Source organism: Hemibagrus wyckioides, linkage group LG02 (genome assembly GCF_019097595.1).
Source record: "Hemibagrus wyckioides isolate EC202008001 linkage group LG02, SWU_Hwy_1.0, whole genome shotgun sequence".
Taxonomy (NCBI): domain Eukaryota; kingdom Metazoa; phylum Chordata; class Actinopteri; order Siluriformes; family Bagridae; genus Hemibagrus; species Hemibagrus wyckioides.
In genome coordinates this window covers 17,576,988-17,721,166 of record NC_080711.1, presented here as the reverse complement: position 1 = coordinate 17,721,166, position 144,179 = coordinate 17,576,988, and the positions used below count along the sequence as shown (strand labels likewise).

At 39.6% G+C, this 144,179-nt stretch overlaps 3 protein-coding genes across 8 annotated transcripts; 2 read left to right on the top strand and 1 right to left on the bottom strand.

Annotated features, from left to right (window-relative positions):
* Positions 1 to 32,886: 32,886 nt before the first annotated feature.
* On the top strand, positions 32,887 to 53,410 carry slc25a23b (solute carrier family 25 member 23b). The gene is made up of 10 exons (XM_058406375.1): positions 32,887 to 33,747; positions 40,978 to 41,101; positions 41,429 to 41,516; positions 41,660 to 41,771; positions 41,855 to 42,013; positions 42,400 to 42,546; positions 46,536 to 46,649; positions 49,439 to 49,606; positions 49,769 to 49,919; positions 49,998 to 53,410. Exons 1-10 carry the CDS (start codon positions 33,547 to 33,549, stop codon positions 50,177 to 50,179), a joined length of 1,446 nt encoding a protein of 481 aa, XP_058262358.1. The 5' UTR covers positions 32,887 to 33,546; the 3' UTR covers positions 50,180 to 53,410.
* A 1,544-nt stretch (positions 53,411 to 54,954) lies between these two features.
* znf207a (zinc finger protein 207, a) lies at positions 54,955 to 67,533 on the top strand. 4 transcript variants are annotated; one of them, XR_009206353.1, is made up of 13 exons: positions 54,955 to 55,102; positions 56,581 to 56,707; positions 56,792 to 56,930; positions 57,032 to 57,205; positions 58,105 to 58,180; positions 58,928 to 58,998; positions 59,339 to 59,499; positions 59,839 to 59,919; positions 60,407 to 60,607; positions 60,823 to 60,973; positions 61,097 to 61,281; positions 61,488 to 61,574; positions 62,272 to 67,533. XR_009206353.1 is itself a non-coding variant. In XM_058406393.1 (12 exons), exons 1-11 carry the CDS (start codon positions 55,062 to 55,064, stop codon positions 61,255 to 61,257), a joined length of 1,383 nt encoding a protein of 460 aa, XP_058262376.1. In that variant the 5' UTR covers positions 54,955 to 55,061; the 3' UTR covers positions 61,258 to 61,281; positions 61,488 to 61,805. The 4 variants fall into 4 exon arrangements, 3 of the variants coding, with proteins under 3 accessions (XP_058262376.1, XP_058262370.1, XP_058262384.1); XM_058406393.1 differs by lacking the exon at positions 62,272 to 67,533 and having other exon boundaries at positions 61,488 to 61,805; XM_058406387.1 differs by lacking the exon at positions 62,272 to 67,533 and having other exon boundaries at positions 61,097 to 61,805.
* Positions 67,534 to 73,083: 5,550 nt separating this feature from the next.
* tnrc6c1 (trinucleotide repeat containing adaptor 6C1) lies at positions 73,084 to 133,281 on the bottom strand. 3 transcript variants are annotated; one of them, XM_058406281.1, is made up of 22 exons: positions 132,693 to 133,281; positions 118,351 to 118,453; positions 115,884 to 115,905; positions 101,004 to 101,309; positions 88,800 to 91,163; positions 86,385 to 86,570; positions 85,510 to 85,673; positions 85,289 to 85,366; positions 85,105 to 85,162; positions 84,876 to 85,024; positions 84,663 to 84,791; positions 84,421 to 84,561; positions 83,571 to 83,690; positions 83,322 to 83,405; positions 82,758 to 83,007; positions 82,464 to 82,628; positions 82,172 to 82,360; positions 81,892 to 82,041; positions 80,389 to 80,604; positions 79,572 to 79,642; positions 79,342 to 79,481; positions 73,084 to 79,043 (listed from the first exon to the last, which is right to left on the bottom strand). In XM_058406281.1, the coding sequence occupies exons 2-22, from the start codon at positions 118,411 to 118,413 to the stop codon at positions 78,674 to 78,676; spliced, it is 5,415 nt and encodes a 1,804-aa protein (XP_058262264.1). In that variant the 5' UTR covers positions 118,414 to 118,453; positions 132,693 to 133,281; the 3' UTR covers positions 73,084 to 78,673. The 3 variants fall into 3 exon arrangements, with proteins under 3 accessions (XP_058262264.1, XP_058262280.1, XP_058262271.1); XM_058406297.1 differs by lacking the exons at positions 115,884 to 115,905; positions 132,693 to 133,281 and having other exon boundaries at positions 118,351 to 118,428; XM_058406288.1 differs by lacking the exons at positions 101,004 to 101,309; positions 115,884 to 115,905; positions 118,351 to 118,453; positions 132,693 to 133,281 and adding an exon at positions 93,382 to 93,664.
* Between the last annotated feature and the right edge of the window lie 10,898 nt (positions 133,282 to 144,179).

Sequence of the window (144,179 nt, the reverse complement as noted above, 5' to 3'; positions counted from 1 at the left end):
AGGGGTGTGTGTGTCTGTAGGTTAGGGGTATGTGTGTTTGTAGGTAGGTGTGTGTAGGTCTGTAGGTTAAGGTTATGTGTGTGTGTGTGTGTAGGTACATGTACACACATACACAGCAGCGTTGATGTAATTTAACGCAAACTGAGATTGAGGAAAGGGTGTGATATGCACTATTTTATCAGGAAGCATAAGTATAAATAGGGCTTCACAAATCAGCTGAGGCAAATAAACATTAAGAGCCTTTACTTTTAATAGAGGCATAGATTATGTCTCTGTTCGTAACTAACCAGAATATTTCTTAGGCTTGCTGGAACATCCATATTACAGACAAACAGAGCAGGGTTGCTGTAATTTTTTATAGAGCTAATGAAGACCTCGATAACGATGAACACAAATAGTGAACAGAAAGTTATAATCGCCAACTAAATGTGTCTAGTAAAATGACCAGTAAGGCCCCCCTCTCTCCCCCTCTCCCTCCCTCTCTCTCTCCCTCCTTCCACGTCATTTCCTTTAACTTCACTGGACACTTCCATGTCAATAGTTATACAGATGAGGCCTTTTCATACAACCAGGATAACAATATTTGGTCTCGTTTTTTACAATCTCCTTATTTCATGTGATTATTACCTTTCTATTTGCCGGTCAGATATTTGCACAGTTTACATCAGAGATCATTTTAAAACAGTTGATTATAGACAGCTTTATTTAAGCTTTAATTCACTGTATAGTCTTAAACAGTCTTGAAGATCCCAGAAATGTATCTAATGAATTTAAAAGATCCTGATTTGGCATTTTGTAATAGGTAGCAGTTGATTGAGAGTATCCCAGTGGCTGACGGTGTCTTCTTGCCCTTGACATCATGAGAAAGTTTAAGCAACTCAGCCACAGAACCACAGATAACATCATGGACCTCTATAAGTCTGGTTCCTCCTTAGGAGCCAGCAGTTTTCAGGCACCATGAGCAAACAATTGTATGCAAAGATATAAATTCTTGGGACCACACTGACATCACATCATTCAGGAAATAAGCACAATGAACTTAAACTGTTAAACTGAATCCCAAGACAACGACAAAAGAAGCTGGTGATGTTGCAGGAATCAGGTACCTGATTATGTACATACATGATGAGTAAAAGAGTATTACATTACCATGGTCTGAAAGGAAGACCTGTCTATCTGCTCAGATGAAACACAAACTGTTTCAGTTGTCAGTGGAAAACGAGTGAGACATTTAATCTGCAAAATACCATCTGTGAATCCTGGGGGTGGCAGCATCACTGACTTTAAGCACAGCTGTAGCAAAACAACTTTAAGACAACAAAATGCAACTATTGCTGTGGCCTTCACAAAACCCTGACCTGAATCCTATAGAGAAAAAGCAGTATTGAACAAAGAGGCTCTGCTGTGACCGAGTGACACCAATGATCAAAAACTCCAGCACACTGATTCAAGTTCAAGCAATCAAGGTAATGCTACTAAATACTAACAAAGCATATGTTCTTTTCTGGCACACGAAGAACCTGAGAAATGGTCGTAATGTTTGTTCTCTACAGCAGTTCTGCGGTGAAGCAGACATTTTTCTTATCCTTAAAAAGAAAAAGCTATTTCCTTTGCATTAAAGCAGGTACTCCTTTTGTTGTTTGCTCCTTTCACTAAAAAGTCACAAGTTTATTATGCTTTAGATCCGATACCTCTTGATCGGAATTCCAGGAGAAATCCACTGGCTGTAATTTAGTCTTTGTGCAGCTTCCATCATTTATGCTCACACACAGCGTTTTCAAATGGTGGGTATTGATCCTGTGGCCCCTCATGCTGCGTTGGCTCTTATTTCTGATCACTATCCGATCTCCCGGAATGGATTGTATATCCTGTGATCCTGCGGTGAACAACGCAAACTGAGATTTAGGAAAGGGTGTGATGCACGCTATTTTATCAGGAAGCATGAATATAAATAGACCTTCACATCTCAGCTGAGGCAAATAAACATTAGAGGCATAGATTATTTCTCTGTTCATGACTAACCAGAATATTTGTGAGGCTTGCTGGAACATCCATATTGCCTTGTGCGTTTTTTTTTCCTCCCAGTGGAATACACGTTGTCTGGCTATAGCTTTCCCTAACTCCTTGTAACCTTATCCCACTTAGGCATGGCAAGAAACCCGCTATAATGTGTCCAGTGATGTCATTAATGCACTTTTACAAAGTGTCTTTGCTCATGAGCTGAAATCCGTTCCTTCAATAATCATAACACCCTTCCTAGTTAGTCCTGTTTTTAGTTAAATTAAAGCTTTCTACTGTTTTTGCTAATGATAAAGCTATGATCCAATAATGAAACATTTTACGTAGCTGGTCAAAGGAAACTGCAGACCTCTGGTGCTTGTATCCGTCTCATCTCATAATTTGGAAATGGACAATAGACAAAACCTTTCTAAGGCAGCAATCACTCTGTAAAACACACAGCTCAATCATAGCCCTTTTAAATGCTGTCTCTAACCTGCTTCATTTCCTTCAGCCAGACTGATCTGAGATAACGCTGCAGCAAAGAGCACTGGGAAACAGAAACAAGGGGTGTGTTGATAAACTCTCTAGGTATAATGCACAAGTATTTTTGCAAAAATTTATCAGTAATCATTCAATTGACTGCAATAATAATTTGCACTGAGCTTCTCTCCCCCACCTCATGCTGCCTTTGCCCTATTGACTATTGACCACCACTCTGTCAAATATGTCTCAGTAGCCAACGCTTAGATGGATGTGGATGTGGCTGCGACTGCAGCAGAGGTGGAGGCTAATGAGTGGTCAGTATGGCCCAGACACTGCAGGAGAAGGTGGGTCAGAGGTCACTGGGGATAATATTGGGATTAGGGAAAAGGTTAGGGGGGGTGGGGGGTGGCATTGGTCTGCCCATGGGTTTGACCTCATTCATTCTCTACCTTCTACCACAGCATACATATGGAAAAAATGCGATGGAAAGGAAATACTGTTTATTAAAATGTGTGAAAAAGCAGTGTAGGTCCAGCATTGTTACTGTGAAGATGACTGAAATGCTTTATTTAACTTCAGTTAAAAAAAAAAAAGATTTGTAAATTTTTTTATTTATTTTTTTACAAGAGAAGCAAACCAGTGTGCATTCTTTTATTTTGGCTAGGAGGTGTTACACTAGACAGTTTAAAATAGTTAAGGTTTTGGCTCAGAACTGAAAGGGTTAAATGTCTGCTGCACAGTGGGAGGAAAGTGTGTGTGTGTGTGAGATTGAGAGCACAGAGGATAGTTAGTGAGAAACAGGGAGGTATAAATATAAATGTCTGTGTGGTGTGTGAAAAATTTTGACGATGGGAGAGAAGGCAGACTGAGCATGCATACAGACAGAGAATGAGAGAGAGAGAGAGAGAGAGAGAGAAGGGTGGGGAAGAGGGTGTCAGAGAAGGGGGAGGGAAGGAACGAGAGAGAGAGAGAGAGAGAGAGAGAGAGGAGGGAGAAGCGAGAAGCAGAGCTTTCACAATTTTCATTCAAACTGACACAGCCTGCGTGTCCTGGTTTGCACTTCCCTCCCTCCCCCTTCTTTCTCTGCCTTTCCCTCTCTCTCTCTCTCTCTCTCTCTCTCTGTCTCTCTCGCTCTCTCTCTTTCTTTCATATACACACACACGCATGGAATCACCAGACAGTCGTACAGTTAAGTTTGCTATGAGGAGGAAGGACGAGACCACATAGGTCAAAAGCCTCGCTTGGAGCGGAAAGAAGAGTAAGAAACGTGGGATCAGAAAAATATGGTGATATTTTAAAAGTGGGAAGGGAAGCAAAGAGGGGGCAGAGTTTTAAAATAGTAGAAAGAGGGACCCAGCGAGAGAGCGGGGGGGAGAAAGGGAGGGATATGCTGAGATGGAGGAATGCAGGGTTGGAACGACAGAACTCGACGTACAGAGAGAGAGAGAACAAGAGAGCAGGAGTCAGACTGGGTGTATACATCTGAGCTCTCTCACAGGGGCTAGAAGAGGGTAAGTACATTTTACCTCATACATTTCTTCTTGTGCTTTTTTTTTTTGTTCCTTGCTCCTTGTATAGGATTGAAACTCTTGTCATTTATTAAGAATAGAAAACCAGTGTTGGGAGCTCCAGCAGATTTTACATCAGGATGCATTGTCATGCCTGGAGGCGGCTTTTTCCGAAACCGGACACAAATTTGATGTGACGTTGATGACAAGTGTTGCTTATGTGTTCAGACAATACTGCGAACAGAGGCTAATTTGATGTTATCCGCAAAGGCATGCATGAGCCTTGTATCTGCATGTGTTTCTATGCTACTTAGCAGCTTGTGGACATATCTGGGACTCATCTGTTCTTTATAACATTCTCCATGACTTGCAGTGATCAGTGCACTTTTCACATTTTTCAGTGAATTATAAAGACTTACTCTTTATAGCTTAGGCACTATTGTGTGTGTGTGTGCGTGTGTGTGCGTGCATGTACACATGCCAGGCCGAGGAGGTGGTATCAGTCCCTGTGTAAGTGAACAGCAATTTGATTAAAGTATTGATCTTGTCTGGGGCAGGTAGACGTAACCCAGACGATGAGGGTGGGTGGGTCGGGAGGGAAGGTTTCTTGGGGGAAGGGGGCATCACCGGTCACTGATCACATAAGGACAGACATGTTTGTCAATAACTGTCGTTCATCCAGAGTCAAACTACTCTCCAAGGTCTGGTCTGACATTTCAACTACACAGAACTTTTTCTTTGCTATCCAGATTAGGACTAGCCAGTTCATTCAAATTATGTGAATTTATCTAGTGCGTGTACAATTCTGGGAAACTCTCTGAGTGTGGCCATTCTGAAAAATGCCTGTTCCTCCCTTGAACTTATTCACCACAGGGTCATGAGTTCAAGTCCCAGGTGGAGGGGGGCGGTTTGGTCTGTCTCGGTAGGCTTATTCTTCCTCTGTGACCCTTCCCCCATGTATTTCTGCACCTTGTATGCTCAGCAACGGCTGAACAAATACCATCGTGTAGCTGCTCACGCTACTTAATTCACTAGCTAGTAAGTGAGCCGCCTTTCTTTAACGTGCAGAAAATATATTACACATGATTTTACAAATGTGATTTCTTTTAATCCTTCTGTATGCACGTGTGTGTGTATGTGTGTGTGTATTTTGACCATGCTGAACCTGCAGAAAGAAAAACGGATGGTCACTACCAGACAGACCCTCTTTCATAGGAAATGAGACCCTTTGACCTTTGCCAATCATTGTGTCTGGAAATGCAAAGCCTGGAATCGATCAATGCCCCCCCTTCCTCGCCCAGACAGACATGCACTCTCCACCTCTGCTCCTTCAGCTCCCCAGTCCTTCCCTCCACCCCCTTTCCATTTTTGTCCTCTCTAGCTAACAGAGTGCCCCCTTCCCGTTTTCCCGCTCAACCCCTGGCCCCTGCGTTGCTCCCTTCCCCCATAATCAGATAATAGATGCCAGAGTGCTTATGTTCAGTTTCTTGCTGCACTTGGTCACTCTACATATGACCATGCCTCAGAAGATAGCGTTCTCAATGTTTAGAATCATGCTCTGAACCCTGCTGGCGGGCCAGACATTTTTGTGAAGAATAGCTGCACCCTGGTAACATGCTTTAAATATCAGTAAGACTGTTGCATGTGTAAATTTTGCATCATCATAATTTCTTTGGCGAAAGTGAAAGTTAGGAGAGTTGCGGTGAACATTCAACGCTGTCGGTGAGTTTTCAAATGAGAGAAACCATCGAGTGTTGAGTGTACCCTGCTTCTCGAGCTCACACCTACCACGCAGGCCTTATGTGCATCACACGTTATATGTGCAGGAGGCTCTTTGCTGCCTACCCGGCCAAGAAAACTGCCCTGTGAAAGCATCTCTGACAGTATCCTAGATGAAGTGAATGACGCTATCCTTGCTCTCGGTTTATGGTCCCGATTCACATTCATTGCTGTCGGTGGGTTTTTTTTCCAGGATGACTCGCCGGACAATGAATGAGAACTGTGGACTTTTGTTCCAGCTCATCACGCTATCTCACAATTTTTTTTTAAACGCTTATGAACTGATCTGTTCATATTGTGTTTCACTGTATATGGGTGAAAAAAGTAGGACAACAATAAATAATAAATTCAAGAGGAAAACTAAACTAGATGTTTGAATTGTCTTTTTTGTTGTTGAGTTGGGAAAAATGTACAAATAAGTACAAACAGTGTGTCCATAATGCAGTGCTTTGGTGCAGTATTTTTCTGCTTGATCCAACAGTTCTACAAGACTTTGGAGGTAACAACATATAACAGTCAATCACACTGATCTGCCAGAAGCATGAAGCCCAAACAAAGTGTCAACATCACTGACACGCCATTGAGGACAGTGGAGAACCAGAAAGGTGCTATATTTTTTTCTTCACAAATGCTGAATAAAAGGAACTGCAAGCCTCCTCTACTGTCGCTAACATCGTGTGCCAATGATGCGACCACTCCACAACCTCTGAACAGCTCCTACACACAGGATTAGCATCAGGACACGCATACTCAGCTCTACACTCTCACAAGAAAAGGACCCACGCTACAGCTTTTCTTTATTGCTGTAGTGATGAACCATTACTTTAACATGTGAATGAATAATGATTTAAGGACCACTCTAATAAGCTACTTCATTGTACACCTCATGCACACAGGCAACCCCACCGCAGTGTTCAAGAAAAGGGCAATTTGTTACCTTTAGTTCTGGGACTGTAGGTTCAGTGCTACATGATAAACAAAGTAATACAAGTGTTAAAAATAAAAAATGTGATGTATTTAGTATCATCGTCACTGAAGACAGGACATTCTGAGTAAGAACAGCAGTGATGAATGCAACTAATTAAAAAAAAATGCTCAAGAAACCCTCAGAGCGGAGAGGGTGAGCTGCAAGCGGGCCTACAGACACGGAGGACACGAAGTGCAGGTGTTTGACAAATGAAGCTTTAAAACTCACTGTGTTCGAGTGTGAGAATAGAAGTGAGCTAAAACAATAATCACATCCACATTGTGCACGTGAAGGTCTTGCGAGACAAACGTACTGTCTGTCCAGTTCTGAATGATGCAAGATGTTCCAGTATTTGACACACTCAATTATACTCCACTGGGCATGGCAGTATGTGCATGGCTTATTACACAATTACAGGGAGATTTCAGGGACTGATCTGACTCGAGCTAAGCCAGGGGGTATTCCTATTTTGGGGAGGATATCATCTCCTGTAATTATTAGGGAGAAAGAGAGAGAGGCAGAGCTTATTCCTTACTACAACCTGACAGTAGAATTTGCTGTACTGACTTGACAGACTCTATATATCTGTTATAGCTGAAGGTACAGCCTTAATTATACATCTGGCCACCCAAAAATACAGTATATTAGCATTCCCGCCTTGTACCCTGTGTTCCCTGGGACAGACACTACAACCCTGACCAAGCAGTTAGTCAAGATAAATGAATGAATAATCCACTGAATTTTAATTGCATTAAATTCACCTCACATCAGTTTTTTTTAATCTCTCCTTTTCACACTGCTTTTCTATTCACAGCAAGTCAACGAATTTCTTCTATTTTTCTTGACCTTATCAGAGCCTCAATCCTAAGAGCCTCTTTAGACACATCATTATATGCATCTATAATAAAGGTTAAAAACTCAAGACCCCATCTCTGTCTTTAAAGAATTAATGAAAGATCTGCTGTCTCTTTTTCTGTCTTTCTTAATTTTTTTTCTCTCTCTTTGCTCCAAACCCATATCTAGCCTATAGCTTAAAGATTAGAGTGTAATAATCTTTACAAAACACACATATCATCATTTCTAAGAAGAGCTTTCACAAAAAAAGTACATGCCTGGTTTGGTGAACCGCCATCCAAAGTAAGCAGCAAGACCGCACCCTTGGAATCACCTTCTGCAAATTCTAACCACTAATCATCTCTGCCACCCCATATGGTTACATATGTCAGTGACTAACCAAAATTAGAACCATTCGTAAAGATCCACCAACAGCACAAAATAAACAAAAGATGAAATCGTTTCAGAGTGACTGATCTGCGCTTGAGCTGGAAGACTTGTGAAGAGAAATCACAGGTGAAGATTTGCTCTTTTGAATTAATAAAATAGAAATTTTTTATTTGTTTTGGAGATTTTTTTAAAAGCTCTTTGCTCTGTTTTTAAAAGTAGGGGTTTAATACAATAAACTATTTTTACAATACACAATATGAATCATGAAATACATGTAGGTTCAGTAACATGCTTATATTTAAGGAAAACACTTGAAATGGAGAAAAAAATACATTTGAACTATTTAACAACTCATTTCATTAAATATCACATTATAAAGAAGACATCCAATGCAATCAACATCCAAAAAAAAAACAATTCAAATGCTATAAAAATATCTAAAAAATATTTTGATGTTAAATAATTAGTTTGTCCAGCCCTAATCCCAAGGTCTATTTCTATAAAGTGAATTGGATAGCAGTGTTATAGTGTAGTGAATTGATTGGCAGTTTGTTATGCCAATGAGATGGTTGTGGGAAGAGGGAGTTGCAGAAACACACACACACACATACACTACACTAGTGTAGCTTTAGCCTGCCCGCAACAGTCTGCTATGGGTCAACTGAACATAAAACAATGCTGACTGATAGCACTCAATGTAAAAAAAACCACATAGTGGCTGGAAAACACACATCAGCAACATCAATCTGCATTTCTTTGTCACAAATCTGATGAATATTTCATTATATACAAACAAATTATATGATCACCTACCAAATAAGGACCTCAGTTAACATTTATAAAATAATATATATAATGTAACGTTAATGGTGTAAAAAAAAAAAATGAGCCTGGTGTTTTCTTTTATACATGCCAGTAAGATAAGTAGTTCTTCAATCAGACATGCAATATTTCATTGACATACCTGCCCATATCCAGCAAGACATAATCTATACAATGTAATTGTAAAATCAGTGCCATATTGTGAGTGGAACATCAACAAGATTCAAGAAAAACATGATTTAATTGTAGTAGGAAGAACAGGAGAAACCCTTCCTCAAACAACATATAATAACTTGCCAAGGAATGTTCCAAGCAGTACTAAACCAGGTTCAGGACAATAAACACTAACACAACAAAAATGACTAAAACAGGAAAGCTCTACACTGAACTTTTATTAAGACAGAGTATTCCGATAGGGTTGTGTTTGAATATAAACACCTATATTTATTTATCTGTTTACTTAAATAATGCAAGTAAATGAATACCATAATTTACTGCAAATTCAACATCATTATTATACTTCATGTTCATATCTAACTGCAAACCAAATGGAAATCCAGAAATACAAACAAACTATTTTTTAATGGTAAATTATTTGTATAATTTCTAGATTTTGTGCTATTTTATATTTTGATGTATAGGTTTTCTCCAATGTGAGGATGGCCCCACGTGGACTACCTGGAGATATATGGTACTGCTGTCACTTGGAGACTATGGTGGTGGCTTTGGACTGCTGTTGAGGTGGTTGGTTTTGTGCTCAGGTCTCCATCATTAAAAATTTGATGACTTCAGTAAGAAGAATTTTATGTTAATTCTGTAATGAATTCAGAATTGAATGTTCATACATACAAGCTGCTCGAAAGATTCCACTTGACTATATACAGTTGTAGAAAGAAAATGATTTAATCACACTATCCCGTGTCACCCAGATGAGGATGGGACCCCTTTCAAATCATTTCCTCTCAAGGTTCCTTTCTCATATAGTCTCAGAGAGTTTTTTCTTGCTGAGGTTGCCTTGCTCATTAGGGATAAATATAAAATAAATATATAATAATAAAATATAATATAAAAAAACTTTGTCGTTTTTATTCTGAATTTTTTATATTTCTGTAAATCTGCTTTGAGACAATGTCCATTGTTAAAAGTGCTACACAAATAATATAATTAAAATGATGTTACTCCTCTTATTGGTACTGCTGTGTCAACTTGAATTACCTTTATGGAATCTTAATAAAGGTTAATAAAGGTTTTAATAAAGGTTTGTCTCGTCTCGTCTCATCTCATAACCAACTAACTATGCATAGATTTATATAATTTTATTATGTTTGATCATCTCCATCTACATTTCAGTGCTAATTCTAGTCATTAACTACCTATTCAGGTTTGTGACAAATCGCTGCCCTCAAAGCTTTACCTTGGATGGGACACCAGACCATCACAGGGCACTATGTACACACACACACACACACACACACACATTTATACCTATGTTCAATTTAGTGTAATCATTCTAACATCTGGCATGTGTTTCAGACAGTGAAAGAAAACTGGTGGAAATCCATGGAAACACAAGCATAACATGCAAAACTCCACACAGAGAGTAAATCGAGCTCAGGATCGGACTCAGGATCCTGGAACTGCAAAAGCTGCAAAAACAGCCATTGTGCTGCTGCTAATGATTTTCAGTCAGTCTTACATTATAAAGAAACATGTTATTAGACTACTTTTTAGAATGAACAAACAGCTAAACTCAATATAAGTTCTTGCTCATTAGTAACCATCACTGGAAGAATTTAAAACAGATTGTCATCTAGTCATTATTTTACTATCTAAATAACACTCAACTTTACGGTCAGGTGTAACAAACGTGACTTTTTCTGAAAACACAACATATAAGCTAGTCACTGATCAGTTACAGGTTGAAAAGGTACTGCTAAAAGATAAACTACAAGAGACTTCATGCCATAGGAATTATAATACTTGCAAATATTCATTAAGCGCCTTGCATAATGAGAAAGGAGTCTTGCCTAGGTCTAATTACGCCCTGGTGCAGCATTGCCAGGTCTGTTGTTTTGGGGCTACTTTGTCTGACAGCTGAATTTTTTTATTTTTTTCATGAGTGAATAAATCTATGCAGCTGGATAGTTTATGTACAACATAATAATTATATCAGTTGTAAAAAAATAAACTGGAGTTTTGTGTATTACAAAATGTCTTACATATGATTTATGGTCTGAGTTTATGATGTTCTTAAAATTCAGTTCATATCCATTTTACTTTACGTGTATCACTTTTAACAATGGATATTTTCTCAAAACAGCTTAACAGAAGTATAAAAAATCAGAATAAAAGTTAGAAAGTTTAAAATTAAATTTATATTTATCGCTAGGAGAAGCCTGAGGCAATGGTGGCAAGGAAAAAAAAAACTCTCTGAGATGATACGAGGAAGAAACCCTGAGAGGAACCAGACTCAAAAGGAAACTTATCCTCATCTGGGGGACACTGGAGAATGTGATTATAAATAATGTCCTTTTTAGAACTGTATATAGTCAAAAGGGATTGTGTAACTATGAGCTTTTGATAAATCAGCATAATTTCTGAATTCATTAGAGATTTAACATTAATTCCTTCCTGCCATCAAATGTTTAATGATAGAGACCCGAGTGCAAAACCGACCACCGCAGCAGCAGATACCATAGTCTCCAAGTGGTTCTATCCACAGCAGTGGCCTATATCTCCAGGTAGTCCACATGGGGCCATACTCAGCAGCAGTGAGCACAACAAAGTGATGAGACTCCAACCAGAAGTAGGACATCATGATGGATCAGGTAGGTTCGGTCTATCAGTTAAAAAAGTTTCATACAGTAAGTGCATTTGTATTAAAAATATTAGACTGCTTTTACTCTATGTTCTATTGACAATTTAGAAGCTCAAAACTTTAAAGCATGACATCTTAAAACGATAGAATTACAGTTCCAATAATCCAACAGTGTATGCGTTATAGGAAAATAACCCACACTGTGGTGGTGTGAGACTTTGTCATAACAGAAGTGGTGTGATACTTTCCTATGACAGCACATACTAAAGTGTTTTATTCCTTTTTTTTTTACCATATCTATTTGCCAACAATCACAATGTTAATGTGTAGCAGATATAAATAGTTGTTCTCTCACCAGCCTCTGTTTTCTTTTTCTTTTTTTGCAAACTTGAAGTTAATAAGCAAAACCTCCTCTGTCCTGAAGACTCACTGGTATTAGAGACTCCTTCTGTAAATGCTCATGTTTTATTCTTTGTTAAATAACAGTGCAATTTGATTAATTATTTGATTATTATGTAGAGAATCTGCCATACAAATCTGTGTGAAAAACTATGTTATCATAGAACCAATAATGTTTTTTTTAAAAAAAATGTAAAGCAAAATTGCTTGTGGTTTGTAAACTCCTCCCCCTTTGCATGTGATTGGTCCAAAGATCAAATGCTTGCTTGCATCAGCACTATTTTTGATGTCATAACATCATCTTAGCTCCTTTTGACTATATTATGACTGCATGTTTCCTGATGGCTCCTTTTCATTTAGTCCTTTCATCTTTTCAAGTATACTTCTTTTATGGTCTCCATGCTGGCAGTATGATGTTTATCTAGATAAAGCCTACCTCTAGTTACTTGGTTTTTCTATGCATAAATATCTTCTTGTTATAATCTTCCCCTTCCTTCTTTGAAGTTTCGTAGTCTCTGGCAAGATTAAATGCTGTCGTAAACAGTGCAGGTGTTTACCTGCGGCAATCTCGTACAGATCTCATACAGTTGCCATAAAGTCTCTCAGTGCCATAAATCCTACAGTCTGTGTCACCTTCCCCTATCATTATCATGAAAATTACACTTTCTATGTCTTTCATAGAAGGAAAGTGAGACCTAACATATAGGAAGAAATACATTTAAAGTGGATGTACAACGTCTTGTACACCCCTGTTAAAATTAAAGGTTTGTGTGATGTAAAAAAAAAAATCATGTAAATCATGTCAGATCTCTTCATCATCACCTTTATTGTGATACAGCGCTCAATACATTTCAAGAGGAGAAGGAATAAAAAAAACCAAAAAACCCTTACAATAACCTGTTTGCATACGTATGTACACCCTTATATAATCTGGCTCAGAATTAATGAATCACATTCAAACTGTTGATCATACATCTGTCATCAATAACGTGGGTCTGACTAACCCCAAATAAAGATCAGCTGTTTCTGTTGGATTTTACTGACATCTTCTTGGTTTCATTTGACTGCTGAAGCCATGGTCTGCATGGAGCTTATAAAATATGTCCAGGATCTTATTGTTGAAAAAGAAGTATTTCTTGGGATCAATGAAGACATTAACTAAGAACAGGAAAAACTGAGGAAAATGGATCAGGGAGGCTGCCAGTATACCAATGGCAACATGACATTTCTGCTGGCAAAAATACATCACTCCCTGCACCTGAGAAAAAAACAAAACAAAAACATATATCTGGGCTATGGAGTAGGTGTTCATGGTGCAAGCCCTTACCCATGGTGAAGCATAGTGGTGGTGGCAGCATCATACCACCAGACTGCTTCTCTTGAGCTGGGACTTGGGCTGTAGGCAAAATAGAGGGAATCACGAATAGCTCCAAATACTAATCTGTTTTGCCACAAAATCTGTTAGACAGCTAAAGATGAAGAACCTTTTCCCTTTCAAGCAGCGTAATGATTCAAAGCACAAATCAAAGTCAAGAAAGGAATGGCTTCAGAAGAAGATAAAAAATTCGGAATGGCCCAGTCACAGCCGAAAACCCATGGAATGATTCGAGACGGCTGTGCACAGGAGAACCTCTCACAATTTGACAGATCTGAAGCATTATTTCAAGAATAAGAGTGGCATACGTTTACTGAATAAAGATGTGCCGAATCTTCTTGTCAATCAAAAAGTTGGCAAATGCTTAGCCGAATTTTTTGTTTGTTCGTTTTTCTTTTGGTTGCAATAAAGCTGGATAAACATCCGTCATGATTTATCTTGGCTGCATCATAAAAACCTGTAATTTTAACAGCAGTGTGTAGACTTTTTATATCCACTGTAGTTCTCAAGAGAAAATTACATGGTGTGTAGTTCTCCTGCTGATTATAAAAAACATGCATCCTGGATGTAAGTGTTAAGTGTGTAAGTTTTGAATGTTTACACACTGCATGCTACAGGAATGTTTTACACACTAGAAGTGTAAGACTCCCAGTGTCTATTTTAGTTTTGATTTAGTTGGATATTGGTATTGCAAAGCATTGGTTTATTCTGATTAGTTGTGCCTCAGTCAGGGATAATTGAAAATAGTGCAGAAAGACTGCCAGGGTGCTGTATATTGATATTTTGTGATGCAGTAATAAAAATTGGTGTGACAGATCCTGAAGGGCTCCATGGTGATGCAGTGGGCAGCATTGCCATCTCACAGCTCCCTGGTTTGATCCTGAACTTTGGTTTCTGGTGTTTATGTGCATGTTCTTTCCATGTCTGTGTAGTACTTCTTCCAGCTTTTCTGGTTTCCTCCTCACAAAAACATGCCAGTAGGTGTAATGGCTTCCCCTAGGCGTTAATGTGTGTGTGCATGGTGCTCTGTGATGGACTGGCCTGTCATTAAGGGTGTATTGCTGCCTCGTGCCCAGTGTTCCTGTGATCACTCGGGTCCATCACAACCCTGACAAGGATAAAAACAGTTTCCTAAGAGAGTGAGTAAGATATGCTGGAATTCCAACATCATAAACACATTTTAGGATTTTAATTAAATTAATTAAATTGAATTAATTAATCAATTGTGTTTAACACAATTGTGAAACACACCGGTCACATAAGCTGGGATGATCTATCTGTTTTCATTAACTTGTTTATCATTTCATTCATCCATCTTCAATAACTACATTATAGACTTTGTCCTGGTCAGGGCTGCATGTATCCAGTACTGTGATAAGGCAAAAATACACCCTGAAATGGATGCCAGTCCATCGGTACTCTCCATGTATACAGACATTCGTACACTAATTCACACATTAGGGCTATTTAGAGTAGCCAGTCAACTTCCTGGCAAGGTTGGAAACCCAGAAGAAGACCCTATGGCCATAGGGAGAAAATTCTTATCTCTGTACAGTGACTGTCCAAAGATCAACTGCAGGCTTGTTTATACTATAGATGTATTTTCAGTTATGAATGGAGATTCACACCAAATAGGATCAGAAAACTTGAAACTCCACGCTGTATATTATTTGGTATCAGTCTGCTTTAACAGTTGTCAGTCACAATAAAATTTACAAAATTTTACAAAACAGCTTCTAGTTCTCAAAGCAAACACAACTGTTCTAAAAAAAAGTATTAACACATTTTATTTTAAACACAAATAAGCTCTAAATAAGTTAACAAGGAGTAACGTTGTAATGAGCAGTGCTGCCAGATGTTGTATTTTGATTTGGTCACTTTTAGTGATTTCAAAAAAGAGCTTAACAAATTTTTGAGCATACATTAGCAATAGGTGAAAGAGAGCTTTGCTTGACTTATGTGTAAAGCCAGTGTTAAACTTGTGAACAAGTCATTGATCCCAATGACCAATCACTGATCATCATTGTCCCACCCTCACACTTCTTTGTTCTTTGCTTTAAACTCTTTTGTTGGCAATATTTAAGTACTAATAGAGTTATTTCATCTGCTCATCTGAGTAATTTCCTTCATGACTACCTCACCTTTCATGATTACTCACTATTTGTGTCCTTGATAGAAGTTATAGTATCGATATTAATATGGATAAAATTAGCTTGTGGTGCAATGGCCAATGCTTCTTTCCACAAGAAAAAAAAATTATTACTGTATTGATTGGTAATGAGCATATCTAATCCTGGAAATATCCGTGAACGGCTACCAAAATGTATTCATTTGATAATGTAAGAACAATACAACAGAAATAGAAACTGTAGAGCTTTCAGGAAGTCCATTTGGAAATGAATTTAGGAATAAGACTGCTTTAATCTGTGCATTGAAGGCCATCATCAACATCAACATCAAGAAACGCTTAACAGCCCATTTTGTTTGGCCTCTGAAGATAATTTGTGTGAGGAAAATTCTAGTCAAAAATCCTAAGATAATGGAAAGCTGTCAGTGGCAATTCTGTGATTGGTAATTTGGCAATGACGATTCACATCAATAATGAATATAATGATTTATATTATATAAATATGCAAACATTAGGGTTGCTAGTCAATTTTGATTAATAGCTAACTATGGATTATACATTTCTAAGGACTAGAAGTGAATTAGCTATTGATCTTGAGACTGGTGTCTACACAGTGTACATAGATACAGCTACACAGACACATAGACTAGAGAGGAAATGGAAAGCTTGCTCTCATCACAGGAAACATAGATCGAGCCAAATATAAGAAACATTTTGGGGAGAACCTGTTCCAGTAAACCAGACATCTGCATTTAGTGTGAAGATATGTGTTCCAAGATGACAAGCGCAGGGCAAAACTACGAAAAGAAGACTTTTTGAATGACTGAGTCAAAACCCATACATAAATCCAACTGAAAATCTGTAGCATGACCTGAAAATTATTGTCCACCATCATTCTCCAACTAATTTGACTGAGATTTGCATTGAAGAATGGAAGAAAATATTAAAAATTTGTTAAAATAAAAAGAGAAATAATCACTGGGGTGTAAATTGTATCTTGAGGCACTGTATACTTTTCAGACCACAATACTGTTCAGTGGCAGTTCTGATTAGTCAGAAGATATGGATTAATACTGTGTAACAGCACAGTTCTGTCTACAGAATGTTTATATGAATGTTTTTATTCAATACATTATCATTTCTACAGTAACTTACACAAGGACTTGTATAGCAAACAATCCACATAGACAGATTTTGAAAAACCTGTGTAACTGTTGATATGGTGAAGCTTTCTGTGAGAAACTGTGTATGTAGCATTTTTGGAAGGAGTCTCCAGTGTCAGCACTTTGTAACAGAGTTAAACCTTAAAGGTTTTTTGCCATGGGAAAGTTTTTCAGCGTGGAGGCTTTTGTGGTTTTTCTGTAACATGACAATCTGCATTTTTTTTGCCTTATTAACATCAAGAAAGAGGTTGCTGAGGGAAGGACTGTTATTGTTATTATAGCATGAGTAACAGGAAGTAACTCATGTTACAAATGTTCCACAACATTAAACATTAAACAGTTGAACACAAAGTCCTAATGGAGCTAGAGCAGTTTGTTGCCAGGCTACGGCAAGAGCAGGCGGAATGGGTCTAGTGACCAATTTCACATGATGGAGGTGGGGGGCGATGAACTGGGTCCCTGACATGCCACAAGCCTCCCCCAATCAATCTGGGATTGAGCGATGAGTATTCTAGTGTATACATTCTAATCATTAGAGGATTCAGTCTGTACCCAAAACTTCAGTACACAAATGACTGGTTTGAGGTGTGGCACAGGGTACAGCAAAATGGGTGAAGATTTCATGTATGCAAGGGGATGTCCATAAATATCCAATAGTGGCCATCAATATTAAATTTCGAGGACAAAACCATAAAGTAGAGGCGGTTATTCCTCGCTTTACCCACCCACTAATTTTGGCGATGTCTTGGCCTGTATTTTAGACATTGTTGAGTGGAATGACTGTGGAATCACCCTGCAACAGTGTATGAATTGTCATTAAGAGATGGAGAGTGAAGAGAGGGTGAAGAAGGTAGTAGGGGCACTGCTCCTTAGCCTTTTGGGGGAACTTCCCTCACGGATTTCCCCTTGTAGCAGACATGAGACAAAACCCTCAGGCACGCCCTCAACCAAGTGAAAGTATTTGATGGTCAGTGGGTTCAGCATAATGGTGTGCTCTTCTTCCCATATTTCACCATTATTAAAGATAAAAGCAGGACACTCAAAGAAAACAATAAACGACCCAGTTATTGGTCCCAAAGAGCCCTGGAGAAATGGTCCGGGCACTCATCATAATCCTATGGCGGACCATTTAGGCCAGGACAAACTGTGTAAAGGCCTGTTTCTATTGGCCGGGCATTTGTGGCAATGTTCCCCAGTGGTGTGAGGCATGTTGTCATGTCATGTTGGAACAAACTGCACAAAGGCACTGCTTTGTGTTAGTTCTTTCTTTATCTCAGCACAGTGTTGCAGAAACATGCTGTAACACATCAACCTTTCTTTTGGGTTTTGCCTAGTGTTAAATCTGTAAAAGGACCCCCATTCCTTCCGTTTCTGTAGTATCATTACACATGCTTTAACATTATTTTTATTGGTTTGGGACCCTGAAAGAGATCCAGAATGAGCAGGGCATCATGTTTGTCATGCATTCTTTGCGAGCTATGTGAACTCTTAAGAATTTTATTGATTTGTACCAGGGTTTACCATTTTTAGATCAATGGCAATGGTCAAGCAATTTAATCAGACCCTTTAAAATATGATTTGGACGTTCCTGCACAAGGACGCTTGGGGTTAGGATTCGAATATTTTTGTGACCTAAGAGCAAAACTTTGGGCAATTAACATTTGCTACAGGTGCAAGAACATCAATCCTGACTGTATAATAGGGGCTGAGTTTTTACATAATATATATCTTTATATATATTACCCACATCAATCAGGCACATCAATTATGAGGTAAAGCAAATGGAGAAGTGGGGCATGATAGATATACCACCCTATAATCTCCATAAATCATGGAGAGAGGTGGACACTGTGGCTTTGGTGGTAGGTGTTCCAAAGAGGGAGGAGCTTGGACCAGTGGTGAATCTAAAATGTGAAGTCCATTCCACCCTGCTCCTTTTTGGAGACTACTTCACACTGTCCAAGTTTACAGAGGATGCCCAGTTGGAAAGGGAATTTTCTGTTTTTACTTCTACTAGCACTCATCTCATAGATCACACTGAAACGCCCACAAGGGTGGTTATATGTAGCCACCCCATCGTTTGCACAAACAAGTGTTGTGAGAAAGCGTTCAGTGCCATGCTTTACATGGGGGTAATCAAGGAGTCCCACAGTGACTAGTCCACTTCAGCAGTCATGGTTCCCAAGGCAGATTATGATCATCAGAGTAATTTCTGAATTCATTGTAGTTTTTATTTGAAGTCTATTTTGTTGAAGCCATCAGATGATGGAGATCTGAGGCTCAAAACTGATTGTAGCAATTGCAGTCCTAAGGCTATGCAATGGAGAACATTCAGACCCATCTTTATGGTTTCTATAAGGTACCCTCTAGAGTAATCTCACTGATCTTTAGGCTGTCCATATGGGCGAGAGATAGAGAGAAACATAGATTATTAAGCATACTTGTAGCGACATGTTCAGCATTTGAGGGCTGTCCTGAAATCCTTGTGATGAATGGGTGGAACTTCAGTACCCAAGGTTCCACTTGGGCCAAAAGCAGGTAAATTTCCAAATTCATAAGACAGCAATGATTGCAGCTTGCCTGAGACCCAAGACCAAAAAGGAAGAAAGACAGTTTCTGGAGCTGGCTGTCCAGTATAGTAGGTTTGTGCCTATTTATTCGGATTTCACAAGCTCAATGACTGATCTCACTAAAAAGGGAGTGCCAGATCCAGTCCAGAGGATTCAAGATTCAAGATTCAAGAAGCTTTTATTGTCATTTCAACCACATACAGCTGGCGCAGTACATAGTGAAATGAAACAACGTTTCTCCAGGACCTGGTGCTACATAAACATACAACAACAAGTTCAATACAAAACAACAAACAACACCACAGAGCTAGGACAGAAGTTTGTCTTAGCCACGTAAAGTGTGCAGCTAGGTGCAAACAGAGCATAGACAAGACAGTGCAAAAAAGACAATAAATACAATAAAGACAACACAAAAGAACACAGGACACTTAGCGCTGAAAAGAAATAAAAGAACGTGTACTGGAATGTAAGTGAAATAAAATAGATAAAGTGAAATGATGTAAAAAAAAAAAAAAAAAAAAGTATTGTGCAAAAATATTGTGCAAAAATACACAGCAGCGGTTGAGGTACTGCAAATAGAATAAACATAAATATAACTATAGCAGCGGATGACAGGTAGAGGTAGTGCAGTAAGTAATGAACAGTATAAATTATGTGTGTGTGTGTGTGTGTCCACACAGTCAAGAGAGAGTGTGTGTATCTGTGTGTGAGAGAGACAGAGAGTTAGTATACAGTTCAGTCCTGAGTGAGAGTGTGTGTGTGTGTGAGAGAGTGTAGAACAGTTCAGTCCTGAGTGAGAGTGTGTGTGAGAGTGTAGAACAGTTCAGTCCCGGGTGTTGAGGAGCCTAATGGCTTGAGGAAAGAAACTGTTACACAGTCTGGTTGTGAGGGCCCGAATGCTCCGGTACCTCTTTCCAGATGGCAGGAGGGTGAAGAGTGTGTGTGAGGGGTGTGTGGGGTCAGCCACAATGCTGTTGGCTTTGCGGATGCAGCGTGTGGTGTAAATGTCTGTGATAGAGGGGAGAGAGACTCCGATGATCTTCTCAGCTGTCCTCACTATCCGCTGAAGGGTCTTGCGATCTGAGACGGTGCAGTTCCCAAACCAGGCAGTGATGCAGCTGCTCAGGACGCTCTCGATGGTCCCTCTGTAGAACACAGTCAGGATGGGGGAAGGGAGATGGGCTTTACTCAGCCTCCTCAGGAAGTAGAGGAGCTGCTGGGCTTTCTTGGTGATGGAGCTGGTGTTGAGTGACCAGGTGAAGTTCTCCGCCAGATGGACACCAAGGAATTTGATGCTCTTGACGATCTCCACAGAGGAGCCATCGATGGACAGCGGAGAATGGTCACACTGTGCTCTCCTGAAGTCAACAACCATCTCTTTGGTCTTGTCGACGTTCAGGGAGAGGTTGTTGGCTCTGCACCAGGCTGTTAGATGTTGCACCTCCTCTCTGTATGCTGACTCGTCGTTCTTGCTGATGAGACCCACCACGGTCGTGTCATCAGCGAACTTGACGATGTGGTTGGAGCTGTGCATTGCTGCACAGTCGTGAGTCAGCAGAGTGAACCGCAATGGACTGAGCACACAGCCCTGAGGTGCTCCAGTGCTCAGTGTGGTGGTGCTGGAGATGCTGCTCCCGATCCGGACTGACTGAGGTCTCCCAGTCAGGAAATCCAGGATCCAGTTGCAGAGAGAGGTGTTCAGGCCCAGGAGACTCAGCTTCTTAATCAGCTGCTGAGGGATGATTGTGTTGAATGCTGAACTGAAATCTATGAACAGCATTCGAACGTAGGAGTCTTTGCAGTCCAGGTGTGTGAGGGCCAGATGCAGGGTTGTGGTGATGGCGTCTTCCGTGGAACGGTTAGGACGATACGCAAACTGCAAGGGGTCCAGCAAGGGTGGTAGCTGTGACTTGATGTGCCTCATGACGAGCCTCTCGAAGCATTTCATCACGATTGGTGTGAGTGCAACGGGACGGTAGTCATTGAGGCAGGAAACCGTGGACTTCTTTGGCACAGGGATGATGGTCGTTGTCTTGAGGCACGTAGGGATGATGGAGCTGCTCAGCGAGATGTTGAAGATGTCAGTGAAGACATGGATGGAGCCATGCCAACAGACATCTATTCCTGTAAAACCTGCACTCTTTGGCAGACCACTTTTACATTTTCCTAACTTCTCTCCTATTTACTGGTGTCATTGGACAGGGTGATGGGGGCCATGTTGTCCCAGATGGTGTATGGGGAGAAACACCCATGCTGTACATCAGTCACAAACTCTCTGTGCAAGAGAGTACATCAAGAAATCAATTGGTTGAGAGTGTCTGGCCATTAAGTTGGCAGTTCTCACCAATGCAATCTGTCAGGACAGACCTTCACTCTCTGTTTGGACCACACCACACTGCAGTGGCTGCACCACATGAAAAATGCCAGTGTACAGACCTATTGGTATCTGGAAATTAAGCCATTTAAGTATGGCTAGACACATCCGTGGCCTGAGTCAAGGGTATGTGATGGTAGGGGTTTGGTCTAGCACTAGTTTGTGAATAGAGTATGAAGCTGCTAAATGAGTATGAAGGAAAATAAAAAGGAAAAATTAAGAGTCCCTTTATGAGTTGTCTCAAGCTGGCCTCCTATCTAATTTCTGGTCAAACCTAAAAGATTGTTTCAGTGTTTTACATACAAGCCAATTACACCTGTAAAACTGTCACTGGTTGGATGCTTTTTTTCTTTTTCTCACCATTCTGTGTAAACTCTACAAGCAATTGTGTTACAAGTGGTGGTGATCGTCAGTTTCTGAAATACTCAAAGCATACAATATAACTGATCACTGACATCACATTTAACCCCTATTCTGATGTTTAATTTCAATTTAACTGAAACGCTTGACTTATTAATACTTATCTGTTCTGCTGCCACATGACTGGCTGACTGGATAATTGTAGTGTATTTTATAAAATACTGTACATACACTATATAAAAAACATATACACAACAGCTCCTTTTGTTTGTGTGTAATATGCATGTTTGTGTGTGTGGGTGGGTACACTGCCTTATCGAGAAACCACAATGCTGCTGAGCTGATAGGAGGAACGTAAATTGGCTGATGTTCAAGGCAAACAGTCTGAAGACACAAAGCAGGTCAACCATTACTACATGACAAGCAAAGAACCACCTGTATGTCACTGTCATCACATCTTATTCTAGCTCTCTCTCTCTCTCTCTCTCACACACACACACACACACACACACTTTATCTTTCCCCCATTCTCTTTCCCACATGTACACACACAAACACATCCAAACTCCCAACCCCTTAGCGTGAGAACAGGATGGGCATCTTGGTGCATTTGTGCTTGCCTAAGGCAGTGGGACAGAGATCTGGGTCAGAGCTCTAAATCCTGTGTGGTCTATAAGGCCAAGCAATGATTGTAATTTTGTCAGTCAAGGCAAAGCCAGATATGTCCGGTTTGATTGAATACTAAAGCAGCATGCAAACTATTAACATTAATAATGGTCATAAGTCAAGTTAATGGTTTGTCTGGTCTTGAGCTCTTTCCCTGAGAATGCCTGGCTGTCAGTTCATTTCTGCCACCTCCTGGAAAGACTTAGTAATTACTTGTAGAAAGACATTTGAAGAAATGAGTCTCTGTGGTGCGGTTAGAAGAGCATTGAGGTGCTGACAAAGGCAATAAAGAGAGTGATTAAATGACGAAAAAGGCTGGCAATCAACACCCCATAATTTCCTCCCAGATGCTTCTGAATAGTCCTGTCTGTCTATCTCCTTTAGGCTTTTTAAAACCTTTTCCCTTCAGGAAGCATGCTGATTGAAAAGCATAATAGGCTTTTTTTTAAAGGATAAGAATATTTCTCTAAGATGTTTAATTATTGACTAAATTTAATTCATTTATTCTTTTACAGTAAATGCTTTATCTTTTCCAGGTTTGTGGTGAATCTGGGAACAAAATGGATGTGAGGCAGGAGAACAACCCGGATGGAATGTCAGTCCATTGCAGTGCCCTTGCATGCACATTCACACCCCTCATTACCAACAACAGGCAATTTCTAAATCATTTGTATCCATATTAAGAGTAGGATATCATAAATGTGTAGGGAATATATTACACATGCAGTAAAATGTCTTCATCTCTCTATGGCCCTGTCTTATTCTCAGAGGTATATTGATTTGGATGCAGATGACGTATTTTCATCCCTCCCCCTACAAAGCTCTTCTTTTTTCTCTGACATACCCCATACCTCAGTACACCCAGCTGACCCAGCTTCTTCACCAATAACAAGAGGTCCTCTCTTCTGCACACCAAAATGCATCAGGCCCAATTCACACTGCATGACCTTCATTCATTTCATTACAAAACCTTAAAAAGTTGCCAAAGTATGCCATAATGACATAAATATTAAATATAAAGCATATCTATGGTAATTGTGGTGATTAGACACAATGTGGAGCACTGCAGGATTAGGTAGGCCCTTGACAATTTGTGTAGATTGTATATGAGTTGGAAAACCAGAAAGTGATTTAAAGTTGATACCCTCTAGTGGCCATATCAGTAAATACAGCATCAGCAAAATATAAATGTATATAGTATATACGGTATTATTGTATTGTTATTTTACTGATAAGTATAAATTTATCATGGGGTTGATGAGGTGACAGGTAAGTGAAGTTTATCATGCATTGTGCACCTTTAGGCTTTTCCAGCAAATCACATAGAACAAACAAACAAACAAACATGGTAATGTCGTTTACTCTACTTGTTCTGGTCTAATTTTAGTTTTGGTCAATTTTCATCCAGTTATTCCTCTCCCCTCTCATACAACAGCAACCAATGGTGAAGGCTATCATTGGCTTCCTTTGAGATGTGAGATGTGAAGCCAGCCATATTCATCTTTTTGAACTGCTTCTAATGCTGAAACACCAACATAGGAAACTAGTATCCACCCCCTACTGCATGCGTGAGCTCACAGACACCCATAATTGCCTACTGTTGCTGTGATTGATATTGTAGAGAGAACATCCCTCCCACCCATCCCAAAATGGTGGAAGTGATAGCTCAGCGGTTAAGATGTCAGAGCTCTAATCGAAAGGTTTGTAAGCTCAAATCCTACCACTGCCAAGCTGTTGCTGTTGAGCAAAGCCCTAAACCCTCAGTTGCTCAGTTATATAAATGAGCTAAATGTAAGTTGCTCAATATGGGTATCTGCCAAATGCTGTATATGAAAGCACAGCCAATAGGAAAAATGTTTTTCTGTTGCTCCACTTGCAATGTGCCATTAATTTAGCTTATTTATTCATGGTTTAATCAGCAATCCATGTTGGAAGCTAAGTTAGTGCTTAGCTTTGCTGACACTACTGGGAAAGATGTTTTTCTCCCTCTGTATGAAAAATATGCTAAGTGGTTTTATGGACACAAGCATGTCCTTTAAAAGATATGTGGACATCAGGAAGCACATACTGCCCCCATTTTGTCTCTACTCAACAGAATCTAGATCCAACTTTTATCAACTACACTGCAAATGAATGAATACAGAGAGTGTTGACATATAAACACTGTAGGGTGGTTTGCTTGCTACCAGAGGAAAGTGAGAAATGGGGACTTCTGGGCCCTTCGACCTTCAGTTGTATAAATGAGATATGTGTAAGTTACTCTCCATAAGAGCATCTGCCAAATGCTGTGAATAGAAATGGATGAAGTTTGTTTTTGCTGTGTACACTATTGTGAACGTGATGGTTCTCAACTATTTTTAGCATAAAAACATGCAATGGGAAATAGTTGTGCCATTTATGTCCATTTTATCTACAGGTTATGGAATTTTTTTCTACATAGAGGGTGTGTCTGAAAATATCTGCGTCTTAGGCCAATACATTGGGGACTTGTAGGATTATCCTTGGCTTGTTATTTAAAAAATATTTTGAGACCACAACTGAGGACCAAAGATAAACTCAGATCAAGTCTTCTTATCAGATTGTATTAAGAAACAACATGTGCAACTGAGGTATAACATACCAGTGTATTATCTTGGTAAACCTCTTGATCTGGGTAAAATCATGGATAAAACAAAACAACGAGTAGGCTTATCCTTTCTGCCAAGTTTGTTACCTATATAAAAGCGGGGTATATTTTAAAACCACATTTGAAATCACTGGTAAATCTGATTTAAAGTGGTATAAATAGTTATTTTTAAAATAATTTACTTCTTTTATAGAAGGTCAGAAGACCTGTAACACAGCTTCTGTGTTGAATGTTACAAACAGGATTTCAAGCACCCTCATCCACCTGGCACTGAGGTGGGTAAAAGCTTACAGGGCATCCTCTGAGACACATGAAGCCAGACAAACACATATTTTCATACTGCTGCTCATGCTGTATCACATGGCAGCTTAACACTGAAAAAAACACTATCTTCCCTCTTCAGCATAGCAAACAAGAAATGCCAAGAGCTCCTGCAGGCACAGACTGTAAAATGCCACCGTTGTGAGTGAATGAACACGAAATGCAGGAGGAATATTAAGAAGCATGTGGAAGTGTCCCTTGACCATGAATAGATATGTTTTTTTGGGGGGATTTGTGATCTTCCATGTGACCCGGAAAAGCGGAAACAAGTTTTCTGCTGCTCTACATAGAAGCCCTAAACTAACCCGCATTTCTCTGCAACATTTTTAGAACAAACGGACTGCAAATCAGCAAATCACTCCCCTGTAGGATAAGATGTGTAGAGAATGTATGGTTGTATAAGTGATAATTTAAGTGCTAAGTGGGACGGTAGAACTAGTTTTTTTTTCACAGCCAGGAAGGTAGCTGTTTTGATAGCCAAGGGAAGGTTAATTCCACCCCCTAGGTACCACTACAGAGAGGAGTCTTGATGAATGCCTTCCTTGTATATTGAAAGTTGATGGGTGAAGTCAAGCTGTGCTAAAGGCTTGAAGGGACTGTGGTGCAGAGCATGGTGTGATAATGATGGTAGGTGCTGGTCTGTTTTTGGCTTTGTAGGTGAACATCAGTGTTTTATATGTGATGTGGGCTGCTACAGGAAGGAACAGTGATGGGAACACAATAATGGGATGATATAGAAGAAGCTTTAGAGAAACAGGTATTTTCAAGCAGATTGAAAGCAGGCACATTCTGGATCAGATTAAAATGACGGATGGCACACAGTGGCAGTTCTGTCTGCAGTGAGTTGCAATAGTCTGGTCTTGAGATGACACCAGACTGAACAAACGCCTGAGTGGCTTCTGTGGATAAAAATGATTCAATCCTCCCGATGTTGTAAAGGAGAAAACTACATGATATGACTAATCCTGGTCTAAGCCATACACAAAAACAACAAAGGCTATCTTTAAAGTTCAGTTCAAGCAATATATTGAAATGTGCTTTATGTCTCTGCAATCAAAATCTTTACAGAGTAACCTTAATGTGCAGAAAGCTTTCTTTTTTTACTTATTCATTTTTCTCCTACTTTTCATGATGGGTGGTCTCAGAGTACCTTATTCCTGGCTACAGATTCCAGCTCCTTCTGGGAGATCCCCAGAGGTTCTCGAGCTTACTGTGAGATATAATTTCTTCATTACATCCAAGATCTTGGGGGTCACCAAATAGTGGGACTTTTCATCCTAGCCACATACCACTCATCAAGGGTGTATCAAGAACAAGAGAACAATATTTGCAAATATCCAGGATGTTACCTCTAGCTCCCTCTTCAATCTAAGTAATTCAAGCAAGTTAAAATCCATGAAAACCACAAAGAGGAGTGGAGACAAAATACAACACTGATAGTCCAGCACCCACATTAAAAAATTTCAGTCCAACATAAAAAATGTGGATACAGCTCTCGCTGTGCTCATACAGAGACTAGATTGCAATTAGAAACCCTGATAAGCCCTCCTGCACACCTTCCCTAACAAATGTTGGTGCACACACTTTTACGGGGCAGTGGTACCTTAAGGCTCTCTGTTGCTGATTAGAAGGTTAGGGTTCAAGCCCCTGCACCTCTGAGCTGCCACTGTTGGTGCAAGGTCCTTAATTCTCTGTGCTTCAGGGGTACACTTGTGTTCTAAACAACTAGTTCTAATCTACTCTAACCAAGTAGTTTTAATGTACAGTGGAGATCAAAATTAGAGAACAACCAAGAATTTCCGAAATTTCAAGGTCACTGGTTAGTCTTATTTAAAATGATTTAAACAGGAGTAAAAAACACTGCTGTGTTGCAGTTCAACACTGCAGCTGGGATTGCTCTCCAGTTCAGTACTGATCTCTCTCGTCATACAGTGTCTCAACGTTTAGGAGAATTTGGCCTGAAAGCCCATTCTGCAGTGACCAAACCTCTCATTAGCAGAAAGAATCAAAAGGCTAGACTAACCTTTGCTGAGGAGCATGTTGTGTGGGCAGAGGAGAACGGGTCCAATGTTCAATGTACTGGTGCAAGTCATTGCTGTTCTCTAATTATGATCATTTTGTTTTCTATAATATAAGGTTTTTTTTTGTTGAAGTGCCTTGGTTAATTTGTTAAACACTGTTCTATTAGCATGGTATAGCCATAACAAAAATTCCTTCAAATGTTGAGCAATAAAGATTACATTATTTTTGAAAAAATCAAGTGTTCATAAAATGTTCGCTAATTTTGATCTCCACTGTATGTGACAAAAATAAAGGCCTCTTTTTCTCCATAGTTCTGCCCCTTTCTTTTACCAAGTATCCAAAACAAATGCTTTCATGTCTGACTAGTGCTCTTCAGTTAAACGCAAACAATTTCCACTGCTCAGTTTTACATCTGAAAGGCTGTTCTTTCCAGACATGCCCATTCATGTATCTCAATCATTACCATGATTAATGAATTTCCAAAGCAGCTTTATGAAATCAGTCGGAGGTAACCCCTCAAACACCTGCTCTTTTTTTTCCCAAGAAGTCTGACTACTCAAAAGACTGTGAAATTGGCTCTGTGCACCAGGGCTGCTCTTTGGGCCTGTCATCAGATCAGTGTGTCCTGCTGACAGTGGCACAGGGTTAGAAGCATTAGTTCCACCATAGGCCCTTATCTTTAGGGTTCAGGGTTTCTTTAACAAATTTAAATAAATTTGCCTTCCCTTCCACCTAAAAAGCACAGCCAAATATGTTCTCCAATTCTATTATGTAGATGGATGTGGCATCATCAGTATTTAAAATTTTGAGCCCCTGACCATTTGGAAGCCACTTTAATTTGTGGAGAAGTATTAAAAAAGTATTCTTCTAAAAAAATTTTCTGTATACTTAATTTTGAAAATGCATCAAAGACTGAATCCGGATACTTCATTTTTCTATTCTGAATACATAACACCATACATTACTTGCATTCCATTAACGCTCAACCCTAGATTTGAGCTTAGAGCTTGATCCTAAATGCCACAGAGATGTGTCCTTGTCTCAGCAACAGGGGTGCAGATTCTAAATTCCTGAAGGCATAATGTTTGTAGATTATACTTAATTTGTAGATTATGCTTTTTCCTACTATAGACATGCACACTACAAAGACAGTTGCAGATACCAATTAACAATTAGCCTCGTTCCTTCACTGTACCACTTTCCTCCTCTACCACTAGTATTAACAGAAGCTAGTTTTAACAGAGTTCAGCAACTAGACAAATGAATCCTCCCTGTGTGCTCTATGTTTCATTGCTAAGCCTATTATATTCATACAAAAAGCCACCAAACTTTGATTTAATGGGGAAATCATATACTGATACTGAATTCTTTTTTTTCTTCTTCTAGGGATAAGGTCAGCAGAAAGAGAGGGTGAGCTTCATGTTCTGGTATTAAACTCACCTTGCCAGATAACTCTGGGTGGACATTTTTTTATAGGTTATATCATTTATTTTTGTAACTGAATTGATTGACCTTGCAGTTTCCTGTGAGAACGAACCTGCAGAACATTCCCAGCTTTAACTAGCTGTGTTTTTCTTTCTGCTTTTCCTAGAGACTGGCCGACTGGGTTGTAGATGTCTTCAACAATATACGCTACAGAAACATGCCACTCTTCATGAGCATTACTCATAGCCATTGCAGGAAATGTAAATTGCTGCTACCTAGGAGTCACAAGGTTAAATCTCCCCCCTATATATTGCATCATATGCGCTTTTTAGGCATTAGTATGTATTCACAAGTGCACAAGAAGGTGCCATGGTCATTCTCAGTGACCATAGCAGTTAAATTTACATACATAACTAGATTTCTCTGCTTACAGGTAGTTGCCAGTAAATGCCAGCAAAGTCACAGACAAGACCTGTCTGCCAATTGGCCACCTCTGTAAAGCACAAAGGGATGTCTTTGTGACTTGTGTATCTTAGCATATTAATGCTGACTGTGGACTGCCTCAGGAATCTTCCAACATGCTCTGGTGGTGTAACCATGACAACACAAATGGTTGAGAAATGAAGATAACATCTGAAATACTACTGGTAAATACTTGATGTTTCTTTATAAATTTATAATGCAAACAAATTCATCTTTATTACAGAAAGTAATTTATCTAGGCATATCTATATGACTCAAAATTACATGTGTTTCACTTTACATTGTTTTTTAAGGCTTTTTCTAAATTCTAGGTATGTTAAAGCAAAAAAAGTACCTCAAAAAACTATAGAAAATTCCAAAGGATTATATCATTATTGTGATGTTTTCTAACCCCAGATAAAATCCACCACAAAACCACAATAGTTCTTGAAGGGCTCATTACATTTTGCTTTTCTTTTGTTGTCAACTTCAGGTGGTTCAATCAATCATACAACAATGGATATAACACTAACATAATCTGCACAGTCTTCTGTACCATGCCAAATACTCAGTACAATTGTCTGACCATACTTGGCACCCTCTTGATGCCTATTCGTTTGGGCTTTTATCAGACCTTTGAGTGATTGAAAGTACACTTAGAAACCTAGCCAAGACCCTAGAGTAAAATTCTATGACCATTGGATATTGGAATGGAGTGGCTATATTTTAGAGTGGTGTATTGCTGTGCGTTGCCTGAGTAATAAATTAACAGAGCTGCAGTAGCAGCAGTGCTATTGATGCACTGCCGTTCACATTGTTTTGTCACCCTTTTAGACACAACATCAGCTTTTAAACATGCTGTTTTAAGATTCTTTGTATATCCAAAACATCCAAAGGTTTCTACTAGGTAGCCTAATGAAATCGTATTCATAAAATTGCTTATATAAGGTTTAGACATAAGTGAGGATACAGGATAACAGAATATCCAAAATACCAAAATCCAGGAGATGAATCAGATATCTAGATATAAATAAATGTTTTCATTTTGCCTCCAAAATTTGTTATTTTGAATATCTAGGAGTCAAGGGCAAAATCATGGGGTCACAAGTACATCTGGATCAAATGTCCTTATCAACATCAGATCTAAACTTTAACCTGCAAGCCTGCAAACCTGCAAACATGTAGCTTAAATACAGAAGAGAGGAAATAATTATCTGAAACAGCTAACTAAATAAATGTATAGTATAAATAAAACCTAGATGCCACAGAGATGAGGATAGATCCCCTTTGGAGATTGCCTACTAAACGTTTGAGCTTAATATTGTATCAAGGAGTTTTCCATTGCCATCTTTGGCATCATCTCTAACCCTGGCTTGCTCATTAAGGAAACATATACATTTAAAATTTTATAATTTATGTTCTTAATTTTAATATTCCTGTAAAGCTCCTGCAAGAATGTCCATTGTTAAAAGCTGTATAAAGTTAAATTGAAATACATATATGATATTTGAAATAATTATCAGAGGATGCCCCCATATGGACAGCCTTAAGAGATACATGAGATTGCTGTGAATAGTGCAAGTTAGAAATCATGAAGATGGCATAGGTCTACAATTACCATGAACAGTTTTGCATTCAAGTTCTAAATCAGTAAACAGTTAACAAACAGACTTCATGTTAAAACTAGAATGAATTTCCTGTTTACACAAATACACTTTTTGACCATGTAGTACATAGATACAGAAGAGATTTATTTATAAATGCACTATCCAGTGTCACCCAGATGAGGATGGGTTCCCTTTTGGGTCAGCTTCCTCTCAAGGTTTCTTCCTCATATTGTCTCAAGTAGTTTCTCTTTGCTGTCCTGAATTTATATATTGCTGTAAAGCTGCGACAAGGAGTGTGTTATGTCAGGGCTATGGAGTTCAGACTAGTGGTATATTGACTGCATTCATTGCTACAGTCTTTGAATTAACAGGTATTACTTTTTGAATAATAAGAGAGGAAGATATTATTTGCTGTTAATCCAAACGCTGTTGTGTGGATAATACAGTTAGGTACATGCTCAAAAGGAAATATGCCATGCCCTGTATCTATTTGCCATGCCCTGTATCTACCTGCAGTGCCCTGTGCCTATAACATACTGTAACATACTAGTTACTAGTTGAGTGGAGTGTCATATACTCCTTCTAATCACCGCCTCCTCTTCTAATCTTGTCCAGTGCCACAAGTGCTGATTCATTTGTTTCCAGTCAGCTGTACTTCATCACTACACAGTAGATCTTCGTCACATCTACTAATCTATGTGTAGTCTAATAATAACAACTAGTGCACTGGACTATTCTACTATTTTGTTTATTTATAAACCCTAAACAGCCTTTATGCTTAGTTGACACTCTCTGAAAAAAGAGTACCATGAAATGAAATGAAATGAAGGTATAAATGTACCTTTCCATGTGACTGATATGATACCCTCAAGTGTATCTTTTGCATGGGTACAGCTTTACTCTTTAATGTAACTATTTTACCTTTTTATAGATACACACAATCCAGTTTAACATATTCAATTCACTTATATTTGTATAGTTCTCTTAACAATAGACATTGTCACAAAGTAGCTTTACAGAAATGTTTCACTAATGACCAAGCTAGAGTTGACAATATGAGGAAGAAACCCTGAGAGGAACCAAACATAAAAGGGAACCCATCCACTTCTGGGAGAGTAATGGTTAAAGATTCTGAATCATTACTCTTTCACAACTGTATAGGGGAGTAACACTTTGTGTTACATTATTCAAAGATGATTACAAATTCCAGACTTTGTACTTCCCACTCAATGTTATGCATTTGTTGCTTCTTTTATCATGTACCAGTTTACTGACACCATCAGTGAGTACTGCACAGTTTCAGTGAAAACAAAATGTTCCATTTGTGCTGGCTGTCCCCTACTATTATGTCTAATCCATGTTCTTGGAGAAAACTAAATATTAAAAAAGACAGAGAATGGTACAGTCGTATTATTTTTTTCTGTGAGTGTAGGAGTCTGGATAAAGGGCCAAATAGTTACTTTTTGGTATTTGCAATCATAATGGTACTCAGTCATCATTAGTTAAAACAATTTAACCACAAATATAAAGTAGGAGACACAACTACAAATAAACGTTCATATATTTACCCTAAAATTCACAGGGTGCTTCATATTAGGATTAAAGGATAAGAACATATCCTTTATGGTCTTAGACATACTGTGACCAAAAAATTTTTGGCCTACGTTTGTCTCTAGGTTTTTAGCCAGGCTCGTGATTAAAGTAATAAAATCTCATTGTGCCTTCAGAAATAAGGAAATCTCATTTGAAAATAATTTTCTCCCGACTCTCATTCACGATTGCTCCGAGCTAGTGTAAAATTCACTGCGCGAGACAGAGAATGCAGATGCGAGGGAGATGAGACATAACGAGATTAAACAGATACAACAACTTCGATTTCGCTTAATGCTCTCAGCTGCATAATCAAAAGGAAAACAGTTGAACAGTCACCGATGGCTGAATAATCCGCTCTACAGACTCGTGTAAAAAATGATGCAGCATTCAGACACGGTTGTTATATAGGCTATGCGGTGAACTGCGCGTGGTTCTCACGATGCACTGCAACTCACGAGCTGCGTCGGCAGGAGAATATCCTTGGACAAATCATGGATTTACGCATCGCTGCAAAGAATCAGTGCAATTGATAAGGGGATTAATATTACAGAGAGACATGAAGTGTACACTGTAGTGACCACAGGATTAAAGGGCTTGTAATCGGAGCAGAGTTAAGGGAGCTGTGCTGCGGATTTGCTCAGTCGCTTTCTCTTGGACCCTGGAGTTATCGCACTTCCAAGGAATACAGGTGCATCAGGCGATTGTTGGTGAATTCATTTGGTCATCTGTGAGTAGGGGTGGGACAACGGCGACCCTGGCAGTTAAATAAACTGCGCCAGTAGGGATTAGTGCAATCAAAATTTCCTTGGTTCGTAATAAAAACCTATCACTTGGGGAAAACTCTCTGTTTCACATGGGAGAAGCGAGGGTTCGGCTGCCTTTAGGTTGGACCCGGGCTCTCTGTCAAGATGACAACGCTTCAGAAGCTGAGCGAAAGAAACGATGGGCTGAACTGTTCGACCAGCTCGATGTGAATAAAGACGGCAGGATAGATATTAACGAACTTCGGAACGGTCTCGCGGCTTGGGGGGTCATCCGCAGTGACGTGGACGAGGTGAGCCATGCCTAGACTTTAACGCAGGACGAAAGAACAAGGCAGGATTAAAGGCAGCAGTTAACCTGTTAGTTTCACATTTACTAGTGGTTTTTGACAGAATTGAGCTACATCACTAACTCGATTGGCTCGATGGTGGTGGTTGTGTGTATATGTGTGTATATGTGTGTCGGGTGGGGGGGGTGTTAATGCAGTGACGTCTAGTTCTGTTTATATGAATTAATTAATCCACTAAAATAGTTGCCTTCGTGATTTAAAAACTGGGTCGAGGGGTGGTCCAGCAGATGATTAAGGATGTGTAAGTGTACTCTAGACCTGAGACTGAAGCTATTTTGGACAGAAGGGTGAGAGGACATGTAACTTCTAAAGTTGCAACCCAAACACCCGGCTAGATTTCTGAATAATTCAGAGATCTGCTGTCTAATGTTTTAGTGATGTGAATCTGTTCAGGTTTCAGGTTATATCCTTTGCAGTTTCACCTATTTCTAAAACGACCACGGTGCCAACTTTTCTTGAAGATTTTCTCCAACTTCTCAAGATTTTGTCTGTTCATTTTCACATACCAGCCTCACACACATCATTAGGGGAGAACAGGGATGATTGTAAAAGTTTTGTGTTTAGTTTCTCACCAAACACGGGCCAACCACAAAATTATATAACCTCTTCCTGTAAACTGATGAAGTTTATCTTATTTTACAATTAGCCAGTTAGGTGTGTAAATAATCATGAAACACAAGAAGAGCATTGAAAGATAACATGGAAAATATGCAGTTTAGACATGCATACAGCTGGTGAATTCAAACTAGGTTACATTTCTCCAGACAAAAACATTGATGTTTTGTAATACTATTTCAAGCAGCACTGCTCGAGTTTTTGCACACACTTGCAATTCAGCTTTTCTGATAAGCTTTAAATAAGGAGAGCCTTAATGTGGATTTCACATGCTGTTCTTCCAAATGCGAGGCCCATTTTTAATTTTAAAGAGTGTGTGATTGGTTTGTCTCTTAGAATCACAGTTATGACATATGTCCTTGATAATGTCCAAATATTACAAATAACAAAGTTGTCACTTCATGACCATGACCCCATGTGAATAGCCTATAAAAAAGGTCTCCTCTACGTCATGCTCGTCTGCTTTCCCATGCTCGTTTTTGTTGATGAGGTGAGGAAGTGGATTTAATGATGCTGAGTATAGCGCTTTAATCCTGTTTCTTGCTAATAAGTCTAATCCTTTTATTGTTAAATCTGCACCATCAGCTGAGGGTGTGCTGATGTACCCTAGGTAATGATCTAGACAGACAATTGACTGTATAATTATTGTTTGATTTGGTTTGTAGAAGTGTGGGCTCTATAACTCTAAGTTAAGTCATAACTTATCATGGATTGTTAAGCTTCCCCAATTTCCCAAACTTCTCCAACTTTCCTGTCTTTTAGGTCAGGATGGCGAACTGTTTATTCTACCTAACCAAAATGGAACTGAATTATGGACATGATTAATAGTCAATTTGTTTGGGATCAGATCATCCTTGACAAGCACTTACAGGAGCATAACTACAGCACAATGCCTATAACAGTATGCAAAGTGCACTTAATACTGCTGGCTATTCATTACATTCCTCTGATGCTGCAGAGTGAAGTGAGCCACTGGTATGACTGCAGATCCCACTAAGCAGAAAAAGCTCCTTCACAATACTACTGTTGCAGGAGCAATGCTATTATGTGCAGAGCTAAGGGGAGCTTGGTAAACCTGCTTTGTGTACACTTATGTATGTTTAAGAGTCCATTTAAGCTGTGATCTGATAAAACAACATGCAGAAGCCCTAGTCTTAGGACCTGGGTCAGTGTAATGAAAGCTAGCTGCCTCATTAGTGATGACTGTTGAAGCCTTCATGCTATGTGCACAGTTTGAATGTAAGCAAATGTAAGCATGTTGACTAGCAAAGGTTAATGTTTGTTACACTATCTTAGGAACATCACAATTACAAAATACACAGTTGAATTTATATAATATAATTTCCATAAGTATCTGAGATATACAGTATGTAGATACTTTCTCCTTTTAAATAAGCATTAATACAACAGTGTGCTTTTCTGGGATGATTTTTGTCAATAATAATTGCTATATTAACTTTTAAGAGCACAATAGAGCTGTGACCTGATAAAAAGAACATGGATACTGGCTGCAATCGCAGATGCAGAAGCACCTGGCTTGAGATTAATGCCTTGTTTAGAAAGACTAGTTTAATACAGTGGTACAGTTGTTGCAAGCACATAAAGACATAAAGCTAACCTGAGCAGATGCAATGGGCACAATAATCAAAGAAACAGCACTTCAGGCTATGTGAGTCATAGAAACAGGGTGCTGCAAATCATTGGGGTTGATAAACACAGATGAGAAGACATGTTTGAGTGGTTCAAATGGCACTGGTGAAAACACTCTGCACCATCTGCTGTTGGTATCTGGAGAGGCCACTCTTGCTCGATGATTCTCTCCTTCTGTGTGAGACACAAGCTAAATACGTGAAGCGACAGATTGCATTTGAACATCCTTTTTCACCTTCAGATTTTCCCCAGTATCAGGGCCTGGAGTCATTCTTATTCTCGATGGTGAACTACATCTGAAATTTGAAGCAATATTTATGCGAACTATGTCAGAACTGTGAGTGATACTCATCTCCAGTAAGGACCAGCTTGAACACTTTGAGTGATTTTCATATTCAATAAATGTATGTGTATAAATGTATAAATGTACTACACAGCTCAAAGACACAGTGGGCTCAAACTAAATTTCAACATTCTGGAAGCTTTTAGCAGCTCAATTCAGTCAAGCTCGGTTTAGTTCTGCTCTCACACAGAGAAAATCAGAGGCATTCTCAAACACACAAGCAGGTTCAACTACGGCTGTTAACATTACAAATAATAATAATAATAACAATAACAATAATAATAACAGTGCAGATGTTCTCTATTTCTGCTTCTGTCTTGATAGTGGGAGGTCGGTACTGTTGTGACTGACAGAACAGTAACTCATTATACAATATAATTGCTGTATGGAAGAATTATCTGGCATGATGCTCCTTAGTACAGTGCAGGTTTATTTAGTGTGGCTTATAAGGGATGTGTGTTGCTGTCCATGACAGCTAGCAATTTTCTGAGGCAAAAACTGCCTCCAGCTAGGCGCCAATATCAAAGCTGGCCCTCCAATTCAGTTTGTTGTGTTTCTTTGCAGCCAATATCATTTCCCCAGCACATAACAGCATAGAAAAGTGCAATGGACAGATAGAACACCCACAGTTTTGCACACATCGAAGGGCCACAAGCTCCTCAGAAAGTAGAGATGATCTTTGTCCTTCTTGTACACAGCATCTATAATTTTTGTCCAATCCAGTCTGTCATCCAAATGCACACCCAGGTACTTATAAGTGCTTCCAACCTCCATATCTTGTCTGTCAATGGTGACAGCTGATAGGTGGGACCTGGACCTCTTGAAGACCATCACAATCTCTTTTGACTTACTGATGTTCAGTTGCAGTTAGTTTCTACATTTACACCAAGCAAAGTCTACACCAAGCCCCTGTACTCATTCTCCTGCCCAGCTCTGATACACCTACTATAGCCCTGTCAGCAGAGAGCTTCTGAACACACAAGTTGTACAGATTGAACAGGAAGGGAGCCAATACAATCCCTTTAGGAGCCCCAGTGCTGCACATAGCTATACCTGACACACACAACCATGGAATCTTACAAACTGTGGTCTGCCATTTATGTAGTCCATTATCCATGAGAGGATGGTTTGATCCACTGTTGAAAGCACTGGAGAAATTGAAGTCAATACACCACACAGTGTTGGATGATGTGTCCAGTTAGGTGTATACCTTGTTCAGCAGATATATAAATTTATCATCCAAACCAATGCCATCCTAGTAGGGAAACTGTAGTTGGTCTCACCAGTGGTAGAAACTGAACTAATATCAGTCTTTTCAGGGTCTTTATTGTGTGTGAAGTTAAAGCCGTAGGTTAAGTAATTTAAGGCCTTTTGTTTGCCCCTTTTTGGCCACCTGGATCTCACATGTTTTTTTATTGGACAGCAACCCTTTCCAGACTGCAGCTCAGATTTAAAATGCTCTGTAGAATTTCAGTCAGTTGCTCAGCATTGTTTCAATGCTATTAGGTTCTGCATCTTTGCTCAGTTTGAATTTTCCCAGCTCCTTCATGGTATTAAATGCTGTGTAGTGGGTAGGGGGGAGGTGTGTGTAGGTCTTTGTCCAAGGTGTGTGAAGTAATGGGTCCTAGGTGATTGGAGAGTGGAGGTCTGGATTGTAGGAGTAGGGGGAAGAGAACTGATTGAATGAGCTGCTGTTATCCAGAGATGAGAGACACTAAAGGCAAGGCAGATGTAGAGTTTTCTGTTATCTTCTGACCCATGGTTTATTATTGTGGAAGCAGTATACAGTTTTACAGGGCATGACAGTGTCTACACAGAAGTTCATATAGTCTGTCACTAGTCCTCACCATTTGGAAATAGAGCATATCCCAGTTTGACAACCTCAAAGCATGCCTCAGGAGACCACTTTTTCCACTGTCCTGTTTCCACTAGTTGCTGATGTTCCATGGGGTTATACAGGGGTATAACATGAGCCAGTTTATGATGCCTTTACATTTACCTTTATGGCATTTGGCAGACACTGTTATCCAGATCGAAGTGCTTTGAAGTCTCCACCAATGAATACATCAATATTGGTTTGCTAGGACACAGACTAAGCAAACCATCAGTCTAAAAATTGTTGGGAGGAAATATAGCATTTCTTATAACAAACAAAAAGAAAAAAAATAAGTAAGCACTAGTTTACGTAATTCAGGAAAAGGTAAGTCTTCAGCCGTCGCTTGAAGACAGTCAGAACCGAGAAGAATCAGAGAAGACTCTCGATAAATATCTACCTTGTACTCTGAGTAATGGAGTAACAGATCTGAGGAAAATTTGATGTAAGAGGGTGCTGGTCCATTTTTAAGTTTTTAGGCAAGCATCAGTGTTTTGAATCTGATGCATGCAGCTACTGGAAGGCAGTGGAGGGAGAGCAGCAGTGGGGTTGTGTAGATCATTTGCAGAGGTCAAATTGCATTCAAAGTTAGACATGCCAGCAGAGAGTTGCGGTAGTCCAGTCTCAAAATAACAAGAGGCTTAACAAGCACCTGAGCAGCCTGTTTGGATCAAAAAGTCCAAATCCATCTGATGTTGTAAAGAAAACAACATGAGCGTGTCAACTTAGCAACATGCAAGGAAAAGGACAGTTGATTGTCTATGGTTACCCCATGATTGCAAGCAGTGACCGTAGGGAATATCAGAGAGTTGTTGGGAAGGTAACACCTTGGATGACCAGCAGTTTGGTTTTGCTGGGATTGTGTTTCAGCTGATGAGCCATCATCCTTAATGATATGCCCACCAGACATGCTGAGATCTAAAGAGAAGCCATGGTATCTGAGGAAGGGAAGGAGAAGATAAGTTGAGTGTCATCAGCATAGCAGTGGTAAGCAAACCCATATGAGGATATAACTTCGCCAAGAGAGTGTGTATAGAGGGAGAAAACAAGAGGACCAAGTACTGAACCTTGTGGTACACCAGTGGAGAGTCTGCAAGGAGTAAATTTTGATCTCCTCCATGTTACCTGATATAATTTTAGAAAGAAAAGAGAGAAGTGATACTGGTCTGTAGTTGGAGTCTGTAGTACAATGGATGTGTGGTTAAAGTTTTGTTTGTGGTAGGTAGAACATAAACAATTTACACAATGGCGTTGAAGAACTCCCTCTACAAATAATATAGATGCATTACCACAATTAACAGTTCATATCCAGCTAACAGATGACTTTTTTGTTTATTTTATTGCAATAAGTCAGAGTGTGAAGAATACCTATTTGATGGCTAAGCACTTTTTCTGTACAATGCTGCACTTTGGCTTCTCCACTGAAAGGTTCTAGCAAATGTACAGCAGATTGGGATGGCCACCAGATTCACTAGATGACATCTGCAACAAGATGTTTTCTCTAATCCCAAGGTACCCTGCTTTCCTAGTGGCATTTCATGGATTCTCATAGTTGTGTGTCATACCTGGAAGTGATGTCTAAAGATGGGGAATGACCGCCACCATGGTTTTTGAAAGTTTTAATAAAGTATGAAAGGTACCATAGGATAAATGTGTACAGCCCTGTGAATACACCTGATTTTCATCCCCCTGCATCTTTTCAAAGCATCAGGCTTTGGTGGATAAAAGTCTGAACACTGCATGAATCCACTAAGGCCTGAGTACTCCCCCTGAGTACTATCTTGCACTCTGTATGTTGATTCCAGACTCTAGCTCTCACAGACCCACACATTGGCCCTGCTCAATGAAAGCATTCACAAACAAATTTTAAAAAGGATTTACAAGAGCTTCCACCAGAGCTTCTGCAAAACCACAACTCAGCTTGCCACAGTATGTTATCAGTATGGTGTACATCCATCAGGACACGTTGCAAACCCTTGAAACAACTTGAGTAAATGGCCTTCACTAGTTCCAAAGAAAATCACTAGGATGAGGTAGGATGGCAGTTCATTGCATGGCATCATTTGGAGACAATTTGTCTCTGATAGAAATGGTGGTGCCAGAATTGTGGCCATGCTCTTAGGTTGTGACTGTGTTAATCTTGTGCTGTAATGCAAGAGGAGGGATTAACATGAGTCCACAATGTGCTTGGGTTACTGCTGCCAGGCCTCAGTACATAGCTGCTTATCATGTTGTCTATAGTGTGCCACTTTTACAAACATTTCTTCTTTTATACATACAATTATGAAACAATCTTATATTAAATGTTACGACAGCTGTTGAAATGAAATGAATTTTGGATTTGATTCACATTCAACAGTTTGTTTCTTGAAATAAAGGATAAATTATAAATTATGGCATCAAATTAAATACATATTTTAATTAGGATACATATTAAATTGTACAAATTAATGGAGCTTGTAAACCAAAATAAATTAAATATGTAATATAAATATGCTGATATTTTCAAACAACTGATTTCACTGATTAACTATTCTACTATGAGCTCACCCTATACCTGTCCTTTACAAAACACCATTCCTGTATCACTTATGCATTTTAATCCAGCTTCTTCCTCCTTCACCCCAGCTTCTTTCTCCTTCCTCACCCTAACATTTCACCTTTCTTTGACCGATGTCTCTCATTCTTGCAGATAGTCCGTGTCAGTGATACCAATCATGATGGACAGCTAGACTTTGAGGAATTCACCCAGTATTTGTGCATGCATGAGAAAGAGCTCAGACTCATGTTCCACAGTTTGGACAACAACAATGATGGTTTGTATCCAAAAGAAAACCAACAATAAAAAAACACACTAGCCACTAATTACATTTACTTTAGGTGTCAGTAATCAAAGCTATTTTATACAGTATACTGATAATGATACTTTATCTGACCCTTTTGATATTAGAGTTAGAAGAGACTAATTTTCAAAAGCAGACTCAATGCTCCTGGAGGAAAAGTACTATATGATCAACAAATGACTGAATCTTGTATATTTTTGTTAATTTGCATTCACTAGAAGTTTATTCATTAATATGTTGTGCTATTCTTTATATATTATTTGATGTGTTACAACATTGATGTGCTTTACTGTTATTAAGGTCATATAGATGTAGGGGAAATCCAGCAGTCTTTGCAAAGTCTGGGTGTTAAAGTGTCGATTGAGCAGGCCTCCAGGATACTGCAAAGGTTTGTGATTGGGGAAAGGCCCACAAATCCTGTCTTTTTGGTAATTAATAATCTCTAAACCTGGATCTAAATCTTAGTGATTCATTTTTCATTATCACTGTCAAGTCGGATTTCTATCTTTATTTTGTTTGCTTGATTTTCAGCATGGACAGAGATGGTACAATGACCATCAACTGGAATGAATGGCGAGATCATTTCCTGTTTAATCCATTTCACAACATGGAGGAAATTGCCCATTTTTGGAAGCACTCTTTGGTTAGTTTTTTTCAGAAGTGCAAGCTCTTTTGTTGTTTTAAACCTTTTGGCAAAGAAAGATACTTTGATATATGTTGCTGTAGATGCTTGATATAGGAGAACACCTGACAGTGCCGGATGAATTTTCTGAACACGAGCGGAGGGCAGGGTTGGTCTGGAGGCAGCTTGTTGCAGGCGCGATTGCAGGAGCTGTATCCAGAACTGGAACTGCTCCACTAGACAGACTAAAAGTTTTTTTACAGGTAAAGGCAGGAAATTTGGTCACAGCTTATTTCTTTGTTGTTTGCTATTTGGTTGGTTGGTTATTTCTTCCTATTGATTTGCCAAGTTTACCAATAGTAAAATGTGTTGAACATGTTGAAATGTATTGCCCCATTATACTGACTCTAATCTTTGAAGTGATTATGTTCATACGAATAATGTTCATTGGATATTTTGCCAATAATAATAATAATTTATCAGACGATGAACAAGAACTATTCTATTATACAGACACAATGTTTTTGTAAAGTAAATATTATTTTGTTTAAATCCTTTCTCCTTTCCCCTAAACACTTTCTCCTTCTGTTTTGTGAAAGATTTTTGTTAATCATATTAACAATTTGTTGCTGTTTGTTTGTTGCTGCAGGTTCATGGGTCAGCAGGTGTCAGTTTGTGGTGTGGACTACAGCGAATGGTACAGGAGGGGGGTGTCATGTCCTTATGGAGGGGAAATGCCATAAATGTTGTCAAAATTGCTCCTGAGTCTGCAATCAAGTTTATGGCATATGAACAAGTAGGACACTTCACAGTTAATATGTTTTTTTTTTTAATTTTGTGTGTGCATATACAACTTTGCCTATTTTTCTTTTGCAAGCTTCCCTGGTTAGCTACACTATATTGCCAAAAGTATTCGCTCACCTGCCTTGACTCACATATGAACTTAAGTGACATCCCATTCCTAATCCATAGGGTTCAATAGGACGTCGGTCCACCCTTTGCAGCTATAACAGCTTCAACTCTTCTGGGAAGGCTGTCCACAAGGTTTAGGAGTGTGTTTATGGGAATTTTTGACCATTCTTCCAGAAGCGCATTTGTGAGGTCACACACGGATGTTGGACGAGAAGGCCTGGCTCTCAGTCTCCGCTCTAATTCATCCCAAAGGTGTTCTATCGGGTTGAGGTCAGGACTCTGTGCAGGCCAGTCAAGTTCATCCACACCAGACTCTGTCCTCCATGTCTTTATGGACCTTGCTTTGTGCACTGGTGCACAGTCATGTTGGAAGAGGAAGGGGCCAGCTCCAAACTGTTCCCACAAAGTTGGGAGCATGGAATTGTCCAAAATGTCTTGGTATGCTGAAGCATTCAGAGTTCCTTTCACTGGAACTAAGGGGCCAAGCCCAGCTCCTGAAAAACAACCCCACACCATAATCCCCCCTCCACCAAACTTTACACTTGGCACAATGCAGTCAGACAAGTACCGTTCTCCTGGCAACCGCCAAGCCCAGACTCGTCCATCAGATTGCCAGATGGAGAAGCGCGATTCGTCACTCCAGAGAACGCGTCTCCACTGCTCTAGAGTCCAGTGGCGGCGTGCTTTACACCACTGCATGCGACGCTTTGCATTGCACTTGGTGATGTATGGCTTGGATGCAGCTGCTCGGCCATGGAAACCCATTCCATGAAGCTCTCTGCACACTGTTCTTGAGCTAATCTGAAGGCCACATGAAGTTTGGAGGTCTGTAGCGATTGACTCTGCAGAAAGTTGGCGACCTCTTCGCACTATGCGCCTCAGCATCCGCTGACCCCGCTCCGTCAGTTTACGTGGCCTACCACTTCGTGGCTGAGTTGCTGTCGTTCCCAAACACTTCCACGTTCTTATAATACAGCTGACAGTTGACTGTGGAATATTTAGGAGCGAGGAAATTTCATGACTGGATTTGTTGCACAGGTGGCATCCTATCACAGTTCCACGCTGGAATTCACTGAGCTCCTGAGAGCGACCCATTCTTTCACAAATGTTTGTAAAAACAGTCTGCATGCCTAGGTGCTTGATTTTATACACCTGTGGCCATGGAAGTGATTGGAACACCTGATTCTGATTATTTGGATGGGTGAGCGAATACTTTTGGCAATATAGTGTATGTTACATTTTCCTCTGCAACTCCGAAAATGCCAAACAGAGTTGCCCAAGCAAACTAAAGCTAAAAATCACAACTAAAGTTTAGTTGAGTGATCAAGTTCTGGAAATGGGCAGATGCTCCTGCATCAGAGAGCTGCATATCTACCAGGCTGACAATCAAAGTCCAGATGTGCTATCTTGCTTCAATCCTATACCCTGTATATACCCTATATCCACAAACTTATATGCAGATGAACAAGAGGCATACTATCCCAGATAAGCAGCTCTTTGTGGTGTGTGTGTTCTGTATGCCAGTTATGTTAGCAGCAGTCTCATATCATACAATGTTTTAGAGCTGACAAAAGTTAAATGTGCATGTGGCAGAATTGGGAGTGCATAAAGTAGTCCAATCTGTTCTAAGATGCTTCTGAATATGCAGATTGTCTCCATTCCACATGTGAAACAGTTATCTCAAAGTAAGATCCTGAATTGGTAATGAGAAGTTTATGCCTTATTAACAAGTGGAAGATGAAACTGGCTGTCACTTCAGGCAGCAGTAGGCGAATTGCTTGGGTTACTGGTTATCATACAGTATCAGTGTTCGATACCAAACTTTAAAAATGTCACACTGTGGCCAAGCTCAGCATTCATACAATGTTGATGCTGCAGTATATTGAAAAATATATATATAAACCTGCCTGGGATTCTTGAAAAAAATGTGCCCAGACCAGCCCTGGGCAGGTCATTGACCATTGCCTGTTTGTACAGGCATACTTGTAGGCAAATCAAGAAGTGCCTTCTTTCTTTAAATACCATTTGACAAGCACCAAGTCCACTAAGAGAAGTGTCTTTTGTAAACATTTGTAAAGTGACAACATGGAGCTCATCATCTACAGAATGCTGAGTGATTCTTATGCTCAGTGAAGAACAGGATCAGCACATTCTCAATGCCTAAAGAACAGTATCAAGTGATCAATTGTCCTCACTAAAAAGTGGTATTAAAAATTTCTCAGCATGGTATTTATACCCTCATGATCACTTTGATACATAGGTTTTACTCATCCTGAAGGAAACTACCCAGGTGGTCTAAAATGTAAGGAAGCAAAATGAAAGGTTACCTATAGTGAGTTCACAAAGTACAGAAAATAAATTTAATCTATTTTAATTCAATTTATAATACAATAAATTGAGCAAAAAGTGAAAAAGTCAGCATACTTATGTATGTATGTTCTACAAATAAATGGACACCACCAGGGTGGACAAGAGGACAAACAAGAAATAGCAGACAGTTTTTATAGGCATCGAATGTGAGGTGTTATTAGCACTCAGCAGGGAAATGAGCAAACAGGCAAACAACCCAACTATTAAAGGAAACTGCCCTGGCAGATTCCACTCAATCACAGAATGACTGTTACATGTAACCTTAATTTAGTAATATGTTTCCCTTTCAGATGATAATTAATGATACAAGAACCCAACAAGCAAAATAATTGTCTATCAAACAGCTGCAAAAGAAGCTTTCTCTCAACTCTCTCCAGGGCTGAAAAACACACTAATGTGTTGCCATCCATCTTGCCTGGCCTCAATTTATATCTGACAAATCAAATGAAACCCCATTGTTGTTTGTTGTAAGCAACCAATTAATTGCTAAATGTGGTGTGTCTTTTTTGTTATAGGTGTCCTTAGCATCTAACTAGCTTCCTTAACATCTAACCACAACCTGCCTCTATTTTCCTATGCTCACACTCTGTGGAGTGTTTTTATTTTTTTTAATATAAATTTAAATGTAAAAAGGATTTGTTTCACTTTAGGAGCAGGGGTAAATGTATAGGGGGAGGCATGATATGGAAAAACATCTTATAAGTAATTTCCTCTGTCAAGAATCTTTTTCAAGCATGTACAGTATGTTTAGGTTCAGAAATGTAATTAATGTAACCTATGTAAAAACATTCATTTCATTTCATTTCATTTCATTTCATTGTCTGTACCGCTTATCCGATCTATCCTCGAGTCACGGGGAGCCTGTGCCTATCTCAGGTGTCCTCGGGCATCAAGGCAGGATACACCCTGGATGGAGTGACAACCCAGGGCACACACACACACTCATTCACTCAGGCAATCACACACTACGGGCAATTTAGAGACTCCAATCAGCCTAGAATCATGTCTTTGGACTGTGGGAGGAAACCGGAACACCCGGAGGAAACCCACCAAGCACAGGGAGAACATGCAAACTCCACACACACAGTGAGCGGGAGCAAGAGCGAGACTCGAACCCAGGACACTGGAGGCGAACGTGCTGACCACTACGCCACTGTGCTGTCTTATGTAAAAACATCATGTATAGTATTTGAGCCTTTGTTGGTAATTCTGGTACCAGGTAACTGATCTTATATTTGGTTTTACATCACATGACTGAAGCAGGTCAATATATAACCGCAATTGTGGCAAATGGTCAGTGGTATTATAGGTATTAGTTACCCTTTACTGTCACTCCTGTACAGTGATCCTCTTCAACATTTTTTTGGCTTCTTCTTTGTGTCATTACTTACAAGACCTGCTTTGCAAAAATAGTATACATTGATGTCTTGCAGTCTTATGAATTTACACATTGACAAAATTATAAATTTGTAAACAATTTGTGAACTCCTGTTATATCTTTAGATAAAGTGGCTGATTCGAGGTTCCAAGGAAGGGGGTACACTGAGGGTTCAGGAGAGGTTTGTTGCTGGCTCATTGGCTGGAGCCACTGCTCAAACTATCATCTACCCAATGGAGGTAAGCATGAGCATAGTTTTGGGGGTATGAAGTATGAATGGGCATTCTTCCCTGAAAAAAACCCCAGCTTTTTTATATCTGCAGTAACATCAGATAATTTCCCTCTGCTTGTCTTTCTGTTTACCCATTTGTCCGTCTGCCCTCCGTCCATATGTCTAACTGTCTAATCGGTCTAGATGTCAAAAGACTATGCATTAAAAATGTACACTTATGACATTAGTGGAAAAAAGGTGGCACTAAGTGAAAAGAATGGAAGCCTAGGGGGTGAGTCAACTAGCATTCAGGATGTTCACATTGGTTGTGTCGATTCTGTCAAAGCTTTACCTCATGTCAGAATGTTCAGACACCCGACAACAGAGCACTCTAAAACACTTTATGACCGTAAACTCATGATCCCTCCGGATCTGCTCCTCACAATTTACAAAAGGCTTGACTGAACAGATGTGTTTTCAGCCAAGATTTATACAATGAGACTTCACTCAAGACCATTCAGTGTTTTCTAGACCACTCATTATCATTTTTATTTTATTTTATTTTATTTTATTTTATTTTATTTTATTTTATTTTATTTTATTTTATTTTATTTTATTTTATTTTATGTTTTTGTTATCTTTAATTATGGTAGAGAGAGAAACACTGATCTAGCAGCAATAAGATATTTTCTGTCTCTCAGGAGGCTCTCCTTCCAACGCTACTGGACATACTACCGATAAAGTTGGACTCCACTGATGTTCTAATTTTCTAGTGTCTGTTGTAAGGTGCACATGTAATCATTCTAGCAGGTTGCTAGTTTTTTCTCTCTAAGTATTTTTATTTTAAATATAGCTACATTGTCTGTAGTGTAGTGAAACACTGACTCTAAGTAATCAGTTGCCTGATCATGTTCTGTGGAGTCTAATGGTGATCCAGTTCTGCTTGATACCCTGGAGACTAGTGATAAACCTCTCTGCAGTAACAGACATGAATGTATGTTTGACATGGTAACATGATAATGTACATATATTTTGTCTAAGACACATTTTAAATGTAACTGATCATGGTTGGACTGTATAAATGTAAATATATTTTGTAAACTGAATCCGATTGCTAGTATAAGGCAAAGTTCTCAGAGGGTCTTCTGGATAATCAAAATGAATTTTTTGATTGCTTAGTTTAAAGAAGCGACAAGGTTTAATATGAAATTTGTAATTTCACTGAGGAATTCAAAATGTGAGTGTCTATAAATAATAATTATCGTAATTGACTAAGTAGACTTTTTTTGTGGCTGCCTATGTTATTTTAGTATAAAGAACTTTACACCCATTGAATTTATGTCTAGGCTTTTGCATTACACCTACATTATCATCATAATGAACTGTGACAGGGAGGCTGATGTATATATGATGTGTCCAGGCAGACTAACTTGGTTTAATCTACGATTCTGATAAACAGACCATTCAATTAATTTTTTTCAATTTCATTAACAATAAGTGCTTTGGATGTGAGAGATCTAATGATTAACAGCTTAACTATCTTTAGATTGGTGGTGCTTGCAGTGCATTCACTATGATCTAATTTTATGCTAATCAGATTACTAAAACAACCTTTCTGGGTGTTTATACATATTTGTTTAGCTCAGGGAACAGATTCAGACTCAGTATTGTGGAACTTGGGTGATGACCTGCTTGTCTGCTCCCTGGGCCTAGGTCTGTTCTGAGACTATGTGCTATGCTGCAAGAAATGAGAGCAGCACCTTTACTGAGAGGGCAGAGCATCAACTTAGGGGCAGACACTCTCCCATCGTAACAGTCCAGCCTTGTCCTCAAAAATGCTCCAATAACATATAAAGCACAGACTTTTTTTAGAGCACCACCTGGACATCCAGCAGTTGGTAGTCCAGTTTATAGTCATAAATTGGACTATATTTTTAAGATATTTTTATACTTCTACATATGTTTAAGTTGATCATGGAAAAATACTGGATGGGCTGTGGATGTTATCCACAGCGCTCTTAAATAAGTGGATGTTATTTTCTTCATCATCACAATCTTTAATTTATATTGCAATTTTTGAGCTTTACACCTGAACAATTAGAATGGATGTACAGCCTAATGAGACAACAGTGGGTATAAGGTGGAAGAATTCACCATTATTACCTGGGTGGGATGGCAGTCCATCACATGGCACCATTCACACACATTATTACAAATCACGTTAAGTATATTTAACAGCATAAACAGGCAAAGAAAATTGAAACAGAATGCTATTAATCTGGATTTTTAAATCCATCATATATAGAGGTTTCATTCATTTTTCCTCTGGCGCACTTGAGTCAATATCTTCCAAAAACATCTTCCACTAACTGAGCTGTGAGTGATTTTTGCAATCAACATTAGGCCTTCTCAGCTGAGCAAAGTGCATCGGATAGGCTAAATGTCTTTAGGAGATTAGACCATTTAGAGATTTAAACCTCATAAGCAGGGCTTGTGACATATATTGTATCTGTGGACACCTCTTGGAAGCATCTGTATGGCAGCTTTGTAATCGAATTAGACATGGAAGTGGATACCAATATCATAAAATGTGGTATTTGTGACTTTAAATTAAGCAAATTGGACTAATTAAAAAAAAAAAAAAGAATTTTCTTTTGCTGCTTCCTTTGTCTGTAATCAAAACATGTCGCAGTAGTCGATTAATTTGCTGGATAATTTTCATCCAGTCTTCTCTTATTTACTCAGCATCAGTGTTAATACACATCCTCTACTTTCTATCTTTTTCATATACACACTGTTTGTACAATCCTCCCCTAGGTGTTGAAGACGCGTCTTACTCTACGGAAGACAGGGCAATACTCTGGGATGGTAGACTGCGCCAAGCAGATTCTGCATAAGGAAGGGGTGCGAGCCTTCTACAGGGGCTATGTACCAAACACAATTGGCATCATTCCTTATGCTGGCATTGATCTGGCTGTCTATGAGGTATGTTCATGTAAGTGCATATGCATGTAATTGATACATTCCATGAAAACCCTAGCTCATTATGTCATTTGTATTCAAGTCCCTGACTTTCCTCAATATTTCATGTTCTGCTTCAATTATTTCTGTTTCTCTCACTCTCACTCTCTTCCCCTTTCTCCACAGACTTTGAAAAATGCCTGGCTGCAGAGGTACTGTATGGGTTCAGCTGATCCTGGTGTTTTGGTTTTGCTTGGCTGTGGCACCGTGTCAAGCACCTGTGGCCAGCTAGCCAGTTACCCATTAGCCCTTATTCGTACTCGCATGCAGGCACAGGGTAGGTGAAGTCCTCAACCATTGAGTTTGTGGTTTCTTTACATTTCTCTAATGGTATCCTGTGCTTTTGTCTCTGCAGCTTCCACAGAGGGTGCTCCAAAACTATCCATGGTGGGCCAATTCAAACACATAGTGACCCAAGAGGGTGTCCCAGGTCTGTACCGTGGCATTGCCCCCAACTTCCTGAAAGTCATTCCTGCAGTTAGTATTTCTTATGTGGTCTATGAGCACATGAAGAAAGTCCTGGGAGTGAATTCATAGAAACTCCTACCACAGAACAATAAACAACAAAGAAATATTAAAAACTCTGGGCATGCCTTAGAAGACTCAAATGAAGAATAAACCAAGATAACTGCACCATAAGGAGAAGCAGACAGATGCATCAGTGTCAATACAGAGAAGTAATGCTCAAAACCTACATTATATACAATCATCTTCGGTATATGTATCTATAAGAGGTGGGAAGAATGGCACTTCATTTTAATGGGTCTATGATGTGTGTTACAAACATTCCTCATTCCATTTTTCTTGTAATTACTAATTGCTACAGCTGCACATTAAAAACCTGCTTATGCCTCAAAATGTTTTATTAATAGAAGTTTATTAAAGTAAGCTTGGTTTAACAGATAACACTTGAATGTTAAAATACGGTGTTTAAACTGATATCGCCTTGATCGACAAACTATTGCATGTTAGGGGTTGGAATTTTGATGGAAGGATTTCATTTTTTAATTTGCAGTGGTTGCTTTGTGTTTTTTGATGAATAATAAAAAGATTCTAGCACTGCAAAACTGTTTTAAACTTATGTTTTAAACTAACATTTTTACTTATTTTAAGCATTAAATGTTCTTATTCGTCTATTAAAAAATGCTTAAAGTTAGTCACAATTCCAGGTATGTTTTAATATATATTTTATTTATTCTAGATAAATTTATAGTCATAAATTGGACTATATTTTTAAGATATTTTTATTTGCTAAGATGTATTTTTATTTTGATTTTTGCAGTGAGGCTACACAGAATTTAATAGTTTTCATATATAACCTTGGTTTTCTGACTGAGTGTATAGGGCTGTCTGCGCTGTTTCTTTTGGAACTACTGGAGGGCATATGTTAAGGTTGTCACAAAGATTTGTAAGGTGTCCTTCACTGACTCTGACTCATTAATAGTGTAAAGACCATAATTTATAAAAGATTACAGTAGCTCAAATTGTCAGTATTGCTCCCTGTTGAGAATCAGATGGTGATTATTGAGGATAAGAATTACTCAAGTGCTGATCCTGAATTTTTATTGAGGAAGGAAATGAATGGGTGAAAATCAAACCACACAATACTCTAACAGGGGAATAGGCATACCTCTAGTTGGCTGTGGTAGCAGTGTTCAGTCTGTGAAGTCTGTCCATGAGTGATGCTCTTCTCAGTGTCACCAGGAGGTTGTTATAAGAGGTGTGAAATGACATTTAATGGATGAAACCTCTTCACTTGCCTGAAGTATACGTGCACACTGACTTTTACTTGTCATTGGAGCCCCTTTACAGCTTTCCTTAAGGCATACATATAGCCAGTCAGTGACCCACCAGCAGACAGTCATATCTGCACAGAATGCTTGAGAGCACTCACTGGACTGGGTGTCATCTGTAAGAGTATTCTGATATTAAACGCAGAAACATGATAGCCATTAACACATACAATTCAGCAATTCATCTGGCTGTAGAAATGGACAGAAAACTACTGCTTTAAGTGATGACCACCTTGCAGCTTCTGTTAGTTCAGCTAGCATGGACTAAGTCCTACTACTGAACCAATATTCTGGACCGACATTTTGCACCCTTGCTTTTAGGTCATGTTCTCACAGTGGTTCAACCATCAGACAGTTCCTGATGAATAATGCTGAAAATGACCTTTAAACACAATAAAGTTTCAGTTAATGCAAGGCTCTTGAAGATGATCTTGTACATAATTCAACTGAAACCTGATAGAACAGCTAGCTTGATAGGCTGCCATGATATTTGTCAAAGTAAAAATGTTATGAATTCAAACAATTATGAATACTAGAATTGCTGGCATGCAAAGTGCACACTCTTTTGCAGTTTAAAATGAACGCAAAAGCTCCTTTAGTTCCAGAGGACTACTCTGGTAGTATTTAACAAAAGAAAGTAGAAATATAAACTGTCCTGCTGAATACCCGCTTTTGGCCAATATATTTGTGTTTGTTCATACATTTTGTGGAAAATGCTTTTTTTTTCTTTTCTGATTTTAATTGTTTTTAACCAAAACTAACTGACCTTTCTGAAAATGATCACTTTTAAGAAGGTCAGTGTTCACTGTCTGATGTTCTCCTGCAGTTCTGAGAATCAGTGTTTACTTACAGTATAAATCTCTATTAATAAGAGATGAAAGACTTTTGTAAGGTTTCCCATACTGGGTAATTGCTGCAATGTCTGAAACTAATTCAAAATACTTAAAAATATATTCATTTTTGTGCACAGAATTATATACTCCCCTAAAATCTTCAGTAGGTCCAGTGGAAAATGTGACCATTTACAAGCATTTATTTATTATAACTGTCCTTTGTTCATTAATATAGGAACTATTAACACCTAATAATCTGTATTTTTTTAATGAGTGTGTTTTCATAAATTCATGTACATTACCGCAAAATATGAAGGACATGTATGAATATACTGAAAACGAATTTTCATGGAAATATTAACTCATCTTATCTGATAACTAACTTTTATGATCTTGGTTCTACTAGATCTACTCCATTTTCCCTTCCCTAATTTGAATGGCATTACTTTATATACATGTATTTTAAATACTTGCACAAGGTAAAATTTTACTTTTACTAAATTAGATAAAACTTGAAATAAAAAAAAACAGAAAAGTTTCTTTCCTGAATGTTTTGAACTGAGAATGCCTGTATGAGTAGAATAATTATTATAGCATTATATATAACAGTATTATTATTTGAATCCAATGCATGCTATCAGTATTAAATGTATTTCCATTGGCTTTCATCAATGCAGTCCCTTGCATTGTCTTTCATTTTCCATTATACTAAAATGTCTAGCATAAATGAAGGTTTTGCTATTATTATTATTATTATTATTAATAATAATAATAATAATAATAATAATAATAATATTTGGATCAGAGAATTCACTTTTATATCAGTGGTTAAGTTCATATTCCAGAACTGTCAATGTGCCACTGCTGGGCCTAAGGGCAATGCCCTTAACCCTCAAATGCTCAGGCGTATTTAAAAAATTACATAAATGTAAGTTGCTTTGGATAAGGGCATCTGCCAAATGCTATAAACGTCATTCTCTGCTAATTTTGGAGAGGCCCAGATGCTCTGTATGTTTTTAAATCTCTATTTATGAAACAGTGAAGAAAGAAGTGATATATAAATATATATTGAAATCATTTATTGGCATAATATAAGAAAGAAGAATCTGTATGAAGGAAGATGCTTATATTGCTGTAGACAATTCAACCAAAATGAAAATAAATTCAAAATGTGTCATTGTTCTGTTTCTTTACTGTATTTTTCTAAACGTCAAATGAGAATATGCAGGCCTATAACACAGTCCTCACACACAATGAAAGAATGTGAGAAATCCAAAGATTGGAAATGGAAAAAAAAGAGAGAAAGCCATATTAAACAACACAGACTGGTAAGATTCAAGAGTTTTATTGTCATATGTACTAGTACAATGAAATTCTTACTTTGTGAGAATGACAGGGTAGAAGGGGGGAACAAGCCAATACAAATAATTGTATTTACAAGGACAATACAAAACACATGAAAAAATATAGAATATACAGTAGTGTAATAGAAATATAAGTAATAGTAGCTTTAAAAAAAAAAAGTAGTGAAAGAGAAAGAAAATAGAGGACCTGTATTCTAATTGGAATTTTTTTCTTGTTCCTTGTTATTTCCCCATTCTTTGTAACCCAAACAAAGAGAAAAAACTCATCTTAGCCATGAAAATTTGGGTTAGTTTTGGGCTTTTTTTTTTTTAGTAAAATGGGCTAATTTTCATTCTCTTAGAAGCCCAAACCCAAACTTCAAGGGGCTTAATGGCTATTTTTTAAATCATTTTCTATCAAGAGTAATTGGAAAATGTCATTCACTACCCAGGAACAAAAATCATGTTACATAGTGTTATCTGTTATCTGAGTGTATGATGTTTCAGCAGTAAAAGTACAGAGTGCCACTGACACTGAACAGTTATGGTCAAAAAAATAAAATAGATTTTGGGACCTTGCTCCCATATCTCAGTGAATTGAGGTGCATTGTGACCTTGTGCTCCCATATCTCAGTGAATTGAGGTGCATTGTGACCTTGTGCTCTCATATCTCAGTGAATTGAGGTGCATTTGGACCTTGTGCTCCCATATCTCAGTGAATTGAGGTGCATTTGGACCTTGTGCTCCCATATCCCACTGAATTGAGGTGCATTTGGACCTTGTGCTCCAATGTCCCACTGAATTGAGGTGCATTTGGACCTTGTGCTCCTATATCCCACTGAATTGAGGTGCATTTGGACCTTGTGCTCCCATATCCCACTGAATTGAGGTGCATTTGGACCTTGTGCTCCAATGTCCCACTGAATTGAGGTGCATTTGGACCTTGTGCTCCTATATCCCACTGAATTGAGGTGCATTTGGACCTTGTGCTCCCATATCCCACTGAATTGAGGTGCATTTGGACCTTGTGCTCCAATGTCCCACTGAATTGAGGTGCATTTGGACCTCGTGCTCCAATGTCCCACTGAATTGAGGTGCACTGGGTAGGGTGTACTTGAACCTGCTACTTGGTGGACTGCATTGACTACTTTGTAAGATTGCTTGGAGTTAACTTAAAATAATTCCTAATCAGCAATTAGTCCCGGGAATAAAGGGGTTCCATGGCTAAAAATCGCCATTAAGAAAAAGCCCGAATCTAACGTGGTGTACACTTTACAAGTCACCTCATACTCCTCTTCAGTAGGGGGCGATATCGTAGCGCTAGAGTTTCACTCTTCCACTTTAAGACTTTCACCCACTTCCGCCTGCGCCATTTTCTTCTGCTAAATGTTCGCTCTCTGCTCCGCGTCTTGGTGATTTCCAAACAGATTGTATTCTACTCTTCTAAAACATGGGAAGGAAAAAGAAGAAGCAGATGAAGCCATGGTGTTGGTATCCTTTATGAGAATAGCTGTCGGTTTTCGAGATTGTATAAAGAGGAAAAATCTGTTTTGTTCTGTTAGTCAGGTAACAAACAATCGCTGTAGCCGAGCTAGCAAAACATGATGATGTCTGACTTCTGTTAGTCTGTCTGTTTATATACGTGTGTGTGTGTGTGTGTGTGTGTGTGTGTGTGTGTGTGTGTGTGTGTGTGTGTGTGTGTGTGTGTGTGTGATTAATCTCTGTGTTTGTCATTTATCTGATATTTCAAATACTTTAGACATCCTCGGTAAATAGTGGAGGTTTATTTTGTCACAGGCGCGTTTGTTGAAGGAAGCCGCTGCTCCATAGACTGCACATAGAAATATTTCATTTACGAACATTTCTAATATTATTAATATTTGGTAAATTTATTATGGTCAATCAGATAACTGTAAGAGCTTAATATTGACCTTCATAATGACTGTAAATGACAGAATCCTGTGCCTCACAGACCCCATGGAGAACCTCAGGCTTTAGCTACAGTCTGTGTGAGGTTGCAGTTTGTAAGGCCAGAGAAAACACTTTCCTTAACTTGAAATTTATTTACTTTTAGCAGCTTTAGTTGCCACATGGCCAAGCACATTATGAAAAGTTCCCCTTTACCATATGGATCCAATCCATATGGATTGGTTCAAGTGAATAAGGTTTTGAGTTGTTGATCAGAAGGTCCAGGTTCAAGCCTCAGCACCATCAAGATGTCACTATTGGGCTGTTGAGCAAAGCCCTTAAACTCTTTTCTCAGGAGATGCTCTGTCTTGACTGACCACAACTTCCTAAATTAGGATATTCGGAGAATGGAGCAGAATTTCACTTTGCTGTATGCGTGACACAAAGTCGGCTGCTTCTTCAGCTGACATTCAGACACTCTACTTAGGCAAATCTATAACATCGACTATACTTTATAGATGTTTTGTAAGTTGTAATGACATAATCAACCACGTATATGTGTCTAGTGTGTAAAGCTTAAAAAGCTAATTTAACTGCACTTTTGAAATGACAGGCCTGAGCGGCCGAATGTCTACTGTAGTGAAACATTCATTTTGGATTGAAAATGTCAACAGCAGCAGACAAGTGATAGTTATATGTTAGATGGTCAGTTATATGTTACACTGGTCAGTTGTAAAGATGTAACCAAGTACTCTGTATCAACTGCTCTAAAGCCAATACTGCTATAAACTAATGTAAAAAGAGAGGAGTACTTTACATTGTCTCACTGTAAATGGGGAGAGATCTGGTACTTGAAGACCACCTCAAGTTGACGATTTGGAATTTAAAGCTTATGGTAGGAAAGTAAAAGTGCTTCAAACACAGTATTAAACCAACCAAAGGCAATCCATATGGCTGCACTCAGTACAACATAAAAGCTAGGTACTAGTTAGTGCCCTTTTATTTCCCATGTTCTTCCATGTTTCCATCTTGCTCCAATATGACCTTAACTATCAATGCAGGTATTGTAATAGGGATTTTGATGACGAAAAGATTCTTATTCAGCACCAAAAGGCCAAACACTTTAAGTGTCACATATGTCATAAAAAGCTATACACTGGTCCGGGCCTGGCCATCCACTGTATGCAGGTGAGTATGTGTATATACCTCCATGATCTATAATCTCCTTGGTGCTTGAGTTAAAATGAAATGCTCTTTTCTGCTGTGCTGAAGGTTCACAAAGAAACAATCGATGGTGTTCCCAATGCCATACCTGGAAGAACAGACATTGAATTGGAAATTTATGGGATGGAGGGTATTCCAGAGAAAGATATGGAAGAAAGGAGACGGGTACTCGAGCAGAAAACACAGGGTAATTTACTAATTCATTCTTTCTCACGTGTATTTTCTCTGACCCTTCTTTGCGTGTCCTATATGTACCCTTAATTACATTTACATTGTTTGCTCACTCAGAAAACCAGAAAAAGAAACAGAACCAAGATGACTCGGATGAAGATGATGATGATGATGAGGCAGGACCCTCATTCCAGCAGGCAGCAGCACAGCCTCAGGCTGCTTACGCTCCTATGGCACAGCCTGGAATGGCACCTGTGCCCACACCAGGGATGCCACCTGGGAGCTACTCAGGTGAGCCGAATAATTTCTATTAATTATTTTAAATTGGCTTTAATAATAAAGAAAGAAAAGAAAAATGCATATTTTATTTACCGTGATTATGCCTGAGTAAGTCGTCACAAGTGTCAGTGAGCTTGCTTGCTCTCTTCTCTTCTGCAGTCTGAGTAAAGTGTCGTGTTTTACTTTTTGATTATATTAAATGAAAAAATGCAGAGCACCCTAAAATCACAATTAAAAAAGTAATAAATAAATAAAATGGCAAATATATAATACTAGTGGACAATGTAGCTTTCTCAAATTCACCATTCCTTTTTGTGACTCTACAACCAGAAATCCACCATTTTATTGACTTTCATGAAACAGTTATTTCACTTTAGCTTTATTTAGCTTTGTATAAACTTAATGCATGAATTTGATGCTATATTTTTTTTTTTTAATTCTGTAAATTCTGAAGTCTGCTATACTACTTTGCTGTACTAGCTCCAGATCCTTTAGATGAAATGTTGGCCAGTGACTTGCAGAATTATTCAGGGCACAAACACAATGTGCTACATTACAGGCTTTGTTATAAGAAGCTAATAATTACATTACATTGTTTCCCTTGGTCTCTGTATTTTTTTTTCTTCTTTTGCCCAGTAAGGTTTAGCCTCGTGACTTTCCAGGCAAGTCATGGGACTGGGAAGCACATGTTAGTGCTCATTTGTGCAGTGGGTTATTTAATGAATGTTTCATTCATCCAGCCCTGATACAGGCTTGATATATAGCTTGTGCGTTATAGACTATGTGCAACACAATAAGTTTGAATATTACATTTTGTAGTGTTTTTTTTTAGGGAAAAAAGTCACTTGCAGCAGGGGGCAGAGATTTTTTTTAATTAGTTTTGTTTTTATATGTATATGTAAAAAAAACAGGAATGCCACCAATGATGCCTGCAGTCCCTCCCATGATGCCAGGGATGCCCCCAGTTATGCCAGGGATGCCACCTGGGTAAGAATTCACCAATAACACTGATGAAAAAGCACTCGGACACGTTCCCCTCTGAAAATATTGGAACAGCAAGACCAATTATTTTGTTTTTGCTTCACACTGAAGACATTTTGGCTTGATATCACAAGATGAATGAGAATATAGATCAGAATTTCATCTTTCAGTTATTTACATATTTACATCATGACTTATTAAACACCTTAACATTTTTTGTATGAGGTTTGTTATTCAAGTGAGCAAAAATTATTGGAGTATGTGACTGACAGTTTGTCATTACATTATTACATTATTACATTTGATTGTTGCTCCGGTTTGATCGTTTAAACAGTTAATAGCTCTGAATGTGTACTCTTGGTATAAACCCTGGTTTGTACCTTTTGAAGACTTCATCTGTTGTTTAGGTCTACAGAAATGTTTTGTTTGCCAGTTTATTGAGAATTGGATTAAATTTAATTGGACCAACCTCATCATCTGCCAAGACAATGAAAACACATCTGTTCTGTTCATTTACTTTTGCTCACCTAAAAATGGGGTGGATTTACCAACCAAAAGTTAACACCTCTAGACGAATAGCTAAAATTCTGATATTCATCTTTTAATCTCTAATATTTTCAGTTTATTGTAGACCAAAAACAAGTTAGCCACATCACTTTACTTTTGGAGGGAAGTTGTATGCTATTAATATCTTGCCCTTTTCCATTCTGTGACTGAAAAAAAAAATCTGTTCCTTTTCCCTCCCCCCCACAGCATGATGCCCATGGGTGGGATGATGCCACCGGGACCAGGAATGCCTCCGATGATGCCAGGCATGCCACCAGGTTCAGTACTTTAATTACTGATTTTATAATAATCTTGATTAAAAAAATTATTCTGTTGTCTCATGATGGGGTAAAAACGTTTTATTTTAACGAGTGTTTAGACTGATTCTACGCTCGTGCTGAATGATTGCTAGAATATGTTAATTGCAAACACGTGACTGACTTTTCAGCTCAGAGGAGTCAGATGATTGATATATTTAGTCATTTAGTGAATGGTGCATTAGAATCTGACTACAGAATTTGGAAACCCCTGCCATTACAACTGAATTACAACTTAAAGTGATTTACATATGTCATGCTTAAAAGGAATTGACAGACCTGTATGATTTTTTCCTAAAAGGCATGCCTCCTCCTATGGGCCATCGTCCAGGTATGAGCCACATGCCCCAGGCTCCTGCATCCACTACGTCAGGCATGATCCCAAGAGCAGCCACACCTGCAGCCACAGTTGCTGCTCCACAGCCTGCTGTCACCAAACCATTGTTCCCTAGTGCAGGACAGGTGTGGCCACATTTCTGTTTATGTATATTTTGAATAATCCTTCATAACTGGACATACAGTCACTTAGCTTAGATCATTATAATTGTAGAATTCACATGCAGTGATGCACAGTATTCAGATCAGGGTTTTTTTATTAGCTAAATAAAAGCTTAGTTTTGAATGTGTTTTGAGCAGAGATTAGTAGCTCATGCATCATTTGCCACTTTTCACACACCTTTCAAAGGGTGCATGAAAGTACATTGTAAATATACACTGATTTGTGAAAATATGAAACACACTGAAGTTATTAATGCGGCTGTGTTGAGGGATTTTGCTCTTTGCTTTTTCTCCATGCTGCAGATGGGGACTCGAGCTCCCAGCACAAGCTCAGCCTCCTCCAGTATGGACACTTTGTCAGCACCCTCTAAGCCGCTGTCGCAAGTACGCAGCAGCCTGCTGACCTAGTGAAACTAGGCTTTTACAAAACTATTCATGGCTAGCAGCAGCTATACTGGTGCACTTGTATGCACAATGCTTATCTGTATAATAGTTATTCCCCAGGCTTTTATTATCCTTTTCCACTGATAGGGTGCCAGTGCCTGATCTCAAATTAATTGAAAAACAAATCAAAAACTGTTTGTTTCCAGCACCAAAAATTTTGGTCTGCGTCTTTGTGGGTTTGCTGGTTCCAGCACCATATCAGTAGAAAAACAGTAGCAAGTGCAGCCTTGGAGGACCACAGCACTGTGCAGTTTGTTATCCCTTCTCTATAATCAAAAAACTAAATGAACAAATTGTAGATGCCTCTCTTCAAGCTGTTTAGTGTCATGGCCCTCCAGGGCCAGACATGGGTTACAGAAATGTTCATCATGGATATTATTAGATGTTTTTCTGATTATAGCTGATTTAAATTCTTCTTTATCTCCAGGCTGTGCCTGGGGCAGCAGCAGCCACTACTTCTGCTGCTCCCAAAGCCACATTCCCAGCCTACAGTCAGCCTGCGCCCTCTGCTGCCAGCGCAGGCAGCACTGTGGCCAAACCTGCCACACCCATCACAAGTAAGCCTGCCACCCTCACCACTACCAGTGCAACCAGTAAGTTGATCCACCCTGATGAGGATATCTCTCTGGTAAGTGTCCAAATATGGCTCCACCCTTGTAAAGTAAGTAATAAAATCAGAATGTAATTTGTGGTGTTACCATTTTAAGGTACCATTAATCTTATAAAACTGTAGGCTGGCTAGATATATTACATTTCTCTTACTTATACTCATTATGTAGCTTGAACAGCAGGCAATTGCAGTCTTGTCTAATTGCACTTTGTGTCCTTGTGTGTTTGTGTCAGGAGGAGCTGCGTGCTCAACTACCACGCTACCAGTGTAAGATCCCTAACACAGGGCAGGCACACATCAGCACTCCTCCTGTTGGACCAATGGGAGGGGTGTTGCCTGCTCAACAGGGTGCTTCCTCACAGCCAGCCAGGCATCCCATGCATGGTACAGTCCCTTTTTTGGTCCATTTCCTTTTAATATAAAAGATGAGTGTGTGTGTATATATGTATAAAAATAAATAAATTACTGCTATGGGTAAGTAATTTGTTAAAAAAATTTTTTTATCAGGGCCATACGGTACCCCATCCCAGGCAGTGCCTGGCTATGTGCCAGGGGCAATGTCACCATATGGACAAGGGCCCCCAATGGTTCCTCCTTACCAGGGAGCTCCCCCAAGGCCGCCCATGGCCATGAGACCTCCTGTAATGTCCCAGGGAGGCCGTTATTGAAGCTCAAACACCAGTCTCCGATAGGTTTGGTGATTCAACCATTTTCTCATGTAATGGTGTTCTTAAGAAGCCAAATCATTAAGCATAATTGTAATTCAGTTTAATAAGGGAAATGGAAGAACAGCACTGGTTTACGCATGAAACTTTGAATTTTGCAGTTTTTATTTGGACCTCTAATATGTTGCCGATTCTATAGTGTGGCTTTTTTCCTCCCCCTATGTTCCGTTTAGGTTTTTAGAAGTGAAGTTTAGTAAATATGGTTCGTAATAATTTGAAGCGGCTGGAGTAACGTGAACAGTACTGCACCTTTTATCAAGGCAAGTCTTTGTAAACATACTACTGTATTAAACAATTTAAGCCTTCACAGCACCTTTAGGTGCTGTTGGACTTCATGTCCCCAGCTTTGCTTGGTGAGGGCTTCAGTTAGCTATATATGTTTTTGTATGCCTGCTTATCCTTATCTACACAGGAAATCATATAAATAATAGCTGATGTGAAAAGTGTCTGTATTATTATGAAAACTGTAATAAACGGTGTTGAAAACTTAAGACTGTTTCTTCATGACAGAGGGAAGGATCTGTACAAAGGTTTGTAATGGCTGCATGATTGTGATATGTGAAAGCAATGGAGTGTCATCTGTTCACGACATCAACCCAGTCATCCACATTCATTTTAAATAACCCATGCAATAGTGTCCCTTTAACACCTGGTTTAATGAAGAGAACACTGTGTGTCAAGGAAAAAAAGAATATGGATGGCTTGTGTGTCTTTGTCAAAATCAGTGTGTCATTTTCATTGAAGTAAATCACACTTTAAGACCTGAAATAACATTCATTGGGGTGGGGGTGGGGGGTAATTTTAGTGTGTGGTCACAAAAAGATTCAGTCTAATGTGCTTTTGGGTGTCTAGCCTTTAGTGTGATGGGGTGGGGGGGGGAGACTAAGTTGAAACAGAAGTACTTTGGACCCAGGTAACTGTGTGTTGCTAAACTGAGGATCTTTCTTCTCCCTGTAGCGATGCCATGGGACCGGCTGAGGTTGAGTCTCACTGGTGCCCTGTTCAGGCTGAGGCAAGTCACATGTTTTTCTCTTTAATTTCTTACGAGCAGGGGGCCCTCACAGCCTCATGGCTGTTGGATTCCAATGTCCCCAAACTTGTAGCAAGTTTGGTGATGGCCCCTGTTATTATTCACATTAGAAAAAACCTATAACTAACCTCTCCTGCTTTTGTTTCCAAAGTGCAGAGGTGGGAACAAGTAACAAGTAAGTTTTAAGTCTTAATACTCAAGCCCCAAGTAAAGTCAGAGGAGACCCAAATCCTGAACAATTCAAAATGCGTTCATGACCAACCTTTCCCGCGTCGATATCTAACTTTAGCAAAGTATGGTGCGTTAAAGCCGTGGTATTTAGAACTCTTGCTAACAGCAGTATAAACAAAAATATATTTTTAACCACACCTAAAATGACCCATAAAATGACATGCATCACAAATTACACTTAAAAAGTAGTGTAAACACATTTTGTCAGTTGATTTGGACTTAAACGTGCTTGTTCATATGCATTGGCTTCACAAAATCCAGAAAATAAGCCTTTGTAAGGGCTGTCAGTTGTGTTCTCTACAAATAAAATATTGTGCAGGGATGATGGGGTACCTCCAGTCCTGGTGGGATACCTTATTAATATTTGTCAATGTTTAATTTGCTTATAAATGTTTGTCACCTTCCGACACACCAAATATAGCCCATAGATTTCTCTGTAATTACCTAATGAGTTTGTTCAGGTGTTTAAATATAAATGAAATGCTAACATTTTTGTCTTGACACCCCAAATCTAGTATTTATTAACACTGCTCAGTTGATAAATATCTTAACTTTAAAGCAAAAGTAATGGTACTGTAAACATGGTTAAAATAATAGCTGTTCTACCATCCAACACAACCAGCATACAAATATAGTACACAAATTATTTAGGATTTATCTTTGGGGTTGATGAGCAGAACCTTCTTATCTCATATTGATCAATGCTGTAATGCCCAACCCTTCTTAGGCTCAATTATCAGATAAATCCGGTACTTAAATAACTGCTGATAGATTTCTTATTAATTATGTAGGTCAAGATATAACATTCTTTGTGCCTTGTGACATGAGTCCACTCCTCTGTGATGGTACCCAATTCTCTCGTTGGTGTTAGTGATTATCGAATGTTCTAAGAAAAACATTAATACTTTACATTTGATAATCACTAACACCAACGAGAGATTTGGATACCATCACAGAATGTTACTCTAAAACATGTCCGAAGAAAAACAATTAAAAAAAAAAAGCTAAAGTGAATTTCTGTGATCTCTACTGGTACAGCGAGCATTCAGATTTTATGAAATTCATTTCTGAAATTGCAATTTTCTAACATGGAACTGAATCAATTCTCTCACATACAGTATGCAATAGCAGTTTCTTTAAGATTATAGAGATGTGACTTTTGCAGTGCTGTTTGTTGGTCTTGCTCTTCCTGTTTGTTTCACATCAGATACTGATCATAATACCTGTTGTGGGTAAGTGCCTTTGTCTCAGGCTAGTCTTTTAAACGGTAATCTTTCTACCCAGATTTTTCTTCCTTTCTTTTCTTTATCCAAATCTTTTATGAATGGTTTGACTTTTGTTTTATAGCTGTGCTCCACCTGGTTTTCCTGGATCAGATTATATAATATAGCTGTAGAAATATTATATCATTTGCCTCTGTAATCAACACAATGGATTTGAAATGAAGTGATTATAGTCTAGATTTTCAGCTTTATTTCAAGGGTTTTAACAAAAATATTGCATTAGCTGTTTAGGAATTACTTAGTCCGTCCATTTTCACAGGCTCTAAAGTCATTTGACGTTTGCCTGATAGGTCACACCTAGTCGTGAAACTGCTTGTGTCCTCATTATTGACAAATTAAGGAGTGAAAGGTCTGGAGTTGATTGAATTTGCATTCAGCAGCTGTTCATGAAAACTCTTAATATGCAGTCCCAAGCAGTGAAGGAGACCATCATTTAGGCTGAAAAAAACAAAACAGACCTATAGGAGAAGAGAGATGGCCAAATCAACATTGCAACAGTAAGAAGCAATGTACTAGTGAGCTCAGCAACACCGAAAGGGCCTGGAAGACCACAGAAGTTAACCGAAGTGGATGATTGCAAAATTTTTTACTCTGTGCAGGAAAAAAAACTCCCTCACAGCATCTAGCCATGTCAAGCACACTCAAGGAGGTAGGCATGTCTTTGTCAGTGTACAATCATTCGTGAATGTAAGTAAAGTGTTCTAAAACTGTGCCCTGGTTCTGGAGCAAGGTTCTTTGGACAGATGACACCAAGAGAAGCAGAATGATGGGAAGAGATGAATATGTAGAAGGAAAGGATAGGGTTGTGTTCCATGAGCTCGTGTAATGTCATCTGTTAAACATGGTGGAGGCAGTGTTATGGAACTGGGGCACTGCATTGTGACTGCTGATCGAAACAGCAGGAAGAATTCTGAAGTGCCTAGAGCAGGGGTGTCCAATCTTATCTGTAAAGGGCTGGTGTGGGTGCAGGTTTTCATTCCAACTGAGCAGAAGCCACATCTGAGTCTACTGAAAGCCAAGATCAGTTGATTAGCCAGTTCGAATCAGGTGTAGCTCCTGCTTGGTTGGAATGAAAACCTGCACCCACACCGGCCCTTTCTGGCCTATACTTTCTGCCCAGATTCAGTCAAATGCTGCAAAACTGATAAGGCAGTGCTTCACAGTTCAGATGGATAACCCAAGAGCTTCTTAAGGCAAATAAATGGAATGTTCTTAAATGACCGACATAACTGACGACAAAAAGCCTCGTAAACAAGCAGCAGCTGAAGGCAAGCCCTTGCAGAGCATCTCCTGGGAGGAAACTCTGCACTTGATGTCCATGAGTCCCAGACTTCAAGAAGTCTTTGTCTGTAAAGGATTTGCCTTCAAGTAACAAAAATAATCCTTATATTTATAATTATGTTGATTTGTCAATATTGAGCCTGTGAAAATTCACATACTACGTAAAGAAAAAAAATGTCTCTAAGGCTGTAAACAGTGAATGCATTATTTTTGTCAAAGTGCTTGAATTAAATGTTAAAGTTGTCACTTCAGCTTGATTGCTTAATTTCAAATTCATTGTGGTGGTGTAGAGAGGCACAATTATCACATACTTCATGCACCTGGAAGTGTTTAGCCTAAAATATCAACCTTTTATTGAATAAATATTTATTAATGAATTAATAAAATTGTGTACCACTCAAATTGAAATACATCTTGTCTTACCTTTATTTTAAATATTTGGTGTACACTTAGCTTAGTGGAATTATTTCAGCAGCATTTTTTTTTTTTTACATTTAGAAATGACCATTTCGTTGTTGCTTAATGCCCGAGATGCTAAGCCTCAATCTGAATTTGATACATTCATATTGTCTTCAATTAGATGCTTTTAGTGTGGTGTGAAGTTGATATGTGATATGCAATGAGTTAACAAAACCCCAGCAGAGAGATTTTCCTCCCTTAGAGAAATAAAGTATACATGAGCACTGCATTGAATGTGTGTTGTTTTTTTTTTAAACACTTTTCACTTTATTGCATATCAATAATCAATCACTGATCTGATTAAACTTACAAGGCTGTGACCTGATGTCAGAACCAAATTGTTGATGTGGTGCTCTGAAGACAGCATGGGCTTTGTAGACTGTGGTGTCCATGCCACTCAGGATGATGCTACTCTTATTTCTCATAATATAGCTCCTGGATAATTAGTAACAAAACTGCTATACCGTCTTTGACACAAGTTCCACTATAATGAGAGCTGAGAGGTTTAAGTTTTTTTGTGATTACAAAGTGGCTACTTGAATAGGAACTTCTTGGGACACCTGCTCATTCATACTATTATGCAGTCAGCCAATCAAGCAGTGCAATGTGTATCAACACTATTGTGTGTGCATACATACACAAGCTGAGATCTTTTGGCATTAAATGTCATGGTGGCTGGCTGTAAGGAAACAATAATGGACGTCGTTTCCTATGAAACCTTGCTGAGTTTGATTTAGCTTCTGCGTGACTGAAGGGACTCTAGCATTTATATTTATGCTTTAAAAAGTAGCGGTACAACATCAGCAAGCTATTAAACCAGTTTTTTTTAGCCGTAGTGATGTTTCTTCCTCGCAAATAATTTTGTAGTAGAGTAAAAGAAAAAAAATATTAGCAGTGTGGAGTTTAGAAAACTCCTTCAGTGAAAAAACAGGTGTCAATAATTATCCTTTATTGTAGAAGGGCAGCAAATGTTTCACACATTGTTATAAACTATATCGCCCACTGAAATGCAGTAAAATGGGCCGTTCCAAACATTGTTCTGAGAAACAACGCCAAGTTACGCCATCATTTGGCCCAAAGAGAAATGGCGTAATATTCTGTGGTCTGATAAATTGTTCTTTTCGGTACACTATGAACACTGAGTACACTATGAACACATTAACGCATAATTGCACAAAATCACATAAGACTATTTTTTATACTATGGGCTACTTTACTGTATACCATGAATCATGGATCAGTTTAAATACATCAGAATACTTGAGATTATGTTGCTGAAGAGGAAATGCCCCTGAAATGTACAACACTACTACCAAACACACAAGTGAGCAACATCTTGGTTCCAGACAAAAAGGATCGAGGTAATGGGGTGGCCAGCTCAATCCCCTGACCCCAACCCTGTTGGAAAACCTGTGGGGTGATATTAGAAATGCAGTTTCTGAAGCAAAACCCAAAGAAACTCATTCATCAGTCTGAAATATCTGTTTCTAGGAGCCAGAAATTGGTTGACCAAATGCATCGCAGTTCAGCGCAGCAGTTATTAAAACCAATGGTCATGCAACTAAAGTTTAAATCGTTAACTGTTTGAAGAGAAAAGTCATAATAACCTATTTTACACACATATATATATATATATATATATATATATATATATATATATATGCGTCTCAAAGCAGCTTTACAAAAGAAGAGAAACAGAGAAAGAACAATAAACTATTAAATTAAATTATTAAACTATTTTATCCTTATTTTATTTTATCCCTAATTAGCAAGCCTGTGGTGACGGTGGCAAGGGAAAACTCCCTGTGATGAAGAAACCTTGAGAGGAAACAGGCTCAGAAGAGAACCTCATCCTCATTTGGGTGACACTGGACAGTAAATACTGATTAATGTCCTTTCTACAACAGCAATCAAGGGTCCATGAGGAACTATTAGGTCACTTATTCCTTTTTTGCTTCCTGTAAAACAATAATGCAGACTTGATAAAATTTGTTAGTGCTTTGGTTTGGAATTAAATCTGTAATATTTTCATTGAAATACAGACATAAAATATATTAAAAATATTTGCACTTTTATTCACATACTGTATCTCTGCTGTTCATAGAAACAAAAAACAGCAAGCAGGAACCCTGGGTTTAATGACAGGGTTATCTGTGAGTGCCCAGTGAGAGTCCATCTCTAGCACTGTCTCCAGCATCTGTGACACTACTGATCAGTGGAGCAAACAAACTTAACATGAAAGTGTTAGTAATGCAGGACTGTAAATAAACATTTATCAGGTGATTATGTATCATTACTGCTAAGAGAAAATATTGAAAATGTTACTGTTAAAGTCAACTGTTAAAACATGCAATAAATGTATTATGAATCAGGGATTTGAGTTCAGTGTGGGTTTATTATCTGTAATGAAATAATAAAGGTAATCATTAAAACACACAAACACTGGAAAGTTGCCTAATCACAGGCCTCCTTTCTTTCTGGCTTGCCAGTTTCTCAGTGAGCTTCTGGTTAAAGTCAGTCATCTCAGTGACCACTCTCTTTTCCATTGACAGCATGGCCAATGCATTCAATAAGAAGTGCTGGAAAAGCACAGAGTGTAATGGAAGCTCGACCGCCATCACTTGACTGCTGCTGAATTTGCAAATTGAGTCGATCTGCTCCAAGCTCCTTGCTTCTTTTCTTTTCTACTTCCGAACGGCTTTTGAAAGGGAATATTTGTAAAATATCACAGAATTTTCTTTTATCTCAAGATATTTGGCTTGCTTCCATACCATTAATCAGCACCTGTCAATTATCTGACAATCTGCTGCAAGGTAATGAGACTGGTCCAATCACATGAGGCCAAATATATAAAAACAATATTGATTCCCCATCATCAAAAGCGGGCGGGTCTGGAGAGCAGACTCCAGGAAAATTGAAAAAATTTAAAACAAGCCAATCAGAGCTCAGCCTCAATTCACATGCTTTTAAAAAGTTTACAGACCTACATACACTCGTTTGTCCCACACACACACAAATGAATGACACAGTTTTGATTTTTTTTTTTTAAATAAATGATAACATTACTAACAGTGATTTTATTTTGTTATTAAAATATTTATTGTTAACGTTAAAGTAGCATTCTTCTCTGGCTAACTTTAATGGGGCGGTGCCCTGGTTCCCTATTGACTGGCCACCACTGTAACTGATACTACCCAGGATCACATGGGCATCTAGCTGTGTGGCAAGTGACCCAAGTGCATTACCACTAGGAGTGTAGTATAATCAACATTATAACATAGGTAGACTTATGAATGGACAGGATCAAGACCTGGCAGGCCACCAGGTGCATTACCAGCTTTTACGACAGGAAGACCACTGTAACCCAAATAAAGACTGTTTAGTACTTGATGTAGGACTGAAACAGGACAGTTATAGACTGGAAAAACTTCCTATATTTATTCCATTCTTCCTATGTACAGTTTTTGCTTGTGCCTAATGTAGACTGAGATTCCCGTTCTCGTGTAATAAGATGGAACCCAGTGGGGTCTTCATCTGCTGTAGCTCATCTGCCTCAAGGTTAGAAATACTGTTATAAAATCTTTTATTGGTTGTTAAGCATTTGTGTGTTGAGTTACCATAGTCTTCCTGTCAGCTCAAACAAATCTGCCCACTAATAGAGGTTATCAGACAGTATGCATCCTGCAAGATGTCATAAGAGCATCTGAATTCAGTGATTTGACCAGTGAAGCCACCAGTCACAGTCTCAACAGCATAAATTATTCTAAAATTCAGTTTAAATATACAAAATAGTCACATTATCTCATTTAAAATGAGTCTTAGTCATAATGTTTGCACATTACCACACTTCTAGATCAACCCTGCTATTTCCTCTCGATAATGGACGATAACATTAACCCTGGAGTCTTACGTAATGTTGTCCTTTGGCTGCTCCCTGTTTGGTGGAGCCACCCGTGGATCATGCTCATATTTAAACTGAGCACAGATTTTACTCTGGATCTCCTTCCTGACACAATTTTATCCAGGCACTGAGTTAACCCCTCAATGGCCAGGTTGGTTCCCTGCTCAGGGATCAATTCCATGATCCTGCTGCTGGACCATCAGGGATTCTTATTTAATACTGTGGCAAAATTAACCAGCACTAGGACCACCACAGAAACATGCTCACTATCAGAATGTAGCAGTGATAACTTCATGAATAGTTTCAATAGAAGGCTTTTAAAAGTTTTTCCCCAAGGCTAAAGTAATTTCCTGGATGAAAATTTTGTCTTACCTACACTATATTGCCAAAAGTATTCGCTCACCCATCCAAATAATCAGAATCAGGCGTTCCAATCACTTCCATGGCCACAGGTGTATAAAATCAAGCACCTAGGCATGCAGACTGTTTTTACAAACATTTGTGAAAGAATGGGTCACTCTCAGGAGCTCAGTGAATTCCAGCGTGGAACTGTGATAGGATGCCACCTGTGCAACAAATCCAGTCGTGAAATTTCCTCGCTCCTAAATATTCCACAGTCAACTGTCAGCTGTATTATAAGAACGTGGAAGTGTTTGGGAACGACAGCAACTCAGCCACGAAGTGGTAGGCCACGTAAACTGACGGAGCGGGGTCAGCGGATGCTGAGGCGCATAGTGCGAAGAGGTCGCCAACTTTCTGCAGAGTCAATCACTACAGACCTCCAAACTTCATGTGGCCTTCAGATTAGCTCAAGAACAGTGCGCAGAGAGCTTCATGGAATGGGTTTCCATGGCCGAGCAGCTGCATCCAAGCCATACATCACCAAGTGCAATGCAAAGCGTCGGATGCAGTGGTGTAAAGCACGCCGCCACTGGACTCTAGAGCAGTGGAGACGCGTTCTCTGGAGTGACGAATCGCGCTTCTCCATCTGGCAATCTGATGGACGAGTCTGGGTTTGGCGGTTGCCAGGAGAACGGTACTTGTCTGACTGCATTGTGCCAAGTGTAAAGTTTGGTGGAGGGGGGATTATGGTGTGGGGTTGTTTTTCAGGAGCTGGGCTTGGCCCCTTAGTTCCAGTGAAAGGAACTCTGAATGCTTCAGCATACCAAGACATTTTGGACAATTCCATGCTCCCAACTTTGTGGGAACAGTTTGGAGCTGGCCCCTTCCTCTTCCAACATGACTGTGCACCAGTGCACAAAGCAAGGTCCATAAAGACATGGATGACAGAGTCTGGTGTGGATGAACTTGACTGGCCTGCACAGAGTCCTGACCTCAACCCGATCGAACACCTTTGGGATGAATTAGAGCGGAGACTGAGAGCCAGGCCTTCTCGTCCAACATCAGTGTGTGACCTCACAAATGCGCTTCTGGAAGAATGGTCAAAAATTCCCATAAACACACTCCTAAACCTTGTGGACAGCCTTCCCAGAAGAGTTGAAGCTGTTATAGCTGCAAAGGGTGGACCGACGTCCTATTGAACCCTATGGATTAGGAATGGGATGTCACTTAAGTTCATATGTGAGTCAAGGCAGGTGAGCGAATACTTTTGGCAATATAGTGTATGTTTCAAGCTGATAATATCTAAAGCAATGGAATCTTCTCGAAAAATAAAAAATTCTTTTCTTATTCAGTCAGATTTAGGACCCATTTACTTTATCCTTCTCTTTATCAAATAAAGGTGGAGGAGTTGAGTCCCTCACCGTGTCTTAAACAACTTACACTTACAAACCAGTATCTCAGTGTGAACAAGAGGTAAAGAGAGCACTGACATCTCTATATATTGACGGTTGTGTCACAATGCTCAGATAGCAGGAAACCTGAGACACCTCAGAATGAAACCCTGAAACCTGCAAGAGATCCAGTACATACTGCTTCACCCACACAATTCTTAATCAGACTGAATACTTGACCCTTGTACGAACAATTCTGGTTATTAAAAGATTAAACAAAAATCTTACAGCCAAAAAATGCAATTTATTAATAGGTTGAAAGAAGCTCCATTGTTCATGAAACATTTCGGTGCATGTCATCAACAATCACATTCTATGAGGAGAGAGAGAGAGAGAGAGAGAGAGAGAGAGAGACAGAGACAGAGAGAGAGAGAAACATTAAAAGCCACTGTCATTTTAAAATCTCAGTACAGGCATTTTCCTTAATATTTTAAAAGGCAAAAGCAACCCTCTGCCCACCCCCAACCCTAGATAACACAGGAACAAAGATAACACACAAGACACACCCTTATCACAGGCTACAAAAAAACCCCACAGTGCTTTAGAGTGAGATGCTCATTGGTTTAGGAATAAACAGCATGGTAAAGTACTGGTACTGTAGTACACGATTAATAAAAGATGCTGACAGGAATAGAGAGGCAACATAACGAGTACAATGGAAGGAAAAGCCCAAAAGTAATTCCCCGAATCCCATGAGATGGGTCACAGAGGTCTTTAACACCTCTACACCCCACTTGTGCATAGATCATGATCCTTAAAAACCAGCTCGCTTTCAATCCTTCAAATTGATGCATAAGAAATGCTTTTTTATACATTGTTTTTTTTCCCAGTACATAATACCCGCCACAAGAGAGAATGGCAGAAAGGAAAGAAATAGTAATGCACAAATGTTCCTGATTTCGACAGGAAGGGACCTCATGTTAAGAAAATACAATAAAGATTACCACATACAGTACTTGTATGCTCTTTTACCGTCTTTTGAACAATCAAAATTCATCGATCACTTTGTCTAAAATGTAAAGCAATTTTAATATATAGACTTTTTTTTTTTAATATAAAGCACTCCATTGTTTAAAGTTCATTTAGAGTCCATTATTTGGTAAATATGTAACTGCTACGGATTTAGAAACAAAAAGGTATTTTTTCTTCTGAAATCCATAACCTTCAGTGCTTCATTTTCTTAATCGATTATTTTTTCTTTTTTGTTACTTTATAAAAACGAACATTAAAATGGTGTGGAGTTGGTACTCTGGAACCCTTGCCTTCCTGAGACATGATCCACTTTTTATGTATGTGCAAGATAGTGAGCAATTATTTGCACAAAGGAAAAAAAAAAACGAAAAAAAAAAAAAAACACATACAGACTTCAAATAGTCCGTGAAATCAACAAATGACAACACAGAAAAAAAAGTGAATCACAACATGACAACACTGATCAATCCCAGAGTTCTGCAAGTAGCACAAGAATCTTCATCCAGTAAAGTGTTTTTCTTTTTTTTTTTTTTTGTTATTCATGATGGAAGCATGTCCTTTTTTTGGACATTCCCACAGTAATTTCCTTTTTCTTTGAACAACATGAAATGCTTGTAAACTGTTGGTGGCCTTGGAGGAAAAAAAAAATAATAATGATTTAAAAGAAAAAGAAAAAAACGTAGGCACCACTGAATTAAGCCTCGTAACAAACTCATTTTTTCATCATTTTCCATTGAGCATGGAGCCGACGCTGGAGTTACAAGTCCATCTACACCAACCTATGGCCACAATATATTTTTATTTATTTATTTTTGTCTGTTTTATTTTTTTTTTCCCTTTTTATTTTTATAATCTGGAAAAAAAATGGTGCAATACTCAATTCTTTTTCATGAAAGCAATAAAAGCCACTATAAAGTAGATAATCATATTACAGATAAAAACACACTCTCTCTTTTTTTTTCCTCTAAGTCCTTGAGTAAACCTTAACACATGAATTGTCACCTTGTCCCTCAGTACTTTATTTCATGTTGTACGATTAGCTGAAAGAGGGGAGGCAGACACTCAGTGCAACGCTAGAAGCTAATAACAATACACATCCGAATAGGTTTCTGACTACAGACTAGCAAAAAAAAAAAGAACAAATAACCTGTAAAGATACTGAATTAAACCATACGGTGGGAAAGGAACCCACTTGAAGCGCACACACTGTATTTTGAACCTTTGCCCACTTGTACAGACAGAATAACAATCACAGTCATTCACCCATCAGAACACAGAGTTTTGTGCAAACACACATACAATAAGATGTCATTTTGCTTTTTTCTTCTTCTTTCTCCTCCACACAAATGTTTTTTTTTTGTTTTGTTTTTTAGTTCATTTTGAACTGATGTTATCAAAAAAGCTTGGAAGTGTATGAATGACAAAAACCATTACAAAACATTTTTTTTCACATTACATTATTGGCGCTTCTTTTGATTCAAGTATTGGTATTTCTTTCATTTTCGTAGAATTTTGATATGTTTATACTTTCAATATGGGTACACAGAGGAAAAGAAAAAAATATATATAGGAGTTGGCATTTTTAAATTGGCCTGGGAGAGTAAAATTAAAGTGGAAAGAGATAACCAGCTTTATACATGCATCCGTTTTCAAATGTGCGTGTATATAAACCAGTATGTGCATATTCTACCCAGGACCTTAGAAAAGATTGGATTCTCTTTGAGCTGATCTCTTTCCTTTCCTTAAACATCCCTTTATTTTGTTGCTCAAGCTGCACTCTGATTGTTGGGGAAGTGTGTGTGTGTTGGGGGGGGGGGTTATTGGGGGGGGGTGCATTAGTCCTAAATCAAATCCACAGTAATGGACCAGACATTTAGTGAGGTACAGCAAGACGAGACGAGTCTTACAGGACTGCTGCAGCGGTGACTGGGGGATTGATCACATTACTCCGCTTGTGAATGTGACGGATGTTTGAGTAGAGTTGAAAGCAAGGCAGTTTGGGAATAAATAGGAAACAAAGACAGGCAATAGTGATTGTTACTGGTGTCACTCACTAAGGCCTTTCCCCTTTCCAGACTTGGTACCAACTGACCATGTGCTCTTGTCCTGATTTTAATAGGTCCATAGGCACCAGCTTATGAATATCACTGGGGTGTTGTGTGATGCTATACAATTTTGTGTATAAAAAAAAAATACATACATTTTATATATATATATATATATATATATATATATATATCGCAGCCCTCACATAAAATTAGTCGAAGAGCCACATAAAATCTGCCTCACAGCACTGCGAGCCTCACGGCTGCTTCGGGGGCTGGGAATAATGAAAATATGAAACCAAATGAAGTAGATGTTTTTAAAAAGCTGCCTCTGTACCAAACTGTATACCTGCACTATGTGAACACATACACTGCCATAGCTGACCTGCGACATTTGGGACACTAGTTTCCATTATTTAGGACACAGTACAGAACACAAGCTTTAAAGGGTCAGTTCTGGATGTGAACTAATTACAGCATCAGCATCACTGATGATACGAACGATAATACAGGCAACAGATCTGTCCGTAACAGACACTACAATGAGAGGTGTCATCCTTAACGGGCCTAAATATACAGGAGATATTTAATTCTGATGTTATTGGGGGTGCTTGAGCTCCAGAGCAGTCATGGAACAGACACCTGGACATGTGGAAAAATAGCCTGGTGCTCAAACTGCTTGGTCAGAAGGGAATCAAATGAGTACAGTGTCCCCACAGTCAGCTGTTTGGCTTCAGCTAAGAATCTACTAGAGGTTTTGAAGTTAAAAACAATACAAGGACCAACCTTTTATTTTTGGTTTAAAAAAAAATTATAAAATGATGCACCCCACGTTAACCTACCTACAGCATACCTAAGAATTCGGCAATCCCTGTTTTACTTTGCAGCAGTCCTTCCTGGAGAATTTAATGCCTGGGTCAAGGTGCTACCTGTCAGTTACCCTCCATGCCAGCCTGCATTTCTACCTTTCCATTCCCATGTAGTCAACAATCTAGAAAAAAATGTGATTAAAATCTGTGGAAATTTCGAAGCCCAAGTGTCACAGACATCTGATATTTTTTAAAATCGAGATTCATGGGTGTCGAACATTTTTGGTAACGTTACAGAAAAGGTCATGAGGGTGCATGCTGAAGAACTCGTACAGAGAAAGCAACGCAAAAAGGATTTCTCGAAACATTATGGCCTCACTAACTCTAACCAATAAGTAAAGCAATGAAAAAAACACCAACCACTGAACAATATAGAAATTCCTGGCTTTGGGTAAACTGTCTGGAGTTCTCCGAGTCTGCCCTGAGATTGCATGCACGTAGTTCAGTCGTTCAGAGAGAAAGCAATAAGGGCTAAATTCAGATCCATTTTCGGGACTGGCATTCAGAGATGCATACGTTTGAACACTGAAGGCCACAGTAACAGGAAGCTGCCTGCAAACCAGCAAACGCTCGACAAAACGATATCAGGAAATGATGGGCTGTATTGAGTGACAGTGAACACGTAGCTCTCACTCAGACTTTGCATAGAAAAAGAGGGTTTCTCTCGTCATTTGCTTTTTATTACTGCGATAATGAGACGTGGTACAGAAAGAGTTGCGCTGTGTTTGTTTTGTCTTCAGCACCAGTATGAGTACAGCCTTGCAGGACAGTGGCGGGATAAACAGGAGGAGAGAGAGAGAGAGAGAGAGAGAGAGAGAGAGAGAGAGAGACGGGGTAATGGAGAGGTAGCAGGCAGGCTGAGCATGTCTAATACTCTTAACTCGAGTTCCCAAGTTCCAGTAGGATGTGCCCCAAAACTTAATCAACAAGAGCAACCCGGAATAGGAAAAATCCCCCAAACCACCGATCTAGATCAGCATGATCTTCTGACATGGCATAGTAACATGAACTGTTGCAATTAAAAAAGCTTCAACATGCCTCTTTCTCCAAATATTCCTGCATATGTGCAGTGAAAGGGGCTGGTAAAGAGCAGCTACACTGTAAAAAGACCACTGCATGAACTCACGCTCGCTCACACACACACACTTAAAGAGCATAAAGTATCATCAAAGACAACAATAACAGCAATGTTGACAAAAAAATAAAAAATAACAACACTTGCAATTCCAGGGAACAAAAAAAAAAAAACAATAATTGAAAATGACGTGAAAGGATCTTGTCCACTTCCAGCTAAAGTGATCTTTGCATGAAAAGAAAGAGTTTTAAGAGAGTTGAGACGAGGTCAAAATGCTGGCGCAAGAGTACTGTCGGGCCATTTCTGAGAGAGCTGCCACTCTGCGCCAGGCCAAACAGCAGCTCCAAGTACGCTCTGGCATCGGGCGCACCGGTCTGGCACAGTGGCGTCAGAGTCAGCGTGGGCACGGAGGCTTGCCACAACAAGATAGGCACTCAGTGGCCACACTTATTATCCAAGGAAGGTGGGGCCGCCAGGCGTAAGGGCCCCGCAGGATCTATTACCACATATGGACATGTCTAGCATCCCCACACAAAAGGCTAACAATTTTGGAGTACTGTAACAGCAATATTTACTTTGATATATATCTATATATGTGTATTTTATATATATATATATATATATATATATATATATATATATATATATATATATATATATATATATATAAATATAAACACCAGAATGCTTCAGAATCAGTTTTGCATGTTTTCTTTTTTTTGTTTTTTTTTTTTTGTTTTTGTTTTTTTAACTACCCTTCATTTGCTACCATTTGACGTCCATCCAAGGGAGGGACATAAGGAAAAAAAATCCACTTAGAGTTTTTTTTAACAAAAAAAAGAAAAGAAAAAGAAAACAAAAAGAGCATGGAAAAGCTATGTAGATTGCTTTTTCTTTGCTTTTTTTCAGTTCCAGCTTTCCATGTGTGATTTGTTGGCATTGAAGTTGGAGCTTGATGCTCTTGGTAAGTGCTATGATCAACCACCCAATTTTTTTTTTTTTTTCAAAGCAGTCTCTTTGTTCTGTTCTTTTTGTACCAAATACAACATAAAATGCACCTTGTCTACTGGGTTACAAGAAACACTTATTTGGTTTGAAGCCCGCATCCTGCTATGGTCACTTTGTGTCTTTAAGGAAGTGCTAGTGATCGTCTTCACTACAGGCTCACACACCATGAGAAAGTCTTCCTCTATGTCCCCGCTTTTGGTGGATGAGGGAGATGTTTTTTTTTTTTTGTCTTGTTTTTTGTGCCCCCCTACCTCCAATTTAGAAAAGAAAGGAAACTTCACCAGCATAAGCTCTGTATAATGATGGACGGAAGAGTCTGTGGCATATTGCACGTCCGACAAACATGATTTTTTTTTTTCATTTTTTTCCCACTGGGTCACAAATAACTGAGGTCATTCATGGAGCAGAAGAGAAGGTAATGAACGTGTTTTGATGTGTTCGTTCTGTGTGGTGTGTTCCGAGTGTTTTGTTAAAAAGTTCTGAAGACAGTGGTTAATGCAGCACACAGACATACACACACACATACACACACAAACACACACACTGGCAACCATTTGCTCAGCCTGTCCTGCAGATGAGTAAGCACCAGCCGCACGTCTGCCGCGTTAATAGTGATGTGGACAGACGAGGGTGATGACTGAGGTCTGAAGGAGAAGCAGATGTGTGCTGTAGCCTGTGTGCTAAGTCAAGCATGGAACTTTTCTTCTCTGCTGGCTCGAAAAAGTGAGGAAAAATGTGCAATTCTCGGATCCATCTCTTCTGTAAGCCCAGAGTGAGTGTGTGGGAGATGGGGCTGGTAAGCAGTTAAGGCTAGTTTAGTGCTGTTAAACGAACCCGCCAGGCTAACAGATGAACAAAAAGCAGTGGACACAGTCTAAAGGGAAGGGCTGATCAGAATGATGCATTTCTTTGGGGGAGTAGGGAGGAAGGCTCGTACGGTGTATCTGGGGTGATGAGGGGCTTGTGCCAGGGGACGTTTAAAAATGGCAGCTTGTCTGATCAGTTGTAGTAAAATACAGTTTCACACAGTTTTCAGTTATTAAGAGAAAGTCTGTAATTAAAGGTTCTATTTCCTTTTAGTTGTCACTTGCTCTTCTCCAAAAGTCTTAGAAAATACTGTAACCAAAGCCTCACATGAAAAAAAAGAGGAAGAACACAAAAATCCACTGAAATGATGCAAAATAAAAAAGGAGGAGAAGAGGAAGAAGGTCAGCAGCCTCTACAAGTGTATCTTCAGCCTCCTGTCTCTTGGTTCACAGTTCCACTTATGCTGATTATCACCACATGATTTTGCTTGGTTTTTGCTCCTGCGTAATTATATTTCTTCAAGTTTTTTTTTTTTTGTTTTTTTTTTGTTTCATGTTCATTTTTATTTGTCGAAAATTCATAATTCTCCTCCTGAGTCGACGCCCTCACATGGACTCTCCACTCAGCAGGTCTCCGGGAAGCAGCGTGTTAATAGGGGTTGGGCTGCCTACCACTCGGCCCTCCTCTGTACTGGGCGGCCCCCAAAGGCTAGAGTACTGCTGCACACCCCCCCATAGCAGCTCGTTGCCTGCCTTAGCTGCACTGCCAGCTCCACCTCCTCCCAGGCCGGCGGTGTTCCAGTGGCCAATAGGGTGCGAAGTGGCAGATGCTCCACCCCCCAGCCGCGTCTGATTGGTGCCCGGGTTGGCCTGCCAGCTGGTGGTGGGTGTGAGGGATTGACCCTGTGCAAAGAAGCGGTTCACCTCCTCCTCTCCAGCGAATTCTGCCAGGATGGTGGTGTTGCCCAGCACACACCTGCACAAACAGAAAGAAATCAAGTCAATTCCTGCCCACATACACACACCCACACACACTCAAAATCAAAAAAAGTCATGTTGCAAAATGTCACACAGGGGAACTAGACATTGCGCAATGTTCAGCAAATGAAATCCGCATATATACGTGCAAGCGAAGCAGAAAAAAACCCAGACTGAAAATCTCAACTGTAACCCGTCAGTGGATCTACGGTATGCACTAGACTGAGTGTCACTTAGCTACACAGAAGGTCTCCACCATACACAATCTATGACAGAAAAAGCATAGCAGCACATACATGTGCAGGGACTTCTGGGCTTTGCCAGCCTCGTCCTTGGAGCTGTAGCGCACCACGGCGTTGCCCTGCGTCAGGTTGAGGTGGAATGTGATTAAGGGGCCGTGCTGCATGCACAGCGTCCGCAGAGTAGAGCCGTCAATCTGGAGGACAGACACGGTTACACACGTTCAAATCAGCATTTTAATTCCAGAAAACACTCTGTATAGGTTTACTGAGTCTTCTTGCTGTACCTGGGGTGTAAGATTCCTTAGTACCAGCCAGCTGCTGGTCCTATTGGAGCTGTCTGTACTCCATGTGGTACCTGTTTAAGTAAAACACACAGGATAAACAGAACAACACTAATGATCTATATTTTTAAAAATAATAATTACAAGACCTTTGTGTTTGCCTAATTTCTTCTACTCCTGCCTGTGTAACGTTTGACCACAGCCAGCAGTCTTTACTGAACTTTCATTGCTTTCAAGTGGCAGTCACAAACTTATTTATACTTAACTGTTGAACCTGTAATTAAGATACACTATAAGTTAATGGACACAATTAATAAATTCAGCAGCTCAAGAAGATATGGTGAAATTGCTAGATTAACATCATGAGCTTGGAATATGAAATGTTCAGGTTTGTGTAATGTGTCACTCATTTGGTTTTGCACCTCTGAGCTCACTACACATCCATACACACACTGCAGGTGAGAAATGAACCAAATCTTGATGTGTTTTGTGCCATACAGACCAGTTTGAATGATATATTTTTTTAAATGCCGTGACAAACGTAAGCAGTTATTTATTAAGCCAGGTACCACCATATCTTTATGTGGTTCATTAATCTAACCAAAGGATCCAACAACAGTGTGCACCCTCTCAGAAAAACTCAAAAGCTAGATAACAGAAACAGTTATCTTAAACAATCAGCCCATGCACAACATCAGGACACGAGTCATAATGATCATTTCTATTCACTCATTGAATTGCTCTTGTCCCTTTACTTCACTCAATTAATTCAGCTGTGCGCATTCAATCATACATCCAAACGGTTTCATATAACAAGTACCTGAGGAGTAAGAACTGCTCCAGCCGGGCACCAAGCCTAGGCTGTTGCCCCCCCAGGTGGAGGAAGGCTTGGTATTGGTCAGGCCAGGTGGAGGACGGGTGGGGGCTGTAGTGTTCCTTGGTCCCTGAGGCACCTTCCACAGCTCATGGGACAGTGAGGCCTGCGTGTGTGAGATGGGTCCTGGTGACCAAGTGGATTTCATGTCTGACAGCTTGCCTACATGAGCAGACAGAGGTATGAAAAACAACTGATTAACAACAGAACTTCATGCTAATACAATATAATGTTATCAGTTATCTTTTCTCACTAATTTAACCCAACACATAGGCGGTAATCATGCTACACACGACTACCATCAATCACACGAACGCTCAGAAGAACAAAAGTAAAACAAGGCTGTGGTCAAACTTCAGCTGTAGACTGAGACGAGGCGGGTCAAGCCGGCCAGTAACACCTGAGGATTCTCACCTGTGTCTCATTACCAGCAGACTACATTTTGTGTTGTTGTATTTGATTTTATTGCCATATCATGGTAGATACAAATTAAACAACTTATACAACATAAGATAAATACAATATAATAAATAAAAACATTTTTACCTTAAAATGAATTACCTTAACCAAAAGAACAATATTGTACAAAATCTATAAGATTCTTTAAATGTACTTTTGATACAAATTGTAAAAGATAACAATTGCTGTCTCAAGACATTAAAAATTGGGCAGATTACAAATATTGGTTTGACAGACAAGTTAGTGATACAATAGTGACATTTTCACCCTTCAATAAAACCCCATGGGTCAATGTAGTATGACAATATGACACCTTGTAAATACAAGACAGATGCTTTTTCCCTCCACAGAAGTTATTTCAAATACTGTGTTATTTTTGTTATGTCTTCCTTTGTGCTTTCAGGTATTTCCCCTAACCCGCTAGCAAGAACAGTCCTAGTAAGAAAAAGCATGGAAGGAAGCAGCAGAGATCATTGATGTCTCTGCTCACTGTTTTTAGCAAATTGGAAGTTAGTTCTCAGTGGAACTATAACCACTCAGCAATTCCATTACCAGTCTCATGGCCATGAGAGAGAGAAAAAGTAAATTGTCGCTTGCTAGTGTGAATGCAGGGTAAAGGAATAGGATACATCTTTGGGCCACAAGCCACACAAGAAGAGGTCACGCAGGAACCTACTGAGACTGTAGATTAAGGAATTCAGGTGGGGTGGTGAGGCAAGAGGTGGATGTACCTGAGCTGCCTGTTACAGAGAAAGACAGACTAAGAGTTACAGTGGCTATTCAGTGGCCAATCGTTGGTGTAAGGCTCAGACTGAGAAGTTGTAGGGCTGGAGCTTGTGTGGCCCCATAAGTACACAAGAAATGGGACGAACAACCAATAAACAAAAATTGGTGGTGCTGACTGACTGTATTCTTGACCAGTTGATTTACTATTAAAGGTTGCTAGATGGCTGCTAAGACAATATTTTCTTCTTTACATTGTCTTCTTACCTCCACTCCTGTCTCTGAGCAGGTAGCGGTTCACATCCTGAATGTTGGTGTTGATGGTGGGGCCACTGGGAACACTTCCTGGGGTCACATTGGGGTCAGTCTCAGGGTCAATATTCTGTAGTCCTTTCCAGGGCACTCCTGGGCAGAACTCTGATGTAGTTCAAATTGGTTATTACAAGACTAACTCACGTATTTAGTATTACTTAAGCTGATATACTGCTTTTTAGTTAATTATTTGACTACAAAGGGCTGGGCAATATCAAGATCAACATTTACTGACCTGGTGGCCAGCTGATGTTGGTCCCATTGGACATCTTGTCACTGGCGTTCTTGCTCTGGCCCCAGCTGTCTGGGGTCACCAGTGGACTGGCAGGAGAGTCAGTGCCCTGCATCAGGTTATACGGGTTGTAGGAGTCATCCAGAGTTTGTTTACCTGGAGCACCAAGGCTTGGACCTGCAGAGATGGCACCTGAGACAAACAGAGAAGGTAAGAAGAAGGCACATAGTCTGTACTCTACATAACCTATGTCTAAGGGACACTGAAAGCAAAATCAGATTTGTGGCAGTTGTACCATGCTTGCTGAGGCCAGGTTCCATAGGTGAGGAGCTGCCAGAGAGATTCTCCATGGAGTTGGGGTGCGTCCACTGTGACAGACGCGACTGAGGCTGAGGAGAGTCCTTCATGGACAGACCTCCCACCTCCATGCAGTTTACATTCATGTTGGGGTTCAATCCAGCTAGACAAACAAATGTGGCATGTTTAATTCACATGATACTATCAACACTTGCAACAAAATAACAAAAAAATGAATCATTTCTCTCGAGAAGAAGTTGTTTGAGAGATACAGAAAGATAAGACAACTCACAGAGAGGGTAAGAGGAGAAAGAGTTGGGAGACGACTGCGGCTCTTTGGTCGGCAGATCAGAGACAGACAAGCCTGATGCCTGTTGGTGTGAAGAAAATGTTTCCAGTGCTGATTTGCCTGTGCTGGGATGTAGGCTGGGATGAGAGGGAGGAGGCTGCTGCTGTTGCTGCTGCTTCACCAGCAGAACCTGGGCCAGCTGCCGCTGGTGCTGCTGGATCTGCTGCTGCATGTTATTGATTGTACGTGCAACCTAACACACACACGCACAAATGCAGAATACTGATGATCTGAAGAATGCTGTAACATTCACAATCTGATGTTCCAGTCGCTGACATTCAAACACTACAAGAACATGTCATGATACAACCACTGAGTAACTGCATCCAATGTTCTCACAGTGGGACTAATGGTCTCCAGGGCTTCAGAGGCAATAGCCAGAGCTCTTACCATTTTCTAATTTTGTTACTGTGTTGGAAACCAATAATGACCATTATCAAAACCAATATATCTATAAATGGCCACTGGAGTCTTAAAGGTTTTTCTGAAAGGGAAAGGTAAGCTTACTTGCTGCTCCTGTTGTCTGATAGGGCCAGAAACGTTACGCTGTGCCTGCAACATCTGCTGTTGAATTTGTAAACGCTGGTATGCCTGCACAAATACAGAGCACCAGCCGTCAATTAAGACTTTTACATAGCATTTTAAAATAACTGCACCAAAATCAATGGAAATGGAGAAAGAGACTATATTCTCATCTATAATAACCAATAGTCTTTCTGATCTTGACATGCAGTACTGCCTGATGCTCACACTCACCAGTTGCAGATGGTAGAGTTGATTCAACAGGGTCATATGCTGAGGGTTTATTGGTGAGGTTAAAAGTGCAGGGTTGAGACCAATGTTTTTTGCTGCAAACTGTAAGAGCTGTGCTTGAACCTGTAAGACAACAAAATACCTTAAAACAATTCGGATCTCTGGTTGCTAACAGATCATGAGCTGACTTTGTTCAGACCAACATGCTAGTGTGCAGATGTCTGAAATCTCAGTATTTGCTCTATAATCATGTTCATAAAAATGTCTATGAACTGACCATTATGATTGCATATTTAATTTCAGAAAGAAAGAAAGAAAGGTCCATGAGCTGATTATTATGATTCCATATTTAATTGCCTCAGTCATCAAATGAACACACCTTTAGTTTCTTTAAACCCATTATATCTGCAGTCAGCTGCTATTTTCAGAAACAGGATTAACTAATCAAAAGAATTCTTTTTTTATGAAGCCAGCTAGTCATATTCTGAAGCTACTGAGATATCATTATCTAACTGCAGTAAGAGGAATGAAGGATAGATCTTTTATAAGCGAAGATGAATTTCCCCTTTATTACTAGCATGTTATTTTAATCATGCTCATTGGAACTGTCATGAAGGTAATTCATTTCCTATGCCTATTAATGTCAACATCACAAGATTAGTTGATTGTAGATTGTGTCTTAATTAATTAAAGGACCTTCTGAATACCACCACTCCTTCTATTACTGTCTAGTATTGACGCGCAATGGCTAAAAGAACTTGCCACATTTATCTGTTTAACCGAAGAGATTTTATATAGCACATTTGAACAACCCCCCAAGAATGAATTACTGGCTTCACTGCCTGTGTCTCACCTGAGGGGAGAGAAACTGAGGCACTTGAGCACGTAGACTAGGCTGGGAGGAGTTGAGAGGTGGCACTGCTGGCTGAGGAGGAGGCTGTTGCAGGGCCCGGGTTTGTGCTGTTCCACTACTGCCAAACATGCCACTCTGCATCTACACACCCCAAACAACAATGAGGAAAAACTTTTTTAGAATGATGGAGGGAAACAGAGGTATGTCAAACAACAACCAACATTCCTTTTCCACTCCCTGACCTGTCTGTTCATGTTTTGCATCGTGACCCCAATACTCTGGGTAGGGAGGCTAGCACTAGCCAACGGGAGCTTCAGGCTGGGAGAAGGCATAAATGGTGAAGTTTGGGCATCTTCCGCTAATCCTCCATCCTGCAGTGGAGAATGTCCCATGTTACACTGTTTAGTGTAAAAACATGCCACGTTTAACAGACAATGGAAGAAAAAGATGAATACCTTTTCCATGAAGGTAGGACGGTCTGAGGAGGAGTCTTTGGAGATGATCGAAGGCCTGCAGCTCATTGGCTTGTTGACGAGGCCATTACTGTAGTCAGAGATTCCCAACCCTCGCTTATCTAATTCAGTCTTCTTTTCTAACAGAGCACCTGCAACAGAAAAGTTTTAAAATACTAAATATGTTGAAATCACACCACAGAGGTTAAATCGGTCAAGGTGCAATACGTACTCATAGCCTGGTCCAGGTTCATATTGTTGCTCTTCAAAGCCTCCTCTGCAGGGTCTCTCTGTAGACGAACATTCATGAACATGTATTATTAAGCATTAAAATCCTACACTGTTTCTGCTGATTACTGTCCATTAATTATGCATTACTTTTAAAAACTGTCTGATGAAGCATGTTTAAGACTTACAGGGAAACCCATATCTGTCAGCTGCTTAATCAGACGGGTCATAATCCAGGCATCGTCTTGTTTGTTAGGAACCTTCGTCTGTAAGACCAGATAAGATACATTTTTCCTGTCTTAATCCACCTTATTCTGATAAGAAGTGATTTAGCACACCTATTACACATACCACAGAAAAGAAAAATGTGAATGCAACTAAGTATAAATCTTTCTTTGTCTTTACTGACCTTCTGAGAACCTTTTTTGGGCTGGTTGCCCCATGAACTGCAGGATGAGCTGCTCTCCTGAGAGGCTGTGCTGTTCCACATGTCACCCTCATCCTGCTCCCACTGCCCTGTCGACAGGCTCATGTCCTCTCCACCTCCCCAGCCTTCTTGCATAGTTTTAGAGGCTGTAAAAACAGACAAGCTCTCATTAAAAACTGACTCGATCAAATACACAAGATCCTATAATGCATTCACTCAAAGCTGGGGTCAATGTAGCTCAAAAACCCTACTGTGTTAGAAATGTGTGAGCACTGTCCAAAAAAAAAAAAAAAAGAAGAAAAATCTCAATATGAACCTTTTGATCAACCTAACATAGTGCTGTTGAATTCTACAGTGTGTTTAAACAGAAGTTGTTTACTATATAACAGCACAGCTTTGACAACAGGTTGCAAATCACAGATGTATATTAAAATATTAAATAATCTAATATGCTGTTGATTCTACAAGAACAAATTGCCCAGGATCCTAATTCATTCTTTTAACAGTGAGAAGTTACATTTCTCGCCCCATGAAAGCACAGCAGAATTTGTGGTTTCCTGGTGAAAAGACAAGCTGCACTGTTTTCTTTGTCTTAAAAACGTCAAGAATGAATGTTTATAGCTGGACTAAGATGACAAAGTGATAAAATGAATTGACTCGTTTACATTCTACACCACTACCTGTAAGTAGAAATTATTTTACAAAATGACCCAGTAAATGCATGGTCTGTTGTGGGTATCTTACCTTCCCTGAGTACTGTATAGACCGTGCTGGTCTGATTTATGTAATTTTCATGTACATTATTGTCTAGCTACAAAGTACATGTGACATAGTAGATATCCTGGTGCAAATCCAACCTGGCTTGCAGGGGGCAGATCCTGGTGGGCCTCCACCTCGGCCATAGCCTTCAGGGTTACTGTCAGCCCAGCTCCCAGGGGGTTTGCCCCAGGCTGATGTGCCATTGTCCACGCTTGCTGGAGAGGGCACGGGCTCTCCCCATGAAGGCTCAGGTTTGGAGTGGACATTCGGCATTTCTCCCCATCCTGTACAGAGGCACAGGTAACTTCAGGAACACTGCACTTAGCAAATATTACAGAAATTCCAGAGCATTTCTTAAGATCAACAGGCATTCAATGCTGCAACCATAAAGCAGTTTCTGCTGTGTGCTACTTGCAGAACACCACCTCATAATGTGTCTTGTGTTGGAACATTACAACTAGATGCTTAGCAACAGACAGCCAATCAGATATTGAAAAGCATGTGCCTCATATTGCCTAAAGTCCTGCAAATAGCAACACTTGGCATATGGTGTCAAAACACTGAACATCATGGAACTGCATGCTGGGGAATGGGAGAAATTCCCAACACTGAAAAAGAAGTGGAAGTTGGACATCAGCAAATGGTTGATCAACTACGTGACAAATTGAAAAACAAACAAGATTTGAAAGCTGTGAAAAAAAAAACTTGCTCAGGTGCAGAACAGCACACCATTTTACTCCACTGATGCTAAGCATGAGACCAGATGTTATTTAAAGTGTATTTATACAATCATGGTTGCTACACTGCAAGTATACAAATAAACCTATTAAATTAACCCAGGCTTTAAGGAATCTATAGTGTGAAATGTCAGATTATAAATAAGTAAGATTAATTGTTAGTTAATTGCAAATGTGAAACGTGAAACAAAATAACCCAAGATTCTGTATTGTTGTATAACTCAGGAATAAGACTTTTAGTGTGAAAAGCCATACTGAAGCATCAAATTAGCTTAGACACACATGACACTGCTAAGATGATCTAAGCATGGAATGGAAATTTTTTAACCTTGACAGTTACGCAAACTGGAGAAGTCAAAATTGGAAAATTGGGCCACGGCATTGGGACTGCTTAGGCCTGATTATATCTGGAGCATACTATTCACAAATTCATTCTAAAAACCTTGTTCCTTATAGTCAGCTGACTGTAGTCAGAGTAAATGGCAGATGAAGTGAGTAATTTTCGGTACCAGCGGCTCTTCCAGGTCCTGACTGCAATGCAGGAAACCAGCAGTAGAGGGCATCAAACACTTTCCAACAAATTTATGAGCAACTACTCCAAGACTCTCAAATATACCTTTCATACTGTCTCACAGTACACATAAAAAAATCAGGTTTTAATTTAACTGACATATTATAAGTCACCTCTATGTTTAAATGGCAAGCCTCATTAATCAAGTCTTTTTTACTCGAGATGAAATTCTTTTTACAAGCATTTTTGGTAATTGGGTAATCTTTAAGTTCAATGAAAATTTGACAAATTTAATGATTACCTTTTTTTTAAATTGCTGATAATCTGACCGACATTAATCACTGCAACCCTTCTTGAAAGTTTACAATTACAATTCAGTGAACCACACTGGCCATGTTGTAAACAGATGCCAGTTCTGCAACAACCCATGGGCACATACTAATTCTTCTGGTAGATGCTAAACAGCATTTCGTTGCTATGTACCTGTACTTTGCAATGACAATAAAGTTCTATCTATCTATCTATCTATCTATCTATCTATCTATCTATCTATCTATCTATCTATCTATCTATCTATGTATCTATCTATCTATCTATCTATCTATCTATCTATCTATCTATCTATCTATCTATCACAGTCATAAATTGATCGCACAAATAGCATAAAGTCAATATAAATATGTATTGGGCCACAGGCCATCTGACAACTTGCTAAATGTGAAAAGGTAAAGGCCAAATGCATTACTTTCCTGATTATGTTTAAAAATAAACACCACTTGAGACACCAGTAATAAAATACTGAAATTAGTATTTGGTGGCGAGTTATGCCATATGGCCAGAAATTGTCACTCATATATAATACAAAGAAAATGTATTTTAATTTTTTTTTTTCCAAAATGAAAGTAGTGTTTGCTTTAAGTCAATTGTTCCTGTTCATTTTTCCCTCACTATATTTGCAAACACACGAACTACTGCTGAGAAAAAAAAGAAATGATAATTACCACAATAATATGCTTTTTGCTACTTGCCTAGCAGCTAACCAAATATTAAAATCAGCCTAAGGTACAGCCCTATTTCTAACACGGAATTCAATTCTGGTTATTTGGGATATTCTATTTCAGCAATAAAAAGTTTCTGCTGTCTAAAATAAGGAAAATACTTTGTTTATGTTTATTTTAAGGCAGTTAAAGGTAAGGCAAACCCCTTAAAGGAACTGTATAAGCTTTTTTTAAAACAGCAAATAAATGACAAGGAATTTCATTTACCTGTGGTCATCAGGGGTGCTCTGTTATGAGGAGCCACTGCTTGATGCGGGCTTGTATTGTCAGGAGTGATATGGCTGTTTGTTGCAGGTGGCCCTCCATGTCCATGGCCCTGCAACGGAGGTTGATTATGGTGGGTATGGTGGTGATGGTTGCTGGGGGGATTGTTGGCATTTCCAGAGCCTGTTTTACTCTGCATTCCAGGATTGTTCCTGTCCCAGAGGTTAACTGTCTTATTATAACTGCTTGGATCACCCCAAGCTGAGGTACCATCATCAATTTCCATCTTGCGTCGGATGGATGGTGGGGAGGGCTCTTCCCATCCTGTTGGCTCTGCAGCATGATTATGTTTTACTCCTCCCCCATTACTTCCTCCCCAACCTGAACCACTCTTGAGAGAGCTTGAACCTCCCCATGAACCCATGCTTCCACCAGTACTGCTTCCATTGCCACCCTCCTGAGACTTGTTGCGCCATCCCTGTGTTGAGGCATTGGAGCGTTGTGCATCTCCCCATCCTCCACCTGGGGATGGCTTCCCCCAACCTCGAGGGCTTTCTTTCCATCCTGTTCCATCTCCCTCCCAGGAAGAGCTGGATGGTCCATTCTTCTTTCCTTCTCCAGAGTCATTCCACTCATCGCCAGCTCCACCGTCCCCTCCTGGGTCATTGCCCCAGCCATGGGATGGCTTGGGGCCCTCGCCCCAACCCTGAGGTTTAGTCTTGGCATGGGAGTCATCCCAAGTAGGACATTTGTCTTCAGAGCCCCAGGACTGCCCACTTTTTTGCAAGTTGCCACTGTGGCCTCCTTGTGGAGGGTTACCCCAGCCTCCAGAACCAATAGGGGGTTTCTTGGAGTTGTCACCCCATCCAGAGCATGGTTGACTGGGGGACTGTCCCCAGCCTGATGTAGTTGCTGCAGCGGGGCGATGTGCATCAGTCTTGCCCCCAGAATCAGGTCCAGAACTTGGATTGACACTACCATGAGATGATGGTTGTGCCATATGAGGTGCATTTGAAGATGGGCCCCATGCTTCTGTACCAACATCATTCTTGTTATTTGAGTGCGCAGCTTCTTCTGTCTCCCACGCTGTGTGCTGACGCACTGGAGTCTGTCCCCATCCTGTGTTGCACAGCACTCTTGGATCCATGTCCTGGGCAGGCAGGAGAGGTGGGGCCATATCTCTTGAGTGTTCTCTCCTGTGAGAATGACCATCCATGCTATCACTGCTTCCGTCACTAGCTGGAGCATTGGCCCCACTGCCCCAAGAACTGAGTGGCTGCTCTTGAGTGGGAGACCCTGCAGACTCCCACCCTTTAGGTTCAGTGGAATGCTTGCCCCAGTCCCCATTGGATGTGGCTTGGCCCCAGCCAGGGGTGGCTGAAGCTACTCCTTGACCCCAACCACTTCCTGAATCCCAGCCAGAGTCCTTAGAGCTACTGGCAGACTTGGCATCTCCATTACCCCACACAGACCCTTCCTCCCCATTGACCTGTGAACTTCCTGTTGGAGACTGGACAAAAGAGCCCATGCCAACAGGGGTGACACTCCAGTTAGGCATACTATTGGCAGGGCTCATGGGCTCTTGCTTAGTGTGATTTGGTCCTTCAGTGTTAAGGTTCTGAGGTTCAGAGCTAAAAGACACATTCGTGGAAGGGGAGGAGTGTGGCTCAGAGGTGTCACTAGACACCATACCACCCCAGGCGGTGCTGCCATTACCGTTACCAGAGTTTCCAGCAGAATTTCCATTGCCACCAATCATATTGCCACTATTGCTCGGTCCAGAGGATGGAGCACATGGTGGGCTGCTGATATTAGATGGAGCTTGGTTGGATACTCCAGAGCTGCCACCCATGCCTGTCCCCTCATGTCCCAGGACTGGCCAGGCAGAGGGGTTGGCGTTGGGATTCAAATTCAAGTTAAAGTTAGAGGAGCCCCAGGTCCTGGCTCCCATTGATGCACTGCTGCCATCACCCTTTCCTTCTCCAGCAATGGCAGGAGATGGACCAGAGCCCCAGCCTCTACTGGCCCCACTCTGGCTGGAGAGGATGCCTCCTGAGTGGCTGTTACTGGCTTTACTGGGATGATTAGTGGGAAAGTGTCCTTGCTGGCTGCCCCCTGTGGCCATACTCATGCTGTCTGTGTTGCTGTTGATGATGTTGATATTCTCAGTATCTGATGGGCATCCTGCAGGGATGTGGCTTTCACTGCGAGAAATAGAAGGCCACTCCTCTGTATCACTTTTGTTTATAATCAGTTGATCCCAGCCACTGTTATTGGTTGTGACTATAGTAGCACTGCTGTTGATAGGTGTATGTCCCCAGTGGGGACTTTCATACTGTGCTGAATGGCCACTCTGCAAGGGCAGGTCTATAAAGAGTAAAAAAAGACAATGAGTGAAAAAGAATGAATGAAATGGCATAACATTGACATAAATACTGGGTTACATCTTTCAAATGATTACTTCAACACAAGCGTGAATGTTCCTCATGGGATCAATAAAATATATCTAAGAGTAAGCAAAGCATAAATGCAGCCTAAGAAGAACACTGTCTGTTCTGTTAAATACTCATTAATTAGCTATCAAACAAAACATAGGCCTGCTGGCTTTTGGCTTACTACCATCATTATTCATTTTAATTCAATTCAACTGACTAGACATATATTGAACTTTATTTGAACATTTGCAGAAATCTAGATCCACAATAAGTAAGCCAGTGGCAATAAAAAATGTAATATTAAATCTGAAAGGAACATGACTCAAAGGGAAACCCAATCTCATCTGGATGAACCAAAATGATGGGATTATAAATTACAACAATATACAGGTGTAGAGTAATAAAGGCATACATTAAAGGGTTTTTCTGGACAGTGCTTATGATAACAGCAGCAGTTCTTAAAAGACAGAATTCCATAGATCTTTAATTTTTAACGAATACAGTATCACATTTTTATCTATTTTTATTACTATATAACTGTAAGGCCTGAAGAGTAGGATAGTTTAAGGAGGTTGAATCAAAGCTTTTCAAGGTTTTTAAACAAAAACACAAGGTCAAAGTAGTTATAATTCCGCATCTGTGAAAACCATGTTGTATTTGAGAATTTGCACGAGTGGACAGAAACCTGGACAATGCAAATGTGTGAAAGAAATTGCTTAAATTTGGGAGAAAATGCATTTAAGAAAAGCACAAAATTAATCACACTTAAAAATTCAGGAAAAAAACCCCAGCAGTTTGTTGTAAGAGTAATTCCTGTTCCCCAGAAACACGCAGAGAAAACTGACCACATCTTTCCAAACAGCTGCTTTATGTGTGTAACACTCTTGGAGGAAAGCAGTATTTGCCCACCTCAGCACACAAGAGCTCACAGATGTCCAAGATTGGCTAGCATTGTCGTGACTGACAGGGTCAGGAGAGTCTGGAATCTCCACTGAGAGAGAATTGCTAATTTGGCCCCCTTGAACTGTCGGGAACTCATGATCTCTTAATGAATGGTTGAATGTTGTTTCATTATGCAACTCTTCTGCCCCTGTACTGTTTGGTCACAGGGGTGACTGACCAATATTCATCACTGGTATAGTTTGATATATCTGATTAAACCATGTAACAGCATGTTCAGCTTAACTTTAGAATATAATAAAATGGAAAGTAATACCCTAAATGTTTACATTTTTTCTACCCATCTATCTATCTGTCTGAAGTATTTATTCTGAATTAATACATTAATGCTAACTTACTAAATCTACACATAAAAAAAAAACAAATTATATATATATATATATATATATATATATATATATATATATATATATATATATATATATATATATATATATATATATATATATATATATATACACACATACATCTTTTTTTTTTTAACCAAAAGCTTAAAAAGTACCTTACATCTCTGCATACATAATTTGCATTGCCGTCACCACAAATCTTTACCTTCCGAACCAAAGCCTGACCAACTGGAATACACACCCTTCCCTTTTAAATAAATCAGTAACATTTGAAAGCATTCGCTGAAAGATCATGAACGGTTAATTACTTGGCAAGCACTGCCCATTTTCCTGGTTCAACTCTGCTGTGTTTTGTGTGTCTTTGCATGTGCATACACTGTTCAGCATGCTTCAAGTATAGGGAAATCAGTGGCTTTCCTGCACACACTTTCAACCAGAGATCAGAGAAAAACAGTGACACATTGTATGCAAGTGAAAGAACATGAGAGAGAGAGAGAGAGAGAGAGAGAGAGTAAAGGCAGTGTGCTTCTGACATAAGCACCATCCTTTTGAAGAGTCACTGCGTAGCAAAGGACGCCATTTTATCAAGCCTGAAACATAGCCAAAACAGCCCGGAGCTGTCGTCAACATATCAGTACCGCTCAGGAGCTTGTTCAACAAAGAACACTTATGCCCTGTGTAAAAACCGCCTTCTGTGGCTTTGCGCTTTATTTGTAGTCATCAGGATAGTGCGAGACCAAAATAAACAGAAGCAGTGCTGCACTGAGAGGAGAGTGGAAGAGAGCGGAAGAGAAATGTTCTGTCGTCTAGAGGGGGTGGGGAAATGACGAAGTGGAAAAGTACCTGAAGAGAGGAGCCTCCCGACCATCGTCCCATGGGCTTTAGGTTGTGTGCAGAACGTCAGGCATTCCTGCTACGATATGTCTCCTACAATATGTCTTCCAAGGCTCACTCCTGAACCGCTGCCAAGAAACTGCGGCACAGCGTGCAAGCGACCGCCCCGTTCATCCCACACTGCATAGACAGGATCCGACCCTGCTCTCTCACTCCAGCCTTATTTATATATCTCTATGCTCCTGAAGCGGAGAGCAGCCTCGTGCTTGTGCTTGCGTGCAGGGAGTGCACCCCGGGTGAAGGTTAAAACAGGGAGTGCTTTCCAGCGTGCACTCACATGGGAGTGGAAAACAGAGCAGAGATTTCTTTTCCTCCCATTGTTCAGGGCTCATTTTACGCTTGTAAATCGTGACAAAATGGTGAACTGAGACCACTTGGGCTGCAATTAGCATATCCCATTTGGAGATCCCGCAATAGCAGCACAAAGACAAAAGCAGTACAGCGTTCAGTCTATAGGCTGAACTGGACACACACACACATGGTCTATTGCTCACTGTTACCATGCTTGTGTAAAATGATCTGCTTTGTGTTAAAAAGAAAAAGAGGATAATACTGTAACACTCAAGATCTGATGAAGGCTTCCTGTACCCACCCCCACCTTTAAAAGGAAAGAGAAACACTCCAACGCCAAATAGGAAACAGGCTGACATGGATGCAGGCAGGTGGCCAAGAGCTAAATGTCTTTGCAGTGTGCATGCACTGAGAAGACGTGGGGGAGGAAATAGTGTGTGTGCATGAGAGAGAGCGAGAGAGAGAGAGAGCACGAGAGAGAGAGAGAGAGAGAGAGAGAGAGAGAGAGAGAGAGAGCACGAGAGCGAGAGTGAGAGAGAGAGAGAGAGAGAGCGCGAGAGAGAGAGCGAGAGAGAGAACGAGAGAGCGAGAGCGCGCGTGAGAGAAAGAGATTATAGGGGGAGAGCAAGATGACCAAGTGATAAAAGAACACCAACTTTTTGTCAAAAAGGATGGTGTCATTTACAAAATGCAAAATGCCTGATACATTTCATTACAGTCCCTGGTCCATTGATTACATTCACAGAGACCATACTTTTTACTTACTCCAAAAATAATGTCAGCTCTCTTTGGGCAAACATATAATGATGTAATTAAGCATTACTAATTAAGTCAGGAGTATATTGCTAGGGTGTGATATATAGGTCAGAAATAGGTCAGTAAAAAAGAGGGGGAATGTTTTATGAAGAAATAGAATAATATGTTGAAAGCAATAGGCTTATTATATTCTTTTTTGCTTATATACAAACTACTGGAGCAGCAAAGACACAGATTTGTTAGAATGATTGTTTAAACAATAAAGATCTCTGAACATTTACTCTTGGATTTAGGCTGAAGGTTCACCAGTGAAGACTGTCAAAAAGGATAAGTCAACATAAAGATCAGAGAGCTATTCATCTACAGGAGAAAAACAAGACATTTTGAAACTGAGCAAAGAGCAAAAATCAATCAGAGCCATTGCACAAACAGCAGGCATAGCCAATACAACAATTTGGAATTCCCTGACAAAGCAAGAAACTGGTATGCTCAGAAACAAATACAGAATGGAACGGCTTAGAAAAATAACTGCTTCCAATGGCAAACATTGTTGTTTTTGGGTTTTCGTTCACAGCTCTCACAATCACCAACAACCTCCACAAGACAGAGGTGATGGTATCACAATCCACCATTCGAAGACATTGAAAGCAGAAATATAGAGACTATCAAGACTTCAACCACTCATCAAAAAACAAAGAACCAGACTGTAAACTGCAGTGAAATACAGAGATGAGCCTCAGGAGCTTTGGAACCAAGATGAACCTCTACCAAAGTGATGAGAAAGAAATCATCTGCTCATGATCCAAAACATACAAGCTCATCAGTGAAGCATGGTGGAGGTAGTGCCATGGCTTGGGTTTGCATGGCTGCTTCTGAAACATTCTCACGAATCTTTATTGATGATGTAAACTCATGACAGTAGCAGGAGCAGAATGAACACAGACTGGTTTACAGAGAAATGCATTTAAATTGATTGGGAGAACATCATGATGCAGCAAGACACTGAACCAAAACCCACTGCCAACACAACAGAACTTTATCACGGTGAAAAAATGGAGGGTTTTAGACTGGCCAAGTCAATCAAGTAGACCATAATCCAACTGAGCTGCATTACACACCCTGAAGAGGAGAAACAACAACAGACAGAGGCTGGGGTAAAAGCATAAAAAAAAAAGAACCCAACACATTGATGCCAGTGAGTCATAACCTTAACGCAGTTATCACAAGCACAGGATTATGCAACCAAATGTTAAGTGTTATTAACTTCAAGACTCATCCATTCCTATACTTTTGCTTGCCTAAAAATCGGGTAGTGTAATATAAAAGGTTTTGTGTTTTTCAAGATAGTTTTGAAGGCGAATGTAGATCTAACTATCCAAAAAAAAAAGTCATAATTTTCATAATGAGGTCTTGGAAGCGAACCAGTTATCAATTGCTAATTAATGCATAACAGAAAGAAAGCATTATATGCTGAAACAGACAAAATAAGCCAGCTTTCCATCCATGTGAATAGGAATACTTTAGATAAGTGAACCTTTTCTGTTGTTAGTCCACATTCACCTGTTTCCATAAGATATAAATATAGGGTTATACATGTACAAAATCCCTTTTACCATGTTAACCAAGAACCAAAGACCTTTCACTCCAAGAAAGACTGGTGACTTGACCTGCAATAATGCCCATGAGTGAACACTTCTCTGCATGGTTTTCTGCAATGAAACTGTTAACTTTCATAACAAACTTGGGCTTGTTGGATTTGTTACAAGATAGTGGGATCAACTTGCAAAATGCAGCACCTGAACAGTGAAAAATCTGAATATTTCTGAAAGGAAGGAAACGCACACCTTAAACCCATTGTAAAATGTGGTTTATGATCATTGAGGCTTCACTGGTCTTTTATCGCACTTAGTCCAGATTTCATGTGAAGATCAAGTGCTACCAGGGGCTGTAATTTTGATATCGGCATTATAGATATATAATATTGTGTTGGTTCCCTTTTTCCCTGACCCGTCCTACACTATGTATTCTGATACCTTTCTATCAGAACCAGCATTAACTTCTTCAGCAATTTTAAACAGCAGCTCGTCTGTTGGATCGGATCAAAACAGACTAGCCTTCGCTCCCCATGTGCATCAATGAGCCTTGGCCGCCCATGACCCTGTCGCCGGTTCAACCCTGTCCCTTTCTTGGAACACTTTTGATAGATACTGACCACTGCAGATCGGGAACGTCCCACAAGAGCTGCAGTTTTGGAGATGCTCTGATCCAGTCGCCTAGCTGTTACAATTTGGCCCTTGTCAAACTCGCTCAAATCCTTACGCTTGTCCATTTTTCCTGCTTCTAACACATCAACTTTGACGACAAAATGTTCACTTGCTGCCTAATACATCCCACCCACTAACAGGTGCCATGATGAGGAGATCATCAGTGTTATTCACTTCACCTGTCACTGGTCATAATGTTATGCCTGATTGGTGTATATATACACATAGTTGCTCAATAAATGTTGGTTTAAACATTTATTTAGATCTGTACAAGGGCCATGTGTGATTTAGCTACATTTATTGTGGGTGTTTTTCTTTATATACAAAATTATATTTTTGCTTATTTTTCTTAACAAATGCAATATACATCATTCTTACAGTAGAAAAAAAAAAATTGTCTAAAATTCCTAATATTCTAATTCTTGGAGATAATGAGAGACTGGAAATTGGTATTCAAAATTATTTTTTGCTGAGTTCGGGAACCAAAAAAGAGAAAGCAAAGGGTCATTCATATTATTAATATTGTTTTGATAAGTCTGCAGTGGGGATAACGAGGTCTTCCTCATGGACTCTGGTGAGAACCAGTGCCTGGTCCTGTTAGTTAGTCTTGCATAGGGCAGACCCTCAGACTGACGGCAGACTCTATAGCAGCATTTATTGGCCGAGGACCGGCCAAGAGAGCATCTGACTGACATGTAAAGCAACCAATCACAGTTCTTGTTGTTTAGAGTCATGTTTAGGGGCATGGAAAAGTATAAAGTAAAGTATAGTAAGACAAAAACAGACCACAACCGTAGATCTTTCATTTAAATTAAGTAGTCTGAAATTCACATCGTTTGAATTTCCAGCATATAGCTGATTTACATAAGAGCTCATTGTCATGGTTCTAGACATGATGGCTTCCTTCTTCTATGAGGAAAGTAGAGTCGCACTGTTTAAAAACACGACACACACATCTCCTGTAAATCCTGTAGAATCCATGACAACTTTTAAACTCCTGAAGTGTTTCCAATTTTGTGTGGCATATACATCAGACAATGAGTCAACGGCTTGTGGGCGTGACGTCTAAAGCTGAGACTACCTGCCAGACGACTAGACCTCAGGTCACATGTCCCAGCACAGCAGTACACACTCCATATCAGCTCTACTAACACTCAAGAACAACTGTGCTATACAATGTTCAATATCAACATATCAAAAGCAAAAAGTGTGATTTGACAGATTATATTAGACTGGCTTTTGTTTTTATAATTCAATTTCACACAGAATATGAATGAATAAATCCTTTTAACATCCAGGGGGTAAAATAAGATCATGGCTGAGGTGAATTAACTGTGTTAATCTGAAATGTCCAAAAAGGCCTTGTGTGATGCTGGATAAGGAGGCGAAAATCCCTTGAGAACGGTATGTTACCACCTGCTCCACTCAGAGCATGTCCACACACACACACACACACACACAGAACAATAGAAGCACTGTGCAAATGTGTTGAGGGAGCTGTGCTGACGGCCGTGTGTGATGGTTACACAGAGGCTTGTAGGAAGGAGGCAACAAGGGGGTTGGTAAGTAAGTGGGAGACTTATGCAACCACAGTTTAGTAGCACACTCGCTTCATTCCTTCAGCACAGGACGTGACGCACATCAGCCTGCGCTCTAGCCAGATCCAACAGCTGACAGTAGAGGACGACACACACACAGACACACTGATTTTTGGATAAACACAGCCTATTTGGTCTCAAAAACTCATGTTAACTTTACCTTTAATTAGAATCTGGGGGAAAAAAAACTTAGAAATGTTGGAATAACAGACTGCCTGCTACTCAGAAATGATGAGAGGGCAGCTCCACTATGTGTGTGTTACAGTAACCAGTGCAATCAAGTGTAGCTTTTTATGAAAGCTACACTGGGAGTAAATGCTGCAAACTGGCTTATAATAAGCCCACAACCCTAGGCGCTACACCAGGCCATGGGGCAACGGTGCAACAGGCACACAGAGCAGTGTACGCTACCAAAATTATTACTATTTTGTGCTTCGGCCATTGAATTTTTTGATCGTAAAAAACAAAGATGAAGAGGAGGTCTTGAGACTCATGACAAATAATATGTAATGAAAATTTAAAAAAAAAAGATGGTGAGCGTGATGACTGTGCTGAAGCATTTCAGACTTTCCACACAGGATGACAGACGAGTGATTTGTAATCTTGCTTCACGATTAAAAACTTGACAACATGGCATTCTGCTGCTTAATCTGCAGAATATACCAAAAAAAGAAAAGAAGCAAAAAGGTCCCAGCTAGCACACTGAAAAAAATCTGTTGCCACGCTGTTGGTTTTTTTTTAAGATAACAATACTAAAGCATAAAGTATAACTTTTCTCTAAACCCTGGTGTTCTTTATTTATCTTATATAGCATGTGGGAATAAAAATTACCTTCATAATAATATCTGTCCTACAGAACAGATTGAATGAATCAATAATCATTTTTTTCTACGTTCTTTTTAGATTGAAAAACAAAAAAACCTCTGCCAAATCCAAAATGACCCATACTGGCATTTCCATGTGCTAAGGACTTGAAAGGAATGAGGCAAAGAACATGAAGACACGAGAGAAAGTGAAAGCTTTTCCTGAATACAGGATGCTGCCAGCTTTGGTTAGAGCTGTGGCTACTCCAGAGTTTTCTGGTGAAAATGCTTGCTCATGGAAATAAAGGAGCCTCTGTCATGAAGGTGGGTTTCGATTTGTTAAGTAACATGCAGTGGAGCCACAGTTTGTTGCACATGCAGATTTCAAGGAGACAGAATGAGTGACGTGGGCAGAGGAAATCAAATCAGACCTGGACTGGTTTCTCTCTGAATCACTGCTTTCCTTCGAGAGAAAACCTTTTGGTTGTGTGGGGGTAGAAAGTGCAGAGGAGGAGGAAAATGAGCACAGGAATGAAAGGAGAGTGCGCTGTTGGCAAGCAGGGTAAGGGACCACTTTATTATCAAAGCCTCAGCTTGCCTATTTACTAACTCACAGGTTGTCCCTTTCACATGCACACCACAGGAACCAATCAAAATCCAGTCCTGGGCAGGGGATCGACTCTTTCGCCTCGAAATAAGGTTTAGACGAGCCCGGGTCAATCAAAAGCGGCCCACATCTCAGTTGTGCACGCATACCGTAAGCAATGAGTCACTGCAGCTCACTAAGCTGGGCCGCTGCCATTTTCTCTGCAGCCGAACAGTCGCTCGCAAACCGAAAGGACATATCCGTACACACGCCTTCCAAACACAGGAAGCAACTCTCTTCACTCTCCTGGCTTAGCGTTAGAAACTAGAGCAAAGCAAACCAGTATTCGTAAGCAGCCGTATGTACGCGTGGGCAGACTCCACACAAGTAAACATGATGAAAGCGCCAGGATACACAATATGGAAAACATATTTGGATTATATAAGGTAACGTTAAGTGTGGATATTAGATATGGGTGAGTAATTAGTGCAAACTGGACTGCGTGGTTGCCAGAGCCATGGCTGGGATGCAGGAAGATTCAACATCATAATCTAGCTAAAGAGCTTGTTCAGTTACCCATCAAGAAGTTTAAATTCAGGCGCTGCAAGTTCAACGGCAACAAAACATCAGTAAATAGAGATGATGAGTGGAGTCAGAGTAAGCAGGAGGAGCAGATTAGCATCCAGACTGACAGTTCTGCATCAACAGGCAAGCAGTTGAGGTGGTCTATCAATACAGTCGTCAAGAGCATCACGAGGAAAAACGTCCAACTCATTAAAGCTGGGATTCGTGCTACTCTTTTTTTTCAAATCCCACAACCTGCTGCTACTGGCATTTGGTAGGAACTAGCAATGTTGATTAGCTCGAACAGATGCTAGATAATGTTTCTGGAATCAGGACTATGATAAGTACGGAAAGTGTTGACTAAACTGCACAGATCACTGTAGCTGTAAAGCTAGCACAACATGCAGTGGCATTTCAGCATTTCAACTGAAGGAAAATTAAGACACTAGCCAAAAACCTTTTAATCACCAAAGGGACTACCAGGAAAGGATGAGGATTCTCCTTCTGCTCTGATGTTACCCCTTCCCAAGGCTCAATAATAGCTTATTTTCCAGTCTTGTCTTTGTAGCATACATAAGCAGAACATGAAAACAGGCAGCACATGAAGGACTGGCAAACTAATCAACTTCTGATTTATTTACCCCGGAAAGCATTTGATCTTAATCTGCCTTTTAAAATGATGGTTTATTGTACTGGACCAGTTGCTGACCTGGGTGTGACTGGCTGGGGAAGGACTGCACAGTTGGGCTGCTTGAGGATGGCAGCACAACAGCGAGGCTCCCAGCAGGCAGAGGTTGTCCTCTCTTCAGTAGCTGCTTGTGCTCGTGCTGGCGGAAACGTGGTGGCACCTCTCGTGGTGGGTAGCGCTGTACTGTTGACTGCGGTTGCTGCTGGGTGCTGGAGGACACACGCTTGCCATTGGCACCACTGCTGCTGGCCGAGGGCACAGAGGGGTTGGTAGTGCTGGGGTTAGCAGAGGGAAGAGGGGCAGGGCTGGGCTTGGCAGAGTCTGGCACTGTGAACAAAGACGAGAGAGGATAGTGATAATTTGGTTAAAATCGAAGCGCAAAGGAGTCAGTTCAAGAATCAGGGGAGACGCAGGAGACAGAAGTGGAGTTGAGACAGAAGACTGGGCTTCAATTTGGTGAAAATTTGGTTCGGCTGTTGCTTTTGGTCTTCACTTGGGGAATCCTACAGAAACCTCAGAATACACACATTTGTATGCCAAAAGCCACAACCCAAAAATATCACTTGATCTAAAAATGAATATTAATAAGGTGCATGAAATAACTAAAGCTCCTGCTTTAGTTTTTCTTTATAGCTATATCTGTGTATGTAGTTGGCTGCTGCCCGAGGGTGTATAGATCCTAAACATGTCAATGAGACCACTGTTATGAGAGGAAACAAATCCATGTCAAATTGTGGGAACGTGAAAAGATTTTGAAAAGGTGATCAGAAATTCACTTAGAATTACACAGGCTTCAATGAAACAAAATACAGCGTTTAATGCCTGTGTTGCTAATTTTACACATATCCACGCATACAGCAGCAAATGGAAATAACATAGTATACAAGGAAATTCTGCTTTGTTTCCTTTCTGTCCAGAGACTGATTAGTGGCCATTTTCCATCTCGATTTCCAAATTTTACAACCAACAAAACAAATAACGAGCCAATTCTTTCTTTTTTTTTTTGCCAGATTCTTATCAAGATTTTTTATATATTATAAAGTTTTTTAAATCAATGTTTATGTCTAAACCTAAACTTTGTGCTGCATTTCTGCCGAGTGTGGAGCAGTTTATTAACAGAAATCAGTTTTGGTAAAGCCTGCGTTCACTGCAGCCAACATGTTGTGCGTTCGGAGATGCTTTTCAGCTCACCACTGCTGGATAATAGAATGTCTGACCTATTTGTGCTCCTCTCTTGCAGGGTTTCGACCTGAATTGCCCTAGCCTTCCTATCAGCTCAAACCAATCTGCTTTGTCCTTCTCTGATGTTTAGCATAAACTTAAAGATCTGACTCTGGATATTTTTTTTTGCACTATAAAATCTCAGGGGATCATCAGTATCTGAAATACTCAAACCAGCTTGGCACCAAGAACCATGGCATGATCAAAGTCTATGAGAAGCTGTGCTGTCAGGGTGGGAGGGCTGGTAAACTTCCTCCACAGGGCCACTGTGAGTCACTGAGCAATGTGTTACCATGCTCTGTGATGCTGCATGGAGTAGCAGACCGAGAAGAGCTTCACATGACGTGTTGGTTGATTTTACATGAGTAGGGAGAGTTAGTTAGTGGCTAAGGATTGACCGAAGACTGGGCTGAAACTGGGTAGATGTGAACATTAAGCACAAGTTTATCTGCATTATTTTATGCATTGCACTGATTGGCTGATCGGGTCACCGCGATTGTGATGTGAATGATTAAATTTTAACAGCATTCATAATAAAGTGGAGAGGCATGAATAGTGCCGAGAGGAATTTTGCTTCTCTGAGATGTATCACGGGTATTTCCTGGTAATATTCCTCTACTCACACACTACAGCGGCAGCATCAGAGACAGATAAAGGTAGTGGGAACTTTAGTTTTTAACTTCACTGGTGTGAATGATGCTTACTTAACAGTCCAACAACATAAGCTGTTCAGATGGAAGTGGTATCAAACACAAAGCCCTCAAGCCTCATTTCATTTGGACTTGTAAGAAAAAAAAAACCTACTACACACTATCCAGAATTCATAGCAGAGCCACAGCACAGCGGTAGTTACGGTAAATCACCATATATACACACACTCTGGTTTCTATTAAGGCTGGACAGTAGTCTGAAATGCAGGGTATCAGAGCATCAGCACCTGAGCTCGAAGTACGTCACACGATTCAGTGTGTTGTTGGCATCGGTGAAAACTCAAGAGTTTAAGTAAATGATAATTCTTTCTGATTTGTACAAATAAAATGGTAAGTGTGATGTGCAGGTGGACTCGTTTTTTAGCCGAATCATTTAGGACACAATTCACTGTCGAAGCATGGTTTTATGCTTTACTGCCTTTATTATATTCTTAAATCTTGGTATTTGTGAAAAGTTATTTTTTTAAAAAAATTGGTAAAAATAAATGCAAGCCACATGTGACACAAGCTAAAGTGAGGATGTATCACAGTCACAATCGCTATGTACAGCAACGACATCGGAGTCGGCTGGTTCGGTCCTGAGGCGGTGATGCTGGCCGCTTATTAATTCCAGTTCAGTCCGACTGCCACGAGCAAGAGGAGAAGCAGCAGGGGGAGGAGAGTCCTCCTGCACACATAATTTCTCTCTCTCTCTCTCACACACCCCCCTACCCTCTTTCCATCTCTCTCTCTCTCTCTCTCTCTCTCACACACACACACCCCTCCCCTCTTTCCCCCTCTCTCTATCTGTCGCACCCTCTCACACACACACAACGCCTTTCCACTCTACCTCTCATTATTTCCCTTCCCCCTCCCTCTCTCACTCGATCTCTTACTCCCCCTCTATCCCCCTATCTCTCTCCCTCCCTCTCTCTCTTGCTTGCTCTCCATCCCCCATATCTATCTCTCTCTCTTCCCTATCGCTCTCTCTCCAGCATTCTGCATGTCTGAGCAGTTCTTTTGTTCCTGTTGACTATAGATTAAGAGACAGGAATCAGAAGACGTCCTCGGATGGACTGATCGGCTGTACGTCTAATGGATCCCTCGGTTTTTAGAATTCCGATTCTGCGTGTCGGTCCAATGAACTGACCGATTCAACCTTCCTACTAGGAGCCTTCGAGAAGCTTGCATGTGCCCAGCCAATGACGGAGCAGCGTTAGCAAGGGGAGGTTCAAGGAGAGAAGGAGGGAGTCAGAAATCTGAGGGAGAGTGTGCTAAACTGGCTATAGACACACACACACACACACACACACACACACACACAGCAAATCCCCCACCAACTCTGCTATTATTAGATCCAAGTCAATAGAAATGCTTTAATTACTCTCCACTGCTGTGGATTATTTTTAAGCACAGTTTCAGTGATGAATAGGTTCATATCTCTAACTGCTGCCATCGAAAGAGTGAATGGAAATGTGAGAGGGAGGAGTGAGATCATGAGGTCTGCTGTGCTCCACACACTTCGAACGGTAGACACACACACACAGGCATGCATACACACAGGCACACACACAGCTGAAAGCACAGCAGCAAAAAAGCCTAACAAAAATGCTGAAGTCTCGAGTGAGGGTCATCACCTGCGAGACTGCGGTCTGTATCTACAGACGTAGCAAAGAATTTTAAGTGGATTGAAGCAGTCTGTAGTTCAACAACTACCACGAAATTGCCTTTATGGCGTTATTTTCATGACAGCAAGAAAAAGATCATTTTATTTCTCCTCTCTGGTGTGTGTTAACAAACTGACAACACGGCTCTGGGGGAAGAAAAAAAAGTCAAGAGAAACAGCTGAAGAGAAGTACGAGTCAGTTCTGCTCAGAGACGTCGTCAAAAACCGGTCGAAGTGATGAGTGAAGTGTGAAACAAACAAAGAAACAAAATAACCACGTGTTATTCATGCTGTAGTCACCATTCTGTGATGTTGTTTTCAAGACAAGAGGAAAAAAACGTGTGAGGGTAAAAAAATACGTCCCCCAAAGGCCCAGTGCCTCAGCTTAAACGAGCACCGAATTCCCAACAAATTAAAGAGCACTTCATCTGAGCTTCACACTGATCTGAGGCCTGGGGCTATGCTACACTACACTACACTCTCCTCACAGCAAGCAGAGCAGCCGAGAGCCACAACATTTACACGACCCCTATACAACAAATTAGTCTTAAAAAAAGGACTGCTGATTAGCTACAGAAATCTGTTTTCCAAACACACACCGTAACAAGAACAGGAGATAAATGAAGTCCATGTCTAACTGCATTCGAACATATTAGTAATGCGAACTATTTTTACCAGTGTGAAGTGTCAGTGTGTGTGTGTACACATGTTCCTTGGGGTGCCACTTAACACGAAACTCTTCTGAAGCCTTGTGCATCCCGAGGTCCCACAACCTTCCTGTTGCTATGGAGATGCAAGCAACCTTACACTTTTTTTTCTCTCTTCCTCAGTGCACAAACCTCCCATAGATCAGAGCAGATCATCAGCCTCTTACTCCCAACACAAACACATCGCCAGCACGTTCTTTTCATCTTTGTTTCCATAACACTGAAATATTTAAGCAGCCAGAGTGCAGCAAAATGCGTAAAAGTGATGTTTTGCATAAAAGTGGTGAAGAAAAACACAGAGCTCTGTGAAATAGTAATGCATGATTTCTGTCATAGTAAGGAATAAAAAGGCTAGTAAATTCATCACGTGTGCTGAGTGAGCTGCTTGATGTAAATTAACGATATAAATAAATTATATAAATATATGATATAAATTATAAATTTTAGACAAAAAGTAAAATTAGCAACAATGCCATGGCTTTGGAATGGCAGAAAAAAATTCCAGTGAATCCTGAGAGAGAGAGAGAGAGAGAGAGAGAGAGAGAGAGACAGACAGACAGACAGACAGACAGACAGAGAGAGAGAGAGAGAGAGAGAGAGAGAGAGAGAGAGAGAGAGAGCGAGAGAGACAGAGACAGACAGAGAGAGAGAGACAGAGAGAGAGAGAGAGAGAGAGAGACAGAGACAGAGACAGACAGAGAGAGGATTCATACTTTCTTGGTTGAATAAATGACTCAGATTGGTCTACTGCTTTTGCTGAGATTCTGCAGCATGGAGCCAATGAACACTGCACTATCCCACGATGCAATGGGACTGGCACGGTGATGGAGGAATAAAATGTTGTTTCATGTGCTTAAGTTGCAATGAGCAAATTATTGAGATTAAACAAGAAAAAATACGTATTTTGGGGGGAAAAAATTATGACAATGTAGGTCACATGTCCGGATTGTGTTCACACTACACACACAATAAATGTAGCTAAATCACACATGGCCCTTGTACAGATCTAAATAAATGTTTAAACCAACATTTATTGAGCAACTATGTGTATATATACACCAATCAGGCATAACACATTCTGACCACTGAGAGGTGAAGTGAATAACACTGATTATCTCCTCATCATGGCACCTGTTAGTGGGTGGGATATATTAGGCAGCAAGTGAACATTTTGTCCTCAAAGTTGATGTGTTAGAAGCAGGAAAAATGGACAAGCGTAAGGATTTGAGTGAGTTTGACAAGGGCCAAATAGTGATGGCTAGATGACTGGATCAGAGCATCTCCAAACCTGCAAGTGCTGTGGGGTATTCCCGGTCTGCAGTGATCAGTATCTACCAAAAGTGGTCCATGGAAGGAACAGTGGTGAACTGGCGACAGGGTCATGGGCAGCCAAGGATCATTAATGCCCATGGGGACCCCTGTGTCCTGCCATCCATGTGGATGTTGCTTTGTGCCACCTACCTAAGCATTGTTACAGACCATGTACACCCTTTCATGAAAACAGTATTCCCTGATGGCTGTGGTCTCTTTCAGCAGGATAATGCACTGTGCCACAAAGCAAAAATGGTTCAGGAATGGTTTGATGAGCATGACTTTGAGGTGTTGACTTGGCCTCCAAATTCAATTCAATTTATTTGTATAGAGCCTTTTACAATGGACATGGTCTCAAAGCAGCTTTACAAAATAAGAGAAACAGAGAAAGGAGAAAAAAAAATTATTGAATTAAATTATTAAACTATTTTATCCCTAATGAACAAGCCTACAGCAATAGTGGTGAGGAAAAACTCCCTGAGATGATATGAGGAAGAAACCTTGAGAGGAACCAGGCTCAGAAGGGAACCTCATCCTCATTTGGGTGATACTGGACAGTAAATAATGTAAATGTGACTAATTAATGTACTTTCTACAACAGCAATCAAGGGCCCATGAGGAACTTTCAGGTCAATGTAGTTTCTGAGTTCATTATAGACACTATAATACAATTCCTTGCTGTCACAAGCTGACAAATCTGTGACAGTGTGACAAAATTCCCCAGATCTCAGTCCAATCAAGCATCTGTGGGACAAAATCCAATCCATGGAGGCCACACCTTGCAACTTACGGGACTTAAAGGATCTGCTGCTAAAATCTTGGTGCGAGATACCACAGCACACCTTCAGGGATCTAGTGGAGTCCATGCCTCGAAGGGTCAGGGCTGTTTTGGCAGCAAAAGGGGGACCACTACAATATTAGGCAGGTGGTCTTAATGCCTGATCAGTGTTTAGTGACCAGTGTGCAGTGTATAAGCAGCCGAGCAGTAGCTACTGTCCCAGTGGGGCTCAAATCCTGGGCAGGGAAGCATACCGCCACTGAGGGTTTCACCCTACTGTTTTAGCCCCAAGGGTTAAAACAGTAGGGTGAGGTATTAGGGCTCGAAATTAAATATCTGGTGACCCTCAACATGGAGCAGCTGAAAGACAACAACAACAACTCGCTAAAAAAAGAACTAAAATAACTAAATTAAATACTAAATTAAATTAATTAATTAATTAGAAATATCAGTGCTGTAGCATTTTAGTGTAAATCTACTAATCTTGCCAAATCATGCATCATGGCTTTACAGAACTGCTTGAAATCACTTGGCTGTAATGGACAGACTCATCATCAGACTCACTGTCGGAGAAAAACACAGGAGGAGAATCATCCAGGTACAAATTACACAACTAAAGCTCCAACAGTGAATAACTACTCTAGTGAGCACAGAGAGAAATGTGTAAAAAAATTTAGATTTATGCGCACGGATGGTGAAGAGACCAAACCCGTGGCCGTGTGCGTGATATCTGATGCAGCTTTCTAATGAACAGGGTTTTTTTAAAGACTTTTGGAAACAAAGCGTGAAATCCTGTCTGTAAGGCCAAACGAGGCGAGGCGGTGTCGATTAAAACAGCAATTAAAAGCTGTAAATGAGTAAAACAAATATTTTCAATCACATCCAGGGGCAGTTAAGGCAAATCATTCAGGCTGAAGCGGTGAGGATAATGAAGGAAAAGGAAGTGGGGAAATGTACAGATAAGAAAACGTACTTTTTTCTCTGAGTGAATAATGGTAGTGCAAACTGGAAATGTGCATTCTGTGTGTGTGTTTAAAAATTCACACCAAACGCAAATCCTTTCCAAACCCTTTTTATAGCTCGTCATTATCACCGTCAAGACGCGCCTGAGAGCCAGCGCTTCCATTTCTTCCCTCTTTTTATTGTTTGTCTTTAACCTCAGAGCGCTGAGCAGAAGTCTGAGGATCTTAATTAGCCAAGCTTAAATAACGCAGCTGTATTTAAAGCCTGTTTTTCTCGGAGGCATGCGAACGAGAGAGAGAGAGAGATGAAAGAGGAGATGAAAAGGCTCTGAGCTCCGTTACGCCGGGACCGACTCGATAAACGAGAAGCCGGAGCGAGCGGGGATGAGCCTCGTGGGATGGCTCTAAGAGACTCTCGCTGCGGCCGTCTGCAATTAACACGACGCCGTTCCGTACTCGAAACGCTCGATGATAGGAGAGTGCAATTAGGTCAATTTTACCCCTATTTGCTTTTTCAAATAAAAAAAAAAAACCCCACAAGATTTGAAGAGTTAGAAAATACTGCAGTAATAAATCAGACTGCAAGAGTTTTATTATTATTATTAATTATTAATATTGGCGGATGGTGTTCATAAACAAATGAAAAAAATATATATATAATGATATTTTCTGTAAGGAGACAGACTTTTTGTAAGAAGAAGAGAGAGATAGTGAGGGAAAGAGGGTCTTTAGCTGCTATAACCTAAATTATATAAGGAACTTTTCTTCTGATTAAAAAAAAGGCAAATGGAATGAAACACTATCTGGATCTGCTGCTTGGAGAAAATAATCGCAGAAATGCTTGATTTTTGCACTGATTATTTTCCTGGACTTGCACACAGCCTTTTTTGTGCTACGACACATCCTTCTGTTACAGAAGTCAGAATTCCAGGAGTTAGGATTCAACCTAGAGATTTAAACATTCTAATCAGTCCTAATCATGTGAAACTCAATGCAGAAGAGAGGTTCTATGGTATTAGACTGGACCACATCTTACACCGAAGTGCAGCGTAGCTTTCAGGAAAATCCCACTTCATTAGGTATACTGTTTTTAACTCTGCTTATCAGAACTGCAGTCACTTTATTCCAGCTTTCTATCTGTGACGGAGTTAAAACTCAGCTGTAGTCACTTGTTTTGTTCAGGAAATAAGCGAGGACTGTGAAGTATTTGCACTTCTACTTCTAAAACCGTTTGCTCTGTATGGAAACTTTTACTCGTACTTTTGATATTACTGTGTCTGTTAACTGACTTGATACCAACAGCAGCAGAGCTCCAACTTTCACTGTAATGCAGAGCTACACAATAACAACTTGCATTGTATTCTATTCCATTGCATTCTGTTTCTATTCCATGAAATTCTAATCCATTCCAATCAATTCTGTTTCTATCCCATTGTATTCCATTCGCTCCCATTTCCATTCCATGCGATTCCGTTTCCATTTCATTCCTATTTCTATTCTCGTCCATTTTTATTCCATTCTGCTTCTATTCCATTCTGTCCCATATTCCGAGCAAATAGCTCAATGAAGCAGCGACTTTATGTCCATCAACTCATCTGACCGCATGAATCTGGAATACCAGAAAAAAGAGCAAAATTCCCAATGTCTGTGAGATCAGAATTTTTCCTCTTTAATGGACTATTTCAATTGCAGCGACTGTGTTTAAGGATACAGAATAGTGGAAGAGGAAAACAATCCCCTACGATTGTGCTGCAAATTAACAACAGTCCACAAACACGCTTCAAAAGTAATTAACAGAGCAGGAAACAATCTGCTCAGTTACTAAAATTAACTTGGAAAAAAAAAAAAAAAAATCCCCGTCTGCTGCTGAAAACGTTGACATGTAGAGCACGTGTGTAACACCCTGACACCTGTGTGTTAAAGCACCTCTGAAGAGTATCTGAGAAATCTCAGTGTCATAGCAACTTATGCAGCTCTAACAAAAGCTGTTATATTTGTCTTCTTAGATAAAAAAAAAAAAAAAAACTCACTCAGACACTTTGAGGCTATAGCGCTCGTTTTTAATCCTAACTGGGGACTTTCACACCGTCACAGATCTGCCATTACATCTGTCAGCTTGTGACAGCAAGGAATTAGTGTCTATAATGACCTCAGAAACTACACTGACCTAATAGTTCCTCATGGGCCATTGGTCGCTGTTGTAGAAAGGACATTAATCAGTTACATTATTTACTGTCCAGTATCACCCAAATGAGGATGAGGTTCTCTTCTGAGCCTGGTTCCTCTTAAGGTTTCTTCCTCATATCATCACAGGGAGTTTTCCCTTGCCATTGTCGCCACAGGCTTGTTCATTAGGGATAAGATAAAATAAGGATAAAATAGTTCAATAATTTAATTTAATAATTTATTTTTATTTCTAGTTATTTATTAATTTTTTCCCCTCTCCTTTCTCTGTTTATCTTCTTTTGTAAAGCTGCTTTGAGACAATGTCCACTGTAAAAGGCTCTATACAAATCAATTGCATTGAATTGAATGCAAGACATTTCTTAACTGAAACCCTGAGCTTCTGTTAAAGAGGATAATAATGTTACATTAGCTACCATTTTTTCTGGGGCTGCACACTAAAGGGTTAAAGCTAAAACCCTGAATGGTTTGTCCCTGTATTTGGCACTTTGCTAGTCATTCAGTCAAACATGTCATTGAATCCTCGAGTTTGGTGCAAACCGAACTCCATCACGTTGCGCAGAACAGTTATTTTAATCGGAACGTGTGTGTGTTGATCATAAACTGCGATAGCGCATGCCGTGCTTTGGGTTTGGCTTAGAAATGAAGCCACCGTTCATCAGCAGGGAGAATTTGCATGCGATGCCTGTGTCATCCAAAATAGAAAGGGTAAAAATGGAAGGCTGATTGGAGGAGGCTGGTAGTTATGTGGTCATTTCAGCCACTTTAGCAGCGTTCAATAGGCATGGCTGCTCTCGCCGAGATCCCCACTGATGCCCTCAAATACAGCCGCAAATGACAAAGCTAAAGAGCTACAACGTGCAACTCTTAGACAAAGCTTGAAGATGAGGAACATCTCGAGATTCTGTCTATATTATGGTTAAACACTAATATATGTCAATACCTGAATCAAACCAATCTACCCAACCTAATTACGGCTTGAACCCAGTTTTTTTTTTTTTTAATGAATTAACAAGATGACAAAAAAAATGTAAAGGTGACGGAGTATAAGCGTGGAGGAGTTAGCAGGAGTAAAGGAGCTCACTTTGTCTCCTGGCGAAACATGAGGTCCTCTGAGCAGTGCACCTGCCAAAACCCTGGAGAGAATGAAGGCAGGAAAGCAGAGCGTGTTCTCACTCTTTCACGCCGTTCCCTCCTTACACATCTTCACTCTGGCAGGATTCACAGGACAACAAACACCTATAGTCTCGCTCTGTCAGCTGTGTCAGGGTTGCTCATTCTCATAACACGACCTTCACTTTCTCCTGGCTTCCCTCTGCTCACTGCTCTCCATTTTCTCAATGGCTCTGCTTGTGTGTGTGTGTGATTGTGTATTCTTGAGACAGCCCAGAGCAGATAAGGTCTTCCAAAAAAAATAAATGAATTTCACATCCAAGTACACATGCAGCACATCAAAAAAAACAAACAAACAATATCTTAATATTTACAGCTCATAATGAAACCAGCAGTAACAGTAATGTAAGCTGCAGCAACGAGGTATTAATAGCGTCTTCAGCGACAACCCTTTTACATTCATTAAACCTATTAAAAAAATCTTAAGTAGCTTAAAATGCTTCAGATTCTGTGCAGAATTAAAAAAAAAAAAAAAACTCAATGCCAGTGCTGAGACATCCAATCCTTCTTGTCACTAGGTTTCCACGCAGATGGATGGACAGACGACCTGAAAACGAACGAATGCCTACTGCTCAATGACTGAGGTTAAGAAGAGAATATGGGTTGCTGGTGCTCATGGAAATCAGTTCTCCAATATTATACTTTAACACTCTCAGTTAGCAATACTGTATTTTAGATTTTTTATTAATCATAGTAGTTTCTTGGCCATGAGGAGATTCTATGTCAGCAGCTGCTGCACTACACACATCCACCAAGGCAAAGAACTTTTTAACTACAGCTGAACTCCAAATGACCTTCTGCACACTGTGCACTCCAGTGTATGAATGTACGGAACGCTAACGTATTTTTTTTATCAATCAGACGCACAAGCCGTTTCTCAGGCTTTGGCACATGACGTGAAATGCATGTAATGCGATGGCGCTCCAGCAGAAAAAGGTGAATTTTTAAAATGTTGAAAAAATCACACACACAATGTGCCTGAGCTCATTTAAAAGACATTTGTAAGATGTCTTGTCCACCAGAATGCCGTCAGAAAATTTTTGCCTGGTAGCTCCGCCCCTCTTCCACTAAGTGTGAGTGTTAAGCGCATGAAGTGTCCAGCATTCCATGTTTGTTCATTTTAGTTGAATAAGTGCATTGTGTGGGTATTTGGTGGAATTTTCAGACACAATACTCACACTATTTATAGCGTATAGTAGTGCATAAGTAGGCGATTTGGGATGAAGCATCAGATTATTTAAGGTGCACTGATGACAGGTGATGTTTTCACATACAACAGGAACACGTGAAAACCCTGATGAAACCGAGCAGAACGTGGCTAGATGCAAAGCTCACATGTGGCTCTGTGGCTACTATACACTATGGCCATAGGACGCAGAGAGCCACAAAACAACACTAAATCAGATTAGACCTCATTAGAGGAACTGTGCCAATTCCCCAGATGTATCCTGACCGAGTCTCTGGGAATTCTCTGTGCTGACTCATATGCCAACAAAGACAGATGCAGGCAGAAAGAAAAGCCGAGCGATTGCTCTACAAAACCCTAATTAGAAGAGTCTGAGGGCAACAGAGGTTCAGCCTTGACCACGGGCCCACACGCAACACCATTAATGGTGAACGGCTCACAGACACAAGCTTCCCCTTGTGTACACACTAAGTGTTGGAGGCTTCCAGCTTTAGCAGATGCTCTAATGAGATTTATGAGCGTCTACTTTTCACATGTCATAAGCCCTTCTCCCATCTGGCCACAAACAGCTCCGAGGGCTGGCTCACTGCGGTCTTAATGCCACCCGGTGAAAAGGGCATGCTCAGTACTTACAGTCCTGGTGGACCCTAGTTCTCCCCGCTAGCATTCAGCCTGCTTTTACCTCCTTATTAAAGACACCGTGCCTCGGCTGAAGCTGACCATTCTCTCGCTTGAAATGTGCTTACTTATTCATGGATACTCAAAATGTTTCCCATCATTTAAATACCTTAAACAACTGACGTACTTCACCATCGCTCTTGCTATTAGAGCTGAAAACCGGCTGTCACACGAGCTTCCCGGGAGGCTTTTCTATACACATGAGTCTTCTCAGTGTCTACATGCTTCGGACACTGTTTTAGGTTGGAGCTGTGAGGTTCACCACAAACTTTTAAACCCTCACTCATCATTATACTCATGTTGGATGGACCTACATGTGTATTTAAAAGAAAAAAACATTTTTTAGGAAGCTACAGCCTTCAGCTCTCAGGAATTCCTCTTACTGTCTGTTTCAATGGTGTGCACTGAACTGGGGAAGAAAAGGCGCTTAAATTCGCTGCTCCTGCTGCCTGGAATAACTTGCAAAATGAGCTGAAACTTCAGGAGCTGATCTCATTGGATGCCTTTAAAGTGATTATAAATGATTTGGAAACAGAAACCTCTGGCTGTAGAAGCTTGATTCAGTTAGGGACTGATTTTGAGATCCTTCTCCATACACATTTTATTACATCCTCATTTGATTGAACTTATCTGATGTTTGTGTATGTGTATTAGTTCAACCCAACACGAACCGTGCTGCTGCTCATCTTCACCAGGATGCTCTTGCAAAAGAGATTTTTCATCCCAGTGAGCTTTTTTGTGGTTAAAGAAGCACATGCCATCACAGTACATAGAGAAATAGAATGTTTAGCTAATAAGTTTTACAAAATTGCATGTTTTCACTATATAGAACATATAGTTCCTATACTGACATCATACCTACAGTTACACAAGTGAAATTGGTCTTTTTTCAGTTTCCTCTCAAGGTTTCCTCTCCTCGTCCTTCCTTGCCACCATCACCACTGGCTTGCTCATTAGGAATAAATTAAAATTTAAAAAAATTGTATCTGGAATGGATATATCCTGTATTTCCATAGCAGTTATAATGTTGTAAAGCTGCTTATGCAATAATGTCTGCTGTTGAAAGGGCTATTCAAAAAAATAGAACGGAATTGGACATATTTCTAGAAAGTTGCTATGTAACAATGTCCACTGCTGAAAGCACTATACAAATAAAATAAAATAAAAAGTGAACTGAATTATGATTGGTCAGGAGGTGTTATATGACAGCAGCTCCAACCGTACGTCAAATCAGAATATTCTAAATTTATAATACATAAATCAGTTTATATTCTAAATTTCTGTAAAAGCTGCTTTGACAGTCCAGGGTTCACTGTTAAAAAGCTCTAGCCAAAAAATATTAAACTGAGTTGAATATATTAAGGCACTGACGTTGGCCTAATAATAACTAAACTGAATGATGTGTTATTTAGCAAAGGCAACCACATAACTGTTAATCAATCTGTGAGGAAATGTTTAATTAACATTTATGGAAGGAGTCCCTAAGATCAGCGCTTCTTAAGAGGCAGGACATTTTTCTGGCATTTGAGAGGGAGAAAAGAGAAGCTGGTGAGGAAGTGACTGACACTGTTAGCAGTGTGATAGATCAAGTGGTTAAGGCTCTGGGTCGTTGACCAGAAGATTGGGGTTCAAGCCCCAGCACCACCAAGCTGCCCCCTTGAGCAATGCCCCCAACCTCCTCCTGCTCCAGGGGCACTGCATCATGGCTGACCCTACATTCTGACCCCAACCCCCAAGGATGGGATACGCAAAGAAGTGTCACGCTTTAATAAGAAGAATTCCAAATGATAACCGTCGCCAAATTGTGTTGCATATTTTCTGTTTTTAATACTGTGTAAGATTCATTTAAACAAAAATTGTAATTCGAAATCAATCTCTATCCATCACACAGGGGTCAAGCCTCTAGCAGGACAATCTAGCCTCAGAACGAAAGGATCAGCTGAAACCATCTGGTAAGTGCACTGCTTTAAACAGTTCATCACTACAGTACATTTTCTCACCGACGTGTTCCCTCACATTCTGATCAGTGCTTTTTTTTCGTTTGTTTTTAAAAACTCCTCTATACTGCAAACATTTCAAACTGGACACCTTTGTTAATAGAATGAAATCATCCAGTGCTGATATTCAGGCAGATGATGCCAGAGTTAATGATGAGGTAAAGCTGCTGTAAAGTGAGCTCAGAAGTCAGTCAAAAAAAATGAATAAATAAATAAAACTTATCTTGTATATGAAGCATAACTGTGATGCAGTTACAGGAATGAGGTAAGTCACACATTTGGGCAATAAAACATTGTCTGAAAACCTTGAAAGAGATTTAAAAACATAAGGTTGAGAATGAGAACTCACCTTTGGTTTCCTGTTCAGCAGCCTGGGAAGAAATATTAGAAGTGGATTAGGAGGATGGCCACCAAATTAAATTCACTGCCTAGGTTTATTACAACATTTATCATTCTGGTTCCATCTTAAAAGATGTAAGTAAATGCAGCATTACAAAAAATAAATAAATGAATGAATTAATAATTTTTTTTTTTTAAATAATAAAATAAAAATAATAATAGTAAAGTTAATGTGACAACCTAAGATGTAGTAATTGAGTTTTGTTTACATATTTAGAAAATAAAATCTGCATGAAATTACAGCATTTTTCTAACAAGTAAAAATGTTTCTCTGGCTTACAGTTGAGCTAAGTTTACACCCCCATAAATCTGCAAAATGTTCCTAATTTAAAATGATAAAATTATTCATTAAAGTTTAAAGCTCTGAATTTTTTCATTTAGTAGTGCTCTTCAGAAGCTACATAAGATATTTACATGCCCCCTGAAACACAAAACAATATCAATATACATTGATCATCATCATTGTTCATAAGTTTACAACCTGCCCCCATAACACCCCACCGATCTGATAGCATGGAGGAGTCAGTGTCTAACAAATTCAACATCAGTTATAAAAAAGCTGAATTTTTACACAGTGACCTTGGCACAGACAACAGCTGTTTGTATAATATGCAAAGACGAGACGGGGTATGTGGAGGGAAATTTGTTTAAGCCCCGACATAGAATCCAGGTAACCTGGGATAAGGGTGATGCTTATACATTATTTTTATTTGACATTTTTTTTAAATACACTACTCATGCTGGATTGTTCTCAGTTTAGAAAGGATTACCTGCATTTCTTGTGAATTTACATTATAACATTTTTATAAAAAGGTATTTTGGTCTACGTGGGCACTTTCTTGTATTTTGAGGTTGCGTTTCCTTGTAGATTTGCATGAATAGGGAAATTTGTTTGGTTGCTCTGTTTGGTAACTTGCAAAACAATGTTAACCAAAAACCTCACCCACATCTATACACCACTACGTCTACCACACATCAGACGGGTGTGAGATAAATGTATGGGATCAACATCGGTTAATTTCTACCCTGCTTTATTATACACTGCTAATATCAGTGCAGTGGATTGCTCCAATCTGATTGGTCAGAAGGTCTGCATTACTTTAATATAAGAGCACAGGCAGGACAGTGGATCCAGCTGTGATATGAGCAATAGGCTAATATTAATGTGCTTGTGCTAATACTTTATTGTTTCCATAGCAACAGCTCATACAGTTTCTTGTTGCTCCACCTAATCGAGGACTAATAATAAATGAATTTAAAAAATGTGTTGTTTAATGAAGTAATACACAAACAATGTTGGGGAGACATTATGTAGGAGTGAGGGCTACACCTCCAGGGTCACACCTCCTTGGTGTCATTTTTCTTTTGTCTTTTTCATTTTTCTAGCACAGTCTGTCGTATGTTATTGCTCACTTCATGCTTAATAAAGTTGTGTCTTATTCCATATTTAATTTGACGCACAATAATGCCATGAAAAACATGACTGGTTGATGCAGGTGTTGATTATGATTGGTGCATGTGGTTTATTATTCAATCAAAAGAAACAGAATCTATACAAATGTTAGCTTATGCTCAAGATTTGTTCAGGTTCAAGATAATGTCAGGTAATGTAACAGTAGTATAATCTATAGAGTTGCCAGACTCTGTCTACTAATGGCATATGGACTCTCAAAGATACAGCGGCCTTCAGTAGGGCTGACTCGGACACGAGACTGCTTCCCACAGCGCTGAGAAACTTCAGCGTGAGCTGAATGTGATAACCGGCTATTTGTGCTCTCTAATGATCACGGACCTTTTCAAAGTTGGGAAAGTTTCACCACATCGGCGAGGTTTCAGTAAAAGACAAAGAAGGATCTGCGCTGTTGAAAAGTGATGCTCTGAAGTACAATATTTATTAAAAAAAATAATAATAAAAAATAAAAAAATACGCAAAAAGGAACAATATGCATATCAGTCTTAATAATAATAATACTAATAATTGTACATGTATTAAGTGTTGTTTAACAAAAGCTATGGCATTATATAGAGAGTAATGTCCAAAACTCAAAATCTTTTCATTATCCCCCATTCAGCATCATGCGCAGTGTGCCAGGTTCATTTGGGAACAGATGTCTCAGCTACTTTGGCAGGAAGTTCAGAATATTACGATGGGAGTCCTAAAAACAATATGTTTTGGATCTGCTTGATACCTAGGAGCTTTGAACCCTCACCTCATTCACACCGACCTGAGAATTAAGGGCTTGTAGGGTTCAGCTCTCCAGGGCATGTAATATGGCCCGACTGCAAAGATGGCGGGTGGAAATCCCCCTCTAGAAGCGAGAGGATGTAGGAGGTGCTAAGTAAACATACTTTACCTATATCCCATGTCAAGGGAAAGAAGAAGAAGAAGAAGAAGAAGAAGAAGAAGAAAACCTCACCTTTTTCTGAGCGGCTTCCTTTTTCTTCTTTTCCTCTTGCTTTTTCTTTTTCTTTTCTTCCATCAAATGGGTCTCTTCTTTTGGTTCTTGTCTTGTCTCCCGACTGAGAGAAAAAGGCAGAAATGCAAATGTTAACTGCGTCTCACACACATAAGACATTAACCTAATATGCAGAGCAGGAAAGAAACGGCCATAAAAATAGCATCTGTGATGGACAAGGTGCGCTTGAAATTCATTTACATGTTGCTTAATTTAATATAAGGAATGTATTTCCGTTAATATGTGCTAACAGATCGAGCAAGTACCTGCTCAGCGCTAATGATGGATTAATTACACACTTTGTAACACTAACAGATAATTTAAGACTAATTACACCAAGGGTTCGTGTGAAAACGTGAGTACAGGTATGAAGCAATGCCACTGTCTGAATTGTCACACGGTGAATATCATGATGAGACGAATCAGAAACTGACACAGGCCACTTCAGCTTTCTGGGATTAACATGGCAGCGGGTAGGATGTCACACTGCGGTGGCCTGGTGAAAAAAAACTGACAAAAAATGTGAACAAACGTGATAAAACTGAACGAAAGCAAAATTTAAATTGTAATTCTAAACCAAGGATATAAGCACGGAGAGACAGTCAGCGGTTGCTTATAAACAACTGAACCTGTGACGTATGCAGTGAGATCGATAATGCACAGACGGAGTGATGAATACACACCAATCAGGCATAACATTATGACCACCTGCCTGATATTGTGTTGGTCCCCCTTTTGCTGCCAAAACAGCCCTGACCTGTCATGCACTGTGTATTCTGACACCTTTCTATCAGAACCAGCATTAACTTCTTCAGCAATTTGAGCAACACTAGATCGTCTGTTGGATCGGATCACACGGGCCAGCTTTCACTCCACATGTGCATCAACGAGCCTTGGCCGCCCATGGCCCTGTCGCCGGTTCACCACTGTTCCTTCCTTGGACCACTTTTGATAGATACTGACCACTGCAGACCGGGAACACTCCACAAGAGCTGCAGTTTTGGAGATGCTCTGATCTAGTCATCTAGCCATCACAATTTGGCCCTTGTCAAACTCGCTCAAATCCTTACACCTGTCCATTTTTCCGGCTTCTAACATCAACTTTGAGGACAAAATGTTCACTTGCTGCCTGATATATCCCACCCACTAACAGGTGCCATGATGAGGAGATAATCAGTGTTATACACCTGCTCATAATGTTATGCCTGATTGGTGTAAGTAGTAATTCAAATTTATTATTATTATTAATCATTAGGTTATTTTTTGTAGATCATCCTATCATTCTGATATAAACAGGAAAGTCATCAGGACAGAGACCTTTGGCTTGTGAGGTGTCTCGGGAACTGGGGCAAATGACAAGTGATTTGTTTTATAGCTGCTATAGCGTAAGTGAGAACAGGAAACTAACTTTGTTCCATGGATGTTTCAACAACATTGAAACAAGTAACTGCTGTGGTAAAAGAGAAATAAAACACTTCAGGACAGGATGTTACCTACTAATAAAGGGATCTTACATGGTGATGGTGGTGTGCCACAGGCTACACGTCAAATGGTGATGGCTACACGTCAGCTTCTACACAGATCAATTCCATTTATTTGTATAGCGCTTTTAAAAGCAGCTTGAAAAAAATATATAAAAACAAACAGACAGTGGTGATATGAGGAAGAAACCTTGAAAGGTTAACAAGATTAAGTTTTAATTAGAGCTGGGCGATATGGCCAAAAAATTGAATCGCCAATTTTTTAAAAACAAAATTCGATTTTAAAACTATTATCTTTCTTTAAAAAAATTTAATAAAACACTAGAGACTATAGAATAGATTTTTTTTAATTTCAGCAAAAACAATATAACCAAACATATGAACTGCTAATTTGGACTAGAAGTGCAAAGTGCAAAATTACGTTCGCTAACAAGTTTTTTTTTTGTTATTTTAGAAAAACAATAATCAATACAACATAAAAACCTTTTTTGGGGATTTATAAAATGCAAACTTTCACCAGTCTTTACAAGTTCTAATTATTCTAGTAAAATAAAGTAATATAACAAAATATGAGGGATTTGTAAAGTGCAAACTGCAGACTTAAATCACTTTTTATAAAATAAATAATTGTCACCTGAAAAAAAATCCCTGAAGAAAAACAATTTTGTAAATCAGTTCAACACGCAACTAACACGCTAAAAAAAACCAACACGCAACTAACACACTAAATAAAACCAACGTGCAACTAACACACTAAATAAAACCAACACGCAACTAACACACTAAATAAAACCAACACGCAACTAACACACTAAATAAAACCAACGTGCAACTAACACACTAAATAAAACCAACATGCAACTAACACACTAAATAAAACCAACATGCAACTAACACGCTAAATAAAACCAACACGCTAAATAAAACCAACATGCAACTAACACACTAAATAAAACCAACATGCAACTAACACACTAAATAAAACCAACATGCAACTAACACGCTAAATAAAACCAACATGCAACTAACACGCTAAATAAAACCAACATGCAACTAACACACTAAATAAAACCAACATGCAACTAACACACTAAATAAAACCAACACGCAACTAACACACTAAATAAAACCAACACGCAACTAACACGCTAAATAAAACCAACATGCAACTAACACACTAAATAAAACCAACATGCAACTAACACGCTAAATAAAACCAAACAGGTGCCAGACAGCATTTTACATCTGTGTACATGTGCACAATCAGGGGAGAGTTTAGGATTTTCATGTAAGGGGGACTCAGCCCCCAATGAGGGTATAATAGTAAAAAAAATATAAATAAATAAATAAAATAAAGGTTTGACTAACAGGGTAGGATGGTAAACTTATTGCAGCATTCCACTGTATTGCATAGATGTGTTTTATAACATTTTAGTACTGAACAAGCCAAATACGAGTCTTCCTGATCACACGCACACTTGTCCTCTGATCTTTGCTCTGCGACGCCGCGGTTTCTTCAGACGGATTGGAGAACGTGCTGAAAGACGGGGAGGAGCCGAAGTCTGCCGCTGTTTTCGTCGCTAGGCCATTTTTAACATTTCTATTCAGCCACCCTAAGAATTCTGCGATTCTCCATAAACTCTACACAAATCTGTGATCGCTTCAGTCCCCTTTAAATTTCATATGAAAACGGCGGCAGAATTTCGGCCCCTCCCCGTCTTTCAGTGCGTTCTTCAATCTGACTGAAGAAACTGCGCCTCTCTTAGAAATAAGCTCTTTGCGTCGCAGAACTACGGAAGCTCGCTCTGACTAACCAAAGTAAAATCGGAAAATCGATTTTCGTTTTTTCAACATCGACATAAACCATAAACTCGAATTAATACCTGATTTTTTTTTTTTTTACGTGTTCAATTTATTAATATATATTTAATGTTAGATTTTCATTTAGAGGCACAAGAGTCACAGGTTTTCTGCACTGACAAAAAATAACCCCCAAACGAACAGATATTACGAAAAAGCAAACAGGTAACACAAATGTGCACAACATTTCAAATATGAGCTCACTCATGCTTCACATTTCAGCTGTGGACATGAAGAAATCAGGAGCCAACTCGATATCTCTATCAAGCCTTGGGAAAAAAGTCGATGATAAAACATGTTTTGTTAAGATTAATGGATCCAATGGGGGAAATTCAAACGTTCCAATATTCTTCAATTTAAGACAGTACATCCTGTTACAGAGAACACTTCCATTTGCCACATCTAAGGGCAAACACGTTCAGTGGAAGGGGATTTTTTGCAATCAGCTGAGGAGCTGAATCATCCTGTGCCATGATAGCCAAATCCGTCTGAGGAGTTTAAAACGATCATTAGCTGTTTGATTTGTTGATTTTATTTCAGTAGTTACTCTTTTATTTTACTATTGTACTGCTCTAGTACAAAATATGATGCATGTGTTTAATGCTGATAAATCTCACCGCACAAAAAGAAATAAATAGGTAAATAAATAGGACTGTGGAGAATTGGAAATTCAACACTTTTTGTTTGGAAAGAAATTGAAAGCAAGAAGGAATGCTTTGAGTTTTGATGAATGAATGTGTCTGAAATCAGTGAAAGTCTGCTGGAGTGGAAACCACAACAAACTGAGCTAGAACTTTTTCAGTCTCTATATCTTTTTTATAGAGTTTTTTTTTTTTGCCTTGTAGTTACCGTAAAATAGCATATATACGAGCACTTTCACTTGAGTAGATTCTCTGTACTCTACATATGAGCATATCAAATAAATTTTGGATAAAACAGTGATGTGATACAGCTCTTTTATCCATTTTGTCAAGCACTTAGCAAACACTAATCAAGGACAACCTTCACTTATGTGAGACGGGGGAAAGGGGCGGAGCTTCCAGGGAGTCGAATGATGTGAGAGTTTACAGCATATGAAGGTTTCATATCAATAATTCCAGATTCATACACTGACTGGTTTTGGTGCATTTCTATATAATAACTTTTTTCATAAATGCTTCCAGGTCAAGGCATAACTGAGGTAAATCAAACTTACAAATACCTGCGTTCATACCTGAGTGACTCAGGTTAGGTGGACGGCCTGAACGAGCCAGAGATAAATCTGTTCTCTGAGCCAGCTGAGGCTTTTATGCTACTGAGTTGCGAATCAGCTGCATCGACTAGACACAATTGCGATGTCCAGGCCAGTGTTCACCACCAACTCCACTGCTTTGTAATGATACCAGTGCTTCAGCCATCAGTAGAGTCGAAAAAAGAAGACCACTCCTGCCCTCTCAGCAAAGTCCGCCAAGCAGCAGGCTACTCTTATTTTTCTTCAGTGCAGAAAAGAATACCTTTATCCTCAGGGGATATCAGACTGTACACCACCACCCGTATATGAGGACCAGGCAGAAACTGAAGCCCAATTTTGTCTAGAGCAATCCAGGCTCTGCACCATTACTAATTACTCAGTTATTAACATACATCTTTATTTACAAACAAATGTAGATCTGCGTTCTGTTGAATTCTCAATTTCGGACAAAAGTCTCAGGTTGATGTTTTGTCATGCGCTGGTCCTAATATTCAATTCAATTTACTGAATATTAGTACTACTTAGTAATACTATTAGTATTAGTAATACTATTGTTTCTAGAGTAATGGCTCATTCACATAGAGCGTTCGAGGCAAACACTTGTCATGTAACCCAAAAAAAAGCCATTTTAAAATGTGAGCTTATTTATTCATGAGGAATTGTCGAGATGGTGGATGATTTCACTGGCTCCTTAAACCTCTCTGCTCCAGGAGTGCTGCATCACTGCTGACCCTGTGCTCTGACCTCAACTTCCACAGCTGAGATATGTGAAGAATTTCATTATGCTGTAATGTATATGTGAGAATAATAAAGGCTTCATTCTCTTCATTTAGGAAAGGAGTCTCTATCAGTGTCTATGCTTTCCTACAGGGAATTGTTCTTGAGACATTTTGTGGATTTTTAAGTAGTTTTTGGGCACCATGAAAATCAGCTGTGGATTTTTTTTTTTTTTTTCCCAAGAAAGAAGAAAATAAAAAGGCTGGTTGAGGGAGCGAATATTTCTAGCTAGATAAGTGAAAAATAATAACAGGAACAACTAACTGGAGCCACGGATGTTTCTGCAATATTAAGTGCATCTACAAACAAATACAAATTCTATCTTTTTTACTGTAATTAATTGAAATAAAACGAGGTTTTATTTCAAAAAGGTTATAAGAGGAATAAAACTTTACAGGCTGTGCTGTTATTGGAAAATAATCTATTTTTTGTTTCTTTTGGGCTGCTAAAAGCAGCTCTCTGGATCCATGTCTCACCCCCTCAGTTGATCATTTTCCCATGACAGCAGTCCCCTTACTTATTAATTGGTCCAGTAGCAAATTATACCAGTAGTCCGCGATCATCATACATGGCAATGACTTAGACGTCTGAAAAGCTTCATAGCTACAAACCCATTTTAATTTAGAAATTAAACTGTTTAATAAAACGGCAAATGCTTCATCTTTGTTTTCTATAGCAGCTGGCAGAAAGCTGGGATGGAGCTGTGCAACGGATACTTTGTATTTTTCTCATTTATTTAAAGTTCTGTAACATGCAGCTTGAATGCGTTAGAGCAGGATCTCACCACACACACACTACACACACTTTCAATAAAGCTAATAAACTGATTTGATTCATTTCAGTGCAGGAGCTCTCGATGTGTAGCTCCAACAGCAAATCCTGACACCAGAATCATTACAAACAACAGAATAAAAGCAAAAGTTCTTTTACTTGACTGTAACATTAAACTCTTTTTCCGAGCAGCTGGATGAAGCAGCGCTGTGACTAAACTGCATCGACAGGCAAGCGGCGACGAGAAACGAGAAGACAAGGAGCCCGGTGCAAGCACACAAGATGGAGGAGACGGAAGGGGAGAGTGGGGCGGGGATGGAGGGTTCGGGGTGGGGGTAGGGGTGGATTCTCTCCGGGCACCAAGCCAAAAATGCCACTGCTACAACACAAACAAGAGTGCAGCAAACCCCAGGGAGCTCAGTGACTAGCAACGGTGGTGGAAGAAACCTGCAGCTCCTCTGTCTGAGAGACACAGTGAGATTATGTAGCCGTGTCATTCGTGAAGAGTAAAGCCGACGCACCATCCAACCTCGGGGATCCCAAAATCTTCTCTCTGTGACTCGCATGTAAAAACGAACAAAGGCAGAAAAAGAAAACAGGACAGAGCCAAGAGTGAAAGTAAAACAGCTGTGTGACCAAATATGACCTGAACTGATGCTTAGAATTTCCATCTGAAATATTTCAAAAGTGTTCTTTGGTAATATGTGATGTGGTCATGTAAAGATGAACTGATCTGCTGCAACTGATGAGTCTGCTTTATACACAAAGCGGCTAAAAACAGCACACGTTGATTAATCGGCTGTTGTTGCGGCCCTGGCGACTTTTATTTTCAAGTAGGTGCTAATAAAAGTGCTTTCACAAGCATTTGCCAATTTATTGCCTTCAAAGACCACACAAATATCCTTTATAAAAAGGCTTTGCTCATTCCACTCGTGTCTATTAGGGTGTTTAGCTGGAGTAATAAAAAGCATTAGAAGTAAACTTGTGGGAGGACATTTATCTACTATTCAGAACACGCATGGCTCAGCTGATGACTTTCAAACATGAACATTGCACAATACAGGCAAAAGCTGTGCAAGTCTTTGCGTTATCTCGGGGTAAACACATTATTTTGTGCTCCCCTGACCATCACACCCTTATGTGCCTGTTTACATCCCATTCAAGATTTAGTCTTTGCTCTAATACTAAGCTCCACTCGTCTTGGAAGGTTTATGGAGCGTGGCTGTGGGGATTAGTGTTTACGTATTTGTGCTACAAAAACAATGACGTTGGATGAAGAAGCTCTGGGGTGCAACCAGTCTGTATTCAAATTCATCCTTGGGGTTGAGCTCAGAGCTCTTTGAAGGCCACTCGAGTTCTTCTACTCCGTCTTTGGGAAACCGTGTCTGTCTGGAGCTTGCTTTGTGCACAGGAGCATTGTCGTGCTGGAATGATTATGTTTAAAGCAAGAAAAGCACACAGACTAACTTTTGTCTTCCAGGAAGAGGCAGGTCTTCATCCGCCGTTTAAAGCCAGCTAGCGTTTCGACTGTTCTGACACCTAGCGGAAGTCGGTGCCACCATCTAGGTGGCAGAACATACCGACACCAAGCGATACATCTGTATATCTGCACAAACGTAGATCCAGTCGACAAAAATGTCAACCGGAAATCACGCCTCAGGTTTTTGTGGTAGAATGGTGCAGGTTGGATGGGTTCATGTTTGCAACCTTGAACACAGTGTTATCTCCTCATCACAGTGAGCACTGAGAGTTTGTTGATGTTCTGTCACAGCCTTTATGGTGCTCAGCATAGTCTGTGTTTTCCACAGAGCAGAGAAGGATGTCTGGTGTCCACGCATGCGAATTAATCCACCCAGTAATCAGTTCTATCGTCAGCTAGGTCGCACTTCAGCTGGTGTGTGTAGTGCAGCATGAGCTGAGATTTGGTGCTACTAACCAACAGGAAGTCAGCTTTACGTTCAGTCTCTACTCGTTTAAATCTGCTTGTCTAGGCTAAAATAGCAAGTGTGTATTTGGGTGAGTAACCAGCAGCCCGACCTCTTTGTGACACTGAAAAGTCAAGAGGTTAGACAGCTATAGACTAGAAATCAGGGACAAGGGGCAGCGCTAGCCGTGCTGTATAACAGGTGCAGTAAGCCATATGTGTGTGTTCCTCGTCTGTTCGTGAGGCTTGAAAACAAACCTTTCAATCATGGAAGAGTGGAATTTATACGTTTTTTCCTGATTCCTAACAGAAGATGAGTCCATTAACAAAAGAAAAAGCTTTATCGTCATTGTCTTGCTGTGTGATGTGTCATGATGTGCTTTTGTTGTTTTGGGAGAAAGCAGACAGTCTTGAAAAGAAGCACAGTCACTGCTTCGGCAGCCGAGTATTTATCGAAATTAAATTTTACACAAAAACGTCTTTGCTCTTTTGCTTTTTTTGCTCTTTCTTTGATTTGCTGTGTAGACTGAACAGCAACATGCACATGACTTTAGAGAAAAAAACCCTACAAGCATCCTCAAGGTATAATGTCCTTTAGTGTCCTGACTTACCGGACTGCAAGCACATACCATCAAGCGCAAAACCTGCAACTGCGTCCTTCCAGCATGGAATAAACAAATTCCGGGAATCTCACCTTGTGTTTTATTTCTGCGAGCTGGCTAATCTGAGGAAGGTTAAAGTGCGGGTGTGAAGATGAAACGCGTTCAGTTTGTCTCAGAGGAAAGTGTTGGCAGCAGGATGTTTGTGCTTGTGTCATAGTGTGGTGGTGTAGCGGGTGAGAGCGTCTGCACACACTACGTTACCGTGTCCACGTACTTCGGATGCGGATGTTCTCATATGGTTTTGCCTTCAACCGTCTCGATTGTGTTCCACGCACAATGGCTGAGTCAAACCAAAACCTCACAAGTGCAGTACACATATAAGCTGAAACGGACGGTTTTCTTGAAGAGTCCAGACTCTAGCTATGGTTTCTGCATGTACGGTCATTTTGAGACCGTAGAAGAAAATGACCGTACATGCAGAACCTCCCTTCAATAAATGAATGTTGAGCATTGTGTTAGTTAAAGCGGGGGTCCCTTTCTCGCTGGGGCTTCTCTGTGTTGTTAACACCTAAGGTCAAGACACGGTGTTCTTTAACCTTGTTTCATTGACTTTCACTCGTTATCTGTCTGTCTGTCTGTCTGTCTGTCTGTCTGTCTGTCTGTCTGTCTGTCTATCTATCTATCTATCTATCTATCTATCATTAATTATGTCTTCTTAATTTCAATCTATTCATTTATTCACTGTTTGTCTGGGGGTGGGGTGATGCTTTGGGGGGGGGTTCACTGTAGGAAGGGGTAAAAAAAAATCATTTATCTCTCTATAAACCTCTATAAAAAAAATTTTTAAAGAAAGAAAATACATAAAATATAGAAACTGGTTTTGTCTGCAGTCATGGGAGTGACGAGTGAAACCCTCAAAACTAAAGCATTTTGTCACTACACAGAAGTGCATTAACCCTTTCAGACCTGAATTATGGTCCAATGATGGAAAAAAAAATATCCTAGCTGGAAAACACCCAAAGAAAAAAACAAAAACAAGGCTTAATATTTAAAAGAAAAAGAAATTGAAATTATTTTATTTAACATTATTATTATTATCTTTTCTATTGCAGTGGACACTTGGTCATAAAAGCTGTAAAATAATGCCATAAACAACAGAATTGTTTTTTTCCCCCTTTATATCCCATTCCATGTTTATTTCTGGAGCATAAACTTGGACCATAAGGAAAACATGCTCTGCAAGATGTGAGGTTTTATGTGCTTACCGTCAACAAGCAAAACAAATCGTAAATAACAGTTGAGGAGAACGAGTGATCTCTAACTGATTACTGGGTTCGATTCAACAGCCAGGTTTTTCAGTTTCTGAGATTTTTATACATGAATTTAAATAGTGGGAGTATGGGTCATTTCCCATGGTCAGCTTTTTCAGCTGTTTAGCCCCACCCACAAAGATTTAGATGTGATTTCCATATGCTAAACAATTCACAAAGTCAACAACAGACACACAAAACAAGATGTCCTGAGGGGGGTGCATCAGAATAAAAAAAAACAAACAAAAAAAAACAACGAATTGACCGGTCAGTGTAAATGAAAGATTTTGGTATACTGGTGGATATGAGGAAATTCATGTACACTGATATACTGCTACTGGAAAATTACTTATCAATATCATGTGACAAAAGCGACAGGCTTGAACGACGTGAAAACGTCAGTGTCATTTTCTGTCTATAGAGCTTCAATGAACACTGCACATGGCCAATCACCGGCTCACGTCATCTCTGTTTCAGTTTCGTTTTGGTCGTCGTCGTCTCGGAGACGCTCGAGAAGATTGTTTACCGTTTATGACTAGAGCATATTACTGTCAAATAAATATAGGCAGAGTATGTTTTTTATAAATATATTATAATAAATCAGTAAGCTTAGCAAATCAGGAGCTATGTGCAGCACTGGGCAGAACTCGCTTTTCTGTACTTTAATCTTTTTTTTTAATATACATAATAAAGCAGTGTTGTGTATGTTTTGTTATTTATCCAGCCGCGAACATCCCAATATAGCGTTATATACATAAAGCTCGAGAGGGAACGTTTTCAACTACAGCCATGCTTGTTTGTTTTTTTTCCTTCCCTGCTAGCTCCAAACCACTGTCTGCTTTCACTAGGATCAGAGCTAATAAACGCTTGAACAGATCACATGATATGCAAGACGAGGCTTTTTAATGCTGTATAAATTCTGTGGTCTTTCTTTGTCCTTCATACTAGTCCCACCTCATAGTAAAAGAACTTCAGAAACTAAAGCTGTGTCCTAAATGGCATCCTACCACTTATACTTTGCACTCTACCATCTAGTGTTCTATCGTCTCAAATAGAACACTAGTGGGGTTTTTTAACCAAGTATAAACATTTTCTAAGTCTGTGACAAATGAAGTCAAACCCTCACACAATGATTTTTTTTTTTTTTGCAAGACGTCCTTTCCACCAATGTGTTGTAAAGTATCCTTAATTTTTTCCTCATCCAGCATGAGCACCTGGTAGCTCCACTCCTCTTCCACTACATAAGCAGCGCTGCGAGTGCATGAAGTGTCCAACATTCCACACTTGTTTCTTTTTCAGTTAAATAAGCAAACTGATATTTGAAGTGCACTTCTTGCTAGAATTTTTACAGTAAAGACACTACTCACACTAGTTATATGACAAAATTTCACAGCGCAGTGCGAAAGTATGAGATCTGGGACTCATCTTATGTACTTGCAGCATACTGTGCTTTTCTTCAGCTTTTCCATCTAAACTGTCACACCGGAGACCTCTAAAGAAGAGTCTCTGCCAGCGACTGCCCTTCACATCTGTCTTTGCCTGGTCAGCAACAGGATCAGATTTTTTTTTTTGTTGTTCTTTTCAAACTGCAATGTTCAGATGTATTAAGCTCAGGACAGTGCACATGGTCACAACACGGCTGTTAAGGCTGTGTAAGAGCATGCGGTGAAAGCGTGTTGTATGGTAATCTGAGCATTATGTGGCCTCTTTTTTTGTCTGGCTCTCCCAATAGCCTCTTACACTGCCAGAGAATACACCGTTTCTCTAATATGCTTGCACGCTGACAAGAGGGCCCTGATCCTGCGAGGGGGCCGAATCTGCACTCCAAAATTAGCAACTACTGTGCCACGCTAGCCAACCGTGAGGCCAGGGGGGCTCGCGCAGGGAACAGGCACGTCAGCAGCTTGTACAGAGTCCTGTATACGTTTCCCACAAGGCATCTATGAAGCCCACACCAGCCACAAGTAAATAACAGTGAGAGGGAAACAATCAGTGCAGATAAAATCTTACATCTCACAATCAGCTGATCCTGGCAGCAGGACTGCACCCAGTCCTTCTCTGTAACTAGTGAACTAGTGTTTAAAATATGTGCGTGTGTGTGTGTGTATATACACCCCTACCAGTGTGTCTGTAACTAATTTAATACCAAATGCAGCCAAACATTTAACTAACCACAATAACAGTGGTTCTGAAACTAGCCAAGTACCGCTTTAACTGGAAATTAGAATCAATGGAAATCCTTCAGTAGGTATTTATTTCATGATCCTTAGAATATTTTGGATGTTTATTAGACCTCCTGAGCTTTCTAGATCCTGACTGACATTATTTATCAACTTACTTGGTTTGGTGTTATTAAGATCTAAATTCAAACCATGTGACCAGACTAAAAAAGAGTCAGAATCACAATCACTTTGATTCATTTTGACTCCGATTCGTTTTACTATAAGAACTGTAAGAACATTAGATGACGCTGCAACAATATGAAAGATATGAACCAGATTTTGAGAAGCACTGCCCTTATTTTAACATAAGACACCACAGGCAGAAATGCCTTCAACACATCTTACGTCGTAATAAAACAAACGTCAAAGCTCAACAGAACCAAGTTCATTTCACAGATTTTCGCCAATTTTGACTTTATATTGTCTGAAGCTAAAAAAAACTCCCATCAAATCATGTATCTCTAAAAAGCTTGTTTCCTGATATATACGTGTCAATGTGGCATAAAGTACAGTGCAATACTGTCTAAGACTTTTGTTTTGTTTTAGTACAAATGTTGATAAATCTCAATTCTGTATTACTCAATCGATTAAAAAAAAAACAAAAAAAACAAAAACAGTTTACATTTCTGAACAAACAAAAAAATATGTGAGAAAAATGTTTGTATGTCAGTAAAGAAATCAACATGTTATGTAATGGATCACTTTTCAAACAAAACAAAAAAAAAGAATGAAGGATTTTGTAAGAGCAAAAAATATTTTAAATAAATAAATAAATAACTTTCACCAAGATTTTTCCTGACAATTTCCAGCTAATATCCTTAAAATACTTCCAAGTGTGCCTGAGACTACATTTTTATTATTATTATTATTATTATTTTTTAATTAATGCTGAACATTTAGATGATTAAGAATTATTGCTCAACAGATTTTTGACGGAAGGAGAAACATTCAATTGAAATTTTTTTTAAAGGCATTTTTGCTTCAAAGCATTTCTTTGAATGTGCGCAAGACATTTTGCACAGTATTCTACATGACAATTTCCTTTCTAAACCATTCTAACCACACTTACTGGTGTGTAAAGACACAAAATTGCATTCGTAATCAAATTCTGTCCTCAAAATCAAGGCTTTCAAACCCAAATCTCTCATGACCTGCTCATGACGTTTTACATATTCCTTTGTGATCATAATCAGGATAAAATTTCACAGATGTGTAAAATATTACTAACTATATATATGATTTACTGACGGAAAAAATACAATAATAGTAAAAATTACATGGTATAAAATTGTCCACAAAAATTGCCCAAAAAATCTCTTCAGTGCAATAAATTTTGACTAGATTTTTTTTTTAGATATTTATTGAATATTGAAAATAGATGAAGACTAATTTGCGTAGACAATCGTACATTTAAAAAAAAAATTAAAATATTTTTTCAACATTCTCAGAAGTGCTTTCTGAGGTTTTAAAACTAAATTCTCATGCAGTGTCTCACCTGGTGTATTTATCTCTCAGTATGGATGCAGTATTTACATCATGCTGGATCTTTTATTTGCATTTTTCTAATGTGTTTACAGTTGTGACGTCTGAGGAGAAATGATGACGTAAGCCACAACCGGGGCACCAGAGATAATCAAAAGATAATCAAGTCAAACCAGCCTGTAAAGGTTTATTTTAGCATCTCGTGTTTTCCTCTGCAGCAGAGTGAATAGTGAATGTGTAAAAGACATGCTCACCCAGAAGAGAAGAGCGAATTTTACAACGTGGCCTCGCGCACTGAATATAATAAATAATAGAGTGCATTGAACTGGATGTTGACAAACGAGACGGCAAAACACTCAAGCATGCTTGTCCCAAATCTATCCATTCCTAAGAACAAATCCATGCTATAAACACTACAGACTAGTCTGTTTAAAGTTGTTTTTTTAATGTCCACGCACAGGCTGTCAAACATTCTTCATCCCAAAGCAACATTTTAACCACTGGTTTATTTGGTAGGTAAATCCAACAAAAAATGCAGCACGCGCACCCGCACTTGAAATGGCTTTTTTAAAAATGAAATCGCTAATCCCTATAGAGTTGAAACATGGAAATATGCCAGTTTTAGGATCCCCCAAATCCTTACCTTACATCACACGTCCAGCAATGGCGGTTTTCTGCTGAAAGGGTTTCCTGGCCCGGGGATGTGCTCTACACCCGCACTGACACTCCGGCGACTCTGGCGCAGCTCGCAATACGCTCCAATTTAAACACTGCAGTCAAATAGCTAGCTTGGCTTTTCCAGTTCAGGAATTCAGTCCGAGATATTTTTTTTTGCAGAAAACAAAAAAACAAAACAAAACAAAAAAACAACCAGTGCAAACAGAGGACACGAGAGTTTTTGCTTTTGAGCACGCAAACGAATACCTCAGCGCAGCCTCAGCGTTTGCGTTCGGCGCGTGCAGCAGCTACACCGCCACAGCGCGCGCTTTGCGCCTTTTCAATGACGTGTTCATCTCCACCAGGCGATAAAAGTGCAAAACGGGGGGGGAAATGTTTTCAGCGTGCATTCATCTCGCTAACACGCGTGCAAACGAGTCGACATGAGTACGTGCTCTGAGTGGAAAGAACCTCCGAGATGTCCATTTAAATTGCTCTGTAGTGACATAAGGCGTTTACTGGGCTTTCGTTTGCGGTCCTCCAGCAGCCATTTTGTTGAAACTGACAACAGCAGCTCAGTGCAAACAGGAAGTGCCCCATTCCCCAGCGCCGTGTCACGTGGCCGCTCGGCGCAAGCAAGCCTAAAAAGTGGTCCCGCCTTCTCGTTACTATGGTAACGGGGTTTACTAGCTCCTGCTGAGCCTTCACAGTGCATCTCGCTTTCGTCCTCGTTGTTATGTTTGTCTCTCCTGTATATAGGCCGTTGACCTCCTGTTTTGACAAACACTGAGACGTTTATTTCCTCCCGAGCAATTCCAGAGTGCAATAACCACAACTCCAGCTTCTATTTTGGGCATATTACCACAAAAACCGAAATGTGTTCACCAGCAGGGGACGCAGTTTCGACATTGGAATAGGTTCACTGTAATTACTCTCAATTATTTCACTCTCTCATTCTTTGTAACTGCGGTGCATCCAGAGCCAGGAACTCTGAATCTGAGGCAGGAATAAAACACCCTGAATGGGACACCAGGTCACTGCAGGGCACCACACAAACAAACACTTACTCATCCACACCTAAGGGTAACTTATCTGAGGGAGTCCACCTACTGGCAAGTTTTGGGTAGTGGGTAGAAACCACAGAACCCAGAGGAAACCCACACAGACAAATAAATGCCAGGATCCAAGGATTTCCAGCTGAACATTGCCCATCACACTGCCTCTTCAAGCATCACTCTTGTCTTCTTCCCATGGTGCATCCTGGTGCTGTCTCTCTCTGGTACGCGATGTACCACATGATGTAATAGAAAATGTGACTAATATGACCAGGCCACCTTCTTCCACTCAGTTTTTGGTACATACTGGGAACACCCCACCCCATTTTATAGATCCCGTCACCCATTCCTCTAGCAATCGCAATTTGGACCTTGTCAAAGATCCAAACAGTTCAGATCCTTACACTTGCCCATTTTTTCCTGCTTCCAACTCATCATCCTTGAGAATTGACTGTTAATAAGTAAAGTCTATCTTTTTGTTCTTGTCGCTTGTCAGGTTACAGAGAAACTAGAAAAAACATGGTAGACTCTATCCATAAATGTTAAGTAAATAAACATCTCTTTACAGAAACCAACACCATTTGAAAGAATTTTGTTCACATTTCTACTAGCATTAGATTACTAGCATTAGAATATGTGGAGGCACTGTCAATGACTTGTTACTAGCGAAACAATATCATATTAGAAAGAGAGCCTTTCATTTGACCTGTGATTTAAACAATGCTTTCAGATGTAGGCTGTTAAAGAAAATCAGAACACCTTCTGATCAACCAGAATGTGGTATAAACATACATGATGACTTGATAGCTGATATAGAATAGAATTAAATTTAGGACAAATGTTAGGGATAAATTGGTCAATACACAACCATTCAAAATATAGTAAGAGCACAGCCCAACAACTAAGAAGGATACATCTTACTAGCCCTGTCTTCAACCTTTGACAGTCAGACTATACAAATTAGCCAAGGGAAATGAGAAAAGATTACTCAGGTTAGTTAAAGGACATAGGGCTGTGGGTAAAAGACCAGGTGACAGATCTTCAGGAGACCAATTATTAAGTAACAATCTGTCCTCATATCATCTGCATATGGATTATAGCCCTTCTATAAATGAAACAAACACAATTACTCATCCCGCAGGTATAGGGGCAGGGAGCTTATGGTAATTAATCTTGTCTGTCATCGTAATTCAGATCTATAATTCATCTGCATTGACTTTGCAGCTCTGAAGCCCAAGCTGCAGCAGACTGTTAAATGTCACCTCAGGAAAGAGGCTTGACCCCAACTGCTGAATTAAGTGGGAATCTCCCTCCTCTCTATTGATTAAGGTCAACAGCAGTCAGAGGAAAGATGTATGAGATTTAGTCACTACAAAGCACATAACATTTGGCCTTGAGGCAACAAGTTAAAAGCTCACCATAAACTGTATCAGTGCTTGTGCTTTGGCAGTCACTTGACTCAATAAGGATGTTGTTTATGTATAAGCCAGTAGAGATTTTCCTGTTGCTTTTGTAGTTCACAGAGCCGACTGGTACAAATGGGCTAAGCCCCCCTTGTCCTTTAAGGAAAAGATACCTTTAAAAAGGATCGTATTTGATGTTAACAATGGCTTTTTTTCTGGACTGCTGTGGAAACCAGAAACAATAGCACCACCAATAGCTGTAAGCAACACTTCACTGAGGTTGGGGCTGATTTCTTTTTAGCCCAGAGTCTAGATTCATACAGCATACAGTGTTTGAAACAGCACTAGATTTTGTGCACTATTGGGGCTATTTTATTGAAACCTGTTTCACTGACACATCCATAGCCTATTTAATAGTATGTATCAGGAGCTGACTGACAGCATGTGCAGTCTTTCTGTTTACTGTCTGTGCACTGACTTGAAACTCTTGGCATAAAAACAGGAAGCAGCAACAGACAGTCTTCTAATAAGCATGTGTTCCTATAATAATTTGAGACCCTGTGTGAGGCTCAACTGGAATAGTACAGACAAGTTACTGATAGGTAGTCACTAGTAGTTTTTGTATGTGTATAATAGACTGTATTGTACTGCTTGAAAATAAAGTAAATACTAAACAACAACAGTAGATCATCTAGTGGTGTTAAAACAGCCCATGTGGAATATTATAAGGCTGGATAAAGGAGTCTGACTGAGGCAGTGATTTAGTGTGTGGCATGTACATGTCTTTGTGTGTGTGTGAGTGAGTGAGAGAGAGAGATGGTGAGGGGATGGCTGTTATGACTGGCAGTCCAGCATAATAGGTTGGGCATCTCTGACTTGGATTTATTTCCCCTGAGGATGGAAAGGAGGGTGAGGGCAGAAAGAGGGGGGTGAGGCGGCAGCAAGAAATACCTCCATTGGATTGGATGGCTGATGATGAAATTAAGCACTTACGCTGTCTTCTTCTGTCACTGAACCGTTTCTGCACCATATTACAGAAAGGCAATTAGTGAGAAAAAAATTTTTACCAAAGAAAAAAAAAGAAGAAAGATACCATTCTCAAATATCCTACAGAAATGCAAATTTAACCCAATGCTTTGGAAAACTAATTCTTTGATAAGAGAATCACTAGGTGCTTTAGGTTTCCAGCTCTTGATTTTGTAGTGAATGAAAAAGCTCACAAGATTAAACATGCTATGAATTGCATTATATTGGATATATGCTGTTAATTGGACTAATATTGTCCTGCTATCTATAAATCAATGGTCTGGGATTTTTTTTTTTGCACTTCTGTAATGTTGCTTTTTGCCATCTTTCTCTATTCAATTTTAAATTTGATTCAGTTTTGGAGTAAAAAAAAAGTGAAATGATTCAACATAATTAGTCTTAATGCTTTATTAGTTTTTACTTAAAAAGTGAATAATCAGCCATCATCTCTCTCTCTCTCTCTCTCTCTCTCTCTGTCACACAGAGATATGCATCCCCTTTGACTAAGCATTAGACCACTGTGTTTGGAGAGCAGTACAGAGAGGTTAATCAGATTTACAACGCACATAAACATAATTGGTTGCCTTTATGGATTCAAATGAGCAATTAACTATAACAGCCAGTGTTTGCTTCTCATCACAACCCAGCAAGTGAGTTGGTGTAACGGTGTAGATAAGAACCCCACAGAGCCAATTAAGCTTTCTCTTAACCCAGCGAAGGTGGCGTGTATACAAGCACTTTTCTATTCTTCTTTCAAATGATGTTACGGTGCGATTGTCTATTTAATAATATGCATTAAATCGCTGATTTGTTTAATGAGACTCACAAGCTGATTGATGTTCACAGTAATCAGGTTTGTTCTGAATGGGCTGAATGTGGGCTAAATGTATTCCATTTTTAAAAAAAAATAAAACAAACAATACAGATATAATTTTTAGCAAGCCTATATAGGAATCTTGATAATGGCATATGTTGTGGTTTTGTAGCAACCCTACTGAGCAGCACATGGGAGGTTTGAGAGCAGCAGTTGAACAAAGGGGTTGGAAATTCATTCCTTCATTCATCATCGGTATCCAGTTAATCCTGGTTAAGGGTGTGGAGGAACTGGAGCCTGTCTCTGGAACACTGGGTGTGAGCCGAGAAAACGATCTAGATGAGATGCCAGTCCATTATAATTCAACACACACAGACACAGACACACACAGACAGACACACATTCTCACCTAGGGGAAATTTAGTGTAGCCTATCCATCTACTCACATGTTTTTTCTGAGGAAACTCAAAGGAAACCTGCTGTGCAAACATGGCACCTGGGTTTGAAGCCCATCTGAAATTCATAAGCTTTGGATTCAAAACCAATACAAGGTAACCTTTCTGCTAAAATCATCACTGACTTGATCATGCAGTGCAAATTAGCTCATAAATTAAATGTTTAAGAGAATTCTTCATCTTAATAGGGACAGACAGGTATTACATGAGTGACTACAATGTGCTGGGTGTGCAAAATTTCTTCTGGTATAAAATAAGATTTTTAATGAAGTTGCACTGAATATTACTGAAAACAAATCTGTCCATTTTGCTTATTTTAGAGGGAAAAAAACACCTGGAAAAATCCTGAATGTTCGGTCACGATACGCAGCGCTGCTTTCTGCATCAAAATATTGACGTATTTTTTTTCTTTTTTATATTTTCTCATGTGGACATGGTACATAATGACCAGTTCTTTTCTGTATTCATGATAAAAAAAACCTACATGAAATATGTTAGTTGTCTTGTTTAAACCTGGACTCTGGAATTTAATCCTAGATACCACCAGTTAGGAATATGGGCACACATGTTAGAGCACTACTCCCAAATGCTCTAATAATGTTGTCAGTCATAAAATGACATAAAGAGCTTTGACAGATGTCATGCCCTATTTACAATATGTACTCCCATGAGCAGAGTGACCTGCAGCTTAATGATAGGGACGTGCTGTCCAGACCCATGCAGCTCACATGCTTGAGGCATGAGTACTAGCTGCACATTGTTTTTTGTTTAATAAATATATTTTTTTTTACTTTAGAGGAATGTTATCATTTTGATATCAAATTGAATGAAAGCATACAGCTGTTTGTTTGTGTGTGTGTGTGTGTGTGTGTTATTAACATAAGTCCTTGTACAGTAGCGTAATGAATCTCCACTTAGCCAGTTTAAAGATGCACATGCCATGTCAGTCCATACTCCTTTTCAGACTCTCCAGAGAATAGAGTTTCACATGGAGATTCAGCTCAGGGGTCATTACCAGTCGAAAAAATCCTCTCAGACACTGCTGTAGACATAACATGTACCATACACAGGAAGTGCAGTCATTGAGGTCTCTGTTGATGTCATGAGCATCCATGCTGTCTCATTTACAGAATTTATTATTATGGTTGATCCTCCAGCTTTGTACACATGAGTGTGTTTAAAAAAATTGTACATCTTTGGATAAAGTAATATGATCCACAGATGTATTAATTTGCACTTTTTGTCCCAGACACTGATTTATTCATTTTTGTCATTGGCTTTAAAGCTAGAGATTTGTAGTCCGTGTATGCTTGCTAATTAATGTGTGCAGTCTGACTTCTTGCTGTTAAAATTCATTAAAAAATAAAATAAAATTATGGCATCATGAGTATTTCTTTTTTGCTGTGAATGTTTTTTTTTTTTAAATTACTAGTAACTTAAATGACTAAAAAAAAGGCTTGCTTACTAGTTTACTTATGTTAGTCATACTCTGGCCATCCAGGTTGTCCATCTCTACTTTATAGGCTGCTGGTCCACATGGCAAAGCTGAGCTTGAATCCTTTGAACACCAGAGCAGCAGATCAGTCTATAATAACCTGTTGGAGGTGAGGCCTGGCTAGCAGTAATTCCCTGTTAGATGTGTTAGATTATAGACAGAGAGAAGGGATATGACCTTGATTCCCCTAATCAATAGTCTTATATGCTGCCTTTGGGGAGGGAGGGGTTGATTCGGAGAGCCTCGCCTCTCTATTTCTTATTCATTAGGCTGCACTGATGGAGGTAGATGAAAAGGCGGGAATGAGGAAAGAGAAAAAGAAAGAGGGGGTGTGCTAGATAGTGGTTTGTAAAATTAAAAAAAACTATAATAGAACCAGGATTAAATGAGATATATGTATGTGGAAAACAAATTAATACGATCATTTTAAAAGCATTTATTTATTTATGTATTACTGGACTCCCACCCAGAAGGAAGCCTGCTGCAATTAGTTGTGTGAATGCCTGTCTACAAAGTCTTCACCATCTCTTTCTTCCAGCATACTTGTGATAAATACATCCTTCCCCTCCATGACCCTCAAGGTCATGAGCGCAATGGAATGAAGCCCCCGCAGCTGCTTCACTCCCAGCCTGAGCAGGTAACAGAACCATAATTCATTCCCTGCAGACTTACACCCAGCCTGCACCCACTTTAATCTCAAATGTAATCAAACTGGCTTCTAATGCCATCCGTCCAGACTCAAGTGAGTTTGGAGAGCAGAGGACAGAATAGTACTGGGGTCATCTGCACACTCATGCCATAAAATGCAATATATTGTAAAATACGTCCAATAATGGATGAGCAAGTACCAGAAGGAGAGCGCTCTGGAGTCTCCATAACCCTCTTGCAGAGACTGGTGGTGCCATTCAGCACCATTCCCTTCTGTCACACACGACAAACCCAGCCAATCTGACATGCTTCAGTGCAAGCGACAACACATTTATTAAACATCAGCACCGGGCATAAAGGAGATGCGTGTGCATGTGTGTTCAAATGTGAAACTGGAGGTAAAACCGTCCAACCTTGACTGACTGGAATAGTCCTGTGAGATATGGCTGAAGAAAGGGAAAGGGTGGGTGAAAGTGTGGAGAGAGGGGTGAGGGCGTAGAAAAGGAGAGAGGGATGTGAGAAGAGTGTATGTTGTAAATTAGAGCGAGAGACTGGCAAGAAACAGGAGCGTTTATTAATGAGCTGACAGAACAACCGCAACTGCATAACTGACTGTGATGGGGAGATAATGGCCCAAGGGAAAAATGTCTGACATTTTAGATAAGTTATACACCAGGGTACATTTCACAAGAAGTATACTACTATAGAGTTTTCTTTCTTTTCTCATCCCATAACATTTTACAGTCATATTAGAATTATGAAGAAACTGTAAAAAGAGAAACTACTATCAAGACCAGTGGAATCTCTAACTATCTAGACGATATTCTCTCACTCTTTAGACATGTGTGTACATGTAGGTGACATCACAAGACTTTGGACCACAGTGAGAAAATATTCACATGTGAACAGCCAAACACAATCCTATTGTTAAATGTTAAAAGACACACTCCTATTGTTAGCTGAAAAGGACGAGTGTTATGGAGCTGGGTTCAGACTGTAAGACTAGACAAATCTTCTCATCTGAATGCACACTGCACAACTCAATCTCTTGGCAGTGAAAACTGTGAAAATGACATCAAACTGTATCATGCAGACTTGACGCAGACTCTCATACTACATAAAAAGTAGCTACGGCCATGGAAAAACATTTTATAATGTTGGTTACGATGCACCATTCTCTGCCCCACAAATTAAACACATGTATCAAGAAACTACATATACAGTATGGACAGAATTCAAAGCTATGTACATGTTTCCAGTACTGTAAACACGACATGACCTACAGAATCAACTAGTTACCCGATGCTAGCTATGCTAGCTAAAAATATAAGTTCTGCCTAAAGAGGAAAGAGTTGCTCTGATGTGATCTCACAGCACACGGCATGCAACTCAGGGACAAACTGACAAAATCGGCTAGCAGCTATCTAGCTAGCTAACTGAAAATTTGTGTCGAGAACAGATATAAGCAATATAAAAACAATATAAGTTGTTTAACTTATAATATAAGTAACAATTTAAAGTACGAAAATAGACAAAAAAAATAATTGCTGACTATCATTATATCATTAGCTAAAACTACTTTGCTACTGGGAAATGATGCAAATTACACAACAAGTATAAACTGGATGATCATTCAATTCATTCCAACTATATTGGAAATATAAAATATATCAAGCAGCAGTGGCTTTTTAAATAAATTACACTTGCAAGAGAATATTTTTACCATGTTGCCTACAGTATGGCTCTGTTTCTGTGGCTTTAAAATCAAATTCACCTATAATAATCGATAAAAATTATGAGGCCTGTTCAATAGTGACAAAAGGAAGGAACTGAATTAAGTCACTAAGATTAAGCAACAGGAAAGTATGAATATGAAAAAAGATTTATTGGTCATAATTCTACCTCAGTGATGAAGTAATGTACCTTTCAGGCTGAAAAATGAGCAGATTATAGTTTAAACCTGAAATATTACAGCTTCAATTACTCTTCATCCCCAAAAACCAAGACTTTTGGAATTGGATTCAGGAACAGCAGATGAGTTTATAGTTCTACCTTTCCCAAGACACTGCTACCATATATATAATTATTTAACAGTTATTTTTAAATTGACTGGTTAGTGTTTTTTTCTTATGTAGCTCTGAGTCCTAAGGGAACGCTGTTTCATTTCACCATGTACTGCACCAGCTATATATGGATGAAATGACAATAAAACCTTCTTGACTTGACTTGTAGTGTTAGCAACATCCTATGGCAAACGTTATGTTTCAAGAACTTTTGACTTAAATTTGAACACTCATGAGATAAAAATGTAAAGGAAGAAATGATGCCCATTTTATCAGAAGTGTCATTATAGCCAGATAGCTGATGGTCCATAAAATGTGTCTGGCTTCTTCAGGATCTGTTACCGCAAGTGGAACAAAATGAAATATGTATATAAATATATTTCTACGTATTATGTCTGAATTGTTACTTTTTCAATTTCTTGTTGATTGAACTGTTGTACAAAAGCAATATCATACTCACACTTGTGCAACTGCATATCACCATGATTACATATAGCTGATTACCTTACAGCAGCACTCTTGCTCCATATTGTTTAATTAATATTGTGTTATTGTGCATCGTGTGTTAAACAAACAGGCTTAATCACCACACAGTGCCTGGAAACAACAGCCAGTTAAGTGAATAGTCTTCTTATATTCACCTCCAGCTGGGGTGAACAGAAGAGGACACGTGGTATACTGGAAAAATAATGTCAATTCTACTGCAATTTAAAAGCCTTTCACAAGGTTCATTACACATACACGAGAATATTTTTTTATATTATTTACCAATTGATAAGCATGCATTTGTTTGAGGTTCTCTTTTCTAAAATGCATTTCAATGTGCCAGGTTCAAGAAAATGTGTTATGCATAATTAATTAATCTGGATGTGATTGGTCGTGCCTATGCGCACCTGCATGCCGCATCTTCACATGTGTGATTAGCATCGTTGATAAAGTAGGCTACTGCATCTGGGCTGTTTATAAAAATTCTCATTTCTTAGGTATAAATGCATAAAACACACCTTACGCTATCCAGATTTGATATAAACATGACTTGTTATAATATTGAAGGTTATGAGCATGCAAATGTTTTTCTCATACTTAATAAGAGGCATTAATTGAGTTAATTGCACATGGAGCACATGGTTAGCAGATGTCTGGCAATTAGCGCTCTATGCTGAGATACGTGAGTTGCTGTAAAGATGGATGTTTACTTTTGTTAATTTAGAGTTCCTATTGTATGCTTGAGCATTATGTAAAGTCTTTTACCTACAAACTCAGTGAATTTAACCCAACTTTTTTAACCCAAGCTCAATGTGACAAATAATATACAAGAGAATACGTGGCTCTGTTGAACTTCAGTGTTCAGTGGACTGCTGGGTAATGCCAGTGTTTCAGTTGTAAATATTTAAATTTCTCCAAATTGTGTTCAGAGTATGTTTTAACCAGAGAAAATGTTTTCATTGCTCATGCCTTCCAAATGAATGTATGAATACTTTCTGGAAATTCTCTTGGGTTTGAAGTTGGTGTTGTGTCAGATGCCATGTTGTAATCAGATATTGCAATTGTATAAGATTGTATGAATACTGAATTGGTTGTTGATGATGTACTGCATCCAAGTTGTTCTCAAATATTCTCCTTTTTAAGAAGTACTACAGACACAGACTGATGAGGATCAGCAGGGATCAGTGCAGTTGGATTGATCTTCAGTCCAACAGAGTAGTACAAAGCACAGAATGAGAAAAAGGCACAGATCATGGGCTAAGAAGACCCAATGATATAATGGCTAACTGAAAAAAAAAGTATGCTGGGTTAACAAGTCAGCAGTGGTTATTTATGTTTGCTTGTATGGCTGTCATCTAAATCCAGTGAAGAATCTTTTCCCCTAAGCTCCTCTTTCCTCTTTTTTGTCCCCAGTTATCTCTCCTGCTCTTTTCTTATACAGAGGGCAATGAATTATAAGTGCTGCCTTGAGATTTGCAAGCCTGCTTCTGCTAGCAAATGCCACCGAGACCGAGAGGGAGGAAGGGACAAAAGAATGAGAGAGAGAGAGAGAGAGAGAGAGAGAGAGAGAGAACATAACAAAGAGACACAGGGGAAAGAAGGGAAATGTGGCCAGTATGTGGTTAGTTTTGTGTATTTGTGGGAAGTGTGTGTGTTGGATGAGGGCGATTTGCTAGCAGTTATTAACCAGAGGCATAGATGTGAGAGAGACACCAGATCCCCACACTCACACAAAAACAAACACACACAAACCCTCCCCCATCACACCAACACAGCATCCTAGTGCAGTCCTGCATGCACTGTATATCTACATATCTACATAACTGGAAAGCGTCTCTGCTCATGTACACACACACACACACACACCCTTGAAGGAAGAGTTAATGATCTAATACACGCTTATAATGGGGGCAAAAGTTAGGAATCCCAAATAAGAGATTCTATAATTGTGGTGCCATTTAAACCTTGCAACTCATTTGACCAAATGAGGTAAATTTTTACCACATTTATCACAAATTCTTGAGGAAA

What these genes read in the sequence shown, in the direction of transcription:
- slc25a23b (XM_058406375.1), top strand. Translation starts at nt 33,547, where the DNA reads ATGGGAGAAGCGAGGGTTCGGCTGCCTTTAGGTTGGACCCGGGCTCTC. An exon ending in TCCGCAGTGACGTGGACGAG is followed by an intron (nt 33,748 to 40,977) that starts GTGAGCCATGCC and finishes TCATTCTTGCAG; the next exon opens with ATAGTCCGTGTCAGTGATAC. An exon ending in CTATCATCTACCCAATGGAG is followed by an intron (nt 46,650 to 49,438) that starts GTAAGCATGAGC and finishes ATCCTCCCCTAG; the next exon opens with GTGTTGAAGACGCGTCTTAC.
- tnrc6c1 (XM_058406281.1), bottom strand. Translation starts at nt 118,413, where the DNA reads ATGGAAGAAAAGAAAAAGAAAAAGCAAGAGGAAAAGAAGAAAAAGGAA. An exon ending in CAACATCAGCTGGCCACCAG is followed by an intron (nt 82,042 to 82,171) that starts GTCAGTAAATGT and finishes GAACTACATCAG; the next exon opens with AGTTCTGCCCAGGAGTGCCC. An exon ending in GAGCAGTTCTTACTCCTCAG is followed by an intron (nt 79,643 to 80,388) that starts GTACTTGTTATA and finishes TTACTTAAACAG; the next exon opens with GTACCACATGGAGTACAGAC.
- znf207a (XM_058406393.1), top strand. Translation starts at nt 55,062, where the DNA reads ATGGGAAGGAAAAAGAAGAAGCAGATGAAGCCATGGTGTTG. An exon ending in CAGATGAAGCCATGGTGTTG is followed by an intron (nt 55,103 to 56,580) that starts GTATCCTTTATG and finishes CTATCAATGCAG; the next exon opens with GTATTGTAATAGGGATTTTG. An exon ending in TGTTCCCTAGTGCAGGACAG is followed by an intron (nt 59,500 to 59,838) that starts GTGTGGCCACAT and finishes TCCATGCTGCAG; the next exon opens with ATGGGGACTCGAGCTCCCAG.